At 48.0% G+C, this 119285-nt stretch overlaps 2 protein-coding genes across 3 annotated transcripts; both read left to right on the top strand.

The window, feature by feature from the left end:
* Positions 1 to 4463: 4463 nt before the first annotated feature.
* Positions 4464 to 16108, top strand: LOC125759682 (uncharacterized). Its single transcript, XM_049418734.1, has 3 exons — positions 4464 to 4734; positions 4803 to 4987; positions 14966 to 16108. Exons 1-3 carry the CDS (start codon positions 4719 to 4721, stop codon positions 15224 to 15226), a joined length of 462 nt encoding a protein of 153 aa, XP_049274691.1. The 5' UTR covers positions 4464 to 4718; the 3' UTR covers positions 15227 to 16108.
* An 8747-nt stretch (positions 16109 to 24855) lies between these two features.
* LOC119401267 (mRNA decay activator protein ZFP36L1) lies at positions 24856 to 106792 on the top strand. Of its 2 annotated transcripts, none has more exons than XM_037667958.2 (2): positions 24856 to 25207; positions 102326 to 106792. In XM_037667958.2, exons 1-2 carry the CDS (start codon positions 25175 to 25177, stop codon positions 103325 to 103327), a joined length of 1035 nt encoding a protein of 344 aa, XP_037523886.1. In that variant the 5' UTR covers positions 24856 to 25174; the 3' UTR covers positions 103328 to 106792. The 2 variants fall into 2 exon arrangements, with proteins under 2 accessions (XP_037523886.1, XP_037523885.1); XM_037667957.2 differs by lacking the exon at positions 24856 to 25207 and adding an exon at positions 91216 to 91510.
* Positions 106793 to 119285: the final 12493 nt, after the last annotated feature.

Below are 119285 nucleotides of genomic sequence, written 5' to 3'. Positions count from 1 at the left end.
GATCACGGTTGTTCCCATGGGAGGAATAAAGATTTCGGTCTTTTATTCGAGGTTGACACATACGGTTCATTTCATTTATATTCCTTGGTATTACGTGCCAAAACCACGATATGATTACGAGGCACGTCGTAGTGGCACCGGATCAATTTCGACCACCTCGAGTTCTCTAACGTGCACATAAAGGTCTAAAGGTGAGTATATACACGGGTGTTCTTGCATTTCGCCCCCATCAAATTGCGGCCACCGTGGCCGCGGGAATCGCACCCGTGTCCTATAGGACTTAACAGCGAAACAGCTTAACCGCTGAGCTACCACGCGGGCAAAGCAACATTTCGATGCATGTACACACCGAATTTTCTGTCCGATCGCCCGCTACAAAGCGCACGGCATCATTAATAATCATCATCAACAACTAATATCCTCTAGCGGGCCCGGGTCGGACCTGGTCATGAACAAGCGCGCCCTGGATTAGTTTAGTAATGAACGCCGGGCGCCCGGGCGTGGAACGACGGGCCCGGGCCAGGCCCGGGCTTGGAACCACGGGCCCGGGCCGGGCTCGGGCTGGGTTCGGTCATGTACGCCCGGGCCCGGGCCGGGCCCGCGCTTAGAACCACGGGCCCGGGCTGGGCTCGGGCTTCATAAAGCGGGCCCGGGCCGGGCCCGGGCCGTAAAATCCGGCCCGTGCAGTGCTCTAGCCACGCTACCCAAGTCGCAACAGCACCCATGTACACCCCTGCACAGGACATAGCTTCGACCTAAGCGATGCGGAAGGATTCGAACTGACGACCCGCAGCATCGCCACTCCTTGAAGAGCGCGCCAACCAACTACGCCACGATCGCCGCACGACCGACGACCATAAATCTACGGTAAAGGGCCCCGTCGCTTTGGCACTGACTACGGTGACGGGGCCCGTCAGCGCAGTACCGTCGTAAAAGTGACGGGGCCCGTCACCGTAGTGCGAATTGTAATAGTGACGGGGCCCGTCATAATAGCGAAGTACTTATAGTGACGGGCCCCGTCGTCGTAAAGCGGTGACTACGGTGACGGGGCCCGTCAGCGCAGTACCGCCGTAAAAGTGACGGGGCCCCTTTACCGTAGATTTTTGGTCGTTTTAGACGCCCACGTCGTGTGATGTTCATGGCGTCGTTGGTTGGCGCGCTCTCCATAGTGTTATGGCTGCAGGTCGTCAGTTCGATTGCTCCCGCTTTTCCTTCCTTTTTTTTTTTTCAGGTTATGCGTCAACATCAACGTTACTGCTCTGACGGAGTCGTAACTTTTTCCTTCATGTCTGCGGCGGTTAGACAGCCCTAGCGTTCGGATGATGCGTTGTTCCTAGGCTTGTGCGAATATTCGAGCAGTTCGAATATTCGAACGAACATTACAGTATTCGAATTCGCTTCGAAACGAATTTAAATTCTAGGAAATTTCGAAGTATTCGAAATGAACGAATAAACATATATATAAAACCGCATGTAACTCTCTGTAAAGGTGGTTTCACTGCAGTAGAGGTGTGCTTTACCGTGAACACACCTTTTCAGTAGAAATCCGCACTGCCGCGAAGCCCCACTTCTATGTTAAATGAACATGCAGTAAAACCTTGTTAATTCAGAGTCACTGGGACTGTGACAAATTTAATTAAGCGGGTTTTCGAATTAACCAAACATACAAAAGGCGAGATGCAAGGAACATTGTATTACTGGAAGTAATCAGAGGTGGTCGTTTGCTGTGCCTGCTAGTTTGCGGCTACAAGGGTTTTTTCCAGCAATACTTGGTCCGAATTTTGCCGCTAAACCGGGGAAACGGCGGGCTTCGCTGAGGCCAATGCAAGAAAAAAAAAGAAAGAGGAAAAAAAAAAAAAACGGTCTCGTGATCAACTGAAATGCGCGCCTGTGAAAAAGACGTGCTTCGCTGCAACACAGTGGTGACACACGGGCAGCATGACACCTGCTCCTCGCAGCCTCAGTGCGTCATGATGCGGCCACTCGCCCATTCTTTCTGGTAAAATAAAGAATGTAATAATGACCAGTGTGACGGAATTCGCGATGTGTTCTGGGTGGAAAAAAGAGGATCATTGAAGCTTTCGAACTGAGTTTTCGAAGTAGGCGTTGCGGGCAAGTACTCCGCCAGCAGTGCAAGTGCGCAAATTGCCGGAGCAACCGCCAATCGGAGGTTCACACAGATCGCGAATTCCGTCAGACCGCCCTTTATTAATTTCTCTATTTTGCCTGAAAGAATGGTTAAATCATGACGCACTGACATTGAGAGAAGCATTCGTCATGCTGCCCGCGTGTCACCGCTGTGTTGCAGTGAAGCACGTTTTCTTTTCCACAGGCGTACATTACAGTTGGCACGAGACCGCCTTTCGTTTTGTTTTTTTCTTGCGCTGGCAGCAGCGAGGCTGGGATGCTTCACTTGTCACTCATTAGTATCGCTACATTGCATTGCCTTGTAGCTCCTAAGGGCCATCGTTTCTGCGGATTTGCGGCTAAATCGGGATCGGGAATTGGCACATGGCACCCAAAGTTTTTGAATTAACCGGGGTGGTACTCACTGCCGCTTCAAATTATCCACTCAGATTTACATTGAAAAATACAGGGCCATAGAAATCCTAATTATGCGGGATTTCGAAATAAAATTTCGAATTAATGAGGTTTTACTGTATTACCCTCACATCGATTCATCATTCTTTAAGTTTAAAAGCTTATTGTTATACCGGTTTATATGTTCTAATTATAGTAAATTTTAATTAACATATTTTACAGGTTATCACTTGCATTTCACCGAAAGTGAAATCCTGCTACTACTCAAAGTTGCTTCGAATTCGCTTCGGACCTAAAATTTACTATTCGCACAAGCCTAGTTGTTCCTATGCGACCTCGGTTCTAATCGCGCTGAATAAGAAAATGTTTCCATTTTTTTTTTCTTTTTTCAGTATTGTTTCACAATACCGTCCTGAGCTTCCGGCTAGTCAACAATAGTTACTCATTCGTGGTGACACGGCTCAGCGTGGGAGAGCGGAGCCCGTTAATCAGCATGTCGCTGCGCCGCTGACGGTCATGCGATGCCATGATGGGCACAGCGAGGACAGCCAGTCAAATCAGCAATGTTCCCTCCGAGATCTCTTTCGACCATGGAAAGCAATTCTAGAAAAAATCCAAGAAGACTTCAGGCGCAGGTGGCTGTTTTGGTCGGCGGTGCACGTCAGTACGAAAACATTTCGGGGGGGGGGGGGGGGGGGGGGGGAGCAGCGACGCAGTGACATTGGCGGCATGCTGATATGCAGCGTCAGCGGCACAGCGACAGGCTGATTAACGGGCTCCGCTCTCCCACGCTAAGTCCGTGCTACCAAGAAGGAGTAACTAGTGTTGACTAGCTGGAAGCTCGGGACGGTATTGTGAAACAATGTTGAAAAAAGAAAAAAAAAGACACAAAAAATTTTCTTATTCAGCGCGATTAGAACCGAGGTCGCATAGGAACAACGCATCATCCGAACGCTAGGGCTGTCTAACCGCCGCAGACATGAAGGAAAAAGTTACGACTCCGTCAGAGCAGTAACGTTGATGTTGACGCATAACCTGAAAAAAAAAGGAAGGAAAAGCGGGAGCAATCGAACTGACGACCTGCAGCCATAACACTATGGAGAGCGCGCCAACCAACTATACGGTCCCTACCAACTACGCCATGAACATCACACGACGTGGACGTCTAAAACGACCAAAAATCTACGGTAAAGGGGCCCCGTCACTTTTACGGCGGTACTGCGCTGACGGGCCCCGTCACCGTAGTCACCGCTTTACGACGACGGGGCCCGTCACTATAAGTACTTCGCTATTATAACGGGCCCCGTCACTATTACAATTCGCACTACGGTGACGGGCCCCGTCACTTTTACGACGGTACTGCGCTGACGGGCCCCGTCACCGTAGTCAGTGCCCGTCGCTTTTACAACGGCACTGCGCTGACGGGCCCCGTCACCGTAGTCACGGCATTACAATGACGGGGCCCGTCACTATTACAATTTACACTACGGTGACGGGCCCCGTCACCGTAGTGACCGCTTTATGGAGACGGGGCCCGTCACTATTAGTATTTACACTACGGTGACGGGCCCCGTCGCTTTTACGACGGCGCTGCGCTGACGGGCCCCGTCACCGTAGTCACGGCATTACAATGACGGGGCCCGTCACTATAAATACGTCGCTATTTTGACGGGCCCCGTCACTATTAGTATTAGCACTACGGTGACGGGCCCCGTCACTTTTACGACGGTACGAAAGCGTATCCCCGGAGTCGGGGCTCTCCCGGTTTGGCGCGAAACCGGATCTGACGTTACCATAGGGAGGTACTCCCTGCCCCTAGACAGGTACTGTTGTAGCTAGGGAAAGATCCGACGATTCCTCGGCCTTGTCCCCAGCCTTTACTTGCCTATGTTGTATGTTCTACCGTTCTACTCGGTACCCTCACCGCAGTCGCCGGCCTTGTTTGAGTTATGCCTTCTTTGCGCGGTGTGGTGATAGACGACAGCCAGGTTAAATTCATGTGCAGGAGTCGCCTTCACTTGAAAACATCCGTCGAGACCTGCACATTTAGTTTTGGTGGTTTTGACGCTGTGCGAATGGCTGAGGCCGTCTCTGCGATGCACTTTCAGCGCGTAGACTGTCGTTTTGTACGTTGGTGGTAACGACGTTTGCAGTGCCAACGCGGACCCTCAAGATATATGCGACAATATAGGGGTACGTATTCTGAAATTGTGAGATGCTTGCCATCAGTCACTGAAGGTTGTATTTTCTTTATATTTTAGAAGTTAGTTCTGCAACTGCAGCACGATGTGGCCCCCGTGGTGTATACGTCTTCAAAGTGCTGCCACGTTGCTGCAGCTCTGAAGACGCCGATGCGGAGCGCCAGATCAAGAAAACGCGCTTGCTGAACCGCAAGCTGACGGCTACGCTGAAACGCCTGCCGTGTGTTCGAATCTTGAACGCCGAGGTAAGTTTACGCTGACATACTGGTGCGCGCCGCTGAGGGAAATGCCGTACCGTCGTGGTCGGCACGCAGCTTTTTTTAAGAACATTTTAGCCGCGCTAGTGCTCATTGCTTGCGGTAAAGTGATGCGGTAGAGGTCTTGCGGGTTAAAATACTGACATGCCGACCACGACGATACGGCATATCCGTATTGCTGCACGGTAAACCTGCACTGCCAACAGACCCGATTAAAGCGGTATGTAGATGCGTACCGTCCAGGGTTGCCGTTGGGTAGATTTGAAAAGGAGCCAGAATTCAAGCTAAAAGTAGCCAAAGTAGCCAGGTCTTTTAATCTTATCGCCAAACTTGTAGCCAAATGGCAGAAAATCGGTATTATGAAAAGAGGTTTTATCATTGATCAATATATAATACCATTTTGTGTCAGCAATAAAATAGCATACGGGCACAGTTATCTTCTCCTTCATGCTTGGTCTTCAAGCTGTAAGCAAGTTGCAAATAAATGAACATATTATAAGTTCCGTGCACCTGTATACATTTTATATAGAATAGATATAGTAATTGCCAGAGAGACAGTAAGATTGAAACATTCCAGCCAACCAGTCATTAGGAATACTAATGGCAGAAGAAGGTTGTGCTTGAAGTCAAGCACGACCAGCTTCAAGTAGCAATATCCGCTTGAATATCACCGGTCCAGCTTCATTTTGTAGCGGATCTCTGTGTCTGTCAAGTTCACCCGAAAACACGCGCCGTGCATCAGCACTACAAAACTGGCTCGTAACGTCAGCATCGATGGCGGGCAGCGTGAACAGCGTGCTAGGCACGCGTTTGCCAACATGCGCGAAACTTCGTCAGTTTGATCTTAGCCAAAAGGCGTACTTAAATTTCATCTTTAATTTATTTGTAAGTTATATTTCCAATTTCTTAATTTTTATTTAAATTCTTAAAACCACCGAATTCCTGGCCTATCCCCCATAGTGGGTGTGAGACACGGACTGGGCGAACAAGAACTTCATCATTCCGTCTCGGCAGGCGCACCGCGCGTTGCGTTCGGGTGCCTCGATGAGCACCAGACTCATGGCGGGGCTAGGACACGCGCTTATACACTGGCTGACACGTCAGAAAAGCTTGGAAACAAAGGGTAGTCGTCAGGCTTGCTTGGTATTTTATCTGCAGATAATGAGAAAAATGGCTACTGAATGCGCTAAAATAGAGGTTCAAAGTAGCCAGAAAGTAGCCATGGCGCCAACCTGAAATTTTTGTCGCCAGACTGGGTCGTAAAGTAGCCAATTTGGCGCAAAGTAGCCACCAACGGCAACCCTGGTACCGTCCGCACCGCATTCTAACGAATTTTAAAACTTAGTTGTAAGTGCTCCTAGCAATTTTCTCCCGTGTATATGCGTTCATCTGAAATACCTGACTGTTGTTATTGACAAGGCGTTCACACGATGTTGAGATACAGGGAAAATACCGAAATGAAGGTGACAATGCACGTTAAGCACGTGCACACCTTTTACGTGCACACCTTTTAGTGATCTTGCATGTGGCCATTATACACAGTGGAAAACAAGGCCTTGAAATTTAATGCCCTTTCTTTAAGACGGTGACATACATGGACAGTGAGGATGCTTTTCAGTATTTAGATTTAGCGGAGTGAGGCAACGTGGTGCCATTTTTAGTAGAGGCATTTGAGAATACATGGCTTGCATGTGCCGTCACATGAGCTGGCTCGTATGTTAGAGACAATTTTGATAAACCATTCCAATGTCCGTGGAATGGTTCATCAACAATGGCAGTGGTAGTGACACAAGCATCCTAGCCTTTCTCACCGAAGGCCACTAATAGAGTAAGAGAGTGTTTTCAAGGCATGGGAAACGAAATGTTTGACTGAAACATCAGTATGTGGTGATACCAAATTCAGAAAACCGCCAGTGTCCGCATCTTCTCAGTGACAACCAACTCACTATGACGTTGTTAGGTAACTTTTGTTACCCTTGAATAAATGAAAGCCCACAAGTCACTGCTATCTCGATCTGTTTCAGTGGACGAATGAAAACCTGTCGACGAAATGGGTTCATGTATGTGAGGTACCTTTTGAAAAGGCAACAATTAAAATTAACGTTTCAGAACCACTATGGGCCCCCTGTTCACAATAAAGAATGCGAAGAGGGTGATTATTTATGGCCTAGGTGCCAGTGGGTGCTGGTGTATATCCTGGGTAGGTCAACACATGTACAGCTAAAGTAAGTTGCACACATACCACATTTGAGATCAGATGTATAAAGATTTTCTTCATTGCGATTAGAGCAGTGGTGTCCAAATTAATCGCTTGGTTAGTAATGAATAATTATCCACCAGTGTTTGAGCATGTCTTGCCTTTCTCAAGGCACTTTTTATGGTGTTTTGTTGTTTGTTTGAACTTTTCGTTCCACTAATGTAGGATGTGTCACAGTTCACGCATTTTGTGGGTAACCTCCTGGAAACTATTTGTCGAAGGAGCGCTTTGATTCTTTGGGAGGACAAACGGGAACAGCAAAAGTATGTGGGCATCCCATGGTGCAGGGAATAAGCGAGTCACTTGCAAGATTTTTTTACACTAATTGTGTGAGAATTTCCCAGATGCCAAAAAACTAGGTAACATGACAGCTCACACATGTTAAAGACCTCTTGGAGCAATAAAAGTTACCAGGGGTAATCTACAAAATTCCACGCATGAACTTTGATACGACTTATATCAGTGAGACTAGAAACCTCAAACGAAGTTCATCGTCAACAAACAGTGCAGCAGTGTACAATAGACAAAGGGAACGGTTGTCTTTGTTCCCTTCTTTGTCTGTTGTCCACTCCTACCCTTTTTGTTGAAGATGGATTAGCAACTAGCCCAATCTCAAAGCTTGCCTCAGACGAAGGATTCAACACCAATAGTCACACTCGTTCGGAGCTTTGGCAATTTTAGAGCCCTGTAAAAGCCTTTTATTCATCAATAGAGAGCCATTGGGTGTTTCCCAATATGCCTTACAAGTTTGCCATTGAAAGTTCTGTCTACGTTAATGCAACAGCTTAAACATAATAATTCTAAGTTAGAAACACAGACAACTAACTGGCTAGAACGTGCTATCATATCCTGGTGGAAATGGAAGGACCGTAAATTATAGTGATAGAATCTAGCACACTTGCAGTTTCAACAGGATTTGCATTTTTAAAATGTGTTTCAATGTTGCAAAAACCGGTTTGTTGTGCAGCCTGGTGGACAGGCCTTCATACTGTGCAAAGGAGCCATTCGGATTGCTGTAGTCTTCTGTTCTTTACATGCACCATAATTCGTGCTTGATATTACAATCTATATTATTAGGCATCCCCACTTTATTCTATGCTTTTTATAAGGCAAAAGGAGTGATTGCTGAGAGGCGGCTTTGCCATCACTGTGACTAAGGGAACTGGCAACCTGTGTCAAGCCGTGGTGCTTATGCGCAGTGCGTATACATGCTGAGTGCACAAACACGAACCACAGCAACAGGGGCTTTATAAGCACAATGTTGCTTTCTTATAGATAAGGCCTTGCTCGTTTGCTGGCGTATTATTGCTATTGTGCTAAACTACCACTGTTTACAATGTGTTGTGTGTATGACTGAATTGGTGCATAAAATTGTGATAAAAATTTCGAGCCATTACATTTTGTGAAGGCAGGTTACCAGTGAAGCTGTCTAGCACATAACACACAAATATGAACAAATGTATGAACTCGTTTCTTGTTATGATTGGTGGTAAATGTGATGAAAGGTACACACACACACATTTGTTGTCTTGATCGGTGGCTCATTATTTTTTGGTCATGGTGATGACGATGGCCTTATTGTTGCTATGATGCGCAATGATCAGCTTGGTTACAACCTTGCACATGTTCTTAGCCAGAGTCTCATCTATGCCTGTCTGGTGGTGAGGTTTGTACAAATTGTGTCGCACAGGAAGCCAAAGCATTCTAACACAAATTGCATAACTACGGTGGTTTGTTTTTGTGCTTTATATTTTTTCAAATTAGAGGGTAAAAATTGGGTGCTATTTTTCAAGCTGGTAATTTGAGAAAAATCACATTTTTCGTGGAACCATCATTGAACTGCATGTTTTTGGGGGGGTTTAGTTTAGAAATGCTACATGAAATACATTTACAAAAATTGATAAGTCAAAAGGACAGTAAAGAGCCTTGATAACATCTAGGAAAAGACACATTTAATTCACAAAAAGCTGATCACCGATTTTTTACGCGTCCTTGTTAACGTACATTGCCATTTGCATGTGCAGCATGTTGGTCTTCATTCGAGAGCTGTCTCACCTTTGAATGTACAGAGGCATCCACTTCCACCTTGAGCACCGCACCGTGCAGCCAACGCTCCGCGGAGCGTCTCTCGCTGGCGGCTGGGGCACGCAAGCGCAGTGACAACTGTAGGTGGTGCCTTCGCCGCGTCGTCTGCTAAAGCGCAGCGGCTCCGCCTAGTCGCGCTTGCTCTTCAATGAAGGTAACTTAATCTCATGGAAATCGAGAAGCGCAGCGACTGCACCTCGTTCCGCACTGCTTTTTTACCTACTGTTTTCTTTTTCTGCATGCGATCTTAAAAGTAATAAACCTTGGCCCGTGCATGAGTAAGATCGCCAAGCTGGGCTGGCACTCCCGCAACTAAGCTACTCAGATGCTTTGTGCCGTACAGTTAGAATATTCCCGCTACTCACACGGTTGTTTTCATCAGCTGAAAGTTTGGCGACACAAAGTCGACAATAAAAAAATATAAGTTTGCGCTGTGAATTGAAGGCTCACGGAAAACTTTCTGCTTCGTGCTAAAGTTTTGAGCCAAGAAATATATAAAGCGATACGTGGTGCTTTGGGTCACCTAGCGATAAAAAGGGAGTCAAGCATTATTCAGCGCCTGCTTACAGAAGTAATCATTTGTCAGCGGCGCTTCTTTGGTGAACTGATCGCGTGATATGAGTTCAGCTGAAAACTCTATTAGAATGCTTCTTCATTTTTCTGCATGAATGGTACGAATAAGCATGGTTGCAAATGAGTAGCAAATTAGGGCGGCGTATTGGCGAGTTAAATTCGCTAGCGCATGAAGGCAGCAATGCTGATAACACCTGAATGTAATGTAACTTCTCTGAAATTGGCAAATTGCTCACATCCTTTTGTTTTCAGGCGAGTAACAATCCAAACTTTCGCACATTTAAAGCTGTTATGTCAGACCTTACCATGCATTTATCGCCAATTTTGCGGCGCCTAGCTTTGAAGCTGATCAAAAACATTTGCGTGAGCAGCGGGAACATTCTGGCTACTGGGCTCTGGCTACTGGGCTCAAAGGAGCTGAGTTGCTTAGTTGTAGGAGTTCAAGCGCGGCTGTGAAAGTTTACTCATGCACGGACCGAGGTTTATTGGTTGTGAGATCGCATCCAGAAATGAAAGAAAACACTAGCAGCAAAAGCTAGACGGAACAAGGTGCAGTCGCTTCGCTTCTTCTGAACCGTGCCGGATGCTGGATTTGCATGCGCATAGCAAGAGCGAAGTTAGCTTCACCGCAAAGCAAGTACAATTCGGCAGAGCTGCCGCGCTTTAGTAGACGACGCGGCGAAGGCTCTGCCTAGAGCTGTCACTGCGCATACGCGCTAGTTACCCAAGCAACCAAGAGAGGCGCTCCGCGGTGTGCTGGCCGCACGGTGCGGTGTTCAAGGTGGAAGTGGACGACTCTGTACCTCAGCTGAAAGAACCCTCTCAACATCACAGCTTTCATTAGGTATAGTCGTGTACAACTTTAGAAGGCAGCGGCATTTTCCCCTCAAAGGCGGATGCATACGAGCCTCCACCAATAGGCGCGCACTTCAGGTGACGTCATGAGCCGGACGGCCGGTGACCCCGCCGACGGAGAACATGCCTAACATGCCTAGCGGGACTATTTCTTTAGTCGTGGAGGCAATTGGCTGCTGCGCTTCGGTCATCTGGGCGGGGCCTCTCCTGTCTTCTAAAGTTGTACCCGACTATAGGCACAGCAATGTCATTGCAGCATTTGCTGGCCTCGGGTAGTGAGCAGCAGAGTCATGCCAATATTCAGTGAGTTCAGCAGCTGGTTAGTGTGGATTGCTTCCAGCAAGTACTGGTTGCACTTGTGAAGTGAATTCATGTTTTTAGTCTCTAAAATGAAGGTAGGTCAGTTGTTATGAAATGACTGTCTCAGCAGACAAGAGTCTCTTGCAATGGATTCAATACTGCTTGCAATTTCCATAACGTTAGGTGGTTTTCACCTTTGTTTGAGACGTTCCGTTTAACAGTGCAGTACCATTCTGTGGAGAGTTTTGTGCAAAACTCCACGCAACATCTTTTCACTAATGTGGTGCTGCTGTTGGGTTACGTAGACAAAACGGGTTTTACCAGTCATTGTTGAAAGCTCGCCGACCATCTGCGGATGATGGAGGATTTTAGCAAGTTTTGAAGGCGTCCGGACGGTTGCTTGCATCTGTGTGCGAGAGCAGACAATGCAGCACTGCATGTGTCACAACTTTGTGGGTGCACTTGTTCTAGCTTCCTACACGGTGATGTCGGTGTCCAACTTGTCGCCCAGAAACCGAAACCGAAAGTCGTTCATACAAATAAGGCGATGTGAAATAGTTTCGAGAGAATACATGAATTTGGGAGTGTGTCTCATGCTTCCTAGATCAATAAGAAATGTTTGCAACAAAGAATGCACAAGCCACAAATTTGATGGCACCACCCCTTTAAGTGGTTGTGTGTGAACTTGACGTCAATTTGGACACTTTGGTGGCTTTGTAACTCCTATCTAACAAAAATAATGCAACATGTTTTTAGAGATTAAGTTAGAGCACATGCTTGGCTTTAATTCTGGGGAGTTTAAAGAAAATTGAAGATGGCCTTTTTTTTAAACTGAATTTCGAAGTATTTTATTTTTAGAGACGTTTTTTACCATATGCATTTATGGTTTGCGTCTGACATCATCCTCGGCAATCATACTTAGCACAATGGTTAACCTAATGCGTGGCAAATCTCTGGAAAATTTGGGAAATTTCGAGTATTATAGACGCGGAGTGAAAAAATCTGAAATTAGAGCATTATTGAGCAATGGGTGCCGTATTTGCAATTTCTTTTGCATAAGTTATGGGCAACAGAACTGCAACATAACATTTTATAAATGCACGTTACTCACAGTAAGCCAAGAAAAATTGGCTCGCAGCTGCAATAATTTCTTTGTAGGATCTCGTCAAAATCGTATTTTCGGGAAAGTCGCGAAAAGCAGTTCTGCTGAGTGAAGACTTCCATCCAAATTTTTTTGACCTAGGCAAATTTTTTTTCCCGCAAAACTAACATTGGTTTCGTGGCCCTAGGGACTCGTACAGCCAGATATTTTTTTTTTTTCAGCAAAATTAAAGGGGTCCACAGACATGCACCGATCTTATCTGAATACACTCTATCTGCTACAAAGTAGTAATCTTCATGTTTGCTCATGGAATCTTTATGAAATCGGAAAAATGTGGAACTAGCTGTACATTTGGTAATTTGCCCTACCTGCACGCTGTGGCACATAGGCTATACATAGGCGCCCCACTGATGCTTTTTTTAGTGTGAGCAATGGGGCCATAGTGGTCCCGAAGCATCAATTTTATGTACTTTTAAAAAATTTGAGGCGCGTTCTAATATGTTAATCTGGTACCTTCCCCATCTGACAAGTTTTTATCAGACTTTTGACTATGTAGTGAAGTGTACATCACAGGCTTGCTGTGTCAAAATTCTATTATCCGCACCAGGCTCTCTCCTCTAACACTGTTGTCTTTCACATATGAACATTGGATGCTTGCACGTGTTCTCCATGTACGGCAGGCTGAAATATTCATATTTATTTTCGTTGGCTGCTGCTTCCTTGCGTTAGTGTAAAGCAGTTGGGGCATTATACAAATGTGCAGGCAACCATTAATTGAATCTGAAATGCATGTGCCGTATTTACTCGAATCTAAGCTGATGTTTTTTTATAAAAAACAATGCGCGAAAGTGGGGGGTTGGCTTAGATTCGAGTACCATGATTAAGTTTTTTTTTTCTGGCCTTGCGAATTTCGAGTGTCGGCCTACAATCGAGAGCGGCCTAGGTTCGAGTAAGTACGGTACATATTCTAGTACTGTCACTATAGCTTCAGTGGTGGTTGGTCAGCTTTCAGTAGTGATTCATCGCAATGGTGGATGCAGGGTGTCGGAACGAAATGTTTTTCGTTTCGGTTTTAGTTTCGTTCCACCGAAAAAAGTTACGTTTCTGTTCCGGAACTAAAAAAATAATGTTTTGTAACGGTTCTTATTTTTATGCGAAAATTTGAAGGTAAAGTAACGATAAAAACATAGGATTTGTGGTAAACTTGCGCTCCTCTTAAGAACGTGGGACGGGTAAAACACGTTCTTCCCGCATTCTTCAGAGGAGCGCAAGTAACTGTACGACGAATTGCTACAGACTAGCGCGAGCTATGTGGGGTGTCGTGGCTGTGGCTGGCCCAGAAACCCGTCAGGGAGGAGACCAAGACAAACCAGCAACCATCTTTACTCTGCCGAGTCTCGGCCACAACTGCGAGCTGCGAGCGTGCCATCGTTCGTTTTCTTCTTCTACGGACGACGCGCTTGCAGCCGCCGCTTTTATACTTGTCTATACGCTTCTATACACTTATAGGAAGGAAGAACCAGAGGTCAGCAACAGGAAAGAGCAGGCAACCACAAACGGTGGCAGCAAGGCGGCTGCCACGACGACTGCTAACCCGAAAATGGATGCGGTGCCCCGGAGCCCCCAGTTGCCATGGACAACACCGGGACCTTGGTTACGTGGTGGACGAACCGTGCCGACGTGTGGTCGTGCATGCCACGTGCTGTCCGCTGTGGCCAAGGATAGCGGCTACTGCGCCCTCCTCCCCAGTTTCACCGGAGGGGAGGGGGCAGTATAGAAGCGGTGGCTGCGAGCGTGCTGGCCGTAGAAGAAGAGAATGATGAGCGATGGTGCGCTCGCAGCTCGCACTCAGCAGCCAGTGGCAGCGGGCAGTTGCGGCCGAGGCTCAGCAGAGTAAAGATGGTTGCTGGTCTGTCTTGGTCTTGTCCCTGAGGGGCTTCTGGGCCAGCCACACAAAACCCCAAAACTAGCACCCTTCCAAGTTACTGTATTTAAATTTCTCAAAAGTGAATTACGAATTTTCTGAGCAGGTTCTATGTTTTGTGTCAAAGGAGTGAGCATTTTCTCAGAAGCAGCCCATCATCGAGGGTGCAAGACCGCTGTTCTGATAAAATAAACTTCAGCACCGAGAATGCCCTCTCCACACTAGTGTGACTGGCACACGAAAGTCCACTTGCATTAATATAAACAGCTCTGGTTGCCACTCTTTTCATTTTTCATAAAATTTGAACATCTTTACTTTGGAATTCTTGCATGAGATAAGCGCTAACACTATACCCTGACATATGTATTATTGCTCACGTTGCATGACCTCGGTTGTTCCAGGTCACCAAGTTTTCCCGGGAACTGAAAACTGATAAATATTTCGGTTTCACTCTGGAACGAAATAATAGATAACGTTTGTTATTTTCGTTCCGGCCAAAAATATCTTTTCGTTTTTGTTTTTGGTTTTAGTTCCGTTCCGACACACAGGGTGGATGGCTATGTAATTTCAAGCTGTGATATTGGTGCAAGCCACATATACAGGGGCAATGCAAACATTCAAAGGAGCGTGTATTGATTTCAAAAGTTCCGGCTGAGCCCCATCTAGCAGTGAAAAATTTTCACATTGCAGCATACTAGCAACACGTTATGTTGCCAAATTTTTCAATTATCTTATGAAACTGTAGGCTGTGGTCCCATGTTGTTCACTTCCCTTTCTTTTTGTTTAGTGACTTCAGTTGATCTGCAAGTTCTTTCTTGTCTCAATGCATCACATTTTTCCTAATTGCACTAATTTTTTTTGTTCCTACAGCATCGGTTTCTCAATTCCTCGAAAGAGCCACGACGTGCGCTCTTAGCAATTGATGGGTACCATGTGCACAGAGGCCAAGGGATCGATCAGCTGGCCAAAATCGTCAGTTCTCTTGCCCGTGACTTCGGACCTGGAGTGAAGTCACATGGACACAACGAGCTGGGTATCTGCTACAGGCTGCTGAAGTGCAGCCACTGCAACACAAAAGGCCACGAAGTCCTGCGAGTGCAGCAAATTCCTTCGCCTACCTTCCCAACATGAACCAAGACTGCTTTAGATCATCTTAATGTGTAAAGCAGCACACAAAAACAAGACATGAAAGGAGGAATACAATTGAACAGGCCAACCACTGCACTTGCAATTAGCTTATTTTGGAGGGAAAAAAAGGAGGGGGTAATACACATATGCACAAGTGCACAACATTCAAATTTTTTTAAGCACCGTTATGAGCAAAAGTCATTGTTGCAGTGCACAACATTCAAATTTTTTTAAGCACCGTTATGAGCAAAAGTCATTGTTGCATGTGGTGCACTTGTGGGTATGTACTATATACATATTTTTTAAAAGAATAAACTAGTGGCAAGTGCAACAGTTGTCCTGTTGAATCATATTAATCCTCTTGTGTCTTTTTTCTGTGCGCTGCTTTACATGTTCAGATGCTCTGTCACCAATTCACCCGACTTTCAACCTTACTGAAACTTGGCAAATGCTGCCTGCCATGAAACGGCCCTTTTCAGGGCCACCCATGTGTTGTCCGGCTGGTTGCGAATGCTCCCAACTGTTACCCAGATAGCCTCCTTGAAACTTGAGAGGAGTTGTACGGCACATGTTGATTCTGCTGGCTGTATATGACTTTTGTATTATTAAGATTGTGCCACAGGGTCTTTCAATTGAAAGTAATACATATAGCATGACCTTGCATTAATTATCTTTCATAAATGCTAATCACTACTCGAACAAATCGAGAACGTTTCTGTATTGCAGCAAATAAATGTAGAAATTGCATATGTCATCACACCTTTATTGCCCAAAAAATTGCATTTATTGCACATTCATCAAGCAAGTGACCTATGCAGGACACTATCTCTGCAAGCTCAGATGTGCACGCGCAGGCCTTGCATTTATGGCTTTGCTATCTCGGCAGCCCTCTGTTCTATTGCTACCTGTGAATGTGCCAAGCAGATTGGTCTGAACGGCATCACAAGTAGCTAAACACATTTTAGAGCGCAATGAACTGGGCTAGTTGGTACTACTTCATTATGTCACAGTGCGAGGAAAGAAGACAAGGCACACAGTGCTGTGTCCCAGCTTTTTCCTTGTTCTGGGAGCACTGGAACAAAGAACATTCACTTGGAGCTCCTACCATCACATTTGGCTACATGCTCCAAGCCCAGCTCGTCCAGACATGATTCAAGGCATCACAGTTGTGTTCGCATACATCATCTGTGTAGAGAACAAGTTATTTTGAATTGAAAAATGGCCATCCACCTGTTTTGTACAAGGCTACCAGGAAATCCATACTGATTTCTCAGAAAGGAAGACAAAAAATTCATACTGTTCCTGGGCTCAAGCCTGGAACCAACACCTTTCCAGGGCTGTTTCTCTACAACTGAGATAGCCAGTAGGCTAGCAATGGGCAGTGTAAGGGCCAATTAGTTGAAAAGTCAAAGCACACAGAATGTGGCAAATGGGTCCTGTGGAAACGTGCAGCAGCTTTTAGCAGAAGATTCTGCGTTAATATCTATTTATGAAAATCAAACTTGAAAGAAAAAACATTACTTGCAGCTGGTTATAAGCTACTTATACCTACTGTGCTTTCCACAGAACTCATTTGTCATATTCAGTGTTCATGCGCTTCAAACTGAATTTGCCCTCGCACTTTGATTACTAGCATACTGGTTAGCTTAAATGGTAGAGTGACCACCCCGAAAAAAAGTCGTTCTCGAGTTCAAACTGTGGACCATGTCAAATTTTTCGCCAACTAAAATGCTGTTCTTTATGAGAAATCCATATGAATTTTATCGTAGCTTTGTGCAACAAATGGGAGTGGATGGCCATTTTTACATTCATAACCCTTTCTATGTTGTGCAAAACTCCGCTGTTATAAACGAGTCATTTTCTAGCAGCCAACAGCACATCATAGTGTTTGTAGATCTGGAGTGCTTCCCAATACGGACCACTGAGAATGGCACAGTTGCATTGTGGGGCAAAAGTATATGGACAGTTTGTGCCACTGAGCAAGCTTATGTTATGAGGCCCAGCAGCACATAGTGCTGGCATTGTTGACATAGTTCCTTGAAAGGCAGTGAGGGTTAACATAGGCTGAAGTTGAGGCATCTCCGTTGTAGTGCAGACAAAACGGGTGCGGATAGTTCGTTCATGCTACTGAGAGAAAGTAACGGAAGACATGGCAGCAACACACAATGCCGTTTATGAGTTTGCAAGGCAGGCCAACTGCACCAAGGCGGATGAACTGCAAACAAGAGAGCCACATGGTGTTTCTAAGTGTCAGGCTGTACGTCACGAAAATTTAGCTCAAGAAAGTGAGCCCATAGTGTGCACTATAGGTTACCGCATCTGTTTGTATATAACATGGCAAATAAGCTGATTGGTACAAACTGAGTGAGAAGAGTTTAGCAAGAGTTTCATGCCACGTCTTGAATGTGCTTGAAAAAGTGCGTGAGCCAACATGTTAATAGGCTGCTATCGAACAATGTATCTAGTTTTTCTTTTCTAGTAAGACCTGTATATCCAAAAGTTGGCCTCCCAGACAAATATGTATTATGGGTGTCATACTGTCAATTTTGATCACGATGGGACCTGACTGGGTAGAATTTCTCTACTGTGATTATTTACTGTATGCAAGTTGCAGAAACGAGTCAATCACTGTTGAGAAATTTGACCCTGATTGGGCTTAATTGCGATCAGCAGTGCACCATGTGACAATGGTATCATCCGAGTTAGTTTCTAAGTATGGTCTACATCCAAGCCGTGGATGGATCAACCTGTAAACCTAAAGCGGCGGCACTTACGACTGCAGTTTCGCAAAGTCGTACTCTGTCTTGCTGCAGCTTTTAGCACACCATTCTTTCTATAACTGTTTGAGACGCTTTGTATACAACTGTCTACATCACATGTTTTTGCTAGTCGTGTTGACTAGTGGCTAAGAAAGAACAAGATACATTTAAGAGTGGATAAATTGAACCTCCTGTGTAATAGATCTGTTTTCAACTTCATTTTGCAGTGTACTGTTAAATATAGTCAATTAGCAGAAGGCACTACCATGTTTGATGTTCCGCTTTTTCCAAGTCACCTAAAAAGTATAATTTATCTTTGCTCGAAATGATCATAACCAAAAAAAGAAAAATTAGTACTGTATTTCTAGCCTGAGATTTCATTCTATTTTTGCAAAAAGCAGAACATGAATGACTTCAGGTTCAATGCAATTGCAGTTTAATCAAGATTAGTTACTATAAAGCACATACATGACAATATTTTTGTTGCAACGTCGAGTTCCTTGAGATAATGTGCAACTGACGAATTACAGGCAGTTCTTCATAGATCGCGTCTGAAAGGGTTTAATGTAGTCGAATGAAAGCTCGCACTTGAATCGAAAGTTCAACCCGACTTGCAGCTCAGTTGTAGCAAGTTCTACTGTGCGTTTAGTTCTGACTTTTTTCTTTTTTTTTTTTTGCACGAAGTTATACAGAACACACCCTCAATTGGTGCGCTGCTGGTAGGCACTGATTAGTTACTGCATATGCTACCTTTAGGTAGCGTAGTCAGTAACTCTAGCACTGATAAGAAGAAATCAGCGTCTTTAGGTCAAGGGTGCTTGAACTCTTCCAAAAACACCCCCTTTCGTGAAAACGAGCAAGTGTAGCGCAAGAATTTTCAAAAGCTCTACGGTGCGAGGGGTGTTGGACGTGAACAATTCTGTCTTATCAATAATGCAATGTCCTGATGCACTGACAGCGCAGAGGTCATCAAAAGCAAGCAATCGCTACCATTATAGCACTAAAAGCGCCTTCAAAGCAAAGCTGTCAAATTGAAATCACGGTTTACATGTACGTACAAAAAAAAGGGGGGGGGGGCTGTGCAGTCATCGACGCCCATTAGCAAAGCAATGTTTGTTCGTGGCAATACCTAGTACATCTGAATTTGCTGCACAGCTTTAGCTAATATTTTGTGTGGTACCCGCGCGTTCATGCACGTTCACGATCGTGTCCCGATCATCGGAAATGATTTTTCAGGGCTCGACTGGCTCGATACCACATCTAGCGCAAGTTAACGATCAAAGAGCTCGATACCTATCGAAAGCGCAGAGCATGACACTCACACAAAGCACAATGTTGAATTGGAAGTTGCATCGGAACGTGTATCTTACCAATGACCTCACCTGCTATGGTGGGCGAGCGGAATCGAGTACGAATATCCACGGGTGAAAAAGGCACCACACCTTCACGTGTGAGAAGACACACCGTAAACTCGATAGCGAGCGTTAATGTTAACATTACCGCGTACAAGAAACTAGCGAAAGAACAATTTACATCGCGCAAACGCTGCAAATTGCAAATAAACAATCCGCCATTGCAGACGATGTCGATGTTGATCGAGCTCTCCTCTGTAATAAAGGATTCGCGCCGTAGCCAGAAAACGTGTGCAAATACCGCTGCAATAATAATAATAATAATAATAACAATAATAATAATCTAAGCATTCATAAAGAAAGAAACAGATCTAAATCGATTCTGACTCTGTCCTCGTGGCTTGAAATGAAACTGCATTGCATTACTGTAATGAATGTAGTGCAGAAACAGCATGCACAAGTATGCATTATCAACACAGGAAGACACAACCAGGTTAAGCTTTGACAATAAGGCTTTATTAAAATGCTGGTTTGGTTCCTCCATAGCTTTGGGAAATCAATGTCATTTAACACCTCTACAATCAGTAATACAATATCTGAAATGAGAAATCATAAGTGAGAAATGGGCAGGTCAGCACATTCACCAATCGAACACTTTGCATTCCAGTCATGCGAAGATGACATACGGTAATAGCATGCCATGTTTTGTGATATGCCTATATGGTTAGTTCGGTTGATGTAAAGAGCGATAGTGATATGACCATGTGACCGCATGAGTGTATATATTTGAGTCTCGCTTTGGTGATTAAAAGAGTTGGTAGTCTAGCCGCTTTCCTGTCTCCTTCACCGTTTCCTGTGTTCGTCTGTTTTCGGCTGGTTTAATTCCTTGATGCAATGCACCAACTAGCCCAACAACGAGTTCTACTATGTGCAATGCCCGACTCGTTGCAGTTACTGTTTCAGGTGGGCTCTCATAGTCGTTATTGTCACTGCTTGACAATGTGTTAGCAATGACCACACAGTGAATGTGCTTGCACACTTTGAAGTGTATCAGGTGCGCACACACTGCACATTCATTGCATCTCAAGGGACAGCAAGCAGCATCCCCGACTTTTGTCACTGTATAAGAGTGCCCTTTAGTAGACTGAGATGGCACAGTCCACATGCCGTCTTCGTTTAATTTGGCACAACCTGCCATTTCAGTGCCAGATCTGTGGTAGCTTTCAACTGCACTCAACTTCTTGCCCTTTGATCATCTGGATTGCCCTCTTCATCAAAAAATGATATGTCAAGTCCATGAGTGCAGAAATTAGTTTATCAACACGCTTATTCTTCTTTCCCTCCAGCATGGTGTGCTTCATCGTCCTGTGCATGCTCTCAAGGTGCATGTTGGTGTTGATACCTGCCCTCGTCCTAAAGCAGTAGGCCCGCTCTTGAGGTCTAACTGCATAGTTGTCCTTGAAGTACTTCAGAAAATTCCTCAGTTTTTCTTCCTCAGTGTCAAGGAATGATTGAAGATACTTTTCAAATTCTTGCTGGTCAAGGAACTCTAAAAGGAGTTGCACGTTGTGGTACACGTCTGGCCTCAGTTGTTTTTCTACACACTCATGTATCTTCTTCTGCCAATTCCTATCCACATGCCAGGTGCAGAGAAGTTTCTGCTGAGGGACACCCATAACTGACGACCATGCCTTGTAAAATTGTGAGGCGTCATCAGACATAAATGTCTTAGCAGCCACATTTTCGTTGATGGCACACTCAAGAGACCTGAAAAAGCTGCCAAGTTTTCCTCATTCATCCTGTTGCAGATGAAATAGGCTATAGGTATACCTTATCCCACTTCATCTAGCACTAGAAGAGTGGTCAGCTCAAACTGTTACCCTGTAGTTCCATGTGTTGAGTCAAGACACACAGTGCCCGTGCCCAATTCTTCTAACAGCTCTTTTTGTGGCTCTGTCATCAAAGCAAGGGCAAAATCTGTTGCACCAAAAGTACCAGTTGGGTCCACTGCACCTTATGCCTTATACAGACAGACAAGTGTTTCACCTTCGTCTTACATTGCTTTCACCCACATATCTACACTGACAGCATCATTGGTGTGACACTGTTCAGGAGCAGCAATGTGAAACTGCCGTTTGATGTTATGCAGAGTTATGCGTTCTGCCAAATGTGCTGGCCTCAGCTTACATGCCCCCAACAGATGTTCTTATATTATTCAATATGGTTTTCATGGGCACACCACGCTCCAGGTCCTCTGCTACGTTGGTTAACCCCGTTGGCCTTTTCTTTGTGACTCATCCTCAAGTGCTGAATTTCTGCTTTATGGCCATAATGCTTTCTTTGGTACCTTACATTTATGGTGATATCTTCAGGTGCCGGGCTCTGAGTGTTCTCCTTCTTCGTCACAGTAATAAATGAAAGACATATCTTAGCGGACTTGCAGGTACCCTGACTTTTCTCTCGACGATTACCATGACCTTCCTTTGGCCTAGCCACTCCTGATCTATTAGAGTAGTAGTGGCTCCTCGTTTCCCCACTGGCCAGCTTTTTAGGAGCCGTGTGAAGAATAAACCAACAGTTCTCATTCGCCTCTTCCTGAGCTTTCCATTCACTGAATTCTGTAATACAAATACAACATAGTATCAGAGAGAGACATTAAACCAACAAAAATAGTTCAAAGGCCTTAGACACAGATTAATGTCAAATGTTTTATTTTGCTCCCTCACTCTCTCTGCTTCACAAAATAAATTAAGTCCTTCAGCTAACCTTCATCTCATTCAGTGCACTGATATTCTTTCTGAAAAACTTCTGAAGCATAAGTTTTGACCGAGCTTACGAATGTGCTATAAACGGCAAAAACGACTGAGTGATAAATGTGACATGAGATGAACATGGGTTTTAACAAAAATGGGTCATACAAATGAAGAAACAAAGTATACGGCTTAACAGCGGAGGTCATCAAAAGGTATTAAAAAAGGCCTTTAAAAGGTTAAAACTTAAAAAGTAAGAACAATAAAAGTCAACAGGTTTTGCAAAAACACAAAATCTTTCTTCGAGAGCACACGTTTTCCAGAGTTTTGTGTGACCTTGCGGAGACCTTGTTGCACAGACTCAAGAAAACCAGTGATGTGCCTCCAAAAAACAGAGATGGGACAAAAACTGCTGTTATCCCATACGTGCACCAAGTGTCACATAGGATTAAGAAGGCTGCAGGGTGCGCAGGAGTCAGTGTAGTGTTTACCGCCCCCAACAAACTTTGGAGGCCTGTGCAAGCGTGTAAACGTGAACAGTGAAAGGCCTGACATGCTGAAAGAAGCACACCACGCGGTTTTTGTCTTGCAAATGCGGCATCGTGTATAAGATTCCGCTCTCTTGTGGATGTGTTTACATCGGCCAAACTGGCCAATGTATTAACGATCGCTTGCGTGAACACGCCAACAATTTAAAAGTCTGACGGCAACATGGCCTTACACTGTGTAGCTTGCGGTTGTACCCCCTTTCTTGACCAGGCTGTCATAGCTCGAGAAATATATGATGCATCATGTGCAGAACAGCTCGGACCCAGCTGTGTCAGCATGCCCTCTGTGTCACTCTCGAAGAAAGAGTCTGCGTTTTTGCAAAACTTTTATTGTTGTTCTCACTTTTTAAGTGTTAACCTTTTCAAGGCCATTTTTAATACCTTTTTACAGCCTCCTTTGTTCAGCTGCATCATTGTTTCTTCATTTGGATGACCCGCTTTTTGTTAAAACCCATGTTCATCTCATGTCGCATTTATCACACAGCCGTTTTTGCCGTTGATAACGCATTCGATCATGAGCTCGGTCAAAAACTTCTGTATGGTATCAAGGGTTTTTTTCGCTTTGTCGCCCTGTTTCCATGGGCACGTTACCGCCTGTAATCTTTAGCGAGAAAAAAAAAGCGTAAGGAAGAGAAAAATTAAATTTTTTTTTATAGTCTTGTTCTGAAGCACTCGATGTTACCACGTGATGAGTGTAGTGCATTAAATGTTAGTTTGAAGTAGCGCTCTATATGTCGTTTTCACTGTCCCTGTCTTGTGCGCTCACCTGTTTCAACACATCATGTATCCACCGGACATATTTGCTCTGCTTTGTTTTTAGAGGGAAAACAAAAAAGCGACGCAAGCGGCAGTACTTTCAGTGTGATCGAGCAAAATTGTGAAAATTAGTGCCTCTGTGCATACTTTTCTTTTTTTTTCTACGCGACAAGCACATGCGAATTATAACTAGCTGGCACAGTGAATGCACGTGGAAGCGGTCATGTGCTGTACAGCCTCACCACAAAAGATGATAAAAATGCACTGACACTGTCTTTTCCAACAACTATAAACTGAAAACAGGATGGGTACTCACTTTTATCTTTGTGGAACGCCTGCTGCACGTAGTCGGCGGCGAATTTGTGCGCTGCGATGTGGTGCTCCACATATTTTTCCAGTGAAGACAGGCCAACGCCACAAACGTCGCATTTTTTCATTTGCGGCTACTTGACGACACCGACGACACTTCGTCACTTCGTGACACGTGCGCGGAGACAGCGCCGGCGGAGGTGAAGATGACACTAGGACACTAGGGACGAAATTCATCAAGCACGTGACATACTAGGCACTCCGTGGCGACACGGGGAAAAGTCAAAACTAACTTAGGGAAAGAAAGTCTTCAAGTGACGTCACACGTGAGTGACGTAGCAGTGACGTCATCTATTGTTCGCGAGAGAGCCCAGACTCCGGCGAAACGCATGTGTCTCGCGGCCCAGTTTTTCCTCTTAGTTGCCGCGCTGGTCGTGCATGCACGTGGGAATCTTGTTGATTGTTCCCTTCTGTTTCTCATGACGCGTTAGCGAATTTTTTCGTGTGCGTGGCAGACTCAGTGTTTGAGGAAGCTTGATGTATTCAAGTTTTTGCAGACCGATTGGAATTACGGACTTATTCAGATAGCATAAATCCAACACCCCGAATACATCGCGGTGCATTTAGCTGCATTCCTGCACTTTGGCGCCCCTTTGAGGAGTAAAATCTCTAAAGAAATGGAGCAGCATTCGTCATTGCTGAGCGTTGTATTTTTTCTGTACAAAACCTTGCGACTGCTCTTCTGGCTGGTGCAGGTAACGGGTGGTCGTGCAATAATGTTAGCCTTCGATCCGGACCTCCTCGTGTGTTTCGACGCATAACTACAAATTACTGTGATAGCTAGACAGGCGTACATATGCATGGAATGAACAGCGATGTGTTGTTTTTTTTTATGCCTTTTACAATCAAAACAGAAAGCATGCAGACGATCCGGGACGCTGCTCAGCGCAACGTTACTAACCTAGTCTGGTAACATTGGCCGGAGAAAAACACGCCGCGCGTTTGCCATCTCGGGGGCCATAATCCACGTGTTGCAGTTCGCTCTCTTTGTAATAGATGGCGCCAGATACCTTAGCCACGCAGTTTATTTCTCTTTTCAAATGAGTGCGTCCGTTGCGCAGTGTTGCGTAGACGTGCATGCGTGGGGGACAGTGAGACCCGAGGAAGAGTCGCCCGAGTGCAGAATAGGTATCGCTACGTCGCGTCGAACAAATCGATTTCGTAACGACCAGCGAGCGATCAACGCATCGTTTAAAAAAAAATAAAAATAAACACGTGTTCTGACCGATCTGTGGGCGCCGGCAACAGCTGCTGCGGTCGACTGCTGCCTTCCGATCAGCCTGGCAGGACGTGTTTGCTCGACGGCAAGTGAAGTGCGCGTCGGCTGGCTGGTGGAGGTGCCTTCCGATGATTGTCATCGTTTGACGTGTGCCGCTGCTCTACTGTGCAACTTTCTGACGACGGCCGACACGGTGTTATGCGATTGCCCCATTCACGAATGCTTCTCCCGGTAAGAATCATTTCTCCTGCCATTTGTAGCTCAGATACGGTATTCCCATCTGTTGCGTGTTCGAAGCGAGAGAAAAAGTACTGACGCACGCGTGGGGGCCGTGCGGTGTTTCTCCGACTCGCATGACGTCACCATCACGCCGAGACGAATGCTGGAAACCGCGTGCACGTGCTTATCATTAACATGATCTGAAGAGGACAGCCAACTTTTGCAGTCGTGCGCGGCAAGGCGAGTTGAAAAGCGGAGTGTGAGGTTGCCACTTTCTCAAGCGCCCTCTCGTCGTAGCATTGGCGTAGCCAGCCCCTGAAGATTTTCAATTTGTGCATGTGGATATATACACGCACACGTACAAACGCACGCACGAACATAGCGAAAAGTATGACTTCGGGTATGACGCCCGGCAGCTTTTAATCTATGCGCGCACGTTCGGCGCAGACCGGCCGGCTCACGGAAGAGGTTCAAAAACAGAACACCACAGGTAGTTATAAAACCTACTGCGCGCTGAAGTTCGCGTACACAATTGTGTACACCGTGACTGAAGGGGATAGACGAGAAAATAAAGTTCAAAGTCTCATTTTTAAATTTCGCGCCGAAATCTCCGCGCGTGACGTCGCGGATTTCAAAGTGTATTTATCGTATTTTGGGGCCATTCGCTCAACAAAATTTCTGCAGACTTGGTATGTTAAGTCTATGACCCCCTCAGAGGGAAATGTACTTCAGTTTTACCAATTAGAAACTACGCATGATCTAGCAGGTGCCGTCAAAATATGTGACGTCACGGCGAACGTTGCGGAAACTTCAAGGTTGCGTCGCCGCCCACATTTTCTTTTTGCGCGTTTGCTCGCTTACTAAGCATCTTCTCGCAGCAAGCGTGGTGTTTTTGGTCTCGCGAAAACGTAGTTTTTAATGTTAGCTGGGGACCTAGCGGCACCTGCCGACAAGTTGGAGAAGTACAAATAGCGCTTCGTGGCCTCCGCGATTCGCTCCGGCAACGCGTTGCTGAAGCTAATCGCGGAGGCCACGAGCGCCTGGCTCGCGAGGCGGTGAAGGTACCTCACGGGACGACGAGCGTTCGGAAAACTTATTCTACCTGCTTTTTATATTCAAAACGGCTGAAAATGTCGAGATGAAAACCGCAGTTTCACTCACTCCCATGAAAGCAGAACCGGCAGAACCTTGAGTGTAACTAACAGTAATACGAGAAACAGCGCGACACACGGGACAGTGAACGAGACGGACCAAGCGCTGACTTACAACCAAGGTTTTATTCCGTACATGGGGGTATATATAGCACACGCACCGTGAAAGGAAGGAGAGGAGAACAGTGACGTGGAACTTTGTTCACGAATTCTATGAAAGCTTCTGAAAAATTAAAACCATCATCCACTAGACAGATGCGCAATTTCCCTGGTGATGAGCGCTAACGAAGGCACACTCACGCACATATCACCTCGTATCGTTGAACATGTACCAACCGGCCCAAATACGCACCTTAGTGTAATCAACAGCTTGCGAGGAGGGCTATCGGCACCGCTATCGCTTCACAGCGTTGGCGCACATTCTTTAGTGGCTTTTCAGATCGAATTATAAAATAACCACGTGATTTTGGGATCAACGGCTGCAGCTAAAAACACTACAAAGGGGGACCTTTCTGTTGCGCCGTAAAAAAACTGGGTCGAGAAAAATCGGTTTTCAGCCACGCTCGAAGTCATGATAGGGTGGCTAGAATGGGGAGGTGTGAAAAGTGATCTTTAAAAGGCGCGAAAAAAACCACAACGGACAGGTAGGAAGGAGACAGGACGACGCGCTTCTAGCAACTGAAGCTTTAATCAAAAAGCGGAAGAAGATATACACACACATTACAAAAACAAGAAAAAGAACCAGACCACCGCAGAATGAATATGCATATAAAAGAAAAAACACCGGGCACGTTTTTTGTCACCAGCTCAAGTAATATCAAGGTAATCTACCTCTCGGCTTGATAGCGCTACGGACGGACAACTTATGCAAGAAACACCCGATTTAGAAATATAGGCGGCTTCCACAATTTCACGAGTCCTTTGAACTCGGTTCGAAAACAAAATAGCTGCTTCTTTAAACAAAGGAAGACACCCACAAGCATGACAATGCGCAGATAAGTGTGAAAGCTTGTCGGTCTTCAACGACCTTTCATGTTCACGCAGGCGTATGTTTATACACCGTCCAGTTTGTCCTATGTATGTCCGTTTGCAAGTTGTAGGTATGTTATATACTACGCCAACGCGGCAGGGCACATAGGTATTCACATGTTTTACACGGCAACGACCGTATTCAGAGCATCTCCTATCAACCATCCTCTCCACAGCAGGGCAAACACGCGAGAGCTTGTTAGGCGCACTGAAAACAACGTCAACATCATAACGCTTCGCAACCTTTTTTAACCGGTGCGCGGTCTTGTGCATATAAGGCACAACTGCGACCTTCGCCTTTTCCGCCTTGTTACTGTGAGGCACTGAAGTGCACCCCGATTTAACCCATCTGACAAGCTTCTCGCAGGTAGAGCCCAACAGGTTATCAGGGAACCCTGCTGCTTTTAGCCTGCTGATCTGTAGAGAAAAGCTAGCACTAACAGAATGAGGACATGATTTTGAGAGGGCAGACTTAATACTCGAAAGCGCTATGCCATTTTTTACAATTCTCGAGTGGGCTGATCCATACTGGAGGAGTGGTTTAGTAGACCTAGGGAAAAAACCCCAACATACATGAGAGGAGAGGAATTGCAGCTTCAGGTCAAGAAACTGCAATTCATTATCCTTGGGAAGCTCAAAAGTGAACTTCAGTCCCGAACCACATTCCTTAAAAACTTTCAGGATGTCGATGCACACTCTTTGGTGATCATGCCTATCAAGTAAAATTAGATAATCGTCGACGTACCGAAAGGCACGCTTGTGGAGCCCAAGAAGACTTTTTTCCAACAACCGGTCCACTCTGCTAAGAAAAATTTCACAAAGAGTGGGAGCTACTCTGGAGCCAATACAAACTCCCGACTTTTGTACAAAGAGCTCATTGTGCCATCCTACAAAGGTTGCTTTGAGGTAAAAAGACAACAGCTCCAAGAACCCTCCCAATGAAACACCGCAACTTGTTCGAAACGTCAATTCATCGTTTCCCTGTGTGATGCATAGTTTGACACTTTCCATCAGCTTGTCATGCGGAAGCGAGTAAAAAACATCCTCAATATCAATGCTAAAGCCATAACACATGCCGGGGTTATCGTTTTTTAAGTGCTCAACAACTGCTTCAGAATTAGGCACACGAAACGGGTCCTGAATGGCCAACGAGGAAAGATGGCGCTGCAGATAACCAGAGACGGCGTGTTGCCAGGTGATTAAAGCTTCAGTTGCTAGAAGCGCGTCGTCCTGTCTCCTTCCTACCTGTCCGTTGTGGTTTTTTTCGCGCCTTTTAAAGATGAACTTCAACCAACTCGCCCAACTGTCCCTGCTAATTCAGTGTGAAAAGTGAGCCGTGTTTCCCTTGCCCGAAGGTGCCGCGTTGCACGATCCTCAGTCGGAGGCGCTGCCTGCTAGCATGGGGGAGACGCCAGTGTAAAGCTTCTCAGCTTCGTTGGCGTTCCACGTGGTTTTACGCCTTCCGTGTGTTAGTGTTCCTTGAGAGGAATGGAGTGTACAAAAAAAAAAGAACTCAGCGACCATCTTAACGGATTCGCGCAAACGTACGGAGACAAAGAAGATATACACAAGGACTGTGTTTTGAGCCAGGTGCTTCAATTCGGGGTACAGAACATGTGCGGAAAAGGTGTGTCACTTTTCCGTGCGCCGGCATGCAGACAGATTTGCAGTTTGGAAGCGGGCCATCCCAAAGATCGACAGAGCGATACAGGAGAATTCGGCCATCTGCGAAAAAGCATTTCGACACACGGTGAATGTACTCAACCCGTTCAAGTGCTGCAAAGGTTTTTACGTGCGTGTGTGACAAGCACGGGCAACTGATAATCTGAACGTTTTATTTTATTCTTCAGTTTTATTTTATTTATTATATTTTCAACGATTCTAAAGAGCAACGCAGCGATGCTCACCTTGTGTACTTGTAATTCCGGGCTACGTAGAGCGCATTCTGCTATCGGGCTGCACACATTGCAAAAGTGCGTGCGTCGTGCTCATAGAAAGCACTGCAGGGCAGCAGCAAAGTCAGATAACTAGCAGATGGGATGTTTGAGCGCTGCTGTACCCTAAAAGTTACTATACAACTTGACACAGATATAATGTAAAGCAGGCTGATACAATTGTGTTGAGCACAGTGCGCTTGCATTCAAAGATAGCAGGAAGCTTGTTGCAGCTCTATAAGGAGCGTGTTGCAAAAATAGGCTACGTCGAACATGTATAGAATTGACAATATCAGTGGTCAAAGTCTTTTGAATCACGATCGAGGGTTCATTTTCCTTTGAAGGGGCTCAACCAGGCAGAAAGCGAGGACAAATTCTTTTTTAAAAAATGAATACATGCATAACCTACAAGAATATACACCAGTGTATTGCTGAGAAAACGATGCTAATTAAATTTTGCTGAAGCCGTGAAACTAATTGCTGTCTCAATTTCTATTCAACTTTGAGCATACTGGCTCCGTGACGGCGCGACCTCGAGTGTAATGCAAATTCTGCATTGAGTAAATGGCAAGGAACAAATGGACAAGGCAACTTGCACTCTCAAGCTATATTTAGTAGTGCGAGTGACTACAATGTATCAAAGGTGATCGCGTGATAACGTTAGAAAACGTCGTCAAAGATATAACGCTCCTGCAGGAAGAAGCTTTTTTTTTTTTTACTCCGTAAATGTGCAGATAAATATTATGAAGAAGATCATTTTGCCTTCACCAAACATGTAAACATTGGTTCATTCGAAATAACACTTCATCGAAGAATGGTTTCATTATGAAGGCTTGAATTATGCCTGGTTGTTAGCTGCCGAACGGTTCGCACTAATGCCGTGTTCCTTGAGCGAGACATGTGTATTTGTAATTCGTAAAAATTTTTATGTTGATAAAGCTCTTTCACCGGCGAAAATCTAGCAACGACCGACGTGAGGGCATGGTCGTTGGCAGGGGACGTAAAAAGGGCACTTCCCTCGCCTCCCTGAAGCCACACCAGCGTTCCCCCACTCCTGCCGACGCCCGTCGACGCCCGTCGCGAGTGCACTACCACAACACAAGCTGGCAGCGCCTCCGAATACAGCGCCACCGCTGCGGGATCGAGAATGGGGGCCAAACCCGGTCTGCCTCTCATTTTCCTGTGCTGCCCTCTGCCGTTTTGGTAGGGGCCGGGACAGGCGGTATTGCCAGAAACAAAGCCTCCGAGATGAGGAGACGTTTCGCGACGTTTCCGCTAGGGGAGAGCGCATGCGCCGGGGCGTCGTGAAAAAAGGCGGATTCTAGCCACCCTAGTCATGACGCGCTCATGACGTAGCTTTTTTCTCCTAAGCCATCTCTCCCTGTGGAGTCACTGGAAAATTTTCAGAGTACCGCACAGGTAGTGGGGAATGGGGTACTTTGGTCTAGTTGGCATAGCATTATTACCTTCGGGCGTGAAGCACTAAAGCCTTTGTCCACTTTTAGCGCTTCACCTCCTGCGGTAATAACGCAAAGGTGGGCTGCATGCCGGCAACATTGCGCGGCGGCAGCCATTTTCCTACCGGGTTTCCAGCCATGGAGGAAAGAAAAAAATATTCCTCCATGCTTCCAGCGTTGCAAGCATCATAGCCGACTCTAGAGGAAAAGCTGGGCCGCGAGACCTATAACTACGGTCCCTCTGCTATAACCACAAGAACGCTGACATCTTGGAACGTTGTCATTCTTGCCATCACACATCAATCCTAAAGAAGCATCTGCACAATTAAAAACTTGCGGATATTGTTTTGTGTTTATTTTGAATACTTCTACGAAAGAATACGACGGCTATTTATGCAATTTACTGTGCGCGGAAAGGAGCGTTTGCAGGCTGGTTAACTAGATGGCACCACCATATCAACACCCGCTAGTACGCGAGTGTGTGCTTGCGGCCGATTGCGCCGGTTTTCGCGTCGTGTTAAAGCCCCTGAAACTTTGTTCGCGTCGTGTATCTCGTAGTTGTCATAGTGTCCCGTTGTGTGCGTTTTCTGTCGCCGCATACCGCTCGACTTCATGTGACAGCCCTTTTTTCTTTCAAGCTGTAAACTTCAGTGCAAACCAGGACGGACGGCAAATAAAAGATGAGACAAGCTCTGAAAGTTATGTACCAACTAGTCGCAACCGATTTTTTTAGGCTTTTTAACGGCGATAAAGCTTCGTGGGCCGTGTAACTTTAGTTTTGATTGAAGCTTTCGGGAGATGTCTCACTCACATTCGCCGCTGCATGCTGCAATCGACATTGTTTTGCTTTATGGCACTCTGCGCTGAAGTACGGCAGCAATGAGCTGAAAAAGAACGTGGAGACAGGTGTCACGCCATTGCAAGTCGAATCAGCGCGCGACCACGGCCTACGGACTTTCCTTCGAGCTGCGAATCTGATCGAGTGACCTTTGTGCAAGCGAACGGAGAAACTTTGGTAGGGGGTGCCTAGTAAAAACCATGCACAAACAGGTGGAAATTTTAACTGTTATCAACCGGACCAGCTGCACAGACAACGGTACACTAACACACGGCTTCACGCATCAAAACACAGCTGATGTTCCCTGAACAGCGCGTAGCTGGCTTAGGTTGGTGGATTAAAACTGATTACTACCGTCAAATATAGCCAGCGTCTCAGGGTCTGGCAACGTTCGTTTTGTTCCATCATGGCGGAACCCATGCGGTTATAGGTTTCAATGCATGGGCCCTATGGGGAGCTTGTCCTCTAGAGTCAGTATATTAACTCTATGGCGAGCATGGAGTCCTTCCTCCATGGTTGTGAGCGTACGTGAAGAAAAAGACGGATCGTTCCGCCACGATGACGTGTTACGCCCAACGGAACAGGAATATGTGTGTGTGCTTCTTCACGAGGATATTAGAAGTGATTTGGAGTCATCGATGGTTATGAATGAACTTGGCGTAACTGTAAATGAAATGTGCGGTGATTGTTGCCATGTGCTCACGAACTCTCTTCGTGGCTTCGTCGTTTTCATTTCGTGTCACGTGTGTTCTCTAGGCTTCATGAGTTCAGCGACTTCGTATATGAAGCCATTTACTTGAACACTATCTTGAGTGTGTGTAGTGTCTTTGCAGCTGATTGAATGTGCAGTCGATGTTCAGGCTGACTTGATCGCATTCGAGTGATCGTTGAAGCATCTACCTTGCTTGCGCAACCTGCATGCCGTTCAGCTGGCTGATGTGGAATCGGAGCGGTAATTGTAACTTGCACGCCACGTATTTACGTTTCGCGTTAAAACGCCAGTGGCCGAACGTACGGGCAAATCGGCATGCGGTAGCGTTGTAATTTTCTTTCGTAGAAGAATAGTGGCAACTTTCTGTGGCAGCGCAGCGAAGGCTACGCAACCGAACCACGCACTTTTTTACTCCGCTTCTGTATGTAGTCCGCGAACGCTAGCTTTTGTAGAATACGTAGCATAAAAGAAAACATAAAAAGAAAAGAAATAGGTATTACGTTCAAGATTGCTTGCGTTGAAAGTAAGAATGATAATCCCGTAAAGGATTAGCGATTTTCGCTCTTTCGAGTTTTCAGGTTTTCTGGTGTCGTTTCACGTTTTCCGTCCCCACTCAACAACGATGGCGTCGCTCGGCTGCAACAGGTGCACATCGAAGCTTGCAAGTGAGCATAAGCGCGTGTTCGTTAGGTGATCTGTGTTCATCGACCAGAAAGAAACGAAGACAGCGTTGCGTTGTGAATTATTTTGTTTATTTGCCCATACTATCACCGAGAAAGAAGTGTGCAAGTGATACCACCATCGGAAGTGGGTCTCTCATCGCGATAGCTTCCTTGACAGTGACGACGGTGACCTTCAAGTCTTCAGCAAGAAGAGCCGCTTGATAGCAAAACTGCGATTGGAAACAGTACGTAAAATAAGTGGCCCATTTCATAAAATGCGTTGCATACATGGCCGGTATTTCGGTTACCTACTATTACTGATACAGTCGCACCGAAGATTGCGTCTAACACCGTGCCCGTCGGCGTCTACGGCGGGAGGTGTTTTGGCGTTTTGAATGAGAGCGATTTACGGTGACAAAATCACCCATGCACAGCTTTGCCTCGGCAACAGACGCGTTCATGTCTATTATGCGACTGACAGCGTGATTTTCAATTTGCAAAAAAAGCATTCTTGACCACGGGAGTAACGAACGCGTTTCACCCGTTTGTATAATCACACACGTGGGACGCCCGCTCCTGACTGGTCGTGGCCAAGATATCTGCTGCCTTTCGATGCCTTCGCGTCCCCTGACAAAATGACGTGAGCGTCTCCAGAAAGTTACAGCGTCTCCAAATGTAGGAAAACGACGATGTCGACCCTGTGTGCACCGAAATTTAGAAAATGGCTTGTTACCTTTGCGTAAGATTTCCGATTGCGCAGTTACTGCTGGGCTGTGGCTTTCTTTTTTCTTTGAAAGTAAAACCGACCGCTTTAATAAAGCTGATTCCTGCGTTCCTTCGCAATGCAAAAGATTCTATCGCTTTCCCAAAAAAGAAATGTAAACAATACTAAATGGTGCTCGCTTTGCACGTGGACTTGAACCGCTAGCACATTAGCGTTATATAATTTGATTTGCAGAAGAGCTCAGTAACGATTCCAGGTATTTGTGCTGCATGCTTAAGTATATCAAGTCATGTGGTAGATTTCGACTACATCTGTGAATAAACTATCTGCATAAATTCCCAAATAACATCATGAGCCATGAATACTCGTGTGGATACGCACATGTTTTATGCGCTCGCGAAACCAAAACCGAAATCGCCCGCGAACGGACTACTTGGCGTAGTAACACATGTGCAGAAGCTCCACCCACGTAGCTTTAGCTGTGCTGCAGAAGATTTTTCTTAGCCTCGTAGCGCGAGTGTCAGCCGCGCCGCTGCTCTCGACACCTGGCGCCGCCTGGTGGTGCAGACGACGCGGGGGCTGCTGAGAGTGGGGGTAACGGCCGTGCTTGCGTCGCGTGTTCGCTTGTGTCAGCGCTTTCAGGGCTGTTAGAAAGTAGCGGTCTCAGCTGTTTACTTGCCGCATACTCGGAACGGCAGTGCAATGTATAAAAATTCGTCTTGGTGGCACTGCGCCGTCGTTGGGTACCCGAACAACGAGCGAAAAAGGAAGCGGCTGAAGACCTGCGACATTCACGGGATCATGAGCGGCTTTTGTTTGTGCAGTGTGCATTCTAGACGTTTTCAAGGCCCTTGATTTCGATAAGTAATAAGTAAGCTGGTGTTTTTGCTCAGGAGGCCATATTTTCTAACTATTCAAACGGCTGCACTGTAAGTGCATGGGTTAAAACAGGACCACCTGCTGGATGAAAAAATAAACTGAACTAGTAGAACAGCAACGACGAATTTTGAAATGAGAAATACAGTATCCATGCTGCTCACCAGATATTTTCTCAAACTGCGAAGCCAATTTACAAATATTTCTCAATTTTGCCTGAAGACTTACAGGCGCCACCGCAGCTGCCGAGTGGAAACAAGCTTCAGTTATTAACATGCACGGAAATTTCAACACGCGGGTGTTTAAGCTTGCTTCCCAGATCCAAAATGCGGCCACCTGGCTGTAAATTTGTTCAAAAAGGCACAGGTAAACCTCGATGTAACAAACTGTTTCACTTTTTAAAACTTCATGTCCATAGAACATATGTATCTTGAACCTTACAGCAGCGAGGCATGTCTACCTGTGGTTTCATAACAACGAAGTTTTACTGTGACAGCAAAGGAAGGCCTAGGCGATAAACCCTGATCCGGCTCAATCGTGATCGAAAGTGCTCGTGTGACAGGGGTCTTGCCATTGCAGGGCCGACCCTTCAATTGCGGTTAAGTTATCAAGACCGAGAAAGTGCATGCGTGTGCGCCGCTCGGTCAGGATCTAACTTAATCAATATCGGACTCAAGCGTAATCTTCGTCGGTTTTGATCGTGATTCAAAGCACCTCTGCGGCGGGGCGTTTTTGCAGACTCTGCTTTTTAAGAACACAGCTGAGGTCGGGGGCCGGCATGCGCGTTGCGTCTTCGGACACTACGGCAGGCCATGCTTTCGCAATAATCTCGCTTAGAAACCGCTCGCAATCTCAGCTGCAGTGTTCTGCGTTAAAAACTGAGATAGTCGCCTAATTAAGTTCATCCCGGTGCATTTTGCAAGAGAGCACAAAACAGCCATCGTGCAGCACAAAGTCGGACGGTAGCGCGGCACGAAAATATCTGTCGCTGCTGCGGTTCAGAAAAAAAAAAAGAGAAAAGAAAATACTGCTTACTAAGTTTCAACTGGCCGTTAGCATACGTAAATGCGTAAATTTAAAACGTTTCTTGATATGATACAGTTCTAAAAAAAAGAAAGAATGAACAACTGCACGGTGCTGCAACTATTCAAACCTTCGTGACGATGTTGCTGAACGTTCTCGCAATGTTTGGCAAGCTCCCTGGAACAATTCCACTGTTCGAAAATGTAGTCGAATGAAAGAAGATGCACGTCCCGACATTCAGAGAAGACTGAGCGGCTGCAGCGCTTGCGAATCTGCCATCGCCCGCTACTGAGAGCCACAAACGTGGTGCACCGTGCTGTGCGCCAGCGCGTTTCAGCAGCCCCCAAGAAAATGCTCGCACCGCGGCGCCTTGGTCGGCCAAACATGGCGGCCCCCTACGAGCGCTGGAAAAAAAAAAGAAGAATTGGGAGCCCCTTTCCTATCGGGAAAAGGGGGCAGCTACTTTCTTTCTTTCTATCACATTGTGCGACACTCTTTTTGTCTTCCTCCATGCCGGGAATTGGACCCGCGTTCCTAGCAGCTTCTGTTGCTAAAGGCAACAACGTGTCTGTAACGACACATGCAGTTGTAGTATCGCCGTAGGCGCAACGCCGGGTGCACGCCGGAACGGCGGCCCCGAAGCAGACGAAAGGCACGCAGCAGGGTGCCGAGCGGAGGACCGAACCTAGTTTAATATGTACAGTGGAATATATACTAGAGTTACTGTATATGCTACCTTTAGGTAGCAGAGTTGCGCATAGGTCCGGCTAGCAACCACAGTTATGCGGTGAAGTCACACTCCGTTTTTGCAGGCGACATGCCTACCGTGTCGCCGATTAACCTGTCGGATGTGTCGCAGGCCGGCGATAAACATCGGCTGTCGATGACTAGTGTTAATTCAGTTCGCTGCACCGGCGACGTCGATAAATACAAAAATTGGCCCGAGCGTCAGCTTTTCCTCAATGCATGGTTGCTAGCGGCGTTTGGAAGATAGATGCGCAACTCGGATACCTAAAGGCAGCATATACAGTAACTGTAATAAATACAATTGAAGTATGCTCCCTGTGGGCAAGAGAACCGGTTCCCAAAACGGAACCGAAACCACTACATCACAGTAGTCGTTACAGACAACAATGGTTTTAAAAAACGGTTGTGGTGTGACAAAAAAAAAGACAAAAGAAGCGGCTGCGACGGCGTTGTGACTCTGTAATATCATTAACTTCTCATTAAGAACCAGAGTGTTTTGCCAAACGAGGGAGACATGAAGACACGTAAACCATAGTTCGAGAAGACGTTTAAAGGACACGTTACGAAGTGCACTTATAAGATAGAAAGAATTACAGAATGCGTAACCAACCAACCACCAATGTTTTTTTTTATTATTTATTTACTTACCAGCGTATTTCACAGTAGTCTCCAGTTGCATTTTTATTGCAACAAAAGCAGATCATTTAGATTTGTTTCGTTAGCTGACGTAAAGAACGCTTTTAGGAACAAGTTAGTGCGGTGAAATTCTGTTCCAGGCAGTTTTAGTCTGTCCGTTCTTACCGTTCCCGTTTTACCGGGACATGGTGTTAACTACGGACGTTATCAACACATCTGTTGGTGCACAAGAAACACGCGAAACACATACTGCCTTGGCTCATATGTTCTACTTAACCGCTGGTTTAAAGCTCTGGTAGTGTGATGATGGTTAATCTACAGTGCATGTAACGTGTTCGATAAACAGGAACACTTACGTGACAAAAGAAATATTTCGGACACATTGTAATCGGACAAAACGCCACAAGATGTCGCTACCAGGTTTGCTGCTTTTAATATTTCATTCGGGCAGGCAAAGGATTAAGCAGAATTAATAAGTATAGCTTGGTGGCTCATTGGTCACCGCCCCGCTTTAAAGGACAAAGGACGGACAATAACTCTACAGGGTGGATGGATCCGAAAGCGCTGGATGGCTCATTGCATCCTTCCATCCTGTCCACCTGTGGTCTCCTTTGGCACTTCATGCATTGTCTTTGTACATGCTCCCTGCAGGAACACATGTTAACGGATTACTGCGGGCAAAACGACATTCGGCGAACGTCACTCGCTTCGCGAATGCACCGAGACGGGAACTTGGGAGTGCCCACTGGCCGTGAAGGTCGTCGAGGCGCCGCGGGACGAAGCCACCCCCGCTGGGGCGAAAGAGCGGGGCATTTTTCCCACGGTTGGTGCCACTCGGTTTTGTGCGGCATCTGCTGTGCACTGCACTCCCCCGTCGCGCGCTTTTCATCCCGCCTCCCCCCGTCTGCGCTCTTGCCTTGTATTTTATTTCGTGGCTCCAGTCTTGGCTACACGTGTTAGGGAGGCAGGGGAGGAGAGTAATGCTTCGCCCACCTAGTGGAGAGGGGGAAGGCGAGCTCGGAGAGGAGTTCTCCCAAAATGGGTCGTTTCTTTCTTCGACCTCGCTTCGGACTTCTCTTGTGCTTGCTTTGGCAGGAGGGTTTTCGCCGAAGGGACGCGCAGAGCTGGCTTTGTGCGTGACGAAAAAAAAAAGAAACGAATCCCTGCATGTGCTTCTGCATCAGCCACGTTTCTTGCATGGGCGCAGGTCTCTCGTAGGGACATTCACTGTTCGATACTCTTTACTTCACGGAATCACGCGGCTGGAGAGACAATCATTCGATCGCAATTGAAAAATTTACTCATTTATCATTAAAACGTAGCCCTGTTCACCCCTAACCAGATAAGGCTGAACTCGACCTGAATACCTTATCAGAACGACGGTGAACATCGAATCACACAAAACAATCTTCCTAGTGCATTGTTTTTTCTTGAGAAAGAGAGATGATCACTTCATTTTTAATTTTTACAATTTTTATTTCGGACAAGTAGTGGCCAGGAGCTTCCTACTAATGGCTCGTCTTGGTCTCGCGCTCTCGTGAACGTCACTCGATTCGGGCAAGAAATAAACAAATAATTAAGCTCATCAAAACGAAAGGAATTTGCGTAGCCAGGAAGGTCCAACCCTTTCCGAGAAAGATGTCTGGCTACGTCCCTGGCGAAGGGGATGCTGTTTGTAAGCGTATGAAGTATGCGATTCATGCCCATCACGCTGAATTGTCGTGATGAGGTGAAAGGGAATCGTCATGTTCATCCTGTATTGGTTGGTCGGGGTATGGTGAGAGGTGCCCTCGGTTCAACCGTCGTTTCATTGCACTCAACTATGTTGACAAGATTCTCTCGAATGGGGATCACATCGTTTTGTTTTGTCTTTTCCGGCTCATAGTTTTCGTACGTACTACAGCACGTTTCATCGGTCCGCAGGGCCTTAAACATTCGGTGTAATTTAATTTGTGGCGTTTTACTTGCTAAAAAGAGACAGAGGATCATTGCTGACAAGTCGAGTGGCTAGTGCTTGGACCTCCTCGTCCGGAAGACCATTGGCCTCCGTCCGGGCTCGGTCGATCGGGGCTTGTCGCTGCGCGGGGTCAGGGCTGGACAGGGTCGCCTCCCGCTCGACTATTGTCGGATTATGTTTGTCTGATATATCGAGATTGTCTTGGCACTCCCAAACCATATGGAATGGCCGTCTGGGCACATAATTTACATTGCGGATTGTACGCTGCACGATCTATCTTGGACAAGACTTAATGATTTGGAAGGGATAACGATTGTAATCGCGAGCTGCTTATCCAAGTAAGGATCAGGTGGGGGTAGAATGCGTGTGCTCAGCCTAATGCGTTGCGGGATATCGCTGTAGGAAAGGGGCGAGAAGTTGCGCTATGGAGGAAGCAGGGGAGCAAGCTCGTTGCCTGCGTGCGTGCCCTGGTGCACACAGCAGCTGTATCCACTCTTGACGAGTGGCCGCAGCCTAACTGGCGAAGTTGCGATACGCCGCCGTGAGGACAGAGGTGGCCTTTGGATTACGAAGGCATGGCTGTAATGTCCACGACCCCTGTTTTCTACCAAAAACTAAACTTGAGGCGCGCATTATATTAGCGGAGGACTCGGATTAACTTTCACCATTGGCTTGCGCATATAAACGTCCCGATGGAAACGCAGCCGCCGTGGTCGGCAATCGAACCGGTGTCCTCGACCAAAGCAAGGCTCTGCCGGTTCGGTAGCATTTTGATGGGCGTGAAATGCAAAACAGCCGTGTGCTTAGAATTAGGTGCACGGTGTGGTCGAAATTAATCCCCACTACGCGGTCCTGGCCGATAAATGATTAATCCTTAACAGTAATGTGAAGCGACGACCAATCCAACCTGCGCGGTCCAAGTTTAATGTTTCTCAAAGTATTAATAACGGGAAAAAATTATACCGAAAGCTGGTGCTAATTAATTTTTCAATCGTGTGTATGTAAGGGCGGCTTGCTTCGCTGCATGCGCGGTACGACTAACTCACTGGCCATCTAGGCAGTAGCGAAAGTACACTAATTAAATTACTTTTTGCTCTAACGAGTACGAGTAATTAATCACTTCAGGTCACTCGGGGAGAACTACTCATTTCTTTGCCACTTACTTTTGACTGAAATATATAATGTCTGCTTGCCCTATGGTATAAAATATTTACCGAAGAAGGAAATGAGATGGCCAAGATAAGTTTATCTGAGTGTCAGACGTCACGCATGGGAACAGCGACATTCCAACTCGAAGCCTTGAATCTATAGCGTTGCTGGAAGGCACGGTCCTTGAAACTCCAGAGTGTAAATAACCCGCGTGTGTGCATGAGTGATGAACTTTTGTTAAAGTAACTTGATGACATTTGAAAACTAATAGTAACGTAATTACATTACTTACGGCCGGCTGTAATTTGCAATGTGGTATAATTACATTAAAAGTTAAGAAACTGATAAGCGACGTAATTTAATTGATTGTTAAAAGTGACGTAGCCATATTGGCGGGAAAGAACACGACCATTGTCGCTGTGTGTTTATTCTTATCCCACTGCCTACGCATATTCGCCACGCACGTAGTCATGTTTGTCAGCGCACCGATTTCGCGCGGTACTCGGGAGTGTCGCGACCTGATCGAGCCGCGCCGTTCATCTGCAGACACTTGCGGCTTCTTCCGTCGCCGTGTTTCGCTGACGCTAACGAGAAAAAAAAATCAAGTGAGAAAAAAAAGAATGCTGTTTGTTTCCGCTGCAGGTGCTACGCGCTGCCTTTTTCAGTGCTGCCGTTGCCTGTCTGCATTTGTCGCCGCGTATCTTTCGTATTTTTTCGTACGATCTTGTTTTTCCTCGGCCCCCGCACGTGTTGGAGGCAGCTGCGCCATCTCTCGTTTCGTAGGCCCCATGTTCCGCACCAGCGCGTTCTGTGGGGCCTTTTTCTCTCTTTCTGTTTTAGTGCAGCCGCTAACTTCCTTTTTCCTTCTGTACGCTTGTTGTTTTGGTTATGGTGTTCTACCGCCCCCTAGCGTGTTCTGTACGCGAAGAGTGCGCCTCTGACAGTTCTGTTTTGTAACTCATGAATATTCGCATCGTAATCTTACAATGTACTCACATTATGTTTTTTTCACCTTTAAAGGGCAACTCCGGTAATTTTTCGACGTGCAGCGATCGCAATAAAATTGCCACTGTATGCTCTTCTGTCAATGTATGTACGTCACGGATTTTGACGACGTCTGCTAGGGCCTACGTGTGTAGTTCTTAGTCTGTAAAAATGAATTACATTCTCCTCTGAGGGGGCCAGCGTACTAATTTTCAGCGAAGTTTGTTGAGCCCATGTGGCAAGAACACGAAAAACATTTCCAAGTCCGTGATGTCACCCGTCATCCATGTGCACGCAGAGATTTCGGCGCGATATTTAAAAATGAAATTTCAACGTCTGTTTTCTCTTCTGTTGATGAACAGGCAGAATTGACGATAATAAAAGTCTTATAATAACTTACCCGTCTTAACTGACTCATTGTTTCGCTTTAGCGTCCCTTTAAAAATCCTAAGAAACGTCTAGCAAAATGGGCGTTTCCTGCTGTATGTGCTTCCGAGCGCGCGCAGCCGCTGCAGATTGGCATCACTGCTGCATGCAGCAACTCTCCCGCATCTTCTTCTGTTGCTTTCGTAGGTACAAAAAAAAAATGGTGCAGTAGCTTAGCTCGGCTATGCCAGGATAACGTAGCGTTAGCAAAGGTAGCTGATTGTTCTTAGCTTTCCTGATTGTCTAGGATTAGCTTGATTAGCATGCTTACTGCTGCTCCAATGTTATGTGGCACATGTATATTTATTTTGCCAGGCAACTACTTCGGGATCCGATGATTTAAGCTTCTCCGCTCTTCCGCGCCGTTGAGCAGCATTTGCGCTCTCCTTCTCCATGGCAATAGGTAGTTTTAGAATAGCGTACGCTAAGTTAGCGTTAGCGTTTGCGGCCCGCTATTTCTGTCACCTAACGGGAGCCCGCAAGCGGTTAGCGTACGACGCATGCGCAGTTGCGCGAAAAGCCAACGCAAGGCTTTGCGTACGCTATGCTAAAACTGCCTTATACCACACTGGCAAACGCCAGTCAGAGGCGCTGTCAAGCGGCTCCAGCGCAGTGTCAGACGTCGACTGCACCGCGAAGGCGAATAGCTGCGCGCGCGCCGGCGCCAATACGTCTGCCAAGGCTACGACGTCACTCCTCTGGAAAGCGCAGACCGGCGGCGTATTGGCCGCGAGCTCTAGCGGAGTCGCCGCCTGGCGGCTACTGGCTGAAGCGCGCCTAGTGTGGATTGCTCCCTGCGTCGTCTGCTAGCCACGTCGTGTTTGCATGTGCGCGTACGTCCTGCACGTTCTCAAAGGGCGGCTTGTTCTGTTATGTTAGCGCGAGTTTAACTGCTCGTAAGTATACCTGACATGGTGTACAGAAGCAAATGGGCTTGCTCGGCTGCATGCACATTATAATAAGATCAGTGAGTGTGACTTTCGAGAGGGCCGTGTATTGGCGTCGTACCCTTCGTTCGCCAGAATCATTTCAGTGTTGGTGCCGCTTTCTCGTTCAAGCACATCCTAAAGTGCGCTTGGCAAGGTCCCAAACAAGAGGAGCATTAAACAGTGTGTGAAGGCACCGTTTTAGCGACTCGTTGGTAAACAAAAACGAGGATCTAGGCCATGCACTTTCGCGTTGTTGTTAGGTGTACAACTGTGGCACTGTAGTTCATCGGTTATGCAGTAAGCTTTAGTTCTGGTTAAGATGTCCTTTTATTGTACGGTCGTGATCCCGCTACAGCGAAATATTTCTATCAAGTGAAGTCTGACACTTCGGTACTCAAACTGTCACTTAGCAACGTTGCTTGTTGGGCGAGTTGGAACGAGTCAGTCGCTGTGTCCTTGTCCTCTCACTCGTCTGTTGCCTGTTTTTTGCGCTGAACTACGTTATGACTCAAACTGTCCCCTAAAAAAACAGACAAAGGAATCACACGGCAGTGATAAGACGGAGTTGCCGCGCGCAATTTTAACTTGGGACGAAATTTATGCCGAACCACCCGTGTGCTTAGATTTAGATGCGCTTTGAAGAACCCAAATGTTCAAAATCAATCCCGACGGCGTGCTTTACGGCGGCGGCGGAGTGCGCGGGAGCTGCCGGCTCCGGTGCGTGACATCACTGATCCTCGCGCATGCGCACCACGGCTCTTGAGGATCCACGCGAAACTGGCTCGGCTAGGTCAGCGTAGCTAACGCTACAAAAGAATTGGAACAGCTACGCAGTAGTGGTGCGAAGAAGGTGGAAACAGCGGAGCTGGTGGTCTTGCCTTCCTTCTCTTTCCGGCTATGCTATGCTTTACCCTCCTCACCATCACTTAATAGAACGCGTTGCTGGGCGAGTTGGTGCATTGTCTGAAAATAAAAGCAGAGCGCAAAAAAAAGACGGGACACAAAAGACAAGAAGACGGGACGGGCGCTCGTCCCGTCTTCTTGTCTTTTGTGTCCCGTCTTTTTTTTTTGCGCTCTGCTTTTATTTTCACCATCACTTCCCTTTCCCACCCCTTTGCTATGCTTTATTCCTCTCTCTTCCTTTTCTGTCTTTCTATATTTCTTTTTTTTTTTTCTTGTTCTCTCGCCCATAACAACGCAATCATATGGTTCCCATAAATGCTTGTTCTGCTGCCGCGCCTGGATAGCCGAGTGGTTACGAAGCTCGCCTTCAGACAGTGGGTACCTTGGTTCGAATCCTGCCTCGGCGAGAAACTATTTTAACCCGACAGTGTTTTATGCCGGGGTCTACCAAGACTTTCATGAAGTATTTCCGTGACGGAAATATGTCAGCAAAATGAACGCCATCAGATGGCAAAGAAAAAAAAAACTGTAAGAAATTGACAGGAGTCGAACCCATGACTTCTCGGTCCGCTACGATGGCTGGCGGGCGTTTAGCCCACTGAGCTACCGCCAAACACATAATGGCGGTTACATAAACGCGCCTTTTATCTTTCACACGTTCCTCTCACAGTGCTCTTGGCGTTTCACGACGCTTTGAAGGAGTGCATGTATCAGTGTCTTCCTTCCAAGCCTTCGCTCTCCCAACCCAGATATGTTGAACCAACTAGCCCAAGAATTAATTATTTTGAAGCATTTTTATTTATTTCTTCTGCTCCTCCTCCTCTCCACTAGTCCTTTCATACCTCCTCTCGCCGAGCAGAGTTTTCGTTTGACGCTCGCCTCCGGGCTCCTTGCTTCAACAGTACTGCTCGCTTTACTAGGCTTCACTCTCTCCCTCTGATGTATCCCTCGCACCCGGCGTACTCCGTACCCGCCCGAGTTTTTGCGAACACCTCCCGGGGAATTGGCAAGACTAAACAGATCCGCCGTTAAAAAGGAACAAGTTTCATTGGCGGCCTATGTCTTCCCAAAATGTCGACAAACGATGTAATTAAGCCCCGCCCGCCTCAGTGATCGGTGCACATGCGTTCGTTTAGTAGGTGTTGGCGTTCATCGAAATGTCGAAACGGCGATTCACTAATGAGTTTCCTTCGTTCGCAAAGAGCGGTTTATTTTTGAGGCTCCTCTGTTTTGCTCCCACCACGCGGCTATGCAACCCGCCGCCACGACGGCAGCGTATTGATGGACACCACTGTGGAACAAAATTCATCCCCCAGGTGCCATATTGCGGCATCTAATACACGGACCACTCATATCGAAATCGCTAGAGCATGTATGGTGTCGTATTCCATTCCATGCATACAAAGTGCTGTGACAAAAAAAATGAAGAAACCAGGGCCATTTCTCTTACGGAGCCGTTTCAGGAAATTGAAATGGTGCGCAGGAAAAAAAAAGAAAACACTTGGTCCAGGGGAAGGCACTTCCTGTATATATAATGGAATGCAGCGCTGTTCATGCAACAGCGCAACGGAGGTAGAAGCATAGAAACGATCCATTTCAGTTTCAGTGTCGTACCAACTTTACTTAATGTTGTACATCGGAATAACATTGGGACCTACCGGGATGGAGAGAGTCGATTTGCACGTCAACAGCTCGTGGTCACGTGACCTGAGCAGAAACGTCACGTGTGACGTCATTTTGAATGAAAGGCATGTAAGCTCCTGTCTGGCGTTGCTTAATAAGTGTCGCTTTTTTGCCAGTGGTCACAGGGGGGCTGGCAATATCACTTGCGACTAGAGTTGCTGTACATGGTATACCTTTACCCTAAAGTGTCTAAGTACTTGCGACGTGCCGCTTCGCCGTCCTCGCTGTGCAGGGTCAACAGCGACGTGCTGCTCTACCGGTGACGCCATAGGGTCTGTTTCTGCTCGTGTCTCGTGACCCCGAGTGCTGAGGTGCAGATCGACCCTACTGTTCGAGAGAGAGAGAGAGACGTCTGTCGGTGGCGCTCATCATTTGTCGAGTGACGTCTTCGCCGTTATTGATGACGCGCCGCTACGTCAGTGCGCTCGACTCCCAGAGTGCAGCTGTGCATGGTGATCTCAGGCCACCGTCAATATGCTGCGTCGCTCTATCTTCCGGTGCTTCACCTGGTGTGTTCTTGAATATAATAATAATAAGAAGAACTGACGATTATTACTAAGTTTTAGAATTCGTAGTGCCTCTGGGGAGGTTCGGCCGTTTGCCAAGTTTCGTATCGTTGTCTGCGAATCACTGATGATCACGTCCGCTTGTGTTTGTGCTATGGTTAATGCGATAGCTATTTCCTCTGCGGCTTCTACGTGTGGCGTACTGACGGTAGCGCTCGTTTCCCTCATAATTTATCTCCACGGCTGTGTAGGCGCGAGTATAGACTTGTTGCTGGGCGAGTTGGTTGAAATCTATGGGGTACATTTTAGCGCAAACTATGAAAGAAAGCAGGGACAAGAGTACAAGTAGGCGCGCTTGTGTCTGTATCAAGCTGCATCTACAAATACGGTGTCCGTGCATGTGGGCACCCGCTCACACAGACGGTAGCAATGAGGCGGCGCACCGCATGGCTTACAGACCGAGCATCGGTTAGTCCCGCCTCAGGGAATACCGACGAGTGGGAGTGGGAGGATAGAATGACCACATTCCACGAAATTACACTACACCATAGATTGGAGAGGCGTACATTCCCATCGCCTCACCCGAGAAACAGGCCGGCTGTCGAATGGCGGCAGTTGCCAACCCGATCCTACCCGAGTCCATCTATCATGCACGTAATACACCCAGATTTATACACAACAGACAAGTGCAGACATTGCGACTCTAGAGCCACCTTAGAGCATATACTGTGGGGATGTCCAGATGTAATAAACAATAGCCGTGATGCTGCCTTAAAGGGACACTAAAGGCAGATATTAAGTCGACGTTGATCGTTGAAATAGCGTTCCAGAAACCTCTTATTTCGTGCCAAGGAAATGCTTTTTGAAAGAAAATCATGTCTAAGTGGTCCGCACGGCGTTAGCGCACTTCAAGTCACCCGCCTGAACGGGCCTTCTGGCGTACAGTTGCCGTGCCCAACGACTGCCCGGCCGCCGACGCTACGGTTTCTTGCGCAACAGCGGCCATCAACTTTGCCAAGACGCAGCCACGGGCCACTCCTAAACTGTATAGTTCACTGTAACGGAGCTTAGCTTGGCCAGCAGCAGCAGCAGTAGAGTATCATCAGTGCGAAAATACCGAGAGCCAATTAAGCACACGCAGCAGTACGCGATACCGAGACTACCACTGAGACGCGCCGTTCTCCATGGTAACGCCAAGAGCTTCTTTATTCTGTGAGGAAGAAGATCGGCAAGCATGAAGGCCCATCGCCATCGGCTGGCACACACCGACAATTCGCTCTCTGGCTACGCCCTGCGCGCTGCTGCTACGATCGTCGCTCTCGCAGAATCCTCAATAAACCCCCCGTAACAAGTGGTGGAGCTGCGGGGTAAGCAAATCTGGAACTACGCAACGGGAAACTCAAGCCCGCCTCTACAATGACGGAAGGGGAACCAATGCAGCAACAACAACCCGGTGCCACGGTGACTACCGTGTTCTGCCCTGGCCCGTTCCCTCAACGCGACCCACCAATCTTCAGCGGTGCGGAAGAGCAAGATGTGGAAGACTGGCTCGCTGAATACGAACGAGTGAGCGTGATAAACCGCTGGGACGACGCAGGAAAGCTCAACTACCTTTCATTTTACTTGAGCGGTGTCGCCAGCGTGTGGCATCGAAACCACCAACGTGACCTCCCGACATGGGCTGCCTTCAAAACTCACGTGACGGAGGTATTCGGGCGCCCCGCCGTTCGCAAGCTTCGAGCTGAGCAACGTTTGCGTGCTCGTGCGCAGCAGAGCGGTGAGAATTTCACAAGCTACATAGAAGACGTTCTTGACCTATGTAACCGCGTTGATGCAGCAATGACCGATGCCGAGAAGATTAGGCATATCTTGAAAGGAATCGAAGACGATGCCTTTCAGATGCTACTGGCGAGGAACCCATCAACAGTCTCTGACCTAGTCAGCCTTTGCCAAAGCTTCGATGAACTGCGCAAACAACGTGCAGCCACCCGCCAATCTCTACCACCCGCGACTTCAATGTCCGGCTTGGCTGTAGCTCCCGATCACACATCCCTGCTGCAACAGATTAAGGATTTCGTTCGGGAAGAAGTCGCTCGTCAGCTTTCGCTGATGCCGCTTATTCACGGCCAGTCGAGTCCTCCATTGGCGCCCGCTCTCCAGAACATCATCAGGGGTCAGGTAGCCGATCAAGTTCCACCTTCTCTCCTTCAGGCTCCAACTGCTGCTCCTCTGACGTACGCTGAAGTCGCTTCGAGGCCTGTGCTACAAAGTTACGGCCCACGTCGCCCACATATGCGCCCGCCAGTATCTCCACCCGCCCGACCAGCAGTACAGTACGCACGAGCTGAAGATCCTTGGCGCACAGAAGACAACCGTCCTATCTGTTTTCATTGTGGTCTTCCTGGACATGTGGCACGTTACTGTCGCTTTCGTGTACCGAACGTCTCCAACAATATGCGTCCACCATGGGTCACGTATGCGCCACGTCAGCCCCGTCGTAGTTATTCGGACGACCGCGAATCTGCTCCTGCGGTGCCAGCGAAATGTCTAAGGCCTCAAATTTCCCCGAAGAACGTTATTGATGTCGCCATAGAAGGAATACGGACGCTAGCCCTCGTCGACACTGGCGCTGCTCTTTCAGCAATTGATGCCCGCATTTGCCGCCGAATCGGAAAAGTGACGACACCACTTTCTGGACTATCCCTTCGTACCGCCAACGCACAGCACGTCGAGCCGTCCGGCGCCTGCACAGCCCGTGTCGTCATTCAGAATGTCGTCTATGTCATCGAATTCATCGTGTTGCCATCATGTTCTCACGACGTGATATTAGGCTGGGATTTTCTCTCTACGCACCATGCGATCATCAATTGCGCCCGCGCCGAAATCGAGTTGTTTCCGTTTTCACCAGATATTATCAATGACCACACAGACTCTTGTAAAATCGCAGTTTCCGAAGACACCGTTATACCGGCCTGGTCTACTGCTGTTGTCAGCATCTCTTGTATTTCTATCACCGACGGCACCTTGCTTTTCGCACCCTCTGACCTTCTACTTCGCCGCCGATCACTACCACTGCCGTTTGCCGTCCTTCAGTTCAATTCTGGCACCTCTGTGATGTACGTGTCAAACCCAACGGCCGCACCAGTCACCCTGCGCCACCGTGAAAGCCTAGGGAGAGCCGAACCACTGCCATCTTCTTCAATTTTCGACATCATGGAAGACTCCGCTGACCTGGCCGCCCTTGAGACCTCGCCTCCTCAGTCACTGCCGCGGTCTTTCACACCAACTATTGCAAGCGACCTTACGACGACGCAGCGCGACCAGCTTCTTCGCTTGCTCGAAGGTTTCTCATCCTCGTTTGACTCCCACGCAACGTCGCTTGGCCGCACGACGGCTGTGTCGCACACCATCGATACTGGAAGCCATGCGCCCATTCGACAGCGTCCTTACCGAGTATCGGTGAGCGAAAGGCACGTTATCGATGAGCAGGTGAAAGACATGCTCCAACGGGGTGTCATTCAACCTTCCAACAGTCCCTGGGCCTCGCCAGTCGTCCTGGTTCGGAAAAAAGACGGTACCATACGATTTTGCGTCGATTATCGACGGCTTAACAAGATTACCCGAAAGGACGTGTATCCGTTACCCCGTATCGATGACGCCCTGGACTGTTTGCAGGGTGCGGAGTTCTTTTCTTCCTTGGATCTCCGCTCTGGATACTGGCAAGTGCCAATGGCTGACGCTGACTGTTCGAAAACGGCGTTCGTAACACCAGACGGATTGTACGAATTCACTGTAATGCCGTTCGGTCTCTGCAACGCGCCCGCGACCTTTGAACGCATGATGGACGGCATCCTGCGCGGCCTGAAGTGGCGCACTTGTCTCTGCTATCTTGACGACATTGTCGTCTTTTCCCCAGATTTTTCGACTCATCTGCTCCGTTTACATCAAGTTTTGACCTGTCTCCAGAATGCTGGCCTCCAGCTTAACTTGAAAAAGTGCCAGTTTGCGGCTCGAAAACTGACTATATTAGGCCACGTTGTCTCCAAAGAAGGCATTCTCCCCGATCCTGCTAAACTCCGGGCCGTATCCGATTTCCCAAAGCCCACTACCCTGAAAGCATTACGTAGCTTTATTGGCCTATGCTCATATTTTCGGCGCTTCGTTCGCAATTTTGCTAATGTCATCGCACCCCTGAATGCACTTCTCCACGGCGACAATGAACTGTCTACCTGGTCGGAAGCCTGTGATCACGCGTTTACGACTCTTCGCCACCTGCTTACATCTCCGCCAATCTTGCGCCACTTCGATCCCGGCGCACGGACAGAAGTTCACACTGATGCCAGTGGTGTTGGCCTTGGTGCTGTGCTCGCACAACGTAAGGACGCCAACACCGAATATGTGGTCGCCTATGCCAGTCGTGCGCTCACGAAACCTGAGACCAATTACTCCGTCACAGAAAAAGAGTGCTTGGCTATCATATGGGCTCTTCAGAAATTTCGCCCCTATCTTTACGGTCGTCCTTTTGACGTCGTAACGGACCACCACGCTCTTTGCTGGTTGTCGAACCTGAAGGACCCGTCAGGCCGCCTCGCTCGTTGGGCTCTCCGAATCCAGGACTACGACATCCGCGTCGTCTATCGCTCTGGCCGCCGACACTCTGACGCTGACGCCCTTTCTCGTTTTCCCCCCATTTCAGACGACAGCACTTCTACTCGCGATCAAGATATGTCGCCGCTTGACATCCTGGACATGGCCTCAGAACAACGAAACGACCCATGGATCGCCACCATTTTGAACTTTTTGTCAAGCCCTCCGACAGCGTCGGCACCTCGCTCACTGCGACGCCAGGCACAGCATTTCGCTATCCGCGACGGACTTTTATACCGCCGCAACTACCACAACGACGGCCGCACATGGTTACTAGTCGTACCCCGTAATCTTCGTAAAGAATTGTGCTCCGCTTTCCACAATGACCCACAGTGTGGTCACGGTGGAGTGTCTAAGACGTACATGCGGCTCAGTCGACGATATTTTTGGCGGGGCATGTACAACTTCGTCTGCAAGTACGTCCGCTCTTGCATCCCCTGCCAACGACGCAAACCAGTCTCGCACCTCTCCACAGCACCTCTCCAGCCACTCCCATGCCCACCCCTCCCGTTTGACCGCGTCGGCATCGATTTATACGGGCCCCTTCCATGCACTGGTGCTGGAAACCGATGGATTGTCGTTGCCGTAGATCATTTGACAAGGTATGCTGAAACCGCCGCCTTGCCTGCTTCAACAGCAAAAGACGTTGCATCGTTTATTCTACACAACTTCATTCTTCGCCATGGCGCACCTCGTGAACTCCTGAGTGATCGGGGACGTGTATTCCTCTCGGACGTGCTGCAATCCCTCCTATCTGAATGCCAAATTATTCACCGCACTACTAGCGCTTATCACCCACAGACCAATGGCTTAACTGAACGATTTAACCGGACCCTTGGTGACATGTTGTCTATGTACGTTGCCTCAGACCACTGCAATTGGGATGTTGTACTTCCGTTTGTCACATACGCGTACAACACCGCCTGCCAAGCCACTACCGGATTCTCACCATTCTTCTTGCTTTATGGCCGCGAGCCCTCCAGCACGATTGATACAATTCTCCCGTATCACCCAGATCCTGCCGACTGCCAACCTGTGTCTGAGCTCGCCCAGCACGCTGAGAGATGCCGACAACTTGCCCGATCTTTCACTTATGAAGAACAGTGTCGCCAAAAACAGCGCCATGACTCCAAGCCTCCTCCGGACCCTTTTCCTATCGACTCCCTCGTGTGGCTTTGGGTGCCTCCAGTTGCTGCTCCCGGCCTTTCATCTAAGCTCCTTCCGAAGTACCACGGACCCTACCGCGTGGTTGCGCAAACCTCCCCTGTCAATTACGTGGTCGAACCCGTTACGCCATCTTCCGATCTCCGTCGTCGCGGGCGAGAGACAGTCCACATTGACCGCCTTAAGGCATATTATGATCCTCTGACCTCTATCTAGATCGCCAGGATGGCTACCTCTCCATACCGGGGGTGATTGTGAGGAAGAAGATCGGCAAGCATGAAGGCCCATCGCCATCGGCTGGCACACACCGACAATTCGCTCTCTGGCTACGCCCTGCGCGCTGCTGCTACGATCGTCGCTCTCGCAGAATCCTCAATAAACCCCCCGTAACAATTCCATGAATAAGACAGAAACGAACAAGCAGCATTTTATTACGTCTTGTGATGCACGGAAGGTTCCTTTTTTATCGCATCTAGTTTGATTACTAAGAGTTTATAGTACTCGAGACTCGCCCCGCCACGATTATGGCGCTCGACTGCTGACCCGAAGGTGGCGGGATCGAATCCCGGCCGCGGCCGCTGCATTTTCTATGGAGGCGAAAATGTTTGACGCCCGTGTACTTAGATTTAGGTGCACGTTAAACAACCCCAGGTGGTGGAAATTTACGGAGCCCTCCACTACGGCGTCTCTCATAATCTTATCGTGGTTTTGGGACGTTAAACTTCAGATATTATTATTAGTACTCGGGACTCTTGACGTCATCGGGATCATTTCGAAAGTATCCCACTCGTGGCGCACATCGTGTCCTACATTTACCTTAATTTCTCGATTACTAGAGCACTGTTGTTGATACTATTGACGTATTAGACGTCCTCACACATTGACCTTCCTATCGGAAAACCCAGTGGCACTGCCCCAGTGCCATACATGATTATTGGACCAGTGTGGCGCTGGGACGCTGGCACGCTGCATGAGGCACGCTGGACGCTGGCGCGCTACACACTGGGACACCCGTGACGGGCCGAAATCGGGCTTTTAAACTGTTTTTAAAAACTGTGGTCATGCCCAGATCATAATTAGGGCTGAAACACGAGCACTGCGACAAAAAAAAGAGAAAAAAAAACTAAAAAAAAAAGCCGGCAGATCCCACGCATTGTGGGAATCGATGTAATGCGAAGCAGCCAGCAAAGAGCTGCATACATCGTCTTGTATGTCATTCAGGAAAATGCGTGTCATGGTTTTCATGTTAACTCCTATTATTTATGTTCGTCACACAGTAACGTCGCGCAATACCAACTTCGGGGTCGATCAAGCTAGAGAAACGGCCGCCAGCGCCCCATGAGCGTGGCACGCAAGTCATGCTGTACATGACATACGTGTCATGACTTTCATGTTAACTCGTGTTATTTATGTTCCTCACACGGTCACGTCGCAAGATACCAATTTTGGTGTATATCAAGCTAGCGAAACGGCCGCCAGCACCCCATGAGCGTGGCACGTAAGTCATGCTGTACATGACATGCGTGTCATGATTTTCATGTTAACTCGTGTTTTTATGTTCGTCACACAGTCACGTCGCGCAATACCAATTTCGGGGTAGAGCAAGCTAGCGAAATGGCCGCCAGCGCTCCATGAGCGTGGCACGTAAGTCATGCTGTACATGACATGCGTGTCATGATTTTCATGTTAACTCGTGTTATTTATGTTCGTTACACAGTCACGTCACAAGATACCAATTTTGGTGTATATAAATCTAGCGAAACCGCCGCCAGCGCCCCATGAGCGTGGCACGTAAGTCATGCTGTACATGACATGCGTGTCATGATTTTCATGTTAACTCGTGTTATTTATGTTCGTTACACAGTCACGTCGCGCAATACCAATTTCGGGGTAGATCAAGCTAGCGAAACCGCCGCCAGCGCCCCATGAGCGTGGCACGTAAGTCATGCTGTGCAGGACATGCGAGTCATGATTGTCATGTTAACTCGCGTTTTTATGTTCGTCACACAGTCACGTCACAAGATACCAATTTTGGTGTATATAAAGCTAGCGAAACCACCGCCAGCACCCCATGAGCGTGACACGTAAGTCATGCTGTACATGACATGCGTGTCATGATTGTCATGTTAACTCGTGTTTTTATGTTCGTCACACAGTCACGTCGCGCAATACCAATTTCGGGGTAGATCAAGCTAGCGAAACTGCCGCCAGCGCTCCATGAGCGTGGCACGTAAGTCATGCTGTACATGACATGCGTGTCATGATTTTCATGTTAACTCGAGTTTTTATGTTCGCGTCATACAGTCACGTCGCAAGATACCAATCTTGGTGTATATCAAACTAGCGAAACGGCCGCCAGCGCCCCATGAGCGTAGCATGTATATCATGCTGTACATGACATGCGTGTCATGATTCTCATGTTAACTCGTGTTTTTATGTTCGTCACACAGTCACTTCGCGCAATACCAATTTCGTGGTAGATCAAGCTAGCGAAACCACCGCCAGCGCCCCATGAGCGTGACACGTAAGTCATGCTGTACATGACATACGTGTCATATTTTCATGTTAACTCGTGTTATTTATGTTCGTCACACAGTCACGTCGCGCAATACCAATTTCGGGGTAGATCAAGCTAGCGAAACCGCCGCCAGCGCCCCATGAGCGTGGCACGTAAGTCATGCTGTGCAGGACATGCGAGTCATGATTGTCATGTTAACTCGTGTTTTTATGTTCGTCACACAGTCACGTCACAAGATACCAATTTTGGTGTATATAAAGCTAGCGAAACCACCGCCAGCGCCCCATGAGCGTGGCACGTAAGTCATGCTGTACATGACATGCGTGTCATGATTGTCATGTTAACTCGTGTTTTTATGTTCGTCACACAGTCACGTCGCGCAATACCAATTTCGTGGTAGATCAAGCTAGCGAAACCACCGCCAGCGCTCCATGAGCGTGGCACGGAAGTCATGCTGTACATGACATGCGTGTCATGATTTTCATGTTAACTCGAGTTTTTATGTTCGTCACACAGTCACGTCGCGCAATACCAATTTCGGGGTAGATCAAGCTAGCGAAACTGCCGCCAGCGCTCCATGAGCGTGGCACGTAAGTCATGCTGTACATGACATGCGTGTCATGATTTTCATGTTAACTCGAGTTTTTATGTTCGCGTCATACAGTCACGTCGCAAGATACCAATTTTGGTGTATATCAAACTAGCGAAACGGCCGCCAGCGCACCATGAGCGTAGCATGTAAATCATGCTGTACATGAAATGCGTGTCATGATTGTCATGTTAACTCGTGTTTTTATGTTCGTCACACAGTCACGTCGCGCAATACCAATGTCGTGGTAGATCAAGCTAGCGAAACCACCGCCAGCGGTCCATGAGCGTGGCACGGAAGTCATGCTGTACATGACATGCGTGTCATGATTTTCATGTTAACTCGAGTTTTTATGTTCGTCACACAGTCACGTCACAAGATACCAATTTTGGTGTATATAAAGCTAGCGAAACCACCGCCAGCGCCCCATGAGCGTGGCACGTAAGTCATGCTGTACATGACATGCGTGTCATGATTGTCATGTTAACTCGTGTTTTTATGTTCGTCACACAGTCCCGTCGCGCAATACCAATTTCGTGGTAGATCAAGCTAGCGAAACCACCGCCAGCGCTCCATGAGCGTGGCACGGAAGTCATGCTGTGCATGACATGCGTGTCATGATTTTCATGTTAACTCGAGTTTTTATGTTCGTCACACAGTCACGTCGCGCAATACCAATTTCGGGGTAGATCAAGCTAGCGAAACCACCGCCAGCGCTCCATGAGCGTGGCACGGAAGTCATGCTGTGCATGACATGCGTGTCATGATTTTCATGTTAACTCGAGTTTTTATGTTCGTCACACAGTCACGTCGCGCAATACCAATTTCGTGGTAGATCAAGCTAGCGAAACCACCGCCAGCGCTCCATGAGCGTGGCACGTAAGTCATGCTGTACATGACATGCGTGTCATGATTTTCATGTTAACTCGAGTTTTTATGTTCGCGTCATACAGTCACGTCGCAAGATACCAATTTTGGTGTATATCAAACTAGCGAAACGGCCGCCAGCGCACCATGAGCGTAGCATGTAAATCATGCTGTACATGACTGCGTGTCATGATTTTCATGTTATGACTTGTCATTTATGTTCGTCATACAGTCATGCTACGCCATACCAATTTTGGTGCACATTCGATGAACCAAGCGACCAGGAGAGCACAAAGTCGTAGGCGAGATAGATAGATAGATAGATAGATAGACAGATAGACAGACAGACAGACAGATAGATAGATAGATAGATAGATAGATAGATAGATAGATAGATAGATAGATAGATAGATAGATAGATAGATAGATAGATAGATAGATAGATAGATAGATAGATACGCGCAAAGTCGCAGAAGTTCGCTAAGAAATGCTTCGCATTTAAAAGCACGAGCGAGCAGGAGTCGAACCCACCACCTCGACACACCGTGCATCCAGAGTTTGACACGTTACCGCTATACGCCGCACCTGGAAGACGAAAGTCAGCAGTGATGTGATAGCTGCGCCAATTGTGCCAAAGTGCGCCAAGACATGAAACCTGCTACATCCTGCTACATCATCGCTGTTCTGCGCTAAAACTGCGCCAAACTATAAGCACACTAGCGGAAAAACGTGCGCAGCGCGCCGCCGGCGTCAAAACGCGACACTCCAAAGCTGCCGCATGGAAAATTTTTCGTGCCACGAGAGGAATGGGTTCGTGCATCATTTTTCGCGACACGCTGCCCGGCGCTTTCTGGGGGACCTGACCGGGCGCAGATTGATGGGTAGGCTAGTTAAGCGCTGGTTTGGCTTGCTCAGGCTTTTGGGGGCCGACATAACCCTCTTCAGACTGCTGTAAATTGGCGTGACCCCATAAAAATGCACCTTGGAAGGAGCGGCTCGCCGCGAGCTGGTGTGACCGCACCGCCGCAGCAACACAGAAGTAAAGTTTCAGCTGTTAGTGCAGCGGCGTCCATGACTGTCTTATTTTTGCCCCCTTTTTTAAGTTCCGCTACTCGAACCAGTGTTATACCCCTATCACACGGACAACCTTAACCGTGGTTAGGGGTAGCTACACAGAAGAAATAACAGCACTTAGTCGCCTAACCGCGGTTATCGCAGACCGAGAAGCTGGGAGGATGGCGGACAAGCATCGCACCAGCCGTGAACTGGAGCTTCGTGTTGTTTGAGGATTTTCACTGAACGCGACTCCAGTCGGGGAGCAAAACTCGTGGAAAAATAGGTTCGCCGTGGAACGGCTTCGAACAAAGACTATTCCGTCCTCGGCGGGATTAGCAAAAAGCGTATCGCGCTACCCGTTTCTCGGGGGAATTGCTTATAGCATTGTTCGTGTCTCGCTGTCTCGGAGCCTCAGGTCGTTCCACCAAGTCCATAACAAGATGGACGAAAATGGTGACACTATATCATCTTGTAGTCGCCAAGGCAGCGATGGCAGTGGATTTTGCATTGTCTGCAGTCAGACTATTAACCGCGAACAGCATGGTTTTGCAGCGGTAAAGCGACATGCTACAAGCAAGAGGCCATTGAGGCCACGAAGCAGCACCGGAATTCAGCAGGTGTACTGAAAACTCCGAAGACCTGCACATCAGACGTATTTGGACTTGACAAAAATTGCAACCCAATCCGATCCAGGCTTTTTGCGAACCCATAGTAAACCAATTTAGGAGGCGTTGATGTAAACGTAACCTGCTGATACGGATTCGTGAAATTCCCCAGCCGTCGAGCGACGGTCGAGAGCAGAATGCCGTAGCTTCGGAAGTACGCGCGCGGCCAGCGCGCACACTGTCAGAACTGTGGTTATTGTTTGCCACAACCGCTGTGGGCGAAACCGCGGTCGCTCTTGACACTATCATGTATTGGCGACGGCGAAACTGACGGAACTCCGAAACTGCACGCGCGTTCAACGCCCACCCAGTCCAAGCGACGCTGCTTCCCGCAAACGCCGCGGACAAAACCGCGGCAGATGCGATTATAGATAGCAATAACCGACGTAGTTTTGAAGGCACGTGCGCGGCCAGCGCAGGCGGATTGAAAACGGAACTACCGTTTGCCGCAACCGCCGCGCACGAAACCACGGTCGCTATCAACGCAATCATCGATAGTGACTGCGAGCTCCGAAGGTGCGCGGCTAACGCAGCGGTGGCGTAGCCACCTCCCCCCCCCCTCCGGAATTTGTTTTTGCTACGGCATACAGAGCCGGAAACGACACTTGACCACATCTGCCTGCCCGGCTCCCACTTCAAATCATGAAGGTTCCCCCCACCCTCCGAAAAAAATGTCTGCCTACGCCCCTGGCACGAAGCCTTTCGGCGTTCTTGTAGATCTTCACTTGTCACTATGGTGGAGCGGACTTCACTTAGTTTTCAGTTCGCCTCATGTGAAGCTTTGATGCGTGCTTTCGCAGCAGCCAGCTGCGCCGTCCCTTATTGGTCCGTTCACATGTGTCCCAGAAAGGCATACGCGAGTTCTTTTGATGGAAATAAATGTTTTGTGCATACATCGTTGTTTGAAAACAGGTTTTGCTAGTTTTTTGATGATACGAAATTTTGCCCGATACGAATATTGTCACTCCCCCTTCAGATTCGTATCACCGAGACTCTACTGTAGCTGGGAAACCTTACCTGCGTTGTTTGTTTGGCCACCCTAAGCCATTATAAGACCGCAACGCCACTGTTTACGCTTGCGGGGCTGTTCTGTGATCCAATGGTGTTATGCAAACACCCATTACTGGACAGAACTTTTCATTTGAAAAGAGTTCCTCCTTATTTGACTGTTTTGTTTCACACGGTTCATTTTTCCACTTGGCAGTGAGCTTTTAGCTGCTCCAGAATCTGTTTTCTCTGCTCCCAAACCCGTTTTTGACTGCTCCAAAAGCCGTTTTACCTGCTCCAAAACGCACTTCTTGCTGCTCCAAAAACGTGCTCCAAAACAGCTTCAGTCAATCACATCACTGAGTCAGTCTCTTTTTTCTTCATGTTATAACCACTTTCGGTAGCCAGTATTTTCATTTTTCTCGTTTGGAAACACAAATTTCAGTCTCTTCGTGCTCTCGAGAACCTAACAGAAGATAGTTAATTTGTTTGTTATGCGCTGCCTAGCATCAGAACGTCTATCTCGCACGTTTTGTCGCAAAAAAATATTAGCGTAACCGCAGATGTGTTGCAGCGATCGCACTGACTCGCTAAGCAGTTAGTGATACCTACGTAGAAAACAATGTTTATCTGAAATGCACACTGAACACTTTAGTTTTCGTCACTCGTTTGAGCATATTTTCCGTCCTTTTTGTTTACGTTCCGCGTAAGATACAGCCGCAGTAGTTCACCCTAGCCGAACCAACCGTTAGGCTTAGAGCTGTACTCCGTGCGCCACGATCGCTGTAAAGAACGTGGATATTCAATTACGAAGAATCCAATAACCGTCTAAATATGTTTTGATCATACCTGACTGAAGCGAGGCCATATCTGCACCTTCGATTACACAAATCAGAAGCTAAAAACGCCGAGATTGAGCGTTACATTGATTAAGGGGGATAACCAAGGAAAACCGCAGGAAAACCTGGCCTAAGACCCGACAGTCGCATCTAGAAGATAAAATTCACAGTCAAGGAGGGCAAGAGATGGGGCGCTAACGCACTTGTTATGAAGTTTCTTAATGTGATAGGCTTCTAAACTGATCCCCTCACCCCTTCCCCCAGCACAGGGTAGCCAGCTGGTCTAAGAACTGGCTAACCTCCCTGTCTTTCCGCTTTTTTCTTCCTTCCTTCCTTGATTAAGGGGGTAACAGCGCGAACACACACCCACAAGAGAGACGACACGGACACAAGCGCTGACTGACAACTGGTTTTACTGGCAGAATGATACACCTTATATATGCCAAAGTGAAGCATGGAAAAGAAAAAAAAACAAATAGAGGGATGAATAACAACGATAACAACGCGCGGCGCCAACAACGCAAAACAGCCAACCAAGGAAAACCGCAGGAAAACCTGGCCTAAGACCCGACAGCCGCATCTAGAAGATAAAATTCACAGTCAAGGAGGGCAAGAGATGGGGCGCTAACGCACTTGTTACGAAGTTTCTTAATGTGATAGGCTTCTAAACTGATAAGTGCAGTCCCGTCTTCACTCCTACCAAGAATCATTGTCCCTTCAAACCGGGCCACACATCCTGTGCACCTAATGACATGCGTAACTAAATGTGCGCACTTATCATCTAGCTTTTTCAATTTTTGTGCGTGTTCCCCCAAACGGTCGTTGACACAGCGCCCAGTTTCGCCAACGTAGAACATCCCACATAACATGGGAATGCAATAAACCACTCCAGTGGAACACTTAACGAACGGCGTGTGGTGGTTCTTCTGGCATGCACGTTTGCTGGGGTTGCGAATACGTGGGCACAGCTTTCCCAGCTTATTGGGGGCAGAAAAACAAATTGGGACCCCGTGCCTACTTGCCACCTTCTTAACCCATATATGCCCACGCTTCTTTGATGCGCTCTAACATCGCTATTTCTTTAGCTGATGACTAGCGCCACCTACAGCACATCAAGCAGGCCTCATTTTCAACGTGTGCAAGTCTAGACATTGCTTGCTTTTCATGCTGCCACGTACCGACCGCTTTCTCCGGGCAAACGCGTGCTTTGTATGAAAGACCATGCAGGGGAAGAAGTGCAATGTCGGTGTGCACGTGAAATGTTTCAAGACTTACCACACCCGCACATAGCATCCCTAATGCCCAGTGTCCTATATATGTATACAACGGCTTGAAAAACAGTGTTGCGTTTACCTGGCAGTAAATAAAGAACTTGTGCTTTTTTTTTAGAGTAGAAGTACAATTTTTGTGAAAAAAAAATATTTGTTTTCTCGTTTTTTCTGAATTTGGGCATATATGGGTTAAGACTGTGGGAAAGCTTGTGAACATACGGTACAACGTCAGGCCTAAGGGCCTTCCGGTGGTCCTCAGCCGTTGTACGTCCCGTTCCACGTTTCAACGTTTGAAGGAGGGCTTCAGAAACAGCAGTCAAGACCGAGTTGGGGAACCCCGCAGCCGAAAGACGGCATACCTGATTCTCGAAACTAGGCATCATTTGATGCGGGCACGATTTCTCGAGAGCAGATTCCAGGCACATCAACGCTATAGCTCTCTTAATCGTCTTAGAATGAGCCGAATCAAAGGGCAGCAATCCCTTCTCTTGGGTAGTAGCCCCAGCAAGCGTGTCCATCGCAGAACGTTACTTTAAGGTCTAAAAACTGTAAAACCGAACGTTCGGGGAGTTCATGGGTAAAACCAGAGTCCTTCAATGGACTCTGGTAAAACGCAACCCAAGTCCGTGTGCACTAAAAACCGATAAAGCTTCACCTACTGTAGAGGGGTAGGTGAAGGCGGGCAGTTTCTTTAAAACCACTAAAAAATCGTCAACATACCTGAAAATTCTTAAAACCGGCCCCCCATTAAAAACTTGTTCTAGAGTCTTGTCAACCTTAGCAAGAAAAATATCACACAAGATAAGGGCTATGCAAGAGCCTATGCAGACGCCATCGCGCTGCAAAAACGGCTGTTCGTCAAACACTATAAAAGTAGAGTTTAAATAAAACTGCAATAAAGTCAAGACATTATCAACGGACAAGCCGACTGAGTTCTGGAAGGATACGTCACCGTTATCTTCTATGCACTCATTAAACAGCGACAGCCTCCGCGCGCGCTGGGAATCTGCGTTGCTCAGCTCGGACCTGGAGAACCAACTCTGGGCCGTCCAGCGAGCCGAGGAAGCCGCCAAGGGCCAGCAACCCTTGGCCGAAGCCTAGGCGGGATCCAGGCCCATCCCACGAATTCGAAGGGCAATCAATGAAGTTATTTGATCTGAAGAACTGACGAACTTAAAGGGCCCCCTGCAACACTTTTCCAAGTAGCCATAGAATGACCTCACTAAAGGAACTTATTGCCTCACGCATCGAACACCGCAAAAATTTTTAGAATCCGTCCAGTACGAGCGGAGTTACAATGATTCGTCGCACGCTGCAATTGCTTTCTCTCGCCCCGACGAAAGCGCTGGAAGCTGAGCAGGGGGAGATGGCACGGGGGAAGAAGGTACGTCACGCGCGCCTCCTGACCTTGAGCACATTTTCTTTTTTTTTTTCTTCGAACGCGTGAGGTACTTTCAGTACGATCGCGCGGGCGAGTGGCGGCTTCTCGCGGCGGCCGCAGTAACTGCCGAGCGCTCCATGTTCAAATCAGCCAATGGCGTGGAACCTCCCTGTGACGCCGTAAGCATCATTTTTTTTTTTTTGTCGAGAGAAAAGGAAGCGCTTTTTAGCTGCCTTTGCGAATTTATTGTAAATCCCAGGCCGCGTGCTGCGCTATATTATTTGGCTCGCGTGTTCTCGGTAGCCTCGACTACCGATCGGCAGTGTTTTCTGACCGTGCTGAAAAAGTGTTGCAGGGCCTCTTTAAATGTCACTGTGGCGAGCGCGACGAACGAAGACAGAGGAGAACTGCACGCGGGAAGCGTTAAACTTTTACCATTTTTATATCCACGGAAATGATATCCTTGAAAAGTAACAAAAAAAAGCAAACTCGGCAATCACACACCCGACAGCACAGGAAAGCTGCAGGCAGACATTCAGCTAGCTGAATGTGCAGCCGTTCGACTCATTTGGTTGTGTCTGACATATAAACGATTCCCCTTTTTTCGAGGGTCTCGAGGCATAGCAGACTTAATGCCTTAAGTTAGCATACGATGTTTTATTTGCCGCCTCGTGCAAAGATCACGTGCCACGTGACGTCCTCTGGCAAAAAGAGTGTTCCACACTCGCCGCCAGGCTGCGAGCGGGACTGGCTAAAAATTGGCCGCGTATCTGCGTGCTCCGCTGTAAATGCCGTGTAAAGACGATAGAGGAGGCGCTGCGTCTACGCTGCGTGAGATATGGACGCCATCTCGCAATACATCGGGAAACATGAGCTTGTGCAGAGGGTTTCCTTCCTCCGTGGCGGAGGGCGTTCGTCGGCGCGCATAGCTAGAGTCACTGGAAAAACGCATAGCACGGTATTTTCAGCGCAGCCGCAGCTTAAGAAGCTAGGGTCTTTAGAATTATGTAACTATGTATTTTCTATTAAAGGAACGCACCACCTTATACTTACCTAGTGATGTTGCGCCTCAGATATGCGTAATATTTACTTTTTGATCGACAACGTCAACAAGTATGAACAGCCGTACCAGTTCAAGATGGGTGGGCGGTAAGCAAGTGGTTCAACTTTGGCCGGGTGGCTGAATCGGGTGACAGACAGACAAACAGACAGACCAAAATTTCTGCGTTTAAGTTCCCCAAGAAAGACTATCGTCTTTCAAACACTGCCAGGTACTACGTGGACGGAGTTGCCCAACGAAGTGGACGGGGAAGCGCCTTCCGTCGTAGCTCCGTTGGTCGGACCCGTAATTCGAAGGTTCCGATCGGACCGGCGGAAAGGGTGATTTTTCGTCCACTTCAGTTACCTCACAATTTGTACAGACAACAATTAACGTCCTCTATGCTTTCCCAGGCCTAATTGTCTGTTCGATTCATTTGGTTTCAAAAAGACTTTGAAATTGGTGACGTCACACTGACGTGCTAAAGTTTCGACGCCTAATTCAAAAATAAAATTTGACCGTCATTTCGTCGTCTAATCCTATGATGGCGAAATTAATGAGAATAGTGTTTAATATTTCACTTTAAGTTGGCTGGGTTCGTGTTGGAAAAAGGACCAGCGCAAGCGTCGCGTCACTGTGGCGGGTACATTCTCGTCGATGTTATGTGTAGTATTAGCTAGTTAATGCGCATATCTAAGCATCGTGCTTAGACACGGCTTGTTGTCTGCGCTTGCAATGTCTAACTGGCTTGTATTGGCAAGGTAATGTCGGAAAGAAAAAGTATTAGCTCCGCCCACACCGCGGTACTCCTACGAATCACCTGTGTCCGTTGCAAGCGTAAGCACTTGGCTTATTTTTTAAAGTTTTCATTGGCCTCGATTTCACGCACCTCATTTGTACAATCTCTTTTCTATCCACTGACCGTCCAAATAAGGAAGCTCGTTATTCCTGTCCGTAATGAGAAAAGTTCTCTCAGGTCTACTTTGATGACATTTTCCCTGATTATGCCAAACACCTACCTAGCAAAATGTTACGCGCTACTCTACAGGACTACCTGCTAAGAATGCAAGTCGGCTCCATTATATTTTCTTTCGTATTATTAATTGAATTCTTATTTGATAAGAATCGATTCGACCGCCCTTTTTTATTTTCAAAATAATAATTTTAATTAAGAATGTGATTGAACAAAACGACGAATTATTCTCTTTTCTAAAGTTTCAATATTTTTCTACGCTACCCGACTCTTGGCCAACTCTTGGCCAATCCCGCAGGTGGGTGTGAGCCAAAATTTTAGGATCTGCATCTACCCCCTCTGCTGGTGTAAATACATATTCGGTGTTCGAAAATTCATGAACACGGCCAACGTCTCGACGAGTGGTGTTGTCTTCTACGGGTCTGACGACAATCCGGCGACACCCCATATTCAAGAATGTCATCTTCCCCTGAATTAGTTCGTCATTCCTACCTAAGATATAGTTCGGCTGAGCGGTGACGTCAGAACTTGGGAAGAAATCAGTCAGAACGCTTAGAGGGGTGGTGCCATCAAATTTCGAGGCTATAAGAAGCTTGTTGTGGGTTTCCTCTGTATGCAAGGACATTCCACACGAAGGGTCGGACACAGCAAACGTTTAGAATATATTTTAATTCACTTCCAAAGTGTACCTAAATGCCCATTCTCCCGATCGAAACCCATCGCTAGCGCGCCAACACTGACGTAGATCTGTAGGATGGGCAACGAAAGTTGTAGTGACGTCACACCAAATCTGCTGTAGTAACGTGAGTGACCTCCGGACCTCCGCCACTTCCGCAACGTACGTACCGGCTGTAGTGAACTAGAATATATATTCTAGTTCACTATAGTACCTGCAAAGCATCGGTTGCTACATCACTCGCCGAGTTTCGATCGCTTCCTGGCTAAGTGCGTCACAGCCTTGTGTGGTCACGTGATCACGCCTCCTACACTTCTACGTCACTGCCCAACCTCGGCGCCCAGAAACCGAAACCGAAAGTTTCCACATCAAAAGGCGATATTAAATTATTTAGCGAGAATACATGAATCTTGGCGCGTGCATCATGCTTCCTTGAGCTATAGGAAACGCTTACAGCAAAGAACGCGCAAGCCACAAATTTGGTGGCACCACCCCTTTAAGTTTTCGACCAGCCACACTAACGATATGTCTGCATGGTTAGACCAACGATCCAAAAGCTCTATAGACGTCGTCATGTCTGATCTTTTTCTTACTGACTATAGAGGAACTTTATTTATTTATTTATTTATTTATTTATTTATTTATTTATTTATTTATTTATTTATTTATTTATTTATTTATTTATTCATTCATTTATTTAATGCATACTGCTTGCCTGAGCACCCGACCATAAGCAAGAGTGGGCATACATAATTTTTTTTGCTGCCAAAACAATTCTAACCTACAGAGTCACAAAGACATAGTGACACAATTAAGTATTACTGAAACGCGGAGAAACGCTGTTTTCCTGCAATCAAATGCATCATTATGCCTTCAAAGCAATAAAAAGAAACACTACACATAATATTAGAAAGACATAGTTACAAGAAAAGCATCACCGAACACACTTCCTTTTACCTCCTCATTTCTTATCTCAAAGAAGTGAGCACTCTCTAAAAACAAGAGAAATTTTTTGCAGAACAAACGTTTTCCAACACTCGTTTTTTCCACACACAATCTCCCAGTGGACTCAGCTTCCACAGGAAATTGCTGACTGTCGCACTGAAACATCGTTCGGAGACCTACACTCATAGCTACATCAACTTTTATTTTTGTGTCTGTGTTTGCGTTAATCTTGTTTGCACAGTTATCCTTTTTATGTAAGCATATGTTACCCTGTCCCCCCCTGCAATAATGCCTTCGGGCGCTGGAGGTACTTTGAATGAATAAATAAATAAAACAACGCTGTATCATTCACAACCGAATGCATGGTTATACATTAGAATTAGAATGCAAGTGCTGCAATAGACCTTTGTCAGCTCCATGCGCTTAACAAAGGACTGGACACGGAACGCAAAATTGTCTTTTCTTTTTGTAGCCGCTGCAGTGAATGTTGCGCGGCCCCTCGTCGGCGGCGGGTGTCAAGTGGCGCGTCGTGGTCGTTGCACCCTTTTCATTGCCTTCTCCTTGACACCCGTCGAGCATTGGCCGCACTTTCTGAATGGCCGCCGCTGTGTGGCTGTCGCTTCGACACCGGCGTGCACGTTTCATTCGTGCGAATCGGTTCTGTGGAATGCGAAAGGTTACGAGAAGGGAGAATTGAAGCCACAAGGAAATCCATAGGGATTTCTCGGAAAGAAAACTTGTTAGTTGCCAAAGAATTCTTCCTGGTACGGGGATCGAACCCGGGACCAATGCCTTTCCGGTGCGGTCGCTGTATACCATTTGAGCTATAGCCAGGAAGCTAGCGATTTGCAGCACGAGGACGAATTAATCGACAACTCGAAGCGCATGGAACAAAATACTGCGAATTGATTCTGCGGAAATCTTTTTCTGAGAAGTCCGTATGGATTTAGTTGTGGCTTCGTGCTGCGAACGGGTAGTCGTCAATTCCCCTTTCATAACGTTTCGTTCGTGCGACTTATTGCAATGAGATGGTGTCCGTCAGCTCCATTCGAGCTGCAGTAATTACGATTGAATTTAACTTGCGTATAAGTGTAGAGGCCTGGGCTAGTTGGTTAGTATTCATAATTGCGGGGTTTTGCAGCGCGCAAACATAGGAAAAAGGACAGAGTAGACAGAAAGAGACAGAAAGAACTTGCGTCTTTCAACGGAAGCCGGCAGAGCTGGCTGCTGTGAGAGCTGCTCTACTACACATCTTGCGAGGGCGACTACGCAAACGACGCAGAAGACGGGCCATGCAGGCTCGTGTACGAAATGACATTATATATCAGCGGCTATCAGGACATTGCTGGTAATGCCGACGACGCAGCTCGATTCGCCCATGAAGGAACTGTTCCGATCCACTGTCGAGGACGGAAAGACATGATTTTTTTTTTCTGGCTCACCTACTGGTCTCCTAAGTGTCGCCCAAATGGATCCTTCTTTGAAGCTATTATGCAAACTGCACTTACGTATGCTCGTTCCGTGGCTCACCCATGCATACGACTCTTGCGGAACGACGATTGTCGACAACCGGCGATACCGGAAACCGAATAGTCTCCGATTTCAAAAGTACGTATGTGTGGGCGTCGATTGCGGCATAAAATCGACATGTCCCTGCGACCGCCTGTAGATAAGATGAGTGTGCACGACTATATGCCTTTGTTTTGTTCTCCATGGCGAACCGGACGTCCGTCTGCATTTTATCTCTGCACTGAACGACAGGTCTCACACAATGCTTTTAGACAGTGACATTGTAGTGTCCTTTAGACTGTCTTTCATTCTTTCCTCAGTACACAGGGCAGCCAACTGGAGTTCTTCCTGGTTAACCTCCCTGTCTTTCCTCTGCCTTTCTGCATCATTTTCCGAGGCGAAGATCATTTCATGACATCCTAGGTGGCGAGTCGTCATTGGTGTCTCATTGCTTTAGTATATGATCATGACCGTGTGGCCGGGATTCTTCATTTGAAACAATTTCAACGACCGGTGGTCTTTTAGGCGCATCGGCTTCGGGCTGCCCTTTTGGTGATGACAAGTTCCTTGTCGCTGTAGCCAACGTTTTGATAGGAGCAAAAGGGAGAGTTTGGGTAGTTGGTTTGCGTTCATATTGAAGCAGCACAAAAGACGCAGGACTCGTGTTGTCAAGTGTTTCTACGTCCTACGTCTTTTGCGCTGTTTCAATATGAAGAGTTTTGATAGGACCTGGCGAATGCTTGTCGAAATGTTGGCCTCGGCGAAATTCGCCGCTACTTCTTACCCTGACCTTGTCTTCTTTATAAATATGTCCTATATACATCGATAACAGCAGCGGCCATCAGACGAAACGGCCTTGCGAATTCTTAGCCGTGACAAGAGTGAATGGTTCGCCGCGAATATGTATAGCAGTCAGTGTCTCCGGACGTTCTCTTTCACTAAATGCGTAGTGAACTTGAGAAAGTTTTCTTGGCTAGTGCACTATATTCAGAATGCTCCTTGCCTTTTGGCTCAAGAGAAGTCCTTTCGCCGGACGATCAAGTGGGTTCAAGGCGTCGTGAACCAGCCCTCGAGCTTGGTGAAAAAAAATCACAGCATATCCACGGGGTGAATGATGATGAGTCGGGCGAAGCTCCGGAGGGAAGCATCGGTAAACCGTGTAACTATTCCGTGAAATTCGCCCAGTACATCATATAAAGAGTGTGAAACACCGCGGTGAGGTTATTATCGAACCAAAGTCGACCACACACGTCGCAACTGTGGCCAAACGAATGAGCGAGAAATTCCCGCTCGAACCGCGCGTCGGCTCCTCGAATGTGAGACCGCTGGCGCCGCTTCCCGCGCACGAGCACCATCAAGGTCTGCCAGGCGCCGCGCTCGCTTCGCCGCCGCTTCTCGGGCTCGCACCGCGGGATCCTGGCGACGAGCACGAGCCGCCGCGGCCCTCCGCGCCCGCCGCTCCGCTTCGTCCATGCCCCACCAACGATCCGACACGTACGGCGACGATCCAGGCACAGCCCGCGCAGCAGCCGATCGGAGAGTAGCAGCTACGCCCCTAAAAAACGCATGCAGCGGAAAGCAGGCGCTGCTGTGAACAGCTAAGCCAAATCTTGCAGTCGTGCTCGGCAAGGAGATTTCACAAGCGGTGTGCGAAGTTGCCACTTTCTGAAGAGCCCTCTCTTCACACACGGGAGGGCGGTCATGCAGCAGATCTTTCGTCACACAACAGACTGCTGCTATTGGTCGATAGCTGGCATAAACCAAGAGTGGCGCTTCGCTTCTTGCCACGGGGTGCCGTGCCGGGCGCCGCGCTCTAATATTACATAGCTGCAACACTAGCGCGCTCGGGAATCACACCTGGAGAGAGTGATCGTGTTTCATGACGACGTACACTCTTAAACCAAAAAGACGCGTACCATCAAGGAAAAAAAGTAAGACAGGACAGAAAGGGCGTCACTCGCAACTAACTTTATTCCCAGAACATCAGCATCATATATAACCACAGCGACCCTGCGCGCGCACATCGCCTCACAAGCTCGTCAAAAACCCGCGATAACAAGATTAACTAATCGAAAAATGAATCGATGAAACTAAATTCACCCACACGCAGAGCAACAGATGTGTCACTAACACAGCATTCTTTCTTCTTTCTAATATAGTATGCTTCCATAATTTCACGCGCTAAGACATCGTTACTCTTTCCAAGAACGGAAACACTGGCAAACCCAGGCTCACACTTGCAGGAACCACAATGCACAGGCAAATGTGCTGAAAGTTTATTTTTCACCGAAAGTTCGTGCTCCCTCATCCTGTCGTTTATGCACCGGCCTGTTTGGCCGATATATACCCTACCGCAACTAAGCGGGATCTCGTACACCACGCCAACCGAGCAGGCGACAAAGGGCCTTGCGTGCCTCTTCCCACACGGGGAGGGCCTCGGTGCAGAAGAAATGCGTGGGCACAGGCTAGCCAACTTGCGGGGCGCCGAGAACACCAAGGGTACTTTGTACCTGTTGGCCACATTCTTAAGGTTGTGAGCAACCTTGTGCACATATGGCATAACCATGGGCCTTTTTTCCATCGGCTGCCTATTTCTTCTCGATCCCTTCAGTTTCTGAAGGAGGGTTTCCGAGACTGCAACAACGACAGAACCAGGGTAGCCGGCTGAATACAGCCTCGTGACCTGATTATTGAAACTTTCCTGCATTAGATGAGGACAAGATTTCACCAGCGCTCCTTCCAGGCACATGGAAGCAACGGCCCTCTTGACAAGTTTCGAATGCGAGGCATCATAAGGAAGAAGTGCCTTGCGTGAACGTGGGCAATATGCCCAACATATGTGCGTCTCCGAGAAAGTGAGACTCAGGTCTAAAAATTGCAGCACACCACCAACAGGAAGCTCATGCGTGAATAAAAGACCCTTGGCGTGTTGTCTAAAAACAGCTAAAACCTCATCCACTGAGTTAGTGGTTGTCAAAGAAGGGTTAGCTTTAAAAATGATTAAAAAGTCATCAACATACCTAAAAATCTTCACTTCAGCATCGTCAATAACCTGAGCCACTTCTCTGTCAAAATCCGCTAAAAATATGTTACATAACACAGGTGCCACGCATGAACCTATGCAGATTCCTTTTCTTTGAATATAAAACTGATTATCGTGACACACGAACGTGGAACATAGATAAAATTCGAGCAACGTCATAAAGTTGTCAAGGGAAATGCCAGTGGCGCGCTCAAAGGCAAGAACACCGTTCTGCTCAATACAGCTTCTAACAACTAAAAACAACTCTGCGTGGGGAACCGAATAAAACAAATCTTCAACATCAATAGAAAAAGCATTGCCACCTTCGTTTAGGCCTATCAAGAACTGTGTAACATCATTTGACTTCTTAACAAGAAAAGGGTCATCCAAAGTAAGCGCATTAAGATGCTTCAGTAAAAACTTGCTCACATTTTGTTGCCAAGATTCCCGTTCGCTGACAATACACCTGAATGGCATGTCGGCCTTATGAGTTTTTACACTGAAAAACACAGACAGCGCGGTTCGCTTCGAGGAACTGATGGCTTTTGAAAGAGCGTGAAGCTGCAGATCCTTGCAGAGCAAGATCGCCTTAGCTTTTACCTTGTTTGGCTGTGTCTTCGTTCGGGCAAAGTTCTTGGCTATAGCTTGTGCAGCTTTTTCATGAAACGACTCGGCCGACAGGACGACAAAGCCACCCTCTTTGTCGGACTGCAGAAGTTGGAGGTTATTTGTCCTGAAGTAAGTGACCACTTGCCCAGTCGTATCCTTGGGAAGAAGATGTGTACGCTGCACAGTCTTCAGCAGGCAATCAACACCCTCCAACAGGCATCTATCACGGTCGTCACCATCCGCACAATTGGCCACACGCCGATTCAAGGCCAGCAACTCGTGGACACGGAGACTTGGTGGCACGGAAAACTTGGGGCCTTTCTTGAGAGTCTTGGAAGTACCCTCAGGAAGGTTTACGTTTCCTAACTTACTTTGGATGACCCTTTTCTTGTTAAGAAGTCAAATGATGTTACACAGTTCTTGATAGGCCTAAACGAAGGTGGCAATGCTTTTTCTATTGATGTTGAAGATTTGTTTTATTCGGTTCCCCACGCAGAGTTGTTTTTAGTTGTTAGAAGCTGTATTGAGCAGAACGGTGTTCTTGCCTTTGAGCGCGCCACTGGCATTTCCCTTGACAACTTTATGACGTTGCTCGAATTTTATCTATGTTCCACGTTCGTGTGTCACGATAATCAGTTTTATATTCAAAGAAAAGGAATCTGCATAGGTTCATGCGTGGCACCTGTGTTATGTAACATATTTTTAGCGGATTTTGACAGAGAAGTGGCTCAGGTTATTGACGATGCTGAAGTGAAGATTTTTAGGTATGTTGATGACTTTTTAATCATTTTTAAAGCTAACCCTTCTTTGACAACCACTAACTCAGTGGATGAGGTTTTAGCTGTTTTTAGACAACACGCCAAGGGTCTTTTATTCACGCATGAGCTTCCTGTTGGTGGTGTGCTGCAATTTTTAGACCTGAGTCTCACTTTCTCGGAGACGCACATATGTTGGGCATATTGCCCACGTTCACGCAAGGCACTTCTTCCTTATGATGCCTCGCATTCGAAACTTGTCAAGAGGGCCGTTGCTTCCATGTGCCTGGAAGGAGCGCTGGTGAAATCTTGTCCTCATCTAATGCAGGAAAGTTTCAATAATCAGGTCACGAGGCTGTATTCAGCCGGCTACCCTGGTTCTGTCGTTGTTGCAGTCTCGGAAACCCTCCTTCAGAAACTGAAGGGATCGAGAAGAAATAGGCAGCCGATGGAAAAAAGGCCCATGGTTATGCCATATGTGCACAAGGTTGCTCACAACCTTAAGAATGTGGCCAACAGGTACAAAGTACCCTTGGTGTTCTCGGCGCCCCGCAAGTTGGCTAGCCTGTGCCCACGCATTTCTTCTGCACCGAGGCCCTCCCCGTGTGGGAAGAGGCACGCAAGGCCCTTTGTCGCCTGCTCGGTTGGCGTGGTGTACGAGATCCCGCTTAGTTGCGGTAGGGTATATATCGGCCAAACAGGCCGGTGCATAAACGACAGGATGAGGGAGCACGAACTTTCGGTGAAAAATAAACTTTCAGCACATTTGCCTGTGCATTGTGGTTCCTGCAAGTGTGAGCCTGGGTTTGCCAGTGTTTCCGTTCTTGGAAAGAGTAACGATGTCTTAGCGCGTGAAATTATGGAAGCATACTATATTAGAAAGAAGAAAGAATGCTGTGTTAGTGACACATCTGTTGCTCTGCGTGTGGGTGAATTTAGTTTCATCGATTCATTTTTCGATTAGTTAATCTTGTTATCGCGGGTTTTTGACGAGCTTGTGAGGCGATGTGCGCGCGCAGGGTCGCTGTGGTTATATATGATGCTGATGTTCTGGGAATAAAGTTAGTTGCGAGTGACGCCCTTTCTGTCCTGTCTTACTTTTTTTCCTTGATGGTACGCGTCTTTTTGGTTTTTCAGTAAGCATGTACCAACTAGCCCAACAAAAAGTTCTATTAAGGTACACTCTTAAGCCGCAAAGGACGAAAAGGGGTCTGTGGTTCGTCCTTTTGGGGGGTAACTGCATTGCCACAACCATTACTCCCTAAAGGATGAACGATTCGTCCTTTAGGGAGTAACTGTCAGGGGACGAACTGTTAGTCCTCAGTTGTTTTGAGGGACGAAATGTCGGGTGTAAGAGTTACCCCTTTTAGGGAGTAACTGATTTATTCCTCTTTTTGCATGGTAGCTGCGTAGGGACGAACTGTTACCCCTGATGGGACTAACCAGTTGCTCCTTCTCGATTAAAAAAATCTATTTATTACAGTTTCTGGTTGAATTACCGAGAATTTGGAGGTTGATACACGCATTTGACGACATATACAATTAATACACAGAAATAAATTCGGAAGTTAACTACAGAAAATTCACAACAAACACGGGATTCGAACTCGCGACCATTGAATCAGCAGTCGCATACGCTAACCACTATACCACACGCCAGTATGTAGCAGAGTGAATATTACCAGGGCTATATATGAACAGGCACCGTCTGGAAGCTGCGCGTTCTGCCATGTTAGTCAAAGTAGCAAGATTCCTTATATTAGACTTCAGCGTTCAGTGTTTCGCAAGCAACCATTCGGTGATCACGTTCACGAAAGTGTAAAATGCGTTGGATTGCTTTTTCTGCGCGCGTGTTTCGAGCGAATTTGGGCGCTTGATGAATGTATGCATATATAAACGTTCTCATATATGCTCCCGTCGACGTGCCAAGCTTGCTCGCTTGTCACTGTGCAGAACACGGTTGGTTATATCGTTCAGCGAAAATGTCTGCTTAATGACAAAAAAACGAAAACGTCTAAAGAAACAACCAAGTTTTTTCAACGACTCGTGTCAATTCGACAGCATCGTGTGTACACATAAATTGAACAACTTTGTTGAATACAGAAAATAGGATGGCTTCCCTGTATTATAGGAGAGACAATGAAAACTGCAATGTTTTATCCGAATGGATGCTGTCCAGCCGACGTCAGGAAGTGCAACAGCCCCATCGACAGCTGCTGAGAGCGTGTTCATAGCTGCAAGATGTTGAAGACGTTTCTCAGGAGGCGCAACGCTCTGATTCATCGATTTCCTGAAAAAGTAATTGCAGAAGCATTAATATTTCCGGCAGAACTGTTCGTGCACTTGCAGTTACGTCACAAGGCGTCTGTTAGAAATGCTGCATGCGTAAAAATTAGACGAAAACTGCTTTTTCACAGAACCTGTCATATAGTGCAATGGAACAGTTCAGAATGCATGTGTTATGAAGTTCGAAAAACCCGTCCTCGAGTTTAACGTTTCACGCTTTCACAGCCACCCGCTAGTGGGCCCACTTATTTATCAATAAAGCTTGCTCTTCATTTGAGAGATAGAAAAATTAAATGATTCCTAGCATCGCTACAAACGAGCGAAATCGCCGATGCCGTCGCCGACTGCCCGTGTTAGCGGTGCTAAGCCTTTAGAACTATTTTAACAGCCAATCTTCCCAAATGACTTGTTTACCTTGCAATAGAAGATATTGTGCGGAGTTTACGTGCATTTTCTTTTAAAAAGTCGCGAATACTTCTGACAAACAACGCTTATTTGGGCAGCACTGAAAACAAAACTATTTTTGAACAGCTGTACTTGCTACAGCTAATGTTGAGCCTTCACCGAGGTTACCATGTTTCGATGGCCCAACCATCATGCTTGTAATTCTATAGCAGGCGGGGCAGCACTCGCGACGCTGTATCGCGCGAGCTCATCAATCATGCGTGTTTTGTTCGCGCAGAACGTGAATGTTAAACAAGCGGTGATCGTTACATATCAACTGCACACAGGTAAAATCACGCGGACTGATCAGCCTTGTTTACACTCACCTCTCAGGCGATGTCCCAGTCGGCGCGTAGCATTTCGACAGCGTAGCACTCCATTCCAGTAGCAGATCACGTTTACCACAGCGCGAAGGTGATTCAGTGCACCACGTGAAGTGACAGCAATCGCAACCACGAAACGAGAACACATCCACAACACACCGCGAAACCGCCGAGTCCTAGCTTGCCGTGCATACGACGAGAACACCACGCCGCGCAGTGATACAGCTTGGGCACGAGCACATTTGTGTGTGTGTGTGTGTGTGTGTGTGTGTGTGTGTGTGTGTGTGTGTGTGTGTGTGTGTGTGTGTGTGTGTGTGTGTGTGTGTGTGTGTGTGTGTGTGTGAGCTTTTTCACATTTGTTAATTATTATGCCATATGAACGATATTACTTTACTTCTGCCGCAGTAGCCGTAGTTGACAAGACCGTTTACACTTAAACTGTTAACAGTTCATTTCTTTAGCGGACTTTTTGTATACGCGCATGCTGACCATTCGTTCGAGGCCGCCACTGCGCCGGAAAGTTCCGTGGGAGTAAACGTTGCTCCATGTGGTCTAACAGTTCCTCCCTCACTTTGCATACGGCACCCTCGTCTTGCAGTTAATCCCTCCGGGGACTAACTACATGTTGCGGGGACGAACTGCAGCACTTACTCCCATTTCGCGCCTTTGCGGCTTAGAGTGTAGTTTCTTTCCCCCGTGTCGTCCCTCCCAGCCTGCTCGTCGGGACGAAAGAAAGCACGCAACAAGTGCCTGTAACTCCGCTCGTTAATGGCGGATTCTAAAATTTTTGCGGCATCGATCCGCGAAACGATAAACTCCGATAGTGAGGTCAATCGATGACTACTTGCAAAGTGCCCCCTTCAAGGCATTGAATGACCAGCTTTCCTGTGCTGCGTCAGCAACTTGTCCAGTAACTCACATGACGTATCATTGCGACTTCTTTTAAATGCGAATAATATTTCTTATGGGTAGGAATATTGGCTTCGGATGGGCGGTCAACTTCCCGGTGCGATGCCAGCCAACTTCCTCTGTGACGTCAAACGCACAGACGAGTGACGGCAGCGCAAAGCATATGTGCACTGGATGAAAGTAAGCATACATAAAAATGTTGACATTGTCCCGACGACGGGATTTGAAGCCCGACGCTCCAATGACTATATCAGGCGGAATAGTGTGTCCTGCGTGCCAGCAAACGCGTTTTCACAATGCTGACGTCGAGTCACCGTTGTGACATTCGGATTGACAGTGATAACTAACACTGCAGACAATTCTTGCTGTATTTTTTAAGGGACACTAGAGAGAGACAAACGATTTTTCTCATTTAAGTAAATTTCGTGAAATTCCCACGCCAAACGAAGTGACGTCATAGATTTTGACAACGTCCGCTAGGTCCTACGTAGTTCCTAATCGGTAAGAATGAAGTACCTTGTCCTCTGAGGGTGCCATAAACTTAACATACCATGTTTCAGGGAGTTTCGTCGAGCCAAAACACGAAATTCAACACACCTTGGGATCCTTGAGGTCATCGGCACGATATTTAAAAATGAAACTTTGACCTCTATTTTCTCCTCTCTTAGCAAACCTACGATGGTGAAATGAGTGGCATCAATCTAGGCCGCGTTCCACTTCCCTTTAAACCCCATCGAGCAATGAATCGAAGCTAAGAAAGGCTTCCAAGGGTGAACCGGCGTGACCTTTGCAAAAGCATTCGCTGCATCTTGGGTGCAGGCGAGCAGTCAGTCGAGCGCAAGCACGAGCCGCGTCGACTGACCTTTCCGACAGCCGGCAGTCAATTTACTGTTTAACAATAATTGTTGGAGTTCGTGTGTGCTCGAAAGGTTGCGCGAAGACGTATGGAAGGGAGGGACAAACTTGCCCCCTCCACGTGTGTCCTTTTTCTCGCGCAACCTTTTAATTTCGAGCGCGATATGATTACGAGGCACCTCGAGTATTTCGCCTCCATCGAAAATGCGGCCTCCCGGGCCCGGATTCGATCCCGCGATCTTCGGGTCAGCTGTCGACCACCACGCAGGTGTAATGCAATACATTACTTTTGTGGGCTCGTAATTTAGTAATGTAATGAATTATTTCATGCGAGTAATGTCAGTATAAAGTTACTCATCACTGTTCCAATTAATTTTTACTAAAACATAGCTTCCCTCGTGGCATGAAAGATTGCCAAGAAAGGAAAGAAAAATAACGAATTAACCCAGCGTGGAAAGTCGAACAAGGAGCTGTGCTGTGAATGAAGCGCGCACGAGCTGAATGATCGAGTCGCTTTGCTAAAGTAACGTCCGAGTAATTTCATTACTTTCGGCGAGATGCATTTTGTAACGTAACTTTGTTACTTTTTAGGAGGCTTCTACTATTACTTTTAAGTCTGCTTTTAGGAGTAATCTTGCCACTTCTGATGGCGTAACTATACGTGCTCGCTGCTGTGTTCACTGCGATGATGGAGTGGCGCTGAGATTCAGCACTGTCGGAACAACAACAGACGAGCCGCAGTCATTTTGCATTTCGGCACTCGCGTGGTTTCTGTGAAGTAGCGCTTTGTGTCTGTTCTCCCACATTCTATCGCGTTATTTTCTGCAGCGACTCAAACAATATACTTCATTCGCAAATTGGAAGGCTCTGTCGATAAACTTTACAAAAAAGCATAATGTTATTTCGGTGCGCCGCAGACTAACTCGAAAAGAGGAAGATGGTTCAACGATGACTCTATGTTGATCTAGTCAGACTTAGTAATTATGGAGTAACTAAATATCAGCAGACGCTGTGTTTTCTTTATGTAGAAAAAAAAATCATTCAACGAGGCTAAAAGCAAATATTGAATTGCGAGAAAGGAAAAAAAAATATGCTCCCGCTCGCGAAGATCCATCAGCGGTCGTCAAGCACATTGAAGTAGAACGGGAGGTTGCACGAAGCCTCGCACATCACAGAAACGGCAAAAACAAGTCATGCGTGGGGAGCCGTTCCGCCTGGCGACTCCGCTCACTCCCGCAGCGCGAAAAGGTGCGCTCAGTCGAGCAGGCAGTATTTGATACGTTACGCTTCTTACGCAGCTGCTTTTGAAGTGCTGCTACTGTCGAGCTACTATCGTTAGTCTTTCATCGTGTTCTGTGCAGCGTGATGACTTCTGTGGGGACACCCGAGGTGTTTAATAAGTGCCGGAGTGGAAACTCTCGCTGTTATGTGAAGCCCGCATTTGCCCATATTCACTTCGAGAGAGAAAGGAAAGGGACCACGTTGCACCCGGTTTTATTTCTCGGCTCGGCCCCACGCGAAACAGTTCAGAACTTTTCCGTGCTCCGTGACGCGAACTAATCGCTGAGCGTATTGTCGCAGGCACGAATAACTTGAGCTTTCCGGCTGATTCCTTTCCGAATTTCGTTTGATGACACAACGTGCAGTCGTTCTACTGGTCACGATTCTTGCTTCGATGTTCGTTAGGTAAACACCTTTGCTGTTGAGCGCTCACGAAGTCGGTGGAATTTCGAGGCGTGTCGTCCATCTGCAGCGGCAGGATGTGGCCATTTCCGGACACGAGTTGGCGGCCGCCATTCGGACGTCCCTGGGAGAGCGGAAACGCCTGGCTTCTGTTTGGCACATTCGTGATTAGGACATGAGGACACCCGAGTGAAACTCAGTTCAGACCACGCGTCTCACCACAGCTAGCGGGCCGCAGTGTCCCGCGAGTGCCGGGACAGTGGATCGGAGTGAGTTTGAACACAGTGTCAGCTGACGTTGCCACGTGAAACTTCCCGTGTCTCATATGTGGGTCATTTGTGGTGAAGGGGATTTTGAGTCAGGATTCGAGGAACCTGTACTGATCTGGAATGACTGAAATCTGCACGCCGGTTCTGAAGTACAGAGTTTCTGTTCCACAGTTCTGTTTCAGAACATGGTTACCGCATGGGGTGCCTATCGAAAAAAAAAAAAAAAACCCCGAGACCAGTCACGTATCCCGTGTAGTACATACACTTATTAATCGAAACAGAAGTATGGGACCCATGCGGGCCGTGCCGCTAGGGAAGTGTCCGCGGACTGCGCGTTTCGGACACCTGGTTTAGACAGACAAATTATTCTTTCAGAACTCAGTGATGGGAAAGCTGCTACAATTGCTCCAAGCTGCTACATTTCATTAAAGCGGCTACATCTATGCTACAAATGAGCACCATTGCTCCAACCTGCTACATTTCGTGAAAGCTGCTACATCCATGCTACAAATTCATTCGGATTCATTCGGCAGTGAGGTCGAAACTGTCGTAAGTGATGTGTATTATTACTCCAAACACTCTGCTGCACAGTGTGGCCTGCTGAAGGCGCAACAACAGGTGCTTGGATTGCCTGAAGCCATATTTCTACGGCATGTAAATTGCCGCTGGCTGTCACTCGTGCCAGCAGTAGACAGACTGCTTGAACAGATTGATGCTCTGAAGAGTGTCCTTTCCGCCAATACTCCAGTACGTGCTGGAGGCAACATTGCCAAAAGGCTAAGGAGCAGTCTGAATGACAAAACCCTTTGTGCCAAAGCTCTGTTTGTGAAAAATGCTGGTGAACTTCTTACAAGGTTCCTAAAACTGTTTCAGGGAACCGAACCTCTGCTTCGCATTCTTTATGATGAAATGGTGATGCTGCTAAAAAAAATCTTGGGAAGGTTTTTAAGGACCGAAGTGTTTCAGGCAAAGTCAGGCAGTCAGCTTGCATCCATTGACGTTGAGTCCTCTCGGAACTGGAAACATGTAGAGGTAGGAGCAGACACCGAAGAAGCTATTAAGACCTGGACTGCTGCAGAGAAAGCTGCGTTCCGGCTAAGAGCAAGGTCGTTCTACATTACATGTTCGAAGTACTTGATGGCAAAACTTCCTCTTGAGAATCAGATGCTCCAACATGTCAGGTGCCTGCATCCGAGCAATCATAGTGCGGAATCTTCAAGAGACTCCTTCAAATATCTTGCAACGTGTGCACCCCAGATGGTTCAACCCGCTGAAGTTTCATCTCTTCTTGATGAATTGACGGTGCTAAACTTGAACCAGTTACATGCAGGTTCTGACATGCCACTGGATAAATACTGGCATCAAGTTTTCATCATGAAAGATGGTCAGGGTGGGCCAAAATATCCGCTATTGTCCAAGCTAGTCAAGGCACTTCTATCACTTCCGCATGGCAATGGCGATGTTGAGCGTGGATTTAGTGAAAACTCAAGAGTCCTGCACGACAGGTCAAATCTTTCTCTCTCAAGCGTAAATGGCATACGTCACATAATGTCATATTCAAAGAGGTTTGACAGTGACCCGTGCTCATTTCCAGTCAATTCCAATGTCATCAAGGCTGTCAAGGGGGCATCAAGACGGTATGCGGAGCGCCTTGCAGCTGAAGAGCGACCATCAAAGCGTATGCGTATAGATGCAGAGCAAAGTTCACCGAATGTGGAACTTACCAATGACCAAGCCAAAAAGGAAGTGGCTGAGGCAGAACGGATGATTAAAAATGCTGACTTGTTGATTCAGCGGGGCATGAAGTTGAAGAACTTCTCTGACATCGAGAGTGGGCGAGCAGTGCTTGCTCAAGCACGAAAAAAGATGGCCGAGTATGTGCCACACTTGCATGCGGAGAAAAAAGGGAAGAGAGCTTAGTGTGTTTCATGTAAGTGACATTCATGTATTGTGTACCTGCGTCTTTGTGCCAACCAGTCTTCATATATTTGTGATCCTAGGCTTTGTTTAAAGCTTGCGTTAGTTGCGCCGTCATTGAACTCATGCGCACACTGTATTTAATACTTCATTTTATTGTATAATAAAAGCATTAAAACGCCATCTGACCTGTTTTTTTTTCGTTTTCGCAACCTGCTACAAAACTGAGGGCAGCTGCTACAAATCATCATTTTTGCTGCTGCAAAACCTGATACAAAACACTTTTGGCCATTCCCATCACTGAGAACTATTTTGTCATTAATTTCGTCATCGTAGGATCTCAAGAGTAAATGAAAATCAAATTTTCATGTTTGTGCTTCGCGCTGGAGCTTCAGCACGTGAACGCCAGTGCGACGTCATGAATTTCAGTGTCTTCTTTTTGTTGACTATTTCCACCAAAACCAACACGGTTTCCGAAAAGGCCTTTCATGTGAAACACAATTAGCTTCATTTATAAATGACATTAGCTCCGCCATATATGTTAACATACCTGTAGATGCCTTATTTCTCGATTTTGAAAAGGCCTTTGACAATGTCCCACACAAAAGACTTCTTTCAAAGCTATCGCGCCTGAATTTTCACCTACTTGTAATTAATTGGATTCAAGATTTTTGTCTAACAGAAAACAATTTGCCTTTGCAAACAATTACTTTTTTGCGTCATCTCCTGTTAGATCAGGTGTTCCTCAAGGGTCCGTACTTGGCCCTCTACTCTTTTTGATCCCTATCGATGACCTTCCTACAAATATTTCATCTGTAAACACGTTTATTGGCGGGCACTCGGTGACGATGCACGACAGCGACAGGACGGGGACCGACTCGCTGCACGAGCTGCGTTCTCTCCGAAGGAGCCGAAGAGAGCGACCCACTAGCAGGTGCTGGAGAAGACTGCACATTTCCAAGGCTTCGCTACACATCTCAACTGTCATCCACCGGCCCATTCACGACAATAGCGACATCCTAGCGCTACAATCTGACCTAATTCACGTTGAAGACTGGTGCGCCAAGTGGCTGATGTCACTAAACGTTGGTAAGACATATCTTCGCTATTTTCAATACAGGAAAGACTGCCATGCACCACAATACCTTATTAGCAACTCTCCAACTTCCTCTGTTTCCTCGTATACATTGGAATAGAACTCACCACCGATCTCACTTGGACGCCCTACATAACCAATACAGCCAACAAAGCTAACCGCGTATTCGGCTACTTCCGCCGGAACTTACGCCTAACTCCATCTTCACTAAAACTGATAGCTTATAACACTCTACTGCGACCCAAGTTGGGATATACATGCACCATATGGGATCCTCACCAATGTAACCCGATTAAAACATTAGAATCTGTCCAAAATCGTGCAGCTAGGTTTATCCTCTCTGACTACTCATACACTAGCAGTATTACGGAGCTTAAATCTCGTATTAACCTTCCGAACCTTCCTCTTCGCTGCAAAGTCGCTCGGCTCTGTCTTTTTGACAAATGTTATCACGCTGCCCCTCGTACAGTGGCGGTCAAAATACTACAGACCACGGGAGCGCGTGGCCGACAGCACCGAGGCGCCTTCTCACGGCTGCTTGCGAAGCTCTAGAGCGCGCACTGCGCACGCGCATCCTTGTTTACCTGCCGGCCTGCTCGGTCGCTCGCGCCGGAAAGCCAGAGAAATCGCAAAGTGCCACTTCTGCAGCTCGCCGCGGAAGCACCGAGCGATGATATTGTGACAAAAACACGTAACTTGTACTCGCAGTGCTTGGCGCGCGCCGGATTCTACGCTTTGTTCCCAGACGCTCCGCAGCGTGGAAAATACGCTTTGCGTCAGTTTGTCTCAAATCGACATGTGTGATAAGATTACCCAGCAGCTTCCATTCGCAGAAGTCATGAATGCTGCATTTTCTTTTCTCTTTTTTTTTTTTTTTTGTGGTGCTCGGTGCAACTATCCTGCGTCCATTCATATGCGCTATGAAAGAAAAAACTTGGCATCGACCGGTTTGTAGTACGAACCTACAAGAAAAGCAAGCAAGGGTTAAAAAATGAAGAAGAAACATCTTGAAAGCTGACGAAAAATTTGTCCAGACCAGGACGAAGTTTTCGCCAAGTAGAAAAGCTTTCTTTATGCAAATCGCTAGGGGCTACCGCGGCGACTGCATAAGCGGCACCTTGCGCTTTCTCTGGCGTTCTGGTGCGAGCGAACGAGAAGGCCGGTTGGTAAACAAGGATGCGCGTGCGCAGTGCGCGCTCTAGAGCTTCGCAAGCATCCGTGAGAAGGCGCCTCGGTGCTGTCTGCCACGCGCTCCCGTGGTCTGTCAAATTTTGACCGCCACTGTACACCTGTAATCATTCCAGCTCATCGCCATTCCAGCAGACTCAACGACACCAAATCTGTTCAACCGCCCCCTGCTCAGGGCGTACGTAGCTCATTCGTCTTCGTTTTTCGTGCGCACGCCAAAGGACTGGAACGCTTTACCTGCCAGCACCGTGCACCACTCCGGTTCGATACTCTTCAAAGAAAACGTCGTAGAACTTGTGCTATGTTAAATTACTGCCCACCATAGGCGTGCGCACAGGGGGGCAGGGGGGGCGCCCCCCCTAATCACCCAAGAGGGGGGGCGCAAAATCTGCCCCATGCATATACTTAGTAGGGTCGGGGGGGGGGGGGCGCTGCGATGACCCTTTGCCCCCCTCCCCCCTGATGGAGAACCCTGCGTACGCTTATGCTGCCCACTCCTCGTGTAAAACCCCTAAATAGGGGCCTTTGAAGTATTGGGGAAAAAAAGATCCTGATATTGATGATGATGATAATGAGCAAGTTCTGTCTCGCTTTGCTCGGACAATGTCGCTCGCGATCCGTGAATTGATCAAATGATCTAGCGGTCGGTCCTAACGCTACCGTACAATAAAAGGCCTTACAATATATATATATATATATATATATATATATATATATATATATATATATATATATATATATATATATATATATATATATATATATATATATACACGCGCGCGCGCGCGCCGGCGCTCGGTCCGTGGCGACAAGCGTGGCGTCGGCATCGTCTTCCAGCGCGCCAGCATTTACGACAGCCGCACACGGCAAACAAGCGCCGTCGTCCCAGATAGCGACAGGATGACTGTACGCGCGCTGGTTGTTTCGCTCAAAGCACGGTTGAGGGCGCTGCAATACGGTAGCGCATAGAGTTACTGTATATGCTACCTTTAGGCAGCAGAGTTGCGCATAGGTATGGCTAGCAACCACAGCTGTGCGGCGAAGACGTACTCCGTTTTTGCAAGCGACATGCCTACCGGGTCACCGATCGACATGTTTGGCGGGTCGAAGACGGGTGATTAACTTTACTGTGAATGAATAGTGTCAATCCAGTTCACTGCAGCGGCGGCATCGAGAAATACAAAAATTGGCCCGAGCGTCAGCCTCTCCGCAACGCATGGTTCCTAGCGGCGTTTGGAAGTCAGATGCGCAACTCTGCTACCTAAAGGTAGCATATACAGTAACTCTAGTAGCGCATAGCGCATAGTAACTCATAGGGTGCCTCGATGCCAGCGCTTCCGCTTGCAGGGTGGAGACACCTTATATTGACCCGCTCCGCGCCGCCGTTTCTTCGCGGGGAGCCATATTGGTTCTAATGTGTCAGGCGGAGTGCAGTGGCTAGCGCGGATACGGTGCTGCAAAAGCGTTGGTGTTCAAGTTATCAGTTAAGTTCTTTGACCGCTATGACATGCTGCTGTGTGCCACTGTGTACTGTTCCACGTGGGAAATGACAACGGGTGTATGGCTTCCTTCGTAACAGCGAATTGAGAGAAAAATGGGAGGCGCAGGCGAAACGCGACGGCTGGCATCACACTGACAGATATCCGAGATTAGTTGTTGATTTGTCGCAGCGTATGACCGTGTATTTTGATCGCTGGCCGTGAACATGCTGTTGCACAAATTCATGCACGAAAGAAATAATTGTCTCCCTACAGCTGCACAGCATAATCATTGTGCGAAGCTGCTTTTACGGAGGCGCTGCTACGCTCTTCGTTAGGCGTCAACAGAAATTAGGCCCATATTGCCTATAAGCTTAGATAAGCCTAGTTAAGAAAAATTAATCATAGCTCAGGCTAATTAAGCTTAGTCAAGCCAATCAATACTAATCGTTACCAATAAAGTTGCCAAGTTAAGCTTAAAAAAACCTAGTTAAGCCAGTATATCTCGGCCCAATCTAGGTTGGGTAATCCACTCAACACTAATCGATGGTAATCAATATTTACCGATACCAAATAAGCCTGATTATGCCGGATTAGTGTAGATTATGTCGGGTTACGCTAATCGCAGGACTGCATACGCACGACCGAATAAAGTTGTGTTCAATTCGATTCAATTACGCTAACCCAGACCAAGATAAGATGGCCTAGCCATATGACGTAGATTACGCCCGACTAGATTCAGTTAATCCGGATTAAGCCGGGTTAACCTAATCTGGACAGAGCTAATCCTGAACAAGTCAATTTTGAGTAAGTTGAGAATGCCTAGCCAGTTGGATGACTGAGCATGGCCACATTAAGCCGATTCGCATTAAGCCGGATTAAGCTAATTCGGATTAATCTGATCCTGAACAAGTCAATTCTGAGTAAGTTGAAATTTTTTAGCCAGTTTTATGGCTGAGTATAGCTACATCAAGCCAGTCCGGATTGCCCCGACCAAAACATCACTGACAAACCCGTGTGAAGCTAAATACCCGGTCCCGCCAAAACAACGCGAAGCTCAGACATGCCATCGCGAAGCTAACCACGACACCAGGTCCTGCCAAAACTTCCAGCCAACATTCTTCCACGCCTAGAGCACCATGACCAGGTCATGTATGTCATGAGTCATGACGTACATGACATTCCTTTGTTTCTTAAAAATAGCTTCAGTTGCTACGTGTTGGTTCAAAAAGTAACGCGAAAAGTGAAGTAAAATAGAAGGAATTTGACAGTGAACGCAGTTATTTGCAGCGCCACCGCCCGGGATTGAACAAAAACTTAAAACATGGCTTCCGAGATTTTCGCGAATGTGAGACTCGAAACGAGATTTCACATTTTTACGTTACTTTTTGTATCAATACGTAACAACAGAAGCTAGTTTTAAGAAACAAAGGAAAACCAACACAGCTATAAAAGGTGACACTAAAAATGAAAACCCACCATCTACAGCTGCGATTCGAACCCGGGCCTTTCGAGTGGGAAGCGGGCATTCTACCCCTGCACCACTTTGGCGGAGCCGCGCGCAACTCTTAAACGATGACACATTGCAGACTACCGATCGCAGCGCCGCAGGTGGATTGACCCTGTTTGGGCTTCACTTTCTGTACATGGGTGCTGCGGCCGTTCCGAACACTCTCCTGTTCTAGTACACTCTAAATGCAACGATTGCCCTTGGCCCCAAAGTGAATATTAAAAATTTCCATAGTTGGTAATTAGTTAATCAACTGATTGAGCGTAATATAAAAAGTACCGCAACGCGTGCCACTTGACGACAAACCGTATGTCCTATATCTATAGTTTTCATACATTTGCGATTTACCGCTTTTGAAGAACAAAAATATTTGGTTCTAGTTACGTGAAACTCCTTTTGCGCATGTAATAATAATAATAATAATAATAATTACATTGTGAGTAGTTAAGGAGTCGCCCTATATCGGACGCGCCTCTATTGCGTGCACGATACCGCCGATACGCTATAGGTTTTGCTGTCGGCACTCTAAAAAAACACCTCGCGGAAGTCCTCCGGGACATTTCTGCAACTACTTTCGAAACGAAATATGTTCTTTACTGTCAAAATAATAACTTTCGACGAACAGAAAGCACAAGGTCGTATACAGTCGCTGTCTCTTAGCAGAAAACGGGGCGCCCACTTCACGCGGTCACCGCGATGGAGACCGCTGAACCGGCTTCTTGCGTGAATGGTAGTCAGTCGCTGAATGCAAACTGCGTGAAATATCTTCTTAGAGTGGACTGCCTGTATAACCAAATGGAGCATAACAGAAAGAAGCCTCAAGCCAGCGATCGCACGGGTTCGCGGCGACCGACGTTGCTTCTGCATGTGTATGGCCGTCTGCATGTCTGCCGTCCGTACTCATGATTTCGCTTTCGCTACGAGCTCGTTTTGGCACCGTGTTGTGAACTTCAGGCTGCAAAATGTGAGAACTTGTGACTACACGAACAATTAATTGTTGCGCAGACGCTCTCAGAGCAGTTCAAAAACAATTTCGTTACAACTATGACTTCGGCGCGCCTATGTTAACTTGTGTTGTGCCATCCCGATGTTTGAAATGTGTTTTTTTTTTTCGGTCTAAATTCGTGTTCTGTCAACGTCATTTGACAAGTTGCCGCGCACTGCATATTTATCGGTCTTCTTGGCGAGCAATTGCCGCTGCTTCTGTTTGTTATTTCAGTGCATTCGTTTCGTTTGGTGCTCACACAAAGCGGAGCGAATGCGATGCCTTTTTAATATGCTCCTTAATTATCGTTCTCTTTGCATTCCAGTGAACTTACCGTTCTCTGCCATTATGACGTCACCATGAGGTGACATAACGTGACCTCACATGACGATGTGTTCACACGACATGGTCACTTTGCACTGCCTCCGTGATTGGTGGGCCGATCACGGAGGTAGTGCAAAGCCGCGTTAGGTGCACAGAGTTTTTGGAGGGGGGCGGGGGAGGATCAGTACATTGACTGAGAAGAAGAAGAGGAAGATGGCTTTCGCATTCCAGTCATTTTAAGGGAATGCATAAGGGACCCTATGAGATTTCTTTTTTATCCAGCGCTTCGAAGCAATGACTTAAGTATATGCCGCCAATTTGGACGCTGAGCACGGGGCCGGTGATCAAGAGGTCGCATGGGAAGGTAATGAGACGGTATCGCACCAGGTAAAAGGTTATCCATCCTGCGGGAGATAAGCACCATTAGCCGGCGGGAAGCGTGCGCTGTCTGCTACTCACCGAACATCGCAGGCCCAACGCAGTAGCGAAAGTCTTCGTCGCGGAAGTGCTTTTGTTGCACACACGACTCGCATCCAATGGCTGCTTGCCGGTTTTTAGCTTCACTACCTACGTTTCACACAGTTTATTGTCCCGCGGGTAGAAGTGCAGGCTGACACCGGGCTCCGTTGCCTAAGTGCGGCACTGCGGCACCGAGCAGTAGAGCAGCATGTTCATCGCCTTCGGAGGCAGAGAGAAAACATCCGCCATAGAGTTTCTTACCTCCGCATTTGAACAGGCCGTAGCGCCTTGGAACTTGAAAGTTGTTTTCAAGGCACGCGGCAGCACTTCACAAGCAACCGACGCGGCAGCACTTCACAAGCAACCGACGCGGCCGCTGAGACCACGTGATCCTGCCAAACACGTCACGCCGACAGTGGTGCCGGCGTTTCCAGCATAGAGTTTCCTACAATGACCTAGAGGGAACTCTGGCGCTGCGATCGTTCAGCCACTAAAGTCAGCCACCAAGGGAATGATGGGTAGTACACGGATTTGCCTAGTCTTCGTGCTTGTGGACTTCGAACGCACTTGTGGCTTTGTTTATTGCTATGTTTTGGTTTTCTTTCGGATAAAAGAATGGATCGTTGTGAACTTCGTGACCGGATTTGAATCGGTGAGCCTAAAGAAGTTAAAGTGGTGAAGTGAAACTGCTGATTTTTGCTGAACTTCGTTTTGCGACAAAGCGGATGCAGGCGACGCGGATCCAAACGGAGCCGAAAGAACGAAGTTCAGACAAATCCGTGTACTACCCATGACTCCCATGCTGGCTGAAGCGCGATGCATTGCAGCTCCCATAGACACTAGCGCCAGAGTTCCCTCTAGTAAGTATTGTAGGAAACTCTATGGTTTCCAGAGGTGGGCCAAAGAAACGTTGGGCTATAGTTGGGCCAAGCCAGTGGCATGATGCGAGCTTCGCGTCTGGGCCTTCAGGTGTCGCCCCCCTCGAAACGACGACAGCGCTCCGCCGGCAGCGGTAATCGAAACGCCGTCTAAGCCTTTTTTTCGCCGATTCTATTTGTAAGACTTCAGATCGGTATGCATACAAAACCGTTTCTCATTTAATTTTAGGCTGTCAGAAGCGTCTATAGCGCGAAGGCTAAAAAGATTTGAAAGTGACGCACTTTTGGTGGCAGCGCAAACCAGAAAACAGTCACGGGCCGTGGCCGTGAAAGGGACGCGGATATGTTCATATCAGTTACAGGCAGTTTGCTGAATACTGTGAACGAAGTGGTGCGCCATCTTGAGCAGCACAAGTGCAGGGACTTTAGCGGTATACCTTTCTTATACCAGCGAAGGCTTCGTGCAGTTCGATGTATTTATCATCCAACGCTGGACAGCTTCTGTGCTACGGACATCTGTGGTGGGGCTATGCGTAGTACGTACCTTCTTTGCATATAAACGCTTATGCATGCATGTTATTCACTGGTATACATGCTGAAACGCTACTTACGTGTCCTTCGTTTTGTGTAAACATCGATGCAGTCGCAATAAAATAATTTATTGCAGCAAGTTTGTGTGATCAGCGTTGTCATTTCGCTCAGCCTGTATGCGGCAGCACTGCCCTACTAAAGTAAGTATGCAAGATACTTGTGGGTATCTAATGAGTAATTGACTACAGTGTACATTATGGAAACGAGAGAAATTCAGCGAGGGTGGAGAGGGGGCTGCCGGAGCGAGCGGGGAACAGCGGCGACGCAGAAGCAGACGAGGACGGCATCGTCTGCTATGCGGAACGCCAGCCGCCATATCAAAGCGCCCTTGTGCTTTTGAAACATATTTCATTTTATGCACAGCTATAAAATCTACAAACAATATTCGTAGTTCTTAAAACTAAATTGCATGTGAAAGATGATAAAAGCTTTTTCTGTTGAGAGCAATATAACATTTTTAGTTGTTTTTGCAACTACCGTTAGAATCCAGACGGCGCTACCATCGTGTGCAAATTTTCGTCCCCATTGGCTGTATGGACATGTCCCTTCCAAGGTCACTTCCTTGGGTGGGCCTCGCGCCCAATATACATACAGGCCACTACAGGCGACGTTGCAGCTTTACAGGTTAGGTCGTATTTGACAGTTTTAGCAAAGCGCCGAGCACTCACCGCTGTGCATAGATGTAGCGTCCCATGCCAGTGCAGGAAATTGCATAGCCTTCACGTTTTTTGATAAGCCTCACTTCTCGAAGCTCTTTGAAATCGACCGCAAAACGACGGCGAAGCTAAGTAGAGGCACCAAGGACGCACCGTCACGCTCCTCTGACTCGACTTCACAACAAAACGAGAGATGCGTTGGGGGCAGGCCACTTGGACAGACGCACCTGACATCGCAGCAGACGATACGTTAAGTGTATCTCGCTCAATACAGTGCTGTTATTTCCATAAATAGATAATGCGTACTTTCGAGGGAAAAACAAGCGTGTTTGTTTGAAGTGTTGTAAAAGAATAATTCATTATATCGTGGTGCCAAATCTGGAACACAATTTTAGAGCAATGCACGCCCTGGTGGTTGAATTTGTCCAGGTTTCACTCCCATCTCGTGGTCACGCAAACTTTTTGCAATAAGTTTTACGTTCAAAAGAATGAAGCAAGTTTGAGTTGGAAATAACTTCATATCACTTTGTATTACACTTGGCAAACAAGCGTTGCGAATCTCAAGAACGAAAGCCATCCGAAGCAGATCCGAAGCCTGTACTTGCCATCATTCCCATGGTGGCTCAAGCACCGATGAAGGAGTCCGCATAGGCACTAGCGCCAGATTTCCCTCAAGGTATTATAGTATGAAACTCTATGGTAAAAACCCACCATCTACAGCTGCGATTCGAACCCGGGCCTTTTGCGTGGGAACCGGGCATTCTACCTCTGCACCACTTAGGTGGTGCAGCGCCCAACTACCGATCGCAACGCCACTAGCGGCTTGACCCTGTTTGGGCTTCTTTTTTCGAAGCTTGTTCCGGGCACTCCCCTGTTCAAGTACACTCTATATACTTCTGTGTTGTTTACAAATAGTGTAGACATCATGTCGGTTGCTGCAAAGGAAAAGCCGCCAACAGGTGTGGCCGCGAAATAAAAGATTTCTTCGTAGCAAAGGGGACAAGTCAGTTGGTTGCTTCGGTCGCTTCTTATTTTATTTTTTGTTATTAAGTGTATCCGAGGAGACCTATGCGTGGCGCCGGCTACTCCTCTTGCATAAGAGTAGACGTCGTGAAGTAGTGGACAACTCACTCAGCAGGCAAGAGTTCACAATAACACAGATATTCACACAACGGAAAAGTCCACACGTTACACTGAGTCCGCCTAGATGGTCACTTAGCAGAAACTTGGAAATATTTCCCAACTGATGTCACGTTCGAAGAAACAAACGCTACATACACACAAGAATACGAGCAGCATGAAACCAAAAGCACATGTTAACATTTAGGAAGGGCGAGGCACCTTTGTGTGTTCATCCTCACGCAAGGAAAGTGGCACTTTTCTGCTGATTGCGTTCTCACTCGTGAAGATCAGCCGGCAGGCTACTGAGAGGACGACGTGGTTGCGCACGAATGCGATGATATGCTTAGCCGCTACGGTTGTGTTTCTTGTTTATTATGTCCCTGCGCTGTACGCGTCTTTTTAGTGGCAATCATGTCTAAAGCTCCAGTGGAACTGACGGCGAAAGTGCAAATCAATGGTTGCCCACTAGATTGAAAAAGGTAACTAAAAGCCTGTGGAGCACGAGCATCTTTCTGCGAATGAGATGTTACTTGCACTGTTCTTGGCTGACAAACTAAGAGTCGAGCTCCGCGCGCATCGCTTCTCTTCGCTCTGGAATGACGCCGATACAAAATGGAGCTCGCCTCCGCCGTGACGTCAGTTGTGTATCCACACAGGTTCAGTTGGTAATTCTCCCCGCAGTCTCCGATAGCGTACAAAATAAGTGCGAAAAGAAAGCGGCCTGACGTGCGCTGTGAGTCATCGTGCAGGCACATCGGATGCCGACAAGGCGCGTTGATGAGAGTCATCAAATTGGAACCGGCCAACAGGGTTTCATCCCGGGCTCGCGGTGGTCGGAACGAGAGACACCGCGTCGGAGAGCAGCTCGGTTTTTCTTTTTCGCTCGTGTTTTCGGCCCGCTTGAGATTGAGCAGGGCGCCCAAGGCTCATCCTTTCGTCGTTACGTTTTGTTTGGCTTCTTTCCGCGCGCTCCCCACGGCCGCCGCGTGACGTCGTTGCCTGTCGCTAGAAAAAGAAAGGAGCTGTAAAAGGAGCCCTCCCTCCCCGCAATGGAGAAAATGGCGGGCTGCCGCCGCCGCCTGGGAGAGGACGCGCTCTTTCTATCTGCGTGTTTGAATTTCTCCGCGTGTCTCCATTGGTCGCCGCTCGAACGGAACTCCGCCTACTGCGTGCCATGACGTCAGCGAGCGGTCGCCACATTGAAAAGTTGGCTACGTTCTCGGGGCGCCGAGAGAACTCACCCCAGCGCGCGGCTGGCGTTCAGCGGCTTAACACGCGAGTGATATTGTGTGCTTGTGCGGCGTCGGCCATTAGAAGTGTGTGAGTGGCTAGTGCCTCGACGAAACGAATCAGCCCGACGACGAGCTGCTGCTGCTGCGCCCTGGCAGGATTTTGTGGGTGCCGCGTTCGGCGCGTTTCTTTCCACCGCTGGTAGGCAGGCATGAGCGCAGCCATGGTTACCTCATTCTTCAGCGACTACGGCGCCAATGTGGTGTACGGAAAGGTATGCCTTCCCCTTTTTCGCGCACGGGGCGTTAAAACCGAGGTCATTCGTCACGCCTGTTGGCGGCGAGTAGCCGTAATATGGTTGTAAAAGCTTAGAGAACGCCGATTGCCGTATTGTTCTGCGCGCGGCCGTAACTCGCGGCCCGAACCACCTGTTACACGCGCCACCTGTTGAGTATGCGCTCCTCTCGAATATTCTTGGCGTACGCCTTCCTTCCTTGCGTTTGACCTCAAAACGAATCTCTCTGCTTTCACGCTCGGTCTCGGCGCCTCCACGCTAATATGTTCCAAGACTACGTGGAATCCGAGTACTGCGCCCTGAATTCCGTGAAGCGCGCATGTTTTATGCCTCGCGAGATTGTACGCAAGCAAAGTAAATTTCATTTGGTCACGTTGCGTTTCCTTAGGAGCTACTATTTGCTCGACCGGGTCGCTGATGACTGCGCTCGACGTCAACCATGGGTTGATTGCGCATCGAGGGGCACGCCCTTGGGTTTTGCGAGGCGACGCACGGTTCCCAGGCAGAAAGAAGTGCCCTGAACACATGCAGCTTAGGCCTAGTGTACTAGTTGAAAAATGAGTGTCGGAGCCACTTTAAGCCATCTTCGACATGCTTGGCGCGTCCCAGCTCTAAATAGAGCCGTATTCCGTTAATCACTCTACTTGCTGACTCTTTGTACATTCTTAACAATAGACTCGAAAGTATCATTTCGAGGGTTCCTTGTGTGCTGCCGCATCTCTGACGCGCATGGAATCTTGTCAACATTACGTTCTCCCGTGTTTACTGTGCATGGATGTGGGCTGTCCCTTGGTGTTTACATAGCTTCGCTTAAGTAAGGGCCCTAATTTCTGCTAGTACGGAAATCATTGTATGTAGAAGTGTTTCAAACTGACTTTGGATCAACTAAACATTTCGTTATCGATTCGCAATTATTGCGTGTGTTGGTTCGTTTTTTAAGAAGCACGTCTGGCAATGTAACGGATAATTGAAATAACGTCCACAGGGCACAGCGTCTTGGAGGAAAAACTTTGTGCGTCGCAGCGCAGTCGTCGGCGCTCCAATCCTTTTTCCCGCAGCTGCGACTAGTCATTGAGGCCAGGCTGGAAGCAAGAAAGAAACAAAAAACTTTCCGCGACGCAGCCGCCTGTGACGTCGACGCAGCAGCTTGAGTGGCGCGCATTTTCCGGGAAGAGCGGCGCTGTCGGGCTTCGCCAGCATACAAACATGGCCGCGCATGATACTTAGCTGACGGAGTTATCGTTTACGCGGCGGTATTACCGTTTTGTTTTAATATGTAACACAATTGGAAAACGCTGCATAATTTGCTCGACGCGTGCGGTGACACGTTGAGATTGTTTTAGTGACCAATACAGATGTTGGGTATTCAAAAAGAAAATAAAAAAACGACGTCCCGACTACGGAAGTACGGTACTTGTAGGGTAAACCGGCACTCTGCGGAAGTAGTAAAGCAGCGAACGAAGGCGGTGAGCACTATGCGAGGGAACACTGGCTAGACGCCGTTGGCAAGCGCAAGTGTTCATAACAGTAAACGCTCAAGCCGAACGTCGCATTCATATTAGATGCAAGTAATCGCTGATTAAGCACGAATCCGGTGTTCCCTTTCATATTGCTCACGACTGTGCAGTGCAAGCCACTAAATTTCAGTGCCTCAAAGCGGCCTGATTGGCGAGGCACCAAATAATGACTCGCTTTATATCGGACTCGGCGCGCGTACTTGCGGAGTGATTGACATCGCGCGACTTAGTGTTGTAGCCCGTCGCAAAAAAAAGGGGGGGGGGAATAGCGCTCGGTGTGTTGTCGGCTCCTACTCATGCATGTGGCGATGCGTCGCTTTTGCTGACCCTGATCAGAGTGCACACTGATCACTCGGCGAAACATGCTGTACTATCGGCTTCCCTCTCCGGCCGCACACAGCGTGTGTTTCGAACCCCTTCATAAACCCTTGTTTTTGAAGAAAGAGCTCGAGGCGACCAGTAACCAAATCAAAGCGTAAGTGCTCCGAAGAAACTAGGGCTGCGTTTCAAAGCCCAGTGACATTTAGATGGACGGTAAAGATGCAAGACGACTTTGTGCTCGAATTACTGGAATTTCACTGTACCCAAAGCCCCGCTCTTGCCGTGAGCTGGTAAGCGCGCAGAAAGGGAATACAGGTGGCGACGCCGCCTTCCCGCACCAGCTCACCGTGACGTCATAGATTCTCGCCTGCGTGTCCCAGGGTATGATCGTTTATGGGTAAAAACTGTTTACGTTGGGTTCTGGGTGATACATAAAGACTTACCGTGGCAAGTGTAGGAAAATTTCATTGAATGAATGTTGCGAAAATACGCAACAGGACTGAAATTCGTGACGCCACATTGGCTTTCGCGCGCTCAAGTTTCGGCGCGAAAATAAAAAAAACGAAGCTTTGACCGTTTCCTTTTGTAATACTTATCGTATGATGGCGAAATCAGTGACAGTAATTTTTTTTTTTTTTCACATACTGCAGCCGAATTGGACTATCGCAGAAGTGGGCTTTATACTAAAGTTTATAGATTATGTATACAACAGAACGTAAAGGAATGCTACACTGTAAGGGAGGAAAAAAAAAATTAAAAATCAATAATACAAGCACTCTTGAAGGGGTCTTTTTTCGAAGGCGAGTTTACTCTGCCATACAAATCTCCTGCTTGTAGAGACTGCTCTGAGCAACTGTGAAGCTCAGCAAATGCTGGTGTTATTTTTATATTGAAGTCACTTTTTCCATGGCGCACCTACCGACATCGACACTCGCTTGACGTCAGGCTACAGTACTAATTCTGGTGACTGCACGCAGCAGTCTGGCTAGTTGCGATGACGTCAGGTACCAGAACTTCCAAGACGGCCGCATGTGCGTCACCAACGGAGCCATGGTGCGGAGCGGCCGTGGGAACGTCACTATATATCGTGCGAGCACGTGTCAAGAAGCTCATACCGTGTTGTGAGTCAGGGTACAGTAGAAACCGAAACTAGCTTTTAAAAGCATACTGTATAATTACTTTTTCAGGGTGCACTCGCGCTTAGCACCACCTTTCCTAAGCTCTTAAGCTAGGCTTGGCCCTTCATTTGACGCATAAAAACGACAGCTGAAAATTTTCGTGTCAGTACCCCTTTAAGAAACGTAACGCGAATCAATGCATTCATGCAAGAAATCTTCTAAAGGCATGTACCTAGTTGTACTAGGCAATAAATTCCATTTTTCAATACTGCACGGACAGAAGCTGAACTTAAATAGGTGTGAGGTTAAGCTGTCCATCTCGTGACGCATCAGCGGCCATTTTGTGGGGCGGGCTGTACTACGGGAATAGTACTGAACCTGTTTTTCGCGTCGAGAAGCGCGTCGTGGAGGAAAAAGTGAACCGCCTGAAACCCGGCCACCGAGCACACGGCTCTGCAACCAACGCGGGGGGGGGGGGGGGGGGGATGGAACTGGTTTTCCCTCCGCCCGCATACTTTTATTGATGGCACCTTTTCCTGAGCCGGTTTTACTGCGCACACTTTTTTTTTTTTTGAGAAGGCTCCTATTCCCTCCCCGATGCGATTATCGTGCTTCGACGTCGACATTAATTCTTACTTTGTCGCAAGATAAATAATGTACGAAAGTGAAAAAAAAAAGGCAGTTCAGGGGACGCTTGAAGAGATAAAGAATTCGTGAGCACGGGGTATCGACGTTTCGACAGTGGTCTTGTCTTCCTAAGGCTGCGACGTGAAGAAGGCGAGTCTGCTTGTCGAAACGTCGGCTCCGCGACACCCCGTGTTCACAAATTTTTCATCTACGCAAAATTGAAGCATTTAGACAGCTGAGTTATTCTTTCGCAACTCTATCCTCCTCAGTCCCAAGAATGCAATAATGAAAAAAAAGAACTTTTGTGAAACTATTTTATTTGGCTTCGTGCCCATGGAAGCAAACGGAGAAAAATTGCGAAGCCGAAAAATTAAGCCGTTGTATCAAAATTCGATGGTACCCATTTGGGTACTCTGGTCTCAACAAGTGTGAAATGTGAGGAAGCAGTGGCGGTTCTTCGAACTTAGAAATACATCGTACTTCAAGTATGTCACTATTGATTTGCGACCGCATCCTGGGTGGCGGCACGTCATTTGAGATGTGAGCTTTTCATGCTGCGGGAAGTGTCCAACCTGGTCGTACCGCGCCTCGTCAGGTGGAACTGGGATTAAGGCCGAACCATATAGAGCGTTTTTGCCGGCGTCCCTCGACGTCGACGCTACCGGTGACGGTGGCCGAAACGTCCACCTCTGGACGGTCCAGACATATGGTCCAGCCCGAACCATATAGAGCGTTTTTGCCGGCGTTTCCTGGCGTTGCGTCCCTCGGCGTCGTCGCATCAACGCCGTCAGAGAGGGCGGCAAACCATATGAAGAGCGTTAGCTCAGCGTCACACAGTGTGACCAGAGGGAATGAACCTGTCACCTCGTAAAGCAGTGTACAGTTTCCGTCAATGGACCAACGAGATATATTCCTGATTATAGCTTTTATGTCTCATTAGCAGTTCTGTGGTGCAGAAAACGAGTCACAGTGACACAACGCCACCGAAAAGTCTATTTTGTTTTTGTTTTTATTTGACTTGTAGCGCCAGCTATTGGCATTAAGAAGAATCACAGACTTGTAATATATGGCCTCTGAGCTTGAAGCTGCCGTACATCTTTGAGGCCACGTATTCGGCCAATACACTCATTCCTGCTAAGCCTACCGATGAACTTGGGTACGGCACTCGGAAAGACTTCAAAGATATCACGATCGCTTTGCTATCGAAGCTTCTAGGGAACAAGCTAAGTCAAATACAAGCATCAGTTGAGAACTTAAAGGGACACTAAAGGCAAATAACAATTTATGTCAGAGTGAAAGCCCAATGTATGACAACTTCTAAAACGGCAATATTATCAACAGCAGTGCCCTACTTACCGAGAAATTAAGCTAAATGTATCACATGATGAGCGCCACAAGTGGGACATTTTCGAAGTGATCCCGATGACGTATGGAAGTCGGCCTACAATAAATCACTAGTAATCAAACTAGCAGCAGTAAAAAAAGAACATTCCGAGCATCAAAAGACGTAATGAAATGCTGTTTGTTCGTTTCCGCTTGATTCATGGAAAACAAAACCTCCGTGGCGTTGCCATGGGGAACGGCGCGCGTGGTTCAAAGGTTCCGTTTTCGCCGAACTGCGCCTCGCCCGTCTCAGTGGTAGTTTCGGGATCGCGTACTGCCGTGCGTGTTTTGCGCGCTCGTGAAAGTTGCTCTGACAGAAAGTTCGACAAAATGCCGCATGCGTGTGATATTGCCGGATGCCCGAATGGTGCACAACGGCAGTGCTGCAGCAAGGAAACCTCTTTTCACTGGGTGCCGCGGAATGAACCCTTACGCTCGAAGTGGCTTAGTGTCATGCCATTGCGCCAGTGTGCTAAACAGTCAAAACCTCTGCGTGTGTGCTCGTTGCACTTTCGTACTGAGGATTACGAGACCAACCGCAACTTGGTGAAGGCTTTGAATGTGCCCATCCGAGCAAGTCTTTGCCGAAGCGCCGTTGTTGCTACTGTGGGTCCCGCTACTTCCGCTCGGCTGCTACTAGTGTCGGCGGCCGCGCAGTAAAAGCGGGCAACGTTGGGCACGGCAGCAGTGACGTATGAAAGTCGTATTTTCAGGCGGGAGATTTGAAGCGCGCTAACGCGATGCGGACCACTAAAAACGTGATTTTATTTCAAAATAAGCACTTCCTTGGCACAAAAGCAGCACTACGAGGTTTCTGGACCGCTATTTCAACAATCAACGTAGACTTAATATTTGCCTTTAGTGTCCCTTTAAGGGCCACACAGTGCAGGGCGACGACTTATTAGATCCGAGGCGGGCGGCAGCCATTTTGGCAGCAGCGACGACGCCGTTACGTAGCGGAAGTCGCTGCCAGCCGCACGCTGATTGGTTCTGCGTCCATCGAACTGCTTCCGGCGTCGACGCTGCCGCCCGCTTCACAGCGCTCGGTGATGGCTGCTCATCGGTCTTTCAACTGAGGCCTGATCTTACCCTCTGTTTAGTGTCAACTTTGAGGAGCACATTCGCTATGTTGAATTTGAAATCCAGAAAATTTGGTCTGTCTGTCTGTGTGTCTGTCTTGGGAGCCAGAGGCTTTTCGCAGTCCCTCTGGTATTTAATCCAGCTGTTGCAGCAAGCAAGATAAAAAAAAAAATGTGCAGAAACTCGTAGTGTCCATTTGCGTAGTGTCCATTGGAGGGAAATTCTGTAGTACGAGATGCAGCGATCAATTAGGTCCACTCCATTCATCTTTGTATTGTACTTGGTCACCACGTGAGGCTGCGTGACTAGTCAGGTACTGGTTAGCCAGTGATGTCAGGTACTAGTAGCTACTGGTACCAGTGGCGTGGGCAGAAATTTGTTGTTCTTTATTATTTTTTTTGGGGGGGGGGGGGGCACACTCTTGATGCGTCATGGAGTCCGGGCAGGTAAATGTGGTCGAGTGTCATTTTGTTCTCCGTATCCCATAGGAGAAAAAAAATTTCGGCGAAGGTAGGGGGGGGGGGGCAAGGGCCCGATGTGTCACCCCCTCGCTACGCCACTGACTGGTACTAGTAGTCAAATACTAGTAGCCAGCGTGAATAGTCAGCTAGTCAGGTACCTAGATCAAAAGCGTTAGAAGCACATCTGAGACCCATAGTTCTCAAATGGGTATCCTGAACTTTTGAAGTCTGTATGAATGCGTGCAAAAAAGCCATAAGGCCGAAATGACTTCCAATATGTTGTTTCGGGCATCTATAGTTAAAAGAATGTACTATAGATGGTGTCGTTTAGCCTACAACTAAGAAAGAACGCTTTTATTTACCACGAGGACGCAGCCGAGCGCTCGTGCAGCGCGCAGCCATCTTTGTTTACTCGTTTTTCGAAGACGACTGGACACACGGCGCCACTTCTCGGGTTTTAGGGAAAGCAACATATGTCAATTGTGGCAAGGAGAATTTGAACACGCGAATGCCGAATTGTCGCCATCTGTAGCCTTTATAACAACGGTGCCCATTTAGGTACTCCAGGACCGAGGAGGCTATTGTCATAAGTTCCGACATCATAGTTCAGTTATTAAAAGAGCAAATGACAGTTTCATGCTTGAATGTCGCGACGAAACTTGTCGTCAGTGTGACGTCGCAAATTCCATAGCCTTCTCGCGTATTCTCGCCTCATTGATTGAATGAAGACTTGCTATGTTTAGACATTGTGTCCCTTGGAACAGAATGTAAACCATGGCGGGCAGGGCTAGTCAAGCTGCAGCTTGACTATGCTCATCATAAAAAGTACATTCTGTGGTGAAAAAAGCAAATGTCGAATAAAATTGTGCTGCCTTCACTGCACCACCGTGGTCACGTTGGTGGCGTACACCAGTCGGTATATGTATAGTAAGGCTATGCACATAAATTGTTCGTCTCAGTGCTTTGCCCCGGCGCTTTGCAATCTACACCGCGCTCTTCTACTGCGCGTGAATGGGTCTTTTGGTTGGCACGCAGGACGGAATCCATTTCGATGCTTGGCCAGTGAGACGTTGTGGACAGCATCACCCGGACGCGATGGCTTGTACAGCATAACCTCGTTCATAAGTTTCTGGAAGAAAAAAAAAAGAAAAATCGGGGCAGATTCGCACTAGTGGTGCCAAGCCTAGCCTAGAGATGGCCAGTTGAGCCTTGGGTAGGGGCAGTTAAGCCTGGGAAAGCCAAGCTGAGGCTTTCTCTCGCCCAATAGCAACGCAGTCGTATAGTCCCCATAAATGCTTGTTCTGCTAGCGTGCCTGGATAGCAGCCGAGTGGTTACGACCGGGGGTACCCGGGTTCGTATCCCGCCTCGCCTATAAATTTTACTTCGTTTTATTAATTTCTCCTCATTTCCTTCCTCCAACTCGTTGCTAGGCGACGCATGGTGACGCCATCGCGCGGCGAGGTTTATGACGGCTTCGCTGTAAAAACTCGAAAGCTCTCCTGTTCCCGGAAAGTCGCACCAAATAGGAGCGAGGCTGTAATCGCTCGTAGCGCATCGCCACCGGTTCAAGGCCTCCTCCGCTTGAGAGTAGCGTCGGCACGCTCTCATTACCGAACGTGGTCAGAAACGTGCTGCTTCGGTTTCGCCCTAACACGGCCTCAAAATTGGTCGGCGTGTGTGCACAATGGGTTTTCGACGCGGTCGTGAGGGCAACTTACCGCTCAGTCCCAGTTTTAGCTCGTCACGAACTGGGTCACGATTGGCTGGACGGCTTCTCGGCTCTTACCCCAGATTCTTTTACTGGCTGCTAGTGAAAGCACGAGGAAAAGCGTTATTTTAACGCGTGCCTGCGCTGGTGCGGTATTGAACGCGCAAGCATTTCTATGCCAACTGGACGAGAAGACTGTCATCGTCACGAGACACAAAAATTGCACTCCGGTGCTGGGAGCCGTGCTTCGAAGGCGAGCGTTTTAACCATTGGGCTATACACCCGTCTTCCCTTTCGTGGCAGAATATGAATGTACCTGAACTACACCAAGGCGTTGTACCCGCGGTGCAAAACAAATTTAGAAAGATAACACCCTCTATGAAGGCTAATTTCGCGGCACTGGAATGCAGGACATTCATTTCTGAATACTGCCAGCCCAGTTGTAGGGCTCGGTGCACCTGCACTGACGGGCCTCGTGGAATGAGCGCAGGTTGAAATCCAGGGTTCGACGTCTGGTCGGGAAAGGCGGAAAAATCGAGCGTTTACTTGGTTGCTCGACTCACAATTAATGGGCTTCATGCTTTGCGGTTAATCTTTGCGAGCGCATTACCTCACCGATAGTTGGTACCTCATGATTAAGTAAAAGCTTTGAGCGCAAACGACGCAGGACCAAGAAAGAGAAACACACATCACAAGCGCTCACTCGCAACTGAAATTTATTAGACGAAAGAACGTACAAATTGTGGCGAAGCAATTGGTACTGTTTAACGGTTGCGCTCTCCAGCGGCTCCTAGTGGGTCGTCGTCCTCTTCTAAGCGCCGCTCGCGCTCGGAGCCCGTGCTTTTGCCTTGACTGTCGCCGAGTGCCGTCCAATAAACAGCTTAACAATATGAACATACATGGCATCGCGCATGTCACAAGGAGCTACAGGCCTACACCCAAGGTTCAGTGTCTGTTGATAAAATTGAATTCCTTCTCATGTAAAGATAGAGACGGTTGGCTAACACATATCGCCGCGTTCTTTGTGATGTGATACGACTCCGAAACTTCTCGCGTGGTCTGCAGAGGGTGGCGACACAATATACTGGTGCTTTCGAACAAAGGTTTGCATTTACATATTTGGCAATGGGAGGCAAGGTGAGATGAATGCGTGCCATTCAATTAATTTTTGTGTTCTCGAAGGCGGTGTTGATACATCGACCGGTCTGCACTCCGGTTCTTAGTCCTGCGTCGTTTATTTGCGCTCAGAGTTTTTGCTTAACCGATAATGAGGCAAAGGACATACGCACGTGCCTTGCGGCATTCTAGCTTAACTTGGAACGCGAAAATGTTTCCAGTCCTTCGATTTCTTGTGTTTGCCCTCTTCAGGGCGCTTCACAAAAAGCAGCGTCGATGCGAACTTTTTTGAACGCTCGACCGATAGCGTCTCTTGATGTCTGATTATTAGGACGGCATTAGAGCCGGGAAAGCCTTTCTTCCCCCACCAATTCGATGGATCAGCTGTTACCATCAACGAAATGCGTGGGAAATTAAGAGAGTTGCTCATTTTCACCGGTTCTCAAGCAAATTCATTGCGTACATTTAGTTCGCATAGTATTTGGTACCCAAGTTCGCTACACTGTAAACCACTTTGCACCCTTAAGGATGTTTCAAGCAAGCAAAACACCCTTTGCCTAACCAAAATTTGCAAAAATTAGTTTGTAAGAGTGTTTTCCTTCCCCAAAATAGCCCTTAAGGGGTAATGCCCTAACTAAACACCCTTTAGGAGTTGGTGGTGTTATGGGTTATCGAAACACCCATGGCACATACCGCAGCGTGCCAAATGATAACTGGGACTCTCTGATTAAAATGTCGTTCGATCTTAGGCGAGTTTAGATTAAAAGATATCTCTTTTAGGGCTATCTACAAGCGTACCATAAATGTACGCCTATTCTCCTAATGTTTAATGTTCATTCATACGGAACAGGAATATCTCCACCGGCACTGAACGGCGGCTTAAATACTATGGCTATATATAGCAGATGGTCAGTGTTAGGCTGTGTAGCACGAGCGCTCCGTCCATGTGGTATCTTACAATACGCTCTGTTGTGTGTGCGGTTTGGCGCGTGCGTGCACCTTCTATGCTGATGTCATCTGTAATTGCATGTTCCCTGACTGTTAGATTTTATTTTTCATATTTTTCAGTGACAAGGGTGTTTAGGCCATTGGAAACGCCCCATGATAAGGTTGTTAGGCCAGTGGCAACACCCTATGGTATGGGTGTTTTAATACGTGAAGACACCCTTTTCCTAGGGTGTAAGGGTATTAGTTATAGACACGGCAAAACCCCCTTAAAGGTGTAGAGTGGTTTACTGTGTACCTTCGGCGACGTATGTAAACCTAACTCCCGTCCGTAAAATATGTACTTAGATTTAGGTGGTCGAAATTTCTGGATCCCTCCGCTACGGCGGCCCTCATAATCATGTCGCAGTCGTAAAATGCGAGTCGCTGGAAAGCGCAGTTGACAGCACAAAAAGCGCGCCATGTTTCCCGGTGTGAAAGTGAAGCTGACCGTTGGCGCTCTCTTCTTTCCTTGCAGAACGGTGGCAACTTCGCGGCGTCGCGCCCTCAGCAGATGCTGGAGACCCGGCGACACTCGACGTCGGTGGCGGGCGGAGGAATGGTGGCGGCGCCGCCTCTGCGCCGCTCCACGTCCTCGGTGGCGGCGGCGCCTCTCGTGCTGCGGACGACGTCGCCCAAGCCGCAGCAGCAGCAGACCGCCGCCGGCAGCCGGCACATAGTCCCGAGCAGCAACATGGTGAGCGCGGTGGGGGCGCTGGTCGGGGTAGCTCGGGACCACCGCAAGCTGGACCGGAGCTACAGCGAGCCCGTGGAGCGCCGGCCGCCGACGTCCCCGACGTGCGCCACGACGCCCACCAGCCCGGCGTCGTCCGTGGCGCAGAACTCTAGCCGCTACAAGACCGAGCTGTGCCGGCCGTTCGAGGAGAGCGGCACCTGCAAGTATGGCGACAAGTGCCAGTTCGCGCACGGCGGCCACGAGCTGCGCACGCTGGCCAGGCACCCCAAGTACAAGACCGAGCTGTGCCGCACTTTCCACACGGCGGGTTTCTGCCCGTACGGCCCGCGCTGCCACTTCATCCACAACTCGGACGAGTCGCGCAAGAGCCTGCTCACCAACATCAACCCGCGGCCCAAGGCGCTCTCCGTGGGCAGCTTCGGCAGCCTCGGCTCGGCGGGCGACCTGTCGCCGCCCTCGAGCCCCCTCTACGACGACCCCTTCTTCGCCGCTCCCCCCTCGACGGCCTTCTCCTTCTCGCAAGACTTCGCCGCGCTCGTCACTTCCCCGGGATTCGCCGGGGGCTCGCAGCAGGTGTCGCCCTTCTCGGCGTTGTCGCTTCCCGAGAGCGCCTTTCAGTTCCCGGCTGCTGCTGCTGCTCAGAACCGCGTCGTCGAGGGACCCCCGTCGCCCGTCGACTCGCTCGGCTCCGAGCTGGACTCGATGAGCGTCTCGGCTTCGTGCGGCTCGCCGATCACCAGGCTGCCTATCTTCAACAGGCTGGCCGCCAACGGCCGCGACTAAGTCGCCCAGCGCCCAGGTCCCTGCCCCCCCACCACCACTGACACGCGCGCGGTAGTCAACGAGAGCCTGAACTGCATCTGCCAACAACCCGATGTGATTCCAAGCAACATTTGTTTGTTGTTCTTTTTTTTTTTTTAATTTTAGTTTAGAGCTTCTCCGGATCCCTTTTAGCGGCCTATTTTCTAGAAGAAAGCATTGTCACGATCACGTCGAGGACGTCACTTATTTATTACTTGCGCTCATTCATGTGCAGTTTGGCTCAGATTGTGTTCCCCAGCAGGCCTGAAGTGAAAGCATTTTAGTCATTGACTCAGTTTGCAAGAATCCGCACACACTGCATCGTTTACTCAAAAGCAAGATGAAACAAATGTGCTGGTGGAACACTGGCTTTCTTCACGTTTGGGCATTTTGGTATGGCAGTGCAGACCTGGGGCTGCCATTTTTCTGTGTTGTTTTTTAACGTGTGTGTATGCGAATAATTTTATTATTACAAATATTTAATGGCACACTGCTCAAGTCCTGAGGACCAAGCTTCCTGAAACGAGAGAGAGAAGGGGCAACAAATTACGCTTCTTCGATAGTCCAATACACGTTTGCCATAATAATACCTAGCTCTCTTGTGCACAGTCTTGTGCAGTAATCATGCGTTCTTGAGCACTGTGTAGGCAGTGCCAGAATATTTTGTTACATTATATGAGTTGCATATGCAGCCTGGTTTTAACTTTTATTATGAAAAGAAAGCTCTTATGTTCTGGCTGAGCTTCACCACTGTGCCTTCTCGTGTTTGGGTAAAGACAGGCTCTTATTTGTGTGCTACTTTTTTTTCAGGTTTTACAAACTATTCAGTGTGCTTGTGTTGTTCTCTTGCCTTTCCATGCTTTCCTGTATCTGTCGTATTTATTTGATTTAATTATAATATTATATTAATTATTATTATTATTATTATTATTATTATTCATTGTACTATTTCATCGGTTTTGTCAAGTCGTTGTGAGCAAAATGTGTTTGCAGTCAGCAAGGATGTCTGGTTCTTGTTTGCCTTTTTGTGCTGAAACCTGCAGCTCTTTAAGACGTTACATTGTTTCCCTTGGCTTCACTCAAGTAAGTTGCTTACATTGGATGTCAGGTTATCCCAGACTTTGTACATAGGCACTGAAGAGGAAAATAGACCGGTACCAGGCAAGGGATATTAGCTCTGTGAGCTTTCCTTTATTTATTACTTGTTTTCTAGGATACGCAGGGCTGCTGCCTTGATCTATTCTCTTGCTGCAAATTGTCATCTGCCATACGGAAATACCAAGTTTTTCTCGTGCAAAGTTTACTTGGTGCCTGCATGTTTGACTCTTCATTTCAGCTGCTGTTGTGCTCTTGTTTTTACATTTCTTGCTGTATTTAATGAGAATTTAATTTATTTATTGACATTGGGGCCTCTGTTGGCTGCTTTCATGTTCAACCTAGGCCCTCCCAAGAGAGGTTTCTTCACTCTGTTGTGCTGACTCTTGGCAGCTTCTCTTTCCACAGAAGCAGTATGTGGGAGACTGCAGAGGCTATGCATTTCTTCTAAATTATGTGGGTTTTCTCTTTATGTGCCTAGAAGGATTCCGCTTTTTTTAAAGGCTTTGACCGTCAGATTTTACACTCACTGATTTGTAATTCAGCCTCATTGGCATCCGTGTGATGTCTGCAATTATTGGGGGTTAGCAAACAAAACGCAGTCTTCCGCTAATGCGCGTTCATCCATCTCTTGTCCCTTTCGAAATCATCTCAACTCGTTATTTAAGACTCGCATCGTAGGCTGTCAAAGGGATTACATTGTTCAAAGTAGTGACACACAAACCGATGAAGTACACGCACTACAAGATCTCAGCTCTGGTAAAAACAGCTGGTGGGCTCTTGTCACCGTGTTTGTAACAGCCACGGTGATGAAGTCGTCACTGGACCACTGCGGTTTCTCTACTGCCTTAAGCATTTTTGTCGAAAGCACGTCAGAGCAGTTATATGTCTTAGCCCCTCAGGTCAGATGTTGTAGTCTGAACTGACTATTTAAGGAATTGTAAAAGTGATGCGTGAGAAGAATAACTTATTTATACGCTGTCTCGTTGAACATAGTTGCATGCAATCCAAGGCGTCCCAGTCATCATCTTGTCGTTTCAAATCGGTGGTACTTGTGATTATTTTCCACGGTGCCTTCAATCCAGGGATTCCTGCAACGTCCCTGAACCAGGATATTGAATTAGTAACAGCTTGATTTGGGCTTGTCACCAAAGGAACCTGCCGATTGCCTACTGAAAGTTTATTCGAAGAACACTGGCCTTTTATGCAGTTAAGAATAGACACGGTGCTACACGATCACTAAGCAAAGTCGGGCTTTCTTTCAGAATAGATGCCTTGTGTATTCAAAAGGAAAGTGACAATTGTGTCCCTCTCTTCTGTTATCAGAAAGGTAAACTTTCCGAGAGGAAGATTGCGACTTTGCTTAGTGATTGTGTGTCATGTGCGGGTGTCTACTCTGAGACTGGTCAAAGTAGGCATTCGGTGGTCGGCACTTGACCTGTGCTAGTTGTTCCTTAAGTGTGCCTGTTGCTTCACTATGGCGACTTCCGCAGTGCCGTGAAGCCTCTTTGGTGTGATCGTTTGGGAAAGGCATCCTGGCTCAGCGCCGTTGCAACATCCAGGTGTTCTAGGAGCCACATGCTCGGCTTGCAGTGCCATTCCAAACAGCGGGGGTGGAAGGGGGGGGATCTCAGGTTTTCGTTGAGGGGAGCACCCTGTCCAGGAACGAGACGTTGTGATAGACGTTGCCATGCGGTCTCCTCACCGAATGGCAGACCATTGCTGTGCAGTGTTCGTCCGCTGGAAAGTAACAGCCAGCGAGTTTGTTGAGCCGGTTGGCGTCTTTGGAAAGTGTGATGCTTGTCACCGCCCTGTCATAGCGACAAGACCGCTTCGTCTTTGCCGAAAGTGCCTTCCTCGAGTTTTTTTCTGTGGACCAGACGGGAGGTGTGTAGCAGAGCTGACCGCCATTCTGTATCTCCGTATGCCGCGCCGACGAGTAGTATTAGCACTCGAGGACCAATTGTGCCGAGCATTCCTGTGTGCACACACGTCTGTTCCATACGCCTGTTTTCCAAGTGGCCTTAACAGCATATGCAGTACGAATAATATAGACTGCATATATATACACATAGATATATATATATTTTTTGTACAATAGCGATACGAGAACGGAAATTCTATATTGATAGCCTCCGCCCCCTCTCTTTTTTCTGTTATATGTGCACGTTTGCTGTTTGTCTTTGAACAGTACGAATAATTAAAAAGAAATGAGACCAACAACAACAAAAAAAAAAGAAATCGAGACTTTGTATTATGAAGAGATATGTCTTTTACTTATGTGTGTGTGTGCGCATGTGTGTCAAGAGATGGATTTTGAGAGCAACAAATACAAGATGTTTAAGTTATTAAGCCCTTGTGTGTGGTGTTTCTTTCGACACGCACCTGCGCAAATCGGTCGTGCGCAAGGTGGAGGAGCGACCATCAGAGGCCACCGAAGATAGCGCTGCAAGCGAGTGGCTGGCTGGCCTAAATGAAGACGTCACCAAAGTTCTGCCTGGCGTGGTCGAGTTTGTGCTCGCTAACTGACACATTGTAGCCCTGAAGCACACAAGGAAGAACCGGAGTCCCGTCTTCTTTTGTGAGTGTAGCACTTACAATATAGGTACTGCCAGGGTCGACGTGCCGTTCTACCAGTGCTGTGCGGCCTTTGGGGCTAGATACATTTGAAGGGTTCGTGGCTTCATGCACAGGTGCACGCTGACGTCACCGTTTCGTTCACCAAAAGCGCATTACTACTAACATTGGTAGAACGCGTTCCGAGCTTTCAAGGAACAGCAAACCACTTGCACTCGTATCGTTTGCCGTCCTTGCCTGTGTCTTCAGCGCTCATGTTTTATACATCAGGTGCAACGCTATGGAAGCAAGCGAGGCAGTAGATGCCTTCGCACCAAGAAATGGTTCAACGATTTTACGTCCCGTATTGTGACTTTTTTTTTCAGTCTTTGGACTGTGTCATAAAATAAGACGTTTTGTCTTAGAAATAAAACAAACCCCGTTATTTATACAGTCGTCTGTAGCTTGTTTTGGATCGATTAGCGTATCCTTGTTTTCGTATCGTGGCCTCCGCGATCAGTTCCGGCAGCCGGAGCCAATCGCGGACGCCACGTTTATTTTGCTGGCCGAACTTCTCGCACAGCTTCCACAGTATCCACAGCGTTACACCTTATGTATGAAACGGGAGTATGGGTCGTTCGTAACACGCCTGCTGAGCTAACGTGCCCCCGAACTAGTTGTTCAGGTGCAAATATACTTGACCATTTCACGCGCGGCAGAAATATTTCGTCGCCCCGCCAGGGTGGTCTAGTGGTTATGGCGCTCGACTGCTGACCCGAAGGTCGCGGGATTGAATCCCGGCCGCGGCGGCTGCATTTTCGATGGAGGCGAAAATGTTTGAGGCCCGTGTACTTAGATTTAGGTGCACGTTAAAGAACCCCAGGTGGACGAAATTTCCGGAGCCCTCCACTACGGCGTCTCTCATAATCATATCGTGGTTTTGGGACGTTAAACCCCAGATATTATTATTATTAGAAATATTTCGTATTCACAGAAGAACACGATCATTGCGGGGTGATCTTGATCAAGCAGACACGTTCTGCAGCGGAGAGATACCAGCGTTGTGCTGCCGGCTTGAGCGCATGCGCAGTCGTCCGATTGGAGCTGTCTGACATCGAGCAACCTAGCCGCTGACATAATAAGCGTGTGTTGCCGACGGTGCCGCGGGGTCTGAAGGGTCTGAACTGCGGCACCCCGTTCTCTTCGACGGCAGCATCCAACACAGGCAGCCAGGTAAGACATTCCCTCGCGGGGCTAGTTATTCACCCCCCCCCCCCCCCCGAAAACTGTATGTGTATGTATACGCGCACGAACATACATAAATGAGGCTCTGACTCCCTCCCCCGGAAAAAAAAAAAAAATGTCTACGCCCCTGGCATTCTCGGTGCTCGGAGTGCTGCATGTGTCGCGTCATTTCTGTGGTTAAACTGCCTTTTCTCCCTAACGTTTAGTGGCGCTTACGGAGTGGTTATTTAGAAAGTGCATGTACTCATTGACGTGCTTGAACGCACTGATAATGCTTTAAAAAAAAACTTGGGAGGACGCTTCGCCTTCAAGATAGCGTAATCGGGCCCCGTGGGTTCGCTTCTCGGTGGACACTGTCGCAGAGAACGCGCGTGTAGAGCGGCCCTTTCGAATTATCCTAGAACGCCCACTGCAAGTGCTGTCGCGAAGTGCCCACTACGACACCATTCTTCCTGTTGCGCATTTACTGACTACCCAATACGCGTCCGTAAGGCAACACGTGCAGCTGCACGCGTTGTTGATGCTGTTACTGATAGTGATGATTAATTATGCGTGTGTGCTTTGTAAATGGTAGGCATTTAAACCAACCACTTGTTGCGCAATCAATATGTTTCGGCGCCTGGTGGGATTTACGCTCGCTTCTGTCGGGCAATATCACGTGCGTTAAGGACGCTACTCTCGCACTACATGACATTCATATATATACAGTATATACAATTTCGAACATGCGCATGGCTCTGTGGTAGAACACCTGTCCACTCGTACCGAACATTTTTCTTTATCCAACGACGCCGGAATTTCTGCGAAGCGAGCTCTCCGAGGCGATCGCGTCAATACAAGCGCGTAACCGCACAGGGACACAAGGACAAGCGTACAATACCCGCCGAAGGTTTGCAATGACATGTATATACCGACAGATAAACAACATGCGAGATGAGAACGCAACGGCAAAAATACAAGCGATGAAATTTAAAATGACTGCCACACCTTGCGAAGGCCTGCATTGCCCTGTGTTACCATTTTGCCAGCTGTTTTGTATTATGGCATGCCTTCTTTTATGTTGAAAACGCGCCCTTTTGAAATGGACGGCAGCGCTGTGTGTTTTGGCCGAGAGTGGAAAATGATAAACACTGCTGACGTCGCATGCAGGACGCGCGTTATGAAATGCATAATGGCTCGAATCCAGGCCAGCGTATTTATTGTTTTCAGTGGGAGTCGCAGACCGCGACTGAAATCACCGTAAGCACGTGGAAAGCCGACACTGCGGGAAGGCGCGCCTCAACAGCTCCTGTCAACCACTGTACGAATGACGACACTTTGCAACGCCCGGCGGAATCATTGAAATTGTGCAGTGGCGGTGGGACGGCGTACGCGATGTCCGGGTCACGTGACACCGAGCCGTTGAGACGACCGCTGTGGATGACCCTTTCATGTTCGACAGATGCGAGATGAATGTTACGAAAGGTCAACGCATTAGTGGCTCACCTTTGCTGACTTTGACTCGATTTATCCGCATCGTAATTTCCAACTATTAAGTATACGTTTGGGCGAACAGTTTGAATTTCGCGATTTGTACGAGGGCGTGACGTGTACCAATTTTTCCGTTTTAGACTGTGTTAAGTCACGTAAGTGCCTCTACGTAGTCCAACTCTGAACTTTGGCCGTTCACGCGGTCGACGCCATATCGCTGCTTCACAACGGCAATCGTCAAGCCTGCTCAGCGTCTGCGCTTCGCGATACGGGGACGAGCGGCCGGCTGGAGATTAGATTGCGGCCGTTTGCCAAAGTATGCTCGCCTCGCCGTCACGCAGCGCTTCTGCTGGAATCCTCCTGCTCGTGCAGGCTAAAAACACAAGTGACTTCTTTACGATTAAAATTAGTGCGAAAAAACGTCAGACGAAGAGCGAGAGCTGCTTCCTTCATTTTTGCAAGGTAAATGACAGTTGTGTGCACTACCAATTCCCGCGCTTCACGGAAAGCTGTGTATATGACGTTTATTATTATTATTATTATTATTATTTATTGCTGAAATAAAAATAAATTATGGATTTGTTGAAGCCATTTCCTGGCGGCGGCTACCCCTTTCCACTTGGTTGTTAGGATAATTTTTTAATTAAGAAACAAAAAATAAAATGTATACAGTTGAAAAATTAACTCGATTTAACGAAGTGATGAGGGCGCCTTAATCATTTCCTTATATCGGGGAGTTCGTAAAATCAAGGAAGAGAGTTTTCGGTCCTTCGAAATCTAAAATTGCAGCGTAGCGTCGTCGCCCGAAAGCTACCGCGGCATCTTACTTGCCACTACTACGCGCCTGCGCGTGTTGAAAGTCCGCGTGGGCAGCCCGGGCATGATGGCGGTCACGTGAAGTCACGACAAGCTGCCGATATTCAAAGACAGGGCGAACGAATGCAGTTAATTTGCGAACAGGCAGAGCAAGAAAGTTCCAATGAGACAATTGGTGCGATCTGTCGCGTAAACCATTAAATAACGAAAGCAACCAGCGTGTTCCCGTGGGAGTATTTGCAGGGACAACAAACCACTCACGCCCAGCGCCATTCGATATGTTCTACCGACTGCCTCGTCAAAATAAAACGAGTGTGTCCTGACTCGTGCGTCTACTCTAGATGTTCTGACTCCATAAGGGTGACAGTGCACTCCCGAAGAAAAGCCGTCCGTGTAATAGCTGGACAGAAATAACACAATTTTTTTTGAGAGCAGCATTTTGGGCAAGTTGGTAAATGATAACTTCAGAACGACTGCGCAACGAAAAAACATGGACGACAAAGAGAAACGCCAGCGCAAACGTTCAACTAAATTTATTGTGCCACTGGATCTGTTTTTATACTGACACAGCTGACAACGCTGTCGTTGTAACGCTTGTCCTGTGGCTTCATTCGGTCAAAAATGGCCAAACCTGCCAACAGTATATTCTTCCAAGTGGCTTCTTTGATCGTTGGAAGTGCCTGGGTGTGTGCAGTGTATGCGAGAACATATTCTTCGTCGAATGCTCGAAGGATGCGCACAGCCGAGCGAGGAGGACGCGAGGAGGTCGCCCCTCCCAACCGGTCGGCGGCTGACCGGGTCTTCTTCTCGCCGTCGAAAGGAAAAACCGGCCACGAGGAAAAAGCGCCGCTGACCCGCTGCGCCGCCACGACACGAAAACACACTGAGCCCCCCTGGCTGCATGCTGCGGCTGAACTCTCCCGGCCGCGCCGCAGGAAAATGCCGTTTATTTATTTATTTATTTATTTATTTATTTATTTATTTATTTATTATTTATTTATTTATTTATTCATTCATTCATTCATGTGCCTCACAGTCTCCGCAAGGGGTATTGCGCGAGCGGGCGGCACAGATGAAAAATTTCCATAAACATAAATATCAACGGAACGAGAATTAAATCGTAAATAGAGAACGTGAAATAACTAAAGACAAAGAAATGTGAACAGTTATGCGTATCAGCATACAGCAAAGGAAGAAACACAGAATACAGAACAATAAATCCGAGAACTGAAGCAAATGCTGCTGGTTGTTAGCTAAGTAAGACCAATATTGCACTGATATTTTTTTTTTTCTTTCTGAAGGTGCGATGCTATCACGAAGACCATTTCAAAGCGCAATGTCAAAGCAGAGGTGTGTCTGCTAGGCTTTGCCACGTGCCAACGGAGAATAAAAGGCCCTTAATCGGAGGATTCGCCGAGTAATCTTTCTTCGCAACGTCGCGATTATAAATGCGAGTCGAAATTCGACGCACTTTTATACGTACTGAAGAAGGACGAAACTCGAGGCTTGGCATAACATGTGGAAGGGCACGCATATGAGTCAACCTTTGATTCAATGAGGGGGGGAATTGAACCTGGCTACGTCAATGCCTGTGTCCTTCTCTGCACTGACGATGAGCGCAAACCGCATGGCTATTCGGTCTTGGCCAACTTGAGTCTTGACCGATCCATTCGACTCTCACTGGTGACATTCTAAGGAACGCATTCGATCTGCGTCATGAACTAAACTGCACACATCAATTCTGGCAGCCACTGAATTTGTGCAGCACGATCCTGTGCCACTAAAGGGAAATGCAGCCGATCAGATTCATACCAGTTGCGAAACCCCATTGGTAAACATTTCCATGGACGAACTTGCCGAAGATAGCGCCACCTTGGAGTGACGTAAGACCGCATCGCATGCAGTCTTCGCTGTCCCTGCGCTAGTTACCACTTCATGTACTGGAGGCCAAGGGCGTCCGCAGAACTTTTTGCAGGGGGGGGGGGGGGGGGCATTCAGCACTGGCAACCTTTCTTTAACAGCCGTGACATGACAGGCAAGATTAGTCAGTAGTTTGTAACGCGCGAAATTGAATGGCAAACCTGAAGGCCAGGACCTGAGTGTGCTAATCAAGCTGTGTAGCTTTCGCAACTGCATAGAAAAATATTATCCGAAATTCCAAGGAGGGGCAGCTGCCCCCCCTTGCACCCCCCTCCGGACGCCCATGCTGGAGGCCAAGTACTTTCAAGAAAAGCCGAGTAGTTCTGCGGTGGCGAAATCATACGCAAAACCGCTAGGATAAACACGCTGCTCGCTTCATCAAGCATGTTGGCGTCTGCAACTCAGAATGCAACTTAAATCACACTTATTATACTCCATCTCAGAAGTTCCCTTCAGCACTGAGAAGGCTACAGGGCTCCTTAGCCAATAAGAAGAAAGATTAGCTCCTCTGCATGTGTTCATCCGCGTCGCGTCGTCTACTCAGCGTCTCCTTGGCGTCTGCTCGCACGCCAGGGCGAGTAAAGCGAACAAACGGCATCACTGAAAAAAAGAAGAATTGGCTGCACTCACCGGAGCTGGTGCCCTTCACTTCGAATATATCGAGTCGTCATCGTGCGCTGTGTGACCCGTAAGTTACGAACTGACGCTTGTGTTTGCCTCAGTTGAATGTGCTGACGCTTCGACAGCAATATGTTCACGACTATATTGCGCTAATTTCATGAACAGTTATCAAATTCTCGGCGCGTTAGGCTTAGTAGGCAAAATGTGCCTCATGCTTTTTCCTCAGCTTGAGATGGCACAGCGCGATGGCTCATTTCACCATTTATTTGCTGCTTCCAACGCAGTGGGCATACAGCGAGCGCAAGTTCGGGTCGAAGCGGGCGGTCGCGTCTGCATGGGTGCCATGTTGATTTGTAATCGCAGTTATCGGTGGTTACTGATGCAGCAATTAAAGGCCCACGACTTCAATGCGAAGAAGAATAGGCATCGATGTGACGTAACATGTGGCAAACAAGCGCGAATGTCTCATATCCCTGCCACTTGTGAGGCAATTATATATGGAACTGTGATGTGTGCGCAAGTGGGTGGCTTGCTTACACCCCGTAGCCTTGGTAGTGCTGAACGGTAGTGGTGAGATGGAGTATATTTGTTCTTATCGACAACAGGTGACGCCACAGTGGCCAGTCAGTAGACCTCCGCGACTTGGACAATGCCGTGTTTGGATTGTGATACGTGGGGCCTACGAGGAGTTTCGCGTATACGATTGAATAACTGTGGCAGCCGACGTACGATGCGCGACGAGGGGCTCGCGCACGTGTGCGGCCTCTGTAGTTCCTCTCAGCGCAGCTTTGGTTCCCGCTGTCGCTTTGCGAAGGCCACAGCGCAAACAGGTGCGACGCTGTCATTCTCTCCATACGCGAACAGCCCTGCTTTAAATACTTTTTTTTTGAGCGCATTGGAAACTTTAAGAAGCTCCCATTGTCTAACAGCAGTGCCGCACCCTTTCTCTATTTGCGTTTGATTCGGCTGTGGATGCTTACGTTTCGTCCAGTGTAATCCTGTCGCAGCCGCCACCAGGCACATTTTATTGCTGTTGTGTCGATAAGTATATCAAGGCGAAAGCCTTAGATGCCTAATCAAATTCTAAAATTGACCGTCGGCGCCGGTGTCCTGCATCGGCGGCGTCAACGCGAGTAATGCAAAAAGCCATCGAGTAATGACGTCACCATAACGTCAGAGATTGCGAAAAGATGTGACGTCACATGAAGTGACTTCGCAAGATGTGGTCCAATCACGGAGGCAGTGCAAAACCGTGGGTTATGAGGTGCAGAAAGCTATCGCGGACGGAGGGAGTCGTACTAGGCCAATGCATAAGGCACAAAAACTGCTGTGGTTACAGCTGTATGTTCTTTTTGGTGATTCCACGAGAGATCGAACATGCCTGTTTTGTTTTGCCCGGGTTTTTTATATGTTATGTGGGCACATTCAAAGTACACGGAACCGAAAGTTTTATTTCCAAGAAACGCGCCCAGCGCACCAAAAAAATATTTGAAGGTGGCCGCACGGGCGTCCTGTTTTACCTCACCGCAATATTTTCGGATTTCACGGCCGAATTTAACGTCAACTATAAACGTTGTGACGGAGATTTTTCTGCTGTTTTTAGTACGCATTACTGTGAATTGCATCCATTCTTTCTTTATGCTGTCCTCAAGGGGGAAAAAAATGTGAAAAAGAAATGGCAAACAAGGCCCAAATAAAAGAAGTTTGCTAAGTTTGGTGCGCCTTGGCGCGTTTCCTATTTCACACAGAAGCTTCAAAACGGTGTCATGTATAGAAAAGAGCATTTGCAAAATTTCCGTGGACGATTGTGGGCAGCGCAGAAGAAGAAAAAAATAGTTAAAGGAGCGAGCTTTTTCAAAAATGCTCATTTTCAAGAAATAAAATAAAAAAGCCCGGTTTCAATTTTGACGACAATTTTTTATCGAAGTTTTTATTATGTCAATGGAAACACGGTTTTAATATCATACGTCTTCATTTGCTTTGTTCACGAGATATAACGGGCTAAAATGACCCTTGCTGTGTGTGCTCACTTCAGTGCGATTGATGGTTGTTATCAGCTTGCATTGTGCGTAAATCTACAGTTTTAATTATTTTACTGCGGCAGAGCTTTGCTCTGGTGGCTTGTCGTCAAGAAAACTGTATATTCTAATATTTTATTTGTGTCTAGCGTGTGCAACAGTGGGCTGCTGCCGCCCCCTAAAGGGCTAACGCGTACGCAGTTTGCAGCCTACAACCTCAACTTACCCCGCCATTATTCGGTAATCAGGAGCACGCGAGACACCGCGAGCACATTTTTTAGGCGACTTTGCCAAAACTCTCCTTGCACACCACACCTTGCGCAGCTTCAACAGCGGTGCGCTTGATGCGTTAAACTGAGGGTAGTCAGGTCCGCCGAGGCTTCACAACGACTTGGCTACCAGAAGCAGGGGCTTTCTGTTTGGAAGAGTACACTGTATGTTCTTACTACGGTGGCTTTGCGAGTTTCATTCCGCACGCTTCGTGGCCCTGAACCGCGCTGCCAGCAACGTACTTACAAGATGGTCGATACCGCGTCATCCATCGCGGGGACGAGCATTTTACATACAAATCCACAGCATGCCTAGACGGCCTAGCGCTTCCACGGCCATAATTACATTGACACATGCACTGTGCGCAGACATGCGGCACGTACGTGTGTTTGCTTATTCAACGCGGAAACAAGAGAAAGGGACACGCAGACAGTCCCGTCTACTTCTCTTGCGCTTGCTAAGATGCGCGGGTGTTTGTTTGCACCTGTCGCACATATTTTTCCGTTCTCGTCGCGGTAGCCTCGTTGGGGACACAACGGAACACAGCACCTTCCAACCACCTTTAGCAACACGTTCCCGGCACAATTCACAACGCGCGGGCTGGCTGCCACGCTAGCGAAACGTCGCGTAATGGCAGCGGGTAGCCACCCTAGTCGCAGAGAGAGCTTAGTGCCGGGGGCTAGAGCACTGCACGGGCCGATTTTTCCGGCCCGGGCCCGGCCCGGCCCGAAAATGCCGTGCTCCGGCCAGCCCGAGCCCGGCCCGGTGTTCTTAAATGTGGCCCGTACCCGGCCCGGGCCCGAAAGGTTTGGGCCCGGCCCGGCCCGTTTCAGCTAGTTATGCCTTGAGCATAAAGGAGGCACTGTCCAACCTTCGGTTATTGTGAAGATACCTGCCGCACAAAATATATTTTCTAGAGATTGTTTTAGGAACTTCTTTCAGTGTCATGACTTTCGCTGGTACTGTGTATACTTTCGGTGAATTCCGCGCGTAACACTCTTGCGAAATGATTGCAGGGCAATATAAAATATAATTGGAGTCATAGCTGGCTCTTTCATGTACGTACGCAGTGCTAACCACGCCATCTCATTTTTGCATTTCAAAGAACAACTACAAGATATAATACCTGCATAAAGTGGAGAAAAAAAGCATGGCAGACATTTTTAGGCTGAGTCTACATCAACTGCATACGAGCTAGGCTGTTGAGGAAAAATAGCAAGTCTCCTGTGTGGGGATCGAGAGCGTCCTCCTGCCTGGCGCCTCGTTCCCCAGCTGCCGCGCGCGTTCCGGCCGCGTAGCCCGGGCGCACTTAGGCACCGGCAATCGCCAAGATGGCGGCCAGGGCGCCTCTTTGTCTGGGCGAGCCAAGCGTCGGCTCCGTCCCGCGCTGGCATGTCCGGGCACGCTACGCTGGCGCGCTGCGCGGGCCTACGTCACAACGCAGCGCCATTCCCCATTGGGCCGCTGGTGACATCCTCCTCTCCTACGAGCTAAGATGCGCCCGACGATTCGCTCGTGGCGTGAGATGCTCCCAGGCTTGCACGAGAGGTTGACGCGCTGCTCTAGCAGGCGGCTTCTCGTTCGTGTGCTCGACCGCTGCCCTTTGTGTGGTATTGCTGCGGGCACGTTGGATTCGTATCTGCTTGATGCTGATGGCGTTCTCCTGCGCTATGTCCCATCTGAAGAAGCTCCCCAGGAGTCTTTCAAGGTGGTGATACCCCGCAGTCTAAGGAAAGCCACTCTCGGCTATTTCCACGACTCGCGGTTGGCCGGACATGCGAGTGGCCTTAAGACTTTTCAAAAGTTGTGCCGCTCTGCTACCTGGCCTGGCATGAAGCGTGATGTCCTTCACTACGCCCGCTCATGCCGCGTGTGCCAATGCGTGAAGCCTCGTGGTGGCAAGCCCCCCGGGCTCATGCAGCCGATCGACAGCCAACACCCCTGGCAAGTCGCGGCCTGTGACATTATGGGACCTTTCCCAAGAAGCCGGAGAGGCCATGTTTTTCTCCTGGCTGTCACAGATCACTTCACGAAGTGGGTCGAGCTGTTTCCCCTTCGGAAGCTAACGGCACGCGTAATCTGGGACAAGTTGACCGAGGTCTTTACCCGCTTTGGCTTTCCGGCGGAGTTGATCACGGACAATGCGTCCTACTTCACGGCCAAGGTGTTTGTGGATGCGTGTGCTGCCTTTGGCATTAAGCACCGCAAAACAACCACGTATCACCCACAGGCCAACCCGACTGAGCGGATAAACCGAAACCTCAAGCCCTTGCTGACAGCCTTTGCGCAGCAACACAGGGATTGGGATGCCTATCTTAACGAGATAGGCTTCTCGTTGCGGTCCACGGTGAACCGTTCAACCGGGTACACGCCCGCTTTCCTCAACTTTGGGAGAGAACTGCCTAACCCCATGGACCGCGTTCTGCGGGGCGGCAGCGGGGCGTCCGCCACAAAAGCCGGCCCGTCTGGCTACGCGGCGGAACTGCGCTCACGGATGGACGCAGCCCTCGACCTGGCGCGTTCCAACCTGGCAAAAGCGCGAGCTGGACAGAAGGCTCAATACGACCGGTCGCATCGGGAAGTGCACTACGATGTCGGCGATCTCGTCCTCAGGCGCAATCACGTCTTGAGTGACGCCGCCAAAGGCATCTCGGCCTCCCTGTCGGCCAAGTGGTTGGGCCCATACCGAGTGCAGACCAAAGTGTCGCCTCTGGTGTACAAGCTGGCTGACTCCCAAGGGAGACAAGTCGGCGGTCCAGTTAACGTCTCCGACCTCAAACCTTTCGTTGCCCGCAGCAACGACTTGGGAGGGGGGGAGGCGGTCACACAACCGCAGGAAAGCCGTGAGAAGGCTGGCTCCAAGCCACGCCACCGGTACAACCTGCGGAAACGCACCTAATTCCTTTCTCCCACTGACAGGTAGCTGGACTTTATTCCATACCATGACAGTGAATGGAGAATAACCGCTAAGGTGCGGCGGCACACGTCGGGAAGTGGTAGAAGGCCCTCTTGGCCGAAAACACCCTCTGACGTGTTGTCCAAGCCATAACCTGGCAAGCGCCCCCGTTGTTGGGCAGCACTGTCAGGCAGGCACCCTTTTTGGCAAGCCGGCTATGCCGGGGACATTTCTGTCCACTCCTGCGTCGCCCTGTCGTCTCCCTGCGCCTGGCTCTACTGGGCCGCCCAGCCTGTCGCTGAGCCTGTGGCCTGCTGTTCTCTGGTCCCTCCAGCTGTGACCTGGTACCCACCTTCTGCCCTGCAGTCACCTCCACCCTGCCTTACCCACCTGGCAGCTTCGGTAGCCACCCTCGGCGGCTATTCCGCCCACTCAAGCTTTGGCCCAGGCCCGAGCGTGGTCGCTCCGGCCTCCGTTCCTGGCTGCCTGCTGTTCCGGCCTGCTGTTCCTGTGTGGCCCCCGTCCCAGCGACTTCCGGCAGTGGGCTGCCGCACGCAACTGGCAGCCACGCCTCGTACGTTCCCGGCTGCCAACCTCTCCAGTCCGGCGAACTTCAAGCGGGCTGGCTGCCCGCCCTTGTGCAGTCTTGCCCCCGTTCCTCCTGGGCTGTGGACCTTCTTCCCGGCGGTGGGCTCTCCCCTTGTGGTGGAACTTTTGGTGGAACTTTTGTGTGGCCATGGCCGACTTTTGGACTTGTACCTTCAGGAAGACGACACCCCCTTGTTGGACTTTGCCCCGTTGGCCAGCCCCCTTGCGGCTGAGCTGACCTTGCCACTTGGCCTCGGACAGCCTCTTTCACAGGCTGGCCTCGGTCTTTAGGAGGGGGGAATGTGGGGATCGAGAGCGTCCTCCTGCCTGGCGCCTCGTTCCCCAGCTGCCGCGCGCGTTCCGGCCGCGTAGCCCGGGCGCACTTAGGCACCGGCAATCGCCAAGATGGCGGCCAGGGCGCCTCTTTGTCTGGGCGAGCCAAGCG

The sequence above is a fragment of the Rhipicephalus sanguineus genome, chromosome 8, assembly GCF_013339695.2.
Source record: "Rhipicephalus sanguineus isolate Rsan-2018 chromosome 8, BIME_Rsan_1.4, whole genome shotgun sequence".
Taxonomy (NCBI): Eukaryota; Metazoa; Arthropoda; class Arachnida; order Ixodida; family Ixodidae; genus Rhipicephalus; species Rhipicephalus sanguineus.
Note: the sequence above shows the minus strand (reverse complement) of the source record. Positions and strands in the feature narration are given on the sequence as shown.

Bases quoted from the DNA above. Each gene is read 5' to 3' on its own strand.
- LOC125759682 (XM_049418734.1), top strand. The intron at 4,988-14,965 runs GTAAGTTTACGC...TTGTTCCTACAG, and splicing joins TTCGAATCTTGAACGCCGAG to CATCGGTTTCTCAATTCCTC.
- LOC119401267 (XM_037667957.2), top strand. From the start codon at position 91,448: ATGAGCGCAGCCATGGTTACCTCATTCTTCAGCGACTACGGCGCCAAT. The intron at 91,511-102,325 runs GTATGCCTTCCC...CTTTCCTTGCAG, and splicing joins CCAATGTGGTGTACGGAAAG to AACGGTGGCAACTTCGCGGC.